General features: G+C 43.3%; 20 non-coding genes across 20 annotated transcripts; 6 read left to right on the top strand and 14 right to left on the bottom strand.

The window, feature by feature from the left end:
- Positions 1-44,969: 44,969 nt before the first annotated feature.
- Positions 44,970-45,042, bottom strand: trnav-uac (transfer RNA valine (anticodon UAC)). Its single transcript has one exon. It is a non-coding gene; the product is annotated as a tRNA-Val (tRNA).
- Positions 45,043-56,879: 11,837 nt separating this feature from the next.
- Positions 56,880-56,951, bottom strand: trnaw-cca (transfer RNA tryptophan (anticodon CCA)). Its single transcript has one exon. It is a non-coding gene; the product is annotated as a tRNA-Trp (tRNA).
- Positions 56,952-59,867: 2,916 nt separating this feature from the next.
- Positions 59,868-59,950, bottom strand: trnal-cag (transfer RNA leucine (anticodon CAG)). The gene has a single exon. It is a non-coding gene; the product is annotated as a tRNA-Leu (tRNA).
- A 1,313-nt stretch (positions 59,951-61,263) lies between these two features.
- Positions 61,264-61,335, bottom strand: trnaw-cca (transfer RNA tryptophan (anticodon CCA)). The gene has a single exon. It is a non-coding gene; the product is annotated as a tRNA-Trp (tRNA).
- Positions 61,336-67,841: 6,506 nt separating this feature from the next.
- On the top strand, positions 67,842-67,914 carry trnav-cac (transfer RNA valine (anticodon CAC)). The gene has a single exon. It is a non-coding gene; the product is annotated as a tRNA-Val (tRNA).
- A 19,607-nt stretch (positions 67,915-87,521) lies between these two features.
- Positions 87,522-87,594, bottom strand: trnav-uac (transfer RNA valine (anticodon UAC)). The gene has a single exon. It is a non-coding gene; the product is annotated as a tRNA-Val (tRNA).
- An 11,799-nt stretch (positions 87,595-99,393) lies between these two features.
- Positions 99,394-99,465, bottom strand: trnar-ccg (transfer RNA arginine (anticodon CCG)). Its single transcript has one exon. It is a non-coding gene; the product is annotated as a tRNA-Arg (tRNA).
- Positions 99,466-102,369: 2,904 nt separating this feature from the next.
- trnal-cag (transfer RNA leucine (anticodon CAG)) lies at positions 102,370-102,453 on the bottom strand. Its single transcript has one exon. It is a non-coding gene; the product is annotated as a tRNA-Leu (tRNA).
- A 636-nt stretch (positions 102,454-103,089) lies between these two features.
- Positions 103,090-103,161, bottom strand: trnaw-cca (transfer RNA tryptophan (anticodon CCA)). The gene has a single exon. It is a non-coding gene; the product is annotated as a tRNA-Trp (tRNA).
- Positions 103,162-103,602: 441 nt separating this feature from the next.
- On the top strand, positions 103,603-103,675 carry trnak-cuu (transfer RNA lysine (anticodon CUU)). The gene has a single exon. It is a non-coding gene; the product is annotated as a tRNA-Lys (tRNA).
- A 2,368-nt stretch (positions 103,676-106,043) lies between these two features.
- trnal-cag (transfer RNA leucine (anticodon CAG)) lies at positions 106,044-106,126 on the bottom strand. Its single transcript has one exon. It is a non-coding gene; the product is annotated as a tRNA-Leu (tRNA).
- Positions 106,127-106,762: 636 nt separating this feature from the next.
- Positions 106,763-106,834, bottom strand: trnaw-cca (transfer RNA tryptophan (anticodon CCA)). The gene has a single exon. It is a non-coding gene; the product is annotated as a tRNA-Trp (tRNA).
- Positions 106,835-107,275: 441 nt separating this feature from the next.
- On the top strand, positions 107,276-107,348 carry trnak-cuu (transfer RNA lysine (anticodon CUU)). Its single transcript has one exon. It is a non-coding gene; the product is annotated as a tRNA-Lys (tRNA).
- Positions 107,349-109,729: 2,381 nt separating this feature from the next.
- trnal-cag (transfer RNA leucine (anticodon CAG)) lies at positions 109,730-109,812 on the bottom strand. The gene has a single exon. It is a non-coding gene; the product is annotated as a tRNA-Leu (tRNA).
- A 636-nt stretch (positions 109,813-110,448) lies between these two features.
- On the bottom strand, positions 110,449-110,520 carry trnaw-cca (transfer RNA tryptophan (anticodon CCA)). Its single transcript has one exon. It is a non-coding gene; the product is annotated as a tRNA-Trp (tRNA).
- Positions 110,521-110,961: 441 nt separating this feature from the next.
- On the top strand, positions 110,962-111,034 carry trnak-cuu (transfer RNA lysine (anticodon CUU)). Its single transcript has one exon. It is a non-coding gene; the product is annotated as a tRNA-Lys (tRNA).
- Positions 111,035-113,415: 2,381 nt separating this feature from the next.
- trnal-cag (transfer RNA leucine (anticodon CAG)) lies at positions 113,416-113,499 on the bottom strand. The gene has a single exon. It is a non-coding gene; the product is annotated as a tRNA-Leu (tRNA).
- Positions 113,500-114,134: 635 nt separating this feature from the next.
- On the bottom strand, positions 114,135-114,206 carry trnaw-cca (transfer RNA tryptophan (anticodon CCA)). Its single transcript has one exon. It is a non-coding gene; the product is annotated as a tRNA-Trp (tRNA).
- Positions 114,207-114,647: 441 nt separating this feature from the next.
- trnak-uuu (transfer RNA lysine (anticodon UUU)) lies at positions 114,648-114,720 on the top strand. Its single transcript has one exon. It is a non-coding gene; the product is annotated as a tRNA-Lys (tRNA).
- Positions 114,721-121,232: 6,512 nt separating this feature from the next.
- trnav-cac (transfer RNA valine (anticodon CAC)) lies at positions 121,233-121,305 on the top strand. Its single transcript has one exon. It is a non-coding gene; the product is annotated as a tRNA-Val (tRNA).
- Positions 121,306-144,179: the final 22,874 nt, after the last annotated feature.

The raw sequence follows: 144,179 nt of genomic DNA, 5'->3' as shown, positions 1-144,179 counted from the left end.
TGAAAACATCATGTGAGAAAGTAGGTTTTTTCTGTGAAATAGCCGGTCCCGATAAATTTTACAAATCTTGCCCCAGATCGCTGCTCTCTCAAGCAATGAACATTTTAAACCATTCTCCTAAAATGCAATGTGTAAAATGAGATATGGGTTAACAGTTCAGGAGATGCAAAGAGCAAAATAAATGAAAGAAGTTTCGACTGTCCCTCAGTAACCATATTATTATGTCTTTCATTCTGCAAAATAAAGTTACCGGTTAATTAATGGTGATTATAGCAGTTCTTATTTATTCACATTAGATGCATGTAATTAATTTAATAAAATTACATCGCATTCATGAATAAGAAACGGTGATATCAAAATTTCTTCTCTAACCGGGAATCGAACCCAGCTCGCAACACTGATAGGAATACATTATTGAATCATTTAATGGTGCCTCGAAAAATGTCACACTGCTAAATTAAAATGACTGCTTTAATGTGTTTCGGTGTTGAAGGGGATTGAAAAAAGCCCAGACTGCGCCCGCGGTGAGACAGAGTTCGAACTTACAAAGAAGTTGGTGCTGCAAAGTAACCGCTGAGCGAAAGCTGACACCGATTAAAGGACGAGAAGCCGCTCAATGTAAAGGATGAGCTCACAAACGTTGATTTCTGTATTCTGTGTAAAATGACTCTCAAATCCTTGAATATACTCAATGACTGAGCATCCACTGCCCTAAGAGGTTGAGAATTGCAAAGATTCACAAGACTCTGAGTGAAGAAATGTCTCCTCATCTGAGTCCCAAATGGCCGGCCCCTTATCCTGAGACTCTGCCCCCTAGTTCTAGACTCTCCAGCCAGGGGAAACAACCTCTCAGCTTCTACCCTTTCAAGCCCTCCAAGAAAATTGTACCTTTCAATGACAACACATCTCGTTCTTCTGAAATCCAGAGGTTATCGGCCCAATCTACTCAATCTCTCCTCATAGGACAATCCTATCATCATTGAAAACAATCAGGTTTGATTCCCAGTCAGGGATTTCAGTTCTGACAAAGACAATTGAAGTCTGTGAGAATCTTAATAATTGTAATAAAACCAACAAAAATATGTGTTGCACACTGAAGGAAATTGTAACATGTTTGCTGGGTGACAGACAAACTTTAATAACTTTCTTCATAGATTCATAGATTTATAGCAAAAGGCGACTGCTTCCCCTAGCATTTTCGTAGTTTAGTGGTTATCAGGTTCGCCTAGCACGTGAAAAGTCACCGGTTCGAAACCAGGCGGAAACATTTTGTAAATCATCTTCATTTAAATCGTAGAAAAATGGATCAATTCGCATTTGTTATGCAATAAAGCAAAGTCCTGTTACATTTGTGTTATTCTGTACAGTTCTGCACACACACAGAACACTACGGTGTCGCTCGCTCACTTCGGTCTCCAGCCCTGACCGTGCAGACAGCCCCTCTCAAAGCTGCACATTCCGGCTGCTTTCAGTTGAATTGTGAAAGATTATTCAAGGATCCTGCAGCTTTACCTCGGTTCACAACAGTAGATCTAAGCCGCGTTTCTGCCAAATACAAACCATGTTTTCCAGAATTCCAAGGTGTATACGGAACTCAACCATTAAATGTCCCTTCATTAACCACAGGGGTTCAGGCAATTTTCTATGATTCTATAAAAAGTTATTAAAGTTTGACTGTCATCCGGTATACATGTTAGCAATTCCTGCAGTGTGCAACAAAATGTTGTGGGATGATTATTGATAATAGAAACAATTATGAAGTGTCTCACAGACTTCAATGATCACTTAATACCGTTGGTTAACTAAAATCTATAAATCGCAGGTTAAAATGAGCAATTCATATTGCATCTCTGAAAGAGCTAACCAATCAGTCCCACTCCGCTGCTCTTCACCCATAGCCCTGCTGACACTCCTGCCAGTGGAAACTGTTTCCCCCATAATTTTGATCACCTCTATTAAATCTCCCCTGACCAGTGATTAATGGAGTTCAACGCGGGCAAGTGTCAGATCATTCACTTGGGGCCTAGCAAAGATCGGTCACTGTGTGGTCTGAACACATCATGTGAGAGAATAGTTTTTTCTGTAAAATAGCCGGTCCCGTTAAATTTTACAAATGTTGCCCCAGATCGCTGCTCTCTCAAGCAATGAACATTTTGAACCATTCTTCTAAATGCAATGTGTAAAATGAGATATGGGTTAACAGTTCAGGAGATGCAAAGGGCAAAATAAATGAATGAAGTTTCGACTGTCTCTCAGTAATCATATTATCATGTCTTTCATTCTGCAAAATAAAGTTACCGGTTAATTAATGGTGATTAAGGCAGTTCTTATTTATTCACATTAGATGCATGTAAATAATTTAATAAAATTTCATCGCATTCATGAATAAGAAACGGTGATATCAAAATTTCTTCCCTAACCGGGAATCGAACCCTGCTCGCAACACTGATAGGAATAAGTTATTGAATCATTTACTGGTGCCTCGAAAAATGTCACACTGCTAAATTGAAATCACTGCTGTAATGTGTTTCGGTGTTGAAGGGGATTGAAAAAAGCCCAGACTGCGCCCGCGGTGAGACAGAGTTCGAAATTACAAAGAAGTTGGTGCTGCGAAGTAACCGCTGAGTGAAAGCTGACACCGATTGAAGGACGAGAAACCGCTCAATATAAAGGATGAGCTCACAAACGTTAACTTTCTGTATTCTGTGTAAAAGGACTCTCAAATCCTTGAATATACTCAATGACTGAGCATCCACTGCCCTCTGAGGTTGAGAATTGCAAAGGTTCACAAGCCTCTGAGTGAAGAAATGCCTCCTCATCTAGAGTCTCAAATGGCCGGCCCCTTATCCTGAGACTCTGCCCCCTAGTTCTAGACTCCCCTGCCAGGGGAAACAACCTCTCAGCTTCTACCCTTTCAAGCCCTCCAAGAAAATTGTACCTTTCAATGAGAACACCTCTCATTCTTCTAAACTCCAGAGATTATAGGCCCAATCTACTCAATCTCTCCTCATAGGACCTCCTATCATCATTGAAAACAATCAGGTCTGATTCCCAGTCAGGGATTTCAGTTCTCACAAAGACAATTGAAGTCTGTGAGAATCTTAATAATTGTATTAAAACCAACAAAATGTGTGTTGCACACTGAAGGAAATTGTAACATGTTTGCTGGGTGGCAGTCAAACTTTAAAAACTTTCTTCATAGATTCATAGATGTATAGCAAAAGGCGACTATTTTACTCAGCGTTTTCGTAGTGTAGTGGTTATCGCATTCGCCTCACGCGCGCAAGGTCCCCGCTTCGAAACCGGGTGGGAAAATTTTGTAAATCATCTTCGTTTAAATCATAGAAAAATGGATCAATTCGCATTTGTTATGCAATGTAACAAAGTCCTGTTACATTTGTGTTATTCTGTACAGTTGTGCACACACACAGAACACTATGGTTTCGCTCGCTCACTTCTGTTTCCAGCCCTGACCGTGCAGACAGCCCCTCTCAAAGCTACACAATCCGGCTGCTTTCAGTTGAATTGTGAAAGATTATTCAAGGATCCTGCAGCTTTACTTCGGTTCACAACAGCAGATCGAAGCCGCGTTGCTGCAAACAACAAACCATGTTTTCCAGAATTCCAAGGTGTATACGGAACTCAACCATTAAAATTCCCTTCATTAACCACAGGGGTTCAGGTAATTTTCTATGATTCTATAACAAGTTATTAAAGTTTGACTGTCATCCGGTATACATGTTAGCAATTCCTGCAGTGTGCAACAAAATGTTGTGGGTTGATTCATGATAATAGAAACAATTATGAAGTGTCTCACAGACTTCAATGATCCCTTAATACCGTTGGTTGACTAAAAGCTATCAATCGCAGGTTAAAATGAGCAATTCATGTTGCATCTTTGAAAGAGCTATCCAATCAGTCCCACTCCGCTGCTCTTCCCCCATAGCCCTGCTGACACTCCTGCCAGTGGAAATTTTTTCCCCCCATAATTTTGATCACCTCTATTAAATCTCCCCTGACCAGTGATTAATGGAGTTCAACGCGGGCAAGTGTCAGATCATTCACTTGGGGCCTAGCAAAGATCGGTCAGTGTGTGGTCTGAAAACATCATGTGAGAGAATAGGTTTTTTCTGTGAAACAGCTGGTCCCGATAAATTTTACAAATGTTGCCCCAGATCGCTGCTCTCTCAAGCAATGAACATTTTACCCATTCTCCTAAAATGCAATGTGTAAAATGAGATATGAGTTATCAGTTCAGGAGATGCAAAGAGCAAAATAAATGAATGAAGTTTCGACTGTCCCTCAGTAACCATATTATCATGTCTTTCATTCTGCAAAATAAAGTTACCGGTTAATTAATGGTGATTAAAGCAGTTCTTATTTATTCACATTAGATGCATGTAATTAATTTAATAAAATTACATCGCATTCATGAATAAGAAACGGTGATATCAAAATGTCTTCCCTAACCGGGAATCGAACCCAGCTCGCGTTACTGATAGGAATAAATTATTGAATCATTTACTGGTGCCTCGAAAAATGTCACACTGCTAAATTAAAATGACTGCTTTAACGTGTTTCGGTGTTGAAGGGGATTGAAAAAAGCCCAGACTGCGCCCGCGGTGAGACAGAGTTCGAACTTACAAAGAAGTTGGTGCTGCGAAGTAACCGCTGAGCGAAAGCTGACACCGATTAAAGGACGAGAAACCGCTCAATACAAAGGATGAGCTCACAAACGTTAATTTCTGTATTCTGCGTAAAAGGACTCCCAAATTCTTGAATATACTCAATGACTGAGCATCCACTGCCCTCTGAGGTTGAGAATTGGAAAGATTCACAAGCCTCTGAGTGAAGAAATGTCTCCTCATCTGAATCTCAAATGGCCGGTCCCTTATCCTGAGACTCTGCCTCCTAGTTCTAGACTCTCCAGCCAGGGGAAACAACCTCTCAGCTTCTACCGTTTCAAGCCCTCCAAGAAAATTGTACCGTTCAATGACAACACACCTCGTACTTCTGAGCTCCAGAGATTATAGGCCCAATCTACTCAATCTCTCCTCATAGGACAATCCAATCATCATTGAAAACAATCAGGTTTGATTCCCAGTCAGGGATTTCAGTTCTGACAAAGTCAATTGATGTCTGTGAGTACCTTATTAATTGTATTAAAACCAACAAAAATGTTTGTTGCACACTGAAGGAAATTGTAACATGTATGCAGGGTGATAGTCAAACTTTAATAACTTTCTTCATAGATTCATAGATTTATAGCCAAAGGCGATTGCTTTTTCCAGCGTTTCCGTAGTGTAGTGGTTATCACGTTCGCTTAACAAGCGAAAAATCACCAGTTCGAAACCAAGCGGCAACATTTTGTAAATCATGTTCATTTATATCGCAGAAAAATGGATCAATTCGCATTTGTTATGCAATGTAACAAAGTCCTGTTACATTTGTGTTATTCTGTATAGTTGTGCACACACACAGAACACTACGGTTTCGCTCGCTCACTTCCGTTTCCAGCCCTGACCGTGCAGGCAGCCCCTCTCAAAGCTGCACATTCCGGCTGCTTTCAGTTGAATTGTGAAAGATTATTCAAGGTTCGTGCAGCTTTACCTTGGTTCACAACAGCAGATCTAAGCCGCGTTTCTGCAAACTACAAACCATGTTTTCCAGAATTCCAAGGTGGAAACAGAACTCAACCATTAAAATTCCCTTCATTAACCACAGGGGTTCAGGCAATTTTCTATGATTCTATAAAAAGTTATTAAAGTTTGACTGTCATCCGGTATACATGTTAGCAATTCCTGCAGTGTGCAACAAAATGTTGTGGGTTGATTAATGATTATAGAATCAATTATGAGGTGTCTCACAGACTTCAATGATCCCTTAATACCGTTGGTTAACTAAAATCTATCAACATACACTTAAAATTCGTTTAGGTAAATTTTGTCAAGGTTTAAAATTTTAAGTTTTACATTTATATTTCAAAACATTCCATTTGAATTTTAAATCATAGATTGATACGGCACAGAAGGTGGCCATGCAGCCCATTGAGTCTGCGCTGGCACTTTGAAAGAGCTCTTCAAATAATCCCACTCCCCTGATGTTTCACACAGAATCACACAGAAACCCCACAATGCAGATAGAGGCCATTTCGGCCCATCGAGCCTGCACCGACACATATCCCACCCGATTCCCGTAACCCCTACATGAACACATATCCCACCCTATCCCCGTAACCCCACGTATTTAATCCCCCTAACACTAAGGGTCAATTTATCATAGCCAATCAACCTAACTTGCACACCTGCCAATTTCTCCTTTACAATTATTTATTCAATTCTCTTTTGAAAGCTACTATTGCGTCTGCTCCACCGCCCTTTCAGGCTGCACATTCCCGATCACAATAACTGGCTGCGGTAAAAAAAACTCCTCATCTCCCCTCTGGTACCTTTTGCTGGTTAGGTTCAATCGGTGTCCTCCAGTTACCGACCCTCCTGCCACTGGAAACAGATTCTCCTTATTTACTCTTATCAAAACATCTTGTAAATTTACAAACCTCGATTAAATTTGCTCTTAATCTTCTGCGGAAAAACAATTGCAGCTTCTCAGTCGCTCAACATAACTGAAGCCAACTCATCCCTGGGGCCACTCGTTCTTTGTGCTTGTCTCTCTTTTTTGTCTCTATCTGTCACTCTCTTTGTCCCTGCCTCTCTCTTTGTCCCTGTCTCTCTCTTTGTCTCTGCCTCTCTCTTTGTCCCTGTCACTCTCTTTGTCTCTGCCTCCCTCTTTGTCCCTGTCTCTCTATCTGTCTGTCTGTCTGTCTCTTTCTCACTCTGTTCACAGTTAGCTTCTAGTTCTGATCAAACACTGGAAGTTTCAGTTCCACGTTAGTATAGTGGTGAGTATCCCCGCCTATCACGCGGGCGATCGCGGTTCAATTCCCCGACAGGCAGGTTTTTTTTTTTAACGACCACAATTTTTTAATTTCTTCCCAGTTCCTTGAAATGCTCCTTGGAAAAGTTGAACTGAAAAAGTTCAAGTGAAATAATTTTAAAAGATTTACCGACATAGGAAGAACTGTATAAAAACTTCCTGCACCTGTTCCTCGTTGGAATCGTGCTCTCCCTCTACTTCCCTCTCACTGTTGTGTGGGGCAGAGAGGAGTCATAACGGCACAGAATGAGACCATTGAATGCTTAATTAAATTCATTTATTTTGAACATGTGACCACTTATTCTTACTTCCGTGGTGTGAAATGTTATTTATTTGGAGATTTCTATTATGCTTGTGGGATTCCGTACATACAGCATCATAGGAATCCCCTGTGTGATTCGTTGGCCTGGCCAACGGCTGCTGCCGAACCGTGAGCGCCAATGGTATCCGTGGGCCTTTATGCTTGCGTACGCCAGCAGGCCCAAGACCGCAAGAGTGCGAAGCTCCGGAGACACCAGTTAATTGGGATTTGTTTCTCGGTTCGGAGGCGTAAGCCGGCGCCAAACCTCCGATCGCAATTTCAAGGCCCATCGTATTTTAGGAGGCTGGTTTAAAATGTTTATTACTTACGACATCAGGAATCTGGGGCAAATTTTGTTCAATATAACCGGGCCGGTTATTGCGCAGAATAAAAATGTTCCACTCGAACATATCCACCCGGGCTCGATTTGGGAACTGTTCATGTAGGAGGGGAACATGATCGTCGCTGCACTACGGAAACCGGAGCGTTAGTGTCCACGGAAAAGCGAATCAGCAGCGAGCATAAAATCTGATGGTGATCATTTTCAGATTCAATGCAGTCAGCCATTAAACAAAGTGAATAATTTTACAGTGAAAAGATTTGGAAGTATTACTCGCATCTGTGCCTTTAGTTAAAGTTTGTGGCGTCTGACTCCCGCTCATGTCTCTCAATAAGAAAGGAGAGGCTTGACATTGACCAGACTGCAATGCGCCTGGTGTTTGTGAACTCATCCTTTATATTGAACGGTTTCTCATTCATTGACCGGCGTCAGCATCCGCTCAGCGATTACTTCGCAGCACCAACTTAATTGTAAGCTCCAACCTCTCTCACCGCGGGCGTTGCATAGTGATTTTATCATCATTTTCAATCCCCTTCTTCTGCACCGAAACAAATTGTAGCCGTGATTTTAAATCAATGCTGCGTGATTCATAGCGATCACCTTTAAATGATTCAGAAAACCAGTCCTTTCACCTCCGTAACACGGGACGGCTTCCTGGTGAGAAAAGTAACTTTTATAACACAGTTTTAAAATCAAAATCTGATGAAATTGACTACATTCAGCTGATGGGAAAATTTAGAATTGTTTTAATTACCATTAATAAATCGATAACTTTCTTTTGCAGAATGAATGAATTAATAGCTTTGCACCATTTAAAAAATATTCTGTTTGTATATTCTTCCTACCTCAGTGAATAACCTCACATTTCCTTACATTATACTCCGTCTGCCGCCTTATTGCCCGCCCAATCACTTAATCTGTCTATATCCCATTGTAGGCTCTTTGTGTCCTCACAGCTTACTTTCCCACCTAGCTTTGTATCATCGGAAAACTTGGATACATTACACTCTGTCCCTTCATCTAAGTCAGTAATATAGACTGTAAATAGCTGAAGCATGCGCACTTGATCCTTGCGGCACCCGACTAGTTACAGCCTGCCAATCTGAAAATGACCCGTTTATCCCTAATCTCTGTTTTCTGTCCGTTAACCAATCCTCTATTCTTGCTAATACATTACCTTCAGTCCCATGAGCCCTTATCTTGTGTAACAACCTGTTACGTGGTGCCTTATCGAATGCCTTTTGGAAATCCAAATATGCTGCCTCCACTGGTTCCCCTTATAGTTCCAATTAATGCCTGAAGCAGAACATCCCGTTGTGCCAATGGAGCCTGTTTGTCTGACAAGGCTACATGTAAGGAACGAGTGTGGTAAGGAGATAAGTGAAGTGATACTTTGGTAACAAGGTCGGGTAATAAAAATAAAAGTGCTGGAAACACTCAGCAGGTCAGGCAGCATCTGTGGAGAGAGAAGCAGAGTTAACGTTTCAGGTCGAAAATCTTCCATCAGAAGGTGGCCAGTTGTGTTAGGTTACACTATTAAACGTGCAAATTGTCACGTAGTAGATGTAAGGAAAAGATATCAAAAGTTTGGAACAGATACTTTAGAATTCGATAAAGGTTTGAGCAACTTGTATATCGAACTCGGAACTATAAAGTGTTGGAGTTCCTCGGCTAAAATTCGGAAAGATTTGTTTAAAAGCTGTTGTTAATTATACTTCTAATTGTTGCAGGATTAATAAATCTGACATTTATTGTTGCGAACACTTTTACTGCTGTGCGCGTTTCCCAGCTGTGCTCGGAGCGCCGTCCCCTTCAGTCCATCGCTCACAGGGTCTGTTCCATTCAGCGTTTCTATTCTCTGGACCTTGGTGAAATTTCATAGATTGAAAGCGACGCGTCTCAACCCCGAGCTCGTCACCGACTCGCTAACCGCTGCACAGCGACCACACTCTGCTCCCGTGAGATGGAGGCCCAGCAGCTGTTTCAAGCTCGAGTGCAGTTACAAGCAGAACTCATTCAAAGAAAGTCCAAGTCATTGAGGCGCCTGATTCTTTGCACCTTCCCAACGTGTTGAGATTCATGTGGGGGTGATATGGGCACGCCTTTCCCCACATTGCAACACTTCAAAGGTACTTCAATGGTTATAAAGCGCTTTGGGACGTCCTGAGTTCGTGAAAAGCTCTGTATCAATGCCAGTGTTTTTTTTTGCAGAAGTTCGAACAGCAAGTTCATAATTCGCGGGCAAAATAATTGTTCGTTCGGGATTTGAACCGGTAACCTTTCGTCACTTTCAAACTAATAACCCCGAAGCGAGAATCATAACTCTAAAGCAACGAGCCAACTGATAGATAATACTGTAAATAAGAGCAAACCATTGTAAAACCATTTTTTCTGTGTGGTTTTACTTGATGATCAGAGCACTTGAGACCGAGACAATGACTTTGCCTTTTGGACCTGTCTTCTGAAGCGCCGCCCGGTTCCAGACCTACAGTTATTGAACTGTGGTTGAGATATTGGATGTGATAACAATTGTTAAAGAGGAGGTACCAGGAAAGCTGGCTGTATTTATGTCCATAAGTCACCAGGACCAGATGAAATGCATCCTAGGATGCTAAGGGAAGCACAGGTGGAAATTGTGAAGTTACTGGCCAGAATCTTCCAATACTCATTGGATACGGCGGTGGTGCCAGACGTCTGGAGAATTGCAAATGTTACACCCTTGTTCAAAAAGGAGTATAAGGTTCAACCCAGCAACTACAGGCCAGTCAGCTTAACGTCGGTAGTCAGGAAGCTTTTAGACAGGATAATCCTGGACAAAATGACCGGTCACTTGGACAAGTATGGATGAATTAAGGAAAGTCTGCACGGATTTGTTAAAGGCAAATCGTCTTTTACCAACTTGATTAAATTATTTGATGAGGTGAAAGAAAGGGTTGATGAGGGAAATGCGGTTGATGTGGTGAACATGGACTTCCAAAAGGCACTTGATAAAGTGCCGCATAACAGGCTTGCCAGCAAAGTTGAAGCCCATGGAATAAGAGGGACAGTGGCAGCATGGATGTGAAATTGGCTAAGAGACAGGAAACAGAGTAGTGGTGAATGGTTATTTCTCTGACAGGAGGAAGGTGTTCCCCAGGGGTCGGTAAGAGGACCACGGCCCATCTTGACATATATTAATTATTTGGAGTTAGGTGTCCAGGGCACAATTTCAAAATTTGCTGATGATACAAAACTTGGAAGTGTAGTGAGCAGTGAGGAGTGTAGTGATAGACTCCAAGTGGACATGGACAGGCTGGTGGAATGGGCGGACATGTGGCAGATGAAGTTAAATGCAGAAAACTGTGAAGTGATACATTTTGGTTGGAAGAATGAGGAGAGGCAATATAAATTAAAGGATACATTTCCAAAGTGGGTGCAGGAACAGAGAGACCTGGGGGTATATGTGCACAAATCATTGAAGGTGGCAGGACAGGTTGAGAAATCAGTTTAAAAAGCTTATGGAACCCGGGGCTTTACAAATAGAGGCATAGAGCACAAAAGCAAGGAAGTTATGATGAACCTTTATAAAACACTGGTTCGGCCACAACTGCAGTATTCATGTTCCAGAAAATGTTACTCTGTGCAATAACCGGCCCTGTTAAATTGAACAAAAGTTGCACAAGACTCCTGGTGACATAAGCAATGAACATTTTAAACCAGACTCCTGAAATACATTGGCCTGGAAATTGCGATCGGGGGCTCGCCACCGGCTAAGGCCTCGGAATCGAAAAACAAATCCGAATTACCTGGTGTCTCCGGAGCTTCGGACTCTTGCCGCCCTGGGCCTGCTGGCGTCCGCCTGCATAAAGGCTCATGGATCCCAGGGGCGCACACGGTTCGCAAGCATCCCTGAGATCACATGGGCCAGACCAACCAATCAAAAAGGGGGGTTCCTATGAGGGTAATGGGGATTCCATTTATGTACAGAAACCCCATAACATAGTCGACATCTCCAAATAAATAACATTTCACACCACGGAAATAAAAATAAATGATGACTTGTTCAAACTTAATGAAATTAATTAAACATTTAAAATACAATTTTTAATTTTATGAAATATATATTTGAACATTTTAAAGCGGGCCAGAGTTTACCTAAACTAATTTAAAATGTATGTATGTGTATATCATTAAAAAAATATTTTATCATTTATTTTCACCCGTGCACTGGCAAAAGATGGTCTTACGCCTGCTATTAGGCTGGATAGCTCTTTCGACCAACGTGGACACGAAGGGCCGAATGGCCACTTTCTGTGCCGTAAATTTCTATGATTCTATTACCAGGTGTAAGGGTTCCCTGGGCATCTGCTGGGCAGTAGTTAGCCCAACTCTGCACCAGCAAAAGTGATGTTGTAGCGGATGCGGTGGCTCTGTCCCAGCGAAACTTGACAGATCACAAGTTCTGGGCTTTCGGGCATGCGGAAACCTGGAACTTGCGGGGTGGTTCTGAAGGCGTACGAGAGCCTTCGCTGTGCATTCGCTGTCGGAAGCACCGTAAAATCCGGGCCATGGTGTAAAATGAGATATGCATAACAGTTCATCACATAGAAGCACAATACACGTTATTGAAGTATCTTTAGCATTTAATTCATTCTGCAAATTAAGATTATCGGTTAATTAATGGTAATTAAAACATTTGTTCACATTAGATACATGTAAGTAATTTTAACAAGTTAGCTTAAATTAATTAAAGACTGTTACAAAAATTGCTTCCCTGTCCAGGAATCGAAGCCGGGCAGCGGCGGTGCGAGCGCTGCATCCTAACCACTAGACTACCAGTGAACACGGAAAAATAATGCGATAATTGTAAATAGAATGGGTCAATCCTTATTGGATACAAATTCGTTTTGATTGTTTACATCAAAAAGCAATTCATGACACTGCGGCTTACAAATCTAGTTACATGTACCTGAAGCTATGATAAATTGACCCTTAGTGTTAGGGGAATTAAACACGTGGAGTTACGGGGATAGGGTGGGATATGTGTTGGTGTAGGGGTTACGGGGATCGGGTGGGATATGTGTCGGTGCAGGCTCGATGGGCCGAAATGGACTCTATCTGCACTGTGGGGTTTCTGTGATTCTGTGATTCTGTGATTTATTGGGGTGCATTTATCTTCATTCGAAACCTCAGTAAAATGCTCCAACCTCTTCTGTTTCCCTCATACCGGCTGTGCATCAGCCACAACTCAAATGTAACCTCACACGGCGCGCTGGCGTCTTCCATTTCTATATCTGTACATAGAGAATTAATGACGAAAGGTCATCGACCTAAAGATTACACATACATGTAAAAATATTTATAGCATTCTGGACTCAACATCGAGTTCAACAATTTCAGACCATAACCTCTGCTCCTATTTTTTCAGATGGCAGCTGTTGATGATTCTGCCATTCCCATTTACACCTCCTCTGGTCCCATCTCTCCTTCCTTTACTTGTCCCATTGCCATCTCCTTTTGCCTCGCACCTTCATCCCTTTTGTCATTTAATCTCTCCTGCCTTCCACCTTATCACTAATATTGCCTCTTGCTGTTTCCTCCTCTCCCCCATTTGCCTAAAATCTGTTTCATCTCTAACTTCTCCCAGTTCTGACGAAAGGTCATCGACCTGAAACGTTAACTCTGTTTCTCTCTCCACAGATGCTGCCTGACTTGCTGAGTATTTCTAGAATTTTCTGTTTTTATGTCAGATTCCCAGCCTCTGCAGTATTTCGCTATTGCATAGATTCACATGCATTGATAAATATTGTGACGCTGCAATGCAACGTTCCCTAATGGGTAGGATTCAGCGTTCTCTTGCATTTGATTCCAGGTCAGGGGAGTAACAGTTTTTAATTCGAGACCTGATTTAAATGAATTACATGACTTTCATGTGGAAAAAAGATTAATTGGTTTAAACATCATTTATTAATCCATAAAGTTATTTTGTGGAACTTCAATCATTTAATTAGCCCTCAGCATGTGATGAACCTTTATCCCGAGCTCATTGTATTTTAGGAGCCTTGGTGTAAAATGTTGAGTGTTTATGACACGGACCCAGCCCCAGAATCGCCACTGTGAAAGTAGGAAACTGCTCGAAATACACAACAGGGCGGGCAGTTTGTGAAAAACAATTAAACTTTTGGCGTGTAGACTTTTCACAGAAATGGAACCAGCTTCGTGTGACAATATGAGCTGTGACTGTGTGTACATGGGTGGCATGTCTCTATATCAAGTGAGTGTTTGTGTTCTGATGCGATCCTTTGCATGTCATTGAGTCACAGAGTCATAGCGGCACAGAAGGAGGCCATTCGGCCCTTCGAGTCCGTGCCGGCTCTCTGTGGAGCAATCCAGTCAGTCCCATTCCCTTGTGACCCCACCTCATTGTTCGTGGATGTAATGTTTCCCTGACTGACCTGTTTGGACACCATTCACACCTTTGACTGCTGTGATTATCTCTCTGCCGAAGTGTGATAAATGGTAGTCGGAAATGTTACCTGTGAACATCTGACATGATTCTCTGACTCTATAAGCTGTGTCTTTATGCATTTCTCCACTTCACCTGAAGAAGGAGCAGCGCTCCGAAAGCTTGTGATTTCAAATAAAGCTGTTGGACGATAACCTGGTGTTGTGTGACTTCTTACATTTGTCCACCCCAGTCCAACTCCGGCATCTCCACACCATCATTGTTGTGAGTTAACAAATAATATATTAATTGTCCAGACTGATATGAGCTGTAAAAGGATAGTGACCCCGCCGTGATTTGAACACGCAGCCGTCTGATGTGGAGTCAGACGCGCGACCGTTGCGCCAGGAGGTCTAGACAGCGTTTGTTCTGTATTCAAGTTCATATCTATACAGAAGTATCATACCAGGTTCCTGGTGTTCGAATGAAACTCACCTGCTTTCGATTCTCAATCAAGGAATTTATGTTGACACAAGATTTGGGAACAGTAAATTACAGAAAGATATTTCAAGTCTGTGAGACGAGTGATAATTGCTTTAATCTTGGTTAATAAATCCATTACTTTCTGTTACAGATTTCGGTTACAGACGCTCTTTGCGTGACATTTGTTCCGCGTTTAATTATGCAAACTGGGAGAGATCGCTGATCGCGGGGAGACAGTGGGAGCTTCAGCGGCCCCACTGTCAGGATGTGGAAGGATTCACGTTAGGGGTGTGCGGGGGGTATCAGTGACATTTTTTGTAAAGGGCAGCGGGGGATAAGGACTGAGAGCATTCAGTGTGGGACAGAAGCTGTTTAAATTGAGGCAGCATATTGCCGATCAGCACAGAGGGCGTTAACTGACTCAGTACCACTCTGCTGCTGCTACAGAGCCGGTGATTTCCACATTGTAGCGGTTATCAGATTCGAGCCCGCGTGGAAATAAATATGTTTTAAACTTGCTGTGGCGAACAAACAGAGGCGAATTTATTCTCCTGTCAAAAGGGCCACAGCGGCTTCTACCTTGATCTTTAATTGTTCTTTATTTCACTTCACTGAGTTCGATATATTTCTTATGGCTAAAGGGATCAAGGAATATGGGGAGAAGGCAGGGACAGGGCACTGAATTTGGATGATCAGCCATGATCTCATTGAATGACGGAGCAGGCTCGACAGACCGAATGGCCTACTCCTGCTCCTACCTTCTACGTTTCCCTGTTTCTATGAATAGATAACTTTGAGTGAGAGAAAACTGACCCAGAAATATAATCTATTAATCTGCAGGGTGGCCGTCAGTAAGAAGCCTTTTCTCTCTGGATCCGGTAGCGGTTCTGGTTTCAGGCTCAAGATTGCCGGTACTGTCGATAGATTTTTGTTGAGTAAGGTATTAAGGGTTAAGGAACCAAAGCGGGTAGCTGGAGTGAAGATGCAGACTAGCCCTGATCTAATTCAATGACGGAACAGGCTCGAGGGGCTGAATGGCCTCCTCCTGTTCCTATGCAGTCGCTGCAATGCAATGTACTCGATGCTGGACGGTTTCTGGTGTGTAATAGTTATCCCATTCCGCTAACACACGAAAACTCAATGGTTCGAAAGTGGGTAGAGGCAATTTAATGCCTTTTCTCCATTCAAGATGACTAAATATGAAAACAGGAATAATTTACATGTTTGTACAAATAAAACACGCATTGTCAGGCGAATTATACCTTTCAAATGGCAGCGTTACAGTGAGTGAAGTAATTCTCAATAATATGTCCCATATAGGACACAGTTTGGGTTGCGGTACTGTAAGCAGGGTTTGGGGAAAATTGGCATGATTTAGGGAATCTCCCCCTCGCGTGTCGCTACATTAAAGAGGTTCAGAATGCGGAAGCAAAACAACACAGATTAATAGGAAAACACAGGGTGAGCGACGGGATTCAAAGTGCAGTTTCAATCGGTCTGTCTGGGTGTCCTTTCAATAACTAACAAAGAAAGCGCATCTCCAAAAATGTCCCACACCGTGTTATGATTCAGGAAACTGAGACGGGGGCAGAAATAAGAAAAAAAAACATAGTGATACAGAGAAGAGTAAGAGAGAAGGGGAAAAATACTGTTTCCACGGAGAACTAATGCAGAGACTCCTCTGCTGCGCCTGGGGTGGCCTCCTGCAGCCCGGATACATTAACATCCTAACAGCTCATTAACTGTACGAGTGGGACCGGGCGGCGCTTCAGAAGACAGTGCGAAAAGGCAAAGACACTGTGTCGGTCTCAAGTGCTCTGCTCATCAAGAATAGCCACACACACAAAATGGTTTTAGCATGGTTACCTCTTAATCTGCATTACCGCCAATCAGTCGGCTCTTTGGTCTAGGGGGTATGATTCTCGCTGCTTGAAACTTGCGAGATATTGTGGGTTGAAATCCTGGACGTGCACTACTTTTGTCCACGGATTTTGAACTTGCAGTTGAAACTATTGCAAAGAAAGTCTCCCATTGACACAGCTCTTTTCACGAGCTCAGGACAGCCCAAAGCGCTTTACAAACATTGCAGTATCTTTGAAGTGTTGTAAGGTGGGGAAAGATGTGCCCAAATTCCCCCCACGTGAATCTCAACTCTTTGGGAAGGAGTTTGGTGGAAAGACTCAGGCTCCTCAATGACTTGGACTTTCTTTGAATGAGTTCTGCCTGTAACTGCACTCGAGCATGAAACAGCTTCTGGGCCTCCATCTCACGGGAGCAGAGTGTGGTCGCTGTGCAGCGGTTAGCGAGTCGGTGACGAGCTCGAGGGTGAGACACGTCGCTTGCAATCTATGAAATTTCACCAAGGGCCAGAGAATAGAAACGCTGAATGGAACAGTCCCTGTGAGCGATGGATTGAAGGGGACGGCGCATCGAGCACAGCTGGAGAACGCGCAGTGCAGCCAAAGTGTTCGCAACATTAAATGTCAGAGTTATTAATCCTGCAATAATTAGACATATAAGTAACAACAGCATTGAGACAAATTCTTGCGAATTTTAACCGGAGAACTCAAATACGTTATAGTTCCGATCTCGATATACAAGTTAATCAAACCTGTATTGGATTCTAAAGTATCTGTTCCAAACGTCACTTTTACATCCTTTCCTCGCCTCTTCTACGCGGCCCCTCAAACTATTGCAGCTGTTCAAATGGATGCATCACCTCACCTAATACAAATTCTCGAACTGATACACTATCTCAAATTAATACACCTCAAAAAAATACAGCACCTCAAACTAATACAGCACCTCAAACCCATTCAGCTCCTCAAACTAATGCAGCACCTCAAACTAATCGAGCACCTCAAACAAATACAGGTCAAACTAATATGGCACATCAAATTATTACAGCACCTCAAACTAGTGCACCTCAAAATAATACACTACATCCAACTAATTCAAATTCTCAAACTAATACACTATGTCAAAATAATACAACACCTCAAGCTAATACACTGTGTCAAAATAATACAACACCTCAAAATAATACAGCCCCTCAAAATAATATCGCGGCTCAAACTAATGCAACACCTCAAAATCATACACCTCAAAATAGTACAGTACATCAAACGAATACAGCCCCTCAAACTGATAAAGCACCTCAAACTAATACAGCACCTCAAACTAATACAGTGCCTCCAACTAATGCAGTGCCTCAAACTAATGCAGCACCTCAAACTAATACAGCGCCTCAAACTAATACAATGCCTCAAACTAATACAGCACCTCAATCTAATACAGCACCTCAAATGAATACGGCGCCTCAAACTAATACAGGACCTTAAACTAATACAGCACCTCAAACTAATACAGCGCCTCAAACTAATACAGTGCCTCAAACTAATACAGCACCTCAATCTACTACAGCACCTCAAATGAATACGGCACCTCAAACTAATACAGCACCTCAAACTAATACAGCACTTCAAACGAATACAGCACCTCAAACTAATACAGAGCCTCAAACTAATACAGTGCCTCAAACTAATACAGCACCTCAATCTAATACAGCACCTCAAATGAATACGGCGCCTCAAACTAATACAGCACCTCAAACTAATGTAGCATCTCAAACTAATACAGCCCCTCAAACTAATACAGCACCTCAAACTAATAAAACATCTCAAACTAATACAGAACGTCAAACTAATACAGTGCCTCAAACTAATACAGCGCCTCAAACTAATACAACACCTCAAACTAATACAACGGCTCAAACTAATAGAGCACCTGAAACTAACACAGCCCCTTAAACTAATACAGTGCATCAAACTAATGTAGCACCTCAAGTCATAGAAAGATAGAGGATAGGAGCAGGAGTAGGCCATTCGGCCCCTCGATCCTGTTCCTTCATTCAATGAGATCATGGCTGATCATCCAAATTCAGTACCCTGTCCCTGCCTTCTCCCCATATCCCTTGTTCCCTTTAGCCTTAAGAAATATATCAAACTCCTTCTTGAATATATTTAATAAATTGGCCTCAACTGCCTTCTGCGGTAGAGAATTCCACAGGTTCACCACTCTCTGGGTGAAGAAATTCCTCCTCATCTCAGTCCTAAATGGCTTACCCCTTATCCTTAGACTGTGACCCCTGGTTCTGGAGTCTCCCACCATCGGGAACATCCTTACTGCATCTAGTCTGTCTATTCCTGTTAGAATTTTTTAAGTTTCAATGAAATCCCCTCTCATTCTTCTAAACTCCAGCAAGTATAAGCCCAATCGACCCAATCTCTCCTCATACGTCATTACTGCCATCCCAGGTAAATCAATAGAGCATGTAAAACTAATAAAGCACATCAAACTAATACGGCACCTCAAACTAATACAGCACCTCAAACTAATACAGCACCTCAAACTAATACGGCAACTCAAACTAAAACAGCACCTCAAACTAATACAGCACCTCAAACTAATACAGCCCCTCAAACTAATACAGCACCTCAAACTAATACAGCGCCTCAAACTAATACAGTGCCTCAAACTAATATGGCACCTCAAACTAATACAGCACCTCAAACTCATAAAGCACTTCAAACTAATACAGACCCTCAAACTAATACAGCACCTCAAACTAAAAGATCACCTTAATCTAATACAGCACCTCAAAATAATACAGCACCTCAAACTAATACAGCACTGCAAACTAATACGGCACCTCAAACTAATACAGCACCTCAAACTAAAAGAGCACCTCAAACTAATGCAGCACTGCAAACTAATACAGCACCTCAAACTAATACTGCACCTCAAACCAATAAAGCGCCTCAAACTAATACAGCACCTCAAAGTAATACCGCACCTCAAACTAATACAGCACCTCAATCTAGTACAGCATCTCAAACTAATACAGCACCTCAAAGTAATACAGCACCTCAAACCAATACGGCAGGTCAAACTAATAAAGCACCTCAAATTAATACAGCATCTCAAACTAATACTGCACCTCAGACTAATACAGCGCCTCAAACTAATACAGCACCTTAAACTAATACAGCGCCTCAAACTAATACAGCACCTCAAACTAGTACGGCACCTCAAACTAATACAGCACATCAAACTAATACAGCACCTCAAACTAATACATCACCTCAAACTAATACAGCACCTCAAACTAATACAGCACCTCAAACTAATACAGCACCTCAAACTTATACAGCACCTCAAACTAATACAGCACCTCAAACCTAATCAAAAATAAAGAATGTCAGAAATGGGATCTCAACCCACACCTCCAGGGGAGACCGCTCGACCATCCTGACTTGTAAACGTTATGTCGGGGCACCTGCAAGTTGATTCTGAACGAATATTTGTGATCGTGTCTTGTCCACTTATTTAACTGATGCCATCAGGCTCTTCTCTCCCTGACTCTGGGGAAACAGTGAGACAGAATTTCGAGCAAGCGTCTGGTTATTGTGAAACAGCAAAGAAAATATTAAATCCGGATTTATCCAAAAAGGTTGTGACCCGACCTGATTTGAACGCACAGCTAACGTTGCGCCATGAGGTCGACAACAACAAGCGGGGATTTTTATACATATAAACGTTCCTCAATAAAAGGGCTTTAAAATCCCACTCCCACTCTGTGTCAGACAGCTGCAGAAGCAGCGCTTACCTGTCACTCACCGGACGTCTTTTGTTAAACTGTGGTCTTTTTTTCACGGGAAAGCATCATTAATTAACCGATTATTATCTTTTGCACAACTAAAGGAATGCTAACGGAGCGAGAATCGATTCTTCAATCAATTGTTCTGTGCTTTGCATGTGAACTGTTACCCATATCTCATTTTACACACTGTGCTTTAGGAACCTGGTTTAAAATGTTCATTGCTGATGACACCAGGAATCTGGGCCAACTTATGTCAAATTGAACAGGACCGGTTATTTCCACCGTGCACAGAAAATAGAATCAGCAGTGAATATCAACTCCAATGGTACTGACTTTCAGATTTAACGCAATCAGATTTGCAATCAAGTGAAATAATTTCACAGTGAAAAGATTGTAAGTGTTACTCGCATTTGTGCCTTTAATTAAAGTTTGTGGCGTCTGACTCCCGTTCATGTCTCTTCTTCCTCCGTTGAATAAAACAGGAGGGGCTGGAAGTTGACCAGACTGCACTGCCCCTGATATCTGCGAGCTCATCCTTCATATTGAGTGCTTTCTCGCCCTTTGATCGGCTGCAGTGTGGCGGTTACCGTGGTCGCCTCACACGCGATGGATCCTCGGTGAATCAGTTTACTCTCACTCAAAGTTATCTATTTAGTGAAGTGAAATAAGAGCAATTAAAGAATAAGTGAGCAGTCACTGCAGCCCTTTTGGTTAAAGAATGAACTCGGAAGCAAGCTTAAACATAATGCTCTCGCTCCGGATCAAACCGGGTACCTACTGCGTGCACAGCGAACGTGATAACCACTACACTAAGGGAACCGCTGGCTAAAGACTTTTAACAGAGGGGAACTGACCAGTGAAGCCTCACTCTGTTGGTTGGTTCACCTTAAACAGCATCACTCATGTAAAGGATGAGCTCACTAATATCAGGCACAGTGCAGTCTGGTTAACGTCAAAACCCTCCTTTCTTATTAAACAGAGGAAGAAGAGACATGAACCGGAGTCAGAGAAAACAAAATTTAATTAAAGGCACAAAAACGATTAACACTTACTAACATTCGTTTCACTGATAAAATCTTTCACTTGACGTAAAAGCTGACTACGTTGAATCTGAAAATGAGCACCGTGGGATATTTTGTTCACTACTGATTCTATTCTCTCTGATCAGCTGTGCAGCAGTGTCCGTAGTGTATCGGTTATCACGCTCCCCTCACACGCGGAAAGTCCCCGGTTCGAGCGCAACTAAACGCAATACATTTGCAAAAATTTTATTCTGTTCAGTGAATAGTCCTGTTAATTTTAGCAAAAGTTGCCCCAGATTTCTGCTTTCATAAGCAATTAGTACTTTAAACGAGATTCCTAAAATGCAATGTGTAAAATGAGATATGGTTAACAGTTGATTACTTACAAAGGGCAAAATGCGTTATTGAAGTGTGTATCGCCTTTCTTTCATTCTGTAAATTATGGTAATCGGTTATTTAATGGTGATTGCAAAAGATTCAACTGCAGTTTGAATAGTGGCCGGCGACACGAGCGCTCGTTTGGGATTTGGGGCTTCTCTGAAATTTATTCAAACAACCGAAGCGAAAACTCGATCCCCGAGAACGCCGGTTCAAACCCAGCCAGGTGGGGAGCTAACCATTGCAAAACCATTTTGTGTGTGTGGCTATTTTTGATGAACAGAGCACTGGAGACCGAGACAGTGACTTTGCCTTTTCGACCTGTCTTCTGAAGCGCCGCCCGGTCCCACTGCTACAGTTAATGAGCTGTTAGGATGTTAATGTATCCGGGATGCAGGAGGGTGCTGCAGGCACAGCAGAAGAGTCTCTGCATTAGTTCTCCGTGGAAACGGTAATTTCCCCTTCGCTCTTCCTCCTCTCTATATCCCTGTGCTTTTATGTCTCTATTTCTCCCCCGGCTCAGTTTCCGGAATCATAACACGGTGTGGGGCATTTTTGGAGACGCGTTTTCTTTGTTTCTTATTGAATGGACACTCAGACAGACCGATTGAAACTGCACTTTGAATCCCGTCGCTGACACTGTGTTTTCCTATTAATCTGTGTTGTTTTGCTTCCACATTCACAATGAGAAAGTCCCCAGCCTCAATTTTTAAATAAAATAAGGCCCACCTCGTCAAATTGCGACACGCGTGGCGGAGATTCCCTAAATCAGCGCCAACTTTCCCCAAATCCTCCTTACAGTACCGCAACCCAAACTGTGTCCTATATGGGAAATACCATTGAGAATTACTTCACTCACTGTAACGCTGCCATTTGAATGGCATAATTCGCCTTTCAATGCGTGTTTTATTTATACTGAACCAATCATGCAAACTATTTCAATTTTCATATTTACTATACTTGAATGGAGAAAATACTTTAAATTGCCTCTGCCCACTTTCGAACCATTGAGTTTTCGGAAAGCGATCACCATTACACACCGGAAACCCTCCAACACTCGAGTACATTGCATTGTAGCGACTCAATTGGAACAGGAGGAGGCCATTCAGCCCCTCGATCCTGCTGCGCCATTCAATTAGATCAGGGTTGATCTGTATCTTCATTTCATCTACCCGCTTTGTTTCCTTAACCCCTAATAACCTTACCCAACAAAAAGTTATCGCCAGTAGCGGCAATCTTGAGCCTGAATCCAGCTGCACTCCCGGATCCGGACAGAAAAGGCTTCTCACTGACGGCCACCCTGCAGATCAATGAATTACATTTCTGAACTTCAGGGATTCGGAGATTCCAGGGTTTAAAAGGGAACAAACGATGAAATGGGCCTCACTGTGGATCAGTTTTCTCTCACTCAGAGGTATCTGACTAGTGAAGTTAAATAAAGGACAAGGGAGGAGCCGCTGTAGCCCTATTGACAGGAGAATAAACTAGCCATACATCTCTCACGTTTCCCAATTCTAACAGAACTGTAATCGACTTGAAACGTTCACTCTGTTTCTTTATCCACATATACTGCCTGACCTCTTGAGAAGTTCCACCATTTTCCGTTTCTATTTGAGATTTACAGCATTTGCAATAATTTTCTTTTGTCACTTAAAATAAACCCGCTGGTCGTTCATCCACAGCAACATTAAACACAATGTTCCCGCCCGGGCTCGAACCGGAGACCTTTCGCGTGTAAAGCGAACGTGATAACCATAACAGTACGGGAACTGCTGGGCTCGTATCTTCAACAGAGGGGAACTGACCAGTGAAGCTCCTCTGTGCTGATTGGTTCAGCTGAAACAGCATCAGTCAATGTAAAGGAGGAGCTCACAAATATCAGGCGCAGTGCAGTCTGGTCAACGTCAGCCCCTCCTTTGTTATTCAACAGAGGAAGAAGAGACATGAGCGGGAGTCAAACGGCACAAACTTTTATTAAAGCTACAAATACGAGTAACACATAATTCCAAATCGTTTCACTGAAAACTTCTTTCATTGATGAAATAGCTAACTGCGTTGAATTTGAAAATGTGCACTGGGCAATATTTTGTTCACTACTGATTCTATTATCTGCGGGTTATGCCGCAGCGGTTGGCGTAGTGTACATGTTATTATGCTCGCCTCGCACGCGAATTGTCCCGGGTTCGAGTCCGGGCGGGAAACATTTACATTCGCCAGGATTTCGTTATGTGCAGTGAACGATCCTGTTCGCTTTAAATAAAGTTGCGCCAAATTTCTACTTTCATAAGCAATTAGCAATTTAATCGAGATTCCAAAAATACAATGTGTAAAATGAGATATGGTTAACAGTTGATAACTTACAAAGGAGAAAATGCGTCATTGAAGAGCGTTTACGCCTTTTTTGCATTCTGTAAATTATGGTAATCGGTTATTAAAGGGTGATTGCAAAAGATTCAACTGCAATTGAATAGTGGCCGGCGACACGAGTGCTCGTTTGGGATTTGAACCGTGGGCTTCTCGGAAATTTAAACAAACACCGAAGCGAAAATCGGACGACCTAGAATGCCGCTTCAAAGCCTAGCCAGGTGAGGAGCTAACCATTGTAAAACCATCGTGTGTGTGTGGCTATTCTTGATGAGCAGAGCACTTTAGACCGAAACAGTGACTTTGCCTTTTCGACCTGCCTTCTGAAGGGCCGCCCGGTCCCACTCCTACAGTTAATGAGCTGTTAGGATGTTAATGTATCCGGGCTGCAGGAGGCCACCCCAGGCGCAGCAGACGAGTCCCTGCATTAGTTCTCCTTGGAAACAGTATTTTCTCCTTCGCTCTTCCTCTTCTCTATATCCCTGTGCAGTTTCCTGAATCATAACAGGGTGGGGACATTTTTAGAGACGCGCTTTTTTTATTACTTATTGAAAGGACAGCCAGACAGGCCGATTGAAACTGCAATTTGAATCTTGTCGCCGACCTTGTGTTTTCCTATTAATCTGTGTTGTTCTGCTTTCCACATTCTCAATGAGAAAGTCCCCAGCCTCCATTTTTAAATAAAATAATACCCAGCTCGTCAAATTGCGACACGCGAGTGGGAGATTCCCTAAATCAGCGCCAACTTTCCCCAAATCCTCCTTACAGTACCGCAACCCAAACTGTGTCCTTTTTGGGAAATATTATTGAGAATTACTTCACTCATTGTAACGCTGCCATTTGAATGGCATAATTCGCCTGTCAATGCGCATTTGATTTATACTGAACCAAGCATGCAAATTATTCCAGTTTTCATAATCACTAAACTTGAATGGAGAAAAGGCATTAAATGGCCTCTACCCACTATCGAACCATTGAGTTTTCGTGCGTTAGCGGAATGCGATAACCACAACACACCGGAAACCCTCCAGCACTCGGGTGCATTGTATTGCAGTGACTCCATAGGAAGAGGAGGAGGCCATTCAGCCCCTCGAGCCTGTTGCGCCATTCAATTAAATCAGAGCTGATCTGCATCTTCACTCCATCTACCCGCTTTGGTTACGTATCCCTGAATACGCTTACCCAACAAAAATCTATCGACAGTACCGGCAATCTTCAGCCGGAAGCCATCACCTCTCCCGGATCCAGACAGAAACGGTTTCTTACTGACTGCCACCCTGCAGATTCATGGATTACATTTCTGAACTTCAGCGATTCGTGGACTCCAGTGTTTAAAAGTGAACATAAGATGAAATGGGTCTCACTGTGGATCGGTTTTCTCTCACTCGAAGTTATCTATTCAGTGAAGTGAAATAAAGAACAATTAAAGAACAGGGGAGAAGCCGTTGTGGCCCTTTTGACAGGAGGATAAATTCGCCTCTGGTTGCTCGCCAAACCTCGAATGTGACAACCGCTACACTGCGGACACCCCGGCTCGATAGCAGCAGCAGAGGGGACCTGACTCAGTGAACTCCCTCTGTGCTGATCGGCAATGTGTTGCCTCACTTTAAACAACTTCTGTCCCACACTGAAAGCTCTCAGTCCTTCTTCTCCGCTGCCCTTTACAAAAAATGTCACTGATTCCCCCCGCACACCCCTAACGTGTTCTCTTCCGCACCCACACAGTGGGGCCGCTCAGCCTCCCCCTGCCTGATCACGATCAGCCATGTCACCCAGTTTGTAATATTAAACCCAGAACAAGCGCCCCGCAAAGAGAGTCTGTAACCTAAATCTGTAACAGAAAGTACTGGGTTTATTAACGGTGATGCAAGCAATTATAACTCGTCTCACAGACTAGAATTACTTTTATACAGTGAACTGCAGCCAAATCTTTTGTCACTCTGAATTCCTTGATTAAGAATCATAACCGGGTGAGTTCCAGTCGACCACCAGGGACCAGCTATGATTCTTGTATATATATATATATATATATATATCAACCTGAATATGATTGGGAGCTGTCTAGACCTCGTGTCGCAACGGTAGTGCGCCTGATCCCGAGGCTGCGTGTTCAAATGACGTCGGGGTCATGGTTGCTTTGCAGCTCATATGAGTCTGGATAATTAATATATTAATGGTTATCTCACAACAATGAGAACATGAATTAGATGTATTTTATTAGATTGGTTTCTGGGATGTAGGTCTCGCTGGCAAGGCCAACATTTATTGCCCATCCCTGAGGTGCTGGTCAGCCACTGTAGTCGCCTTTCACCACTTACAGAACTACATCATAGAATCAGAGAATGGATACAGCATAGAAAGAGGCCATTCGGCCCGTCCAGCCCCTGCCGGCTCTCTGCAAGAGCTCTTCAGCTAGTCCCACTCCCCCGCCCTTTCCCCGTAGGCCTGCACACTTTATTCCTTCAGTTACTTATCCAATATTTACATGTATCGGTATTATTTATTCATTTATTTGGGTGAAGCTGTCTCATTCAAAAATATGTTCTGGCTATTTATTTCTGTCTTACTTTTAAATTACACGCAAATGACTTTATGCAGAACACCGATACACACAAATACATTGATCAATAACACACAGATACATTCACATTTATTCATCACCAGCGCAATGATACACCCAAAATCCATTTAGAAGAATCACAGTTTCAAACACAGATATTTATATATTAATATCCTGAAGTATGTTATAAAAATAAAGAAAATAAATGTACAACTGACTCCAATATTTTTACATGTATGTGTAACCTTTAGGTCGATGACCTTTCACCATTAATTCTCTATATACATATATAGAACTGGAAGATGCCAGCACGCCGTGTGAGATTACATTTGATTTGTGGCTCTTGTACAGCCGGTATGATGGAAATAGAAGAGGTTCGAGCACTTTAATGAGGTTTCCAATGAAGATAGATGCACCCCAATAAATGAAAAAATATTTCAGATATAATGTAAATAGATCAATAAGCCGCAGAGTCATGAAATGCTTTACATGTAAACACGCAAAATTAATTTGTATCCAATACAGATTGACTCATTCTAATTGCGATTATTGCGTCACTTTACTTCAGTGTTCCCTGGCAGTCTCATGATTAGAATTCGACACTCTTACTGCCCGGGTTCAATTCCCGGTCAAGGAAGTTATTTTTATAACAGTTTTTTATTAAATTAAACTAATTTTGTTTCAACTCTAACACGCATCAAACCTGGAAAATTGTCTTAATTATTATTAATTAACCGATAATCTTAATTTACAGAATGACATAAATGCTAAAGATACTTCACTAACATATATTGTGCTTTCTATGTGATGAACTGTTATGCATATCTCATTTTACACCATGGCCCGGATTTTACGGTGCTTCCTGCAGCGAATGCAGAGCATAGGCTATTGTACGCCTTCAGAACGACTACACAAGTGCCAGGTATCCGCACGCCCAGAATTTGAGATCTGTCAATTTTCGCTTTGACAGATTCACCGCATCCGCTACAACATCACTTTTGCTTTCACAGAGCTGGGCTAACTACTGTCCAGCGAATGCCCAGGAAACCCTTACACCTGATAATAGCAGGCATAAGGCTTTCTTTTACCATCGTAAGGGTTAAAATCAGTATTATTTTTTTTTTTTAAAGTGATATAAACATACACTTACATTTAAAATTCGTTTAGGTAAATTTTGTTACGTTTTAAAATGTCACATTTATATTTCAAAACATTCAATTTGAATTTTAAATCATAGATTCATAGAATCATAGATGATACGGAACAGAAGGAGGCCATGCAGCCCATTGAGTCTGCACTGGCACTTTGAAAGAGCTCTTCAAATAGTCCCACTCCACTGCCTTTCCCCATAGTCCTGCAAATTTCTCCTTTACAATTATTTATACAATTCACTTTGGAAAGTTACTATTGTGTCTGCTCCACCACCCTTTCAGGCAGCGCATTCCCGATCACAACAACTGGCTGTGGTAAAAAAAACTCATCTCCCCTCTGGTACTTTTACCGGTTAGGTTCAATTAGTCTCCTCCAGTTACCGACCCTCCTGCCACTGGAAACAGATTCTCCTTATTTACTCTTATCAAAACATCTTGTAAATTTAAAAACCTCGATTAAATTTCCTCTTAACCTTCTGCAGGAAACAATTCCAGCTTCTCAGTCTCTCAACATAACTGAAGTCAACTCATCCCTGGGACCATTCGCTCTTTGTGCTTGTCTCTCTTTCTTTGTCTCTATCTGCCTCTCTCTTTGTCTCTGCCTCTCTCTTTGTCCCTCTCTCTCTCTCTGTCTGTCTGTCCCTTCTGTCTCTTTCTCACTCTGTTCACAGGTCCATTCTAGTTCTGATCAAACACTGCAATTTTCAGTTTCTCAGTGGTATAGTGGTGAGTATCCCCGGCTGTCAATGAGACGACCGGGGTTCAATTCCCCGACGGGGAGGATTTTTTTTTTTTTAACAACCCAATTTTAAATTTCTTCCCAGCTCCTTCAATGCTCCTTTGAAAAGTTCAAGTGAAATAATTTTAAAAGATTTACTGGCATATGAAGAACTGTAGAAAAACTTCCTGCACCTGTTCCTCGTTGGAATCGTGCTCGCCCTCCATTTCCCTGTCACTGTTCTGTGGGACAGAGAGGAGTCATAACGGCACAGAATGAGACCATTGAATGCTTAATTAAATTCATTTATTTTGAACATGTGACCATTTATTCTTACTTCCGTGGTGTGAAATGTTATTTATTTGGAGATTTCTATTATGCTTATGGGATTCCGTATATAAAGCATCATAGGAATCCCCCTGTTAGATTGGTTGGCCTGGCCAACGTGAATCCAGGGATGCTGCCGATCCGTGAGCGCCAATGGTATCCGTGGGCCTTTATGCAGGCGTACGCCAGCAGGCCCAAGGCCGCAAGTGTGCGAAACTCCGGAGACACCAGTTAATTGGGATTTGTTTCTCGATTCGGAGGCACAAGCCGGAGCCAAACCTCCGATCGCAATTTCAAGGCCCATCGTATTTTAGGAGGCTGGTTTAAAATGTTCATCACTTACGACATCAGGAATCTGGGGCAAATTTTGTTCAATATAAATGGACCGGTTATTGCGCAGAATAAAAAGGTTCCACTCGAACATATCCACCCGGGCTCGATTTGGTAACTGTTCATGTAGGAGGCGAACATGATAGTCGCTGCACTACGGAAACCGGAGCGTTAGTGTCCACGGAAAAGTGAATCAGCAGCGAACATAAAATCTCATGGTGATCATTTTCAGATTCAATGCAGTCAGCCATTAAATAAAGTGAAATAATTTTACAGTGAAAAGATTTGGAAGTGTTATTCGTATCTGTGCCTTTAATTAAAGTTTGTGGCGTCTGACTCCCGCTCATGTCTCTGAATAAGAAAGGAGGGGCTTGACGTTGACCAGACTGCACTGTGCCTGATGTTTGTGAGCTCATCCTTTATATTGAGCGGTTTCTCGTTCTTTGATCAGCCTCAGCATCAGCTCAGCGGTAACTTCGCAGCCTTAACTATAATTGTAAGCTCGAACCCACTCTCACCACGGATGTTGTATGGTGATTTTATTGTCATATTCAATCCCCTTCTTCTACACCGAAACAAATTGTAGTCGTGATTTTAAACCTATGCTGCGTGATTCATAGCGATCACCTTTAAATGATTCAGCAAAACCAGTCCTTTCACCTCCGCAACACGATTTCGATTCCTGGTCAGGAAAGTGACTTTTATAATAATGTTTTTAAATCACAACCTGATGAAATTGACTACATTCAGCTGATTTGAAAAAATTAAAATTGTATAAATTACCATTACTTACCCCATAACTTTCATTTGCAGAATGAAAGAATTAATAGCTTTGCACCACTTAAAATTATTCTCTGTGTCTATTCTTCCTACCAAAGTGAATAACCTCACATTTCCCTGCATTATATTCCATCTGCCACCTTCTTGCCCGCCCACTCACTTAATCTGTCTATATCCCATTGTAGGCTCTTTGTGTCCTTCTCACAGCTTACTTTCCCACCTAGCTTTGTATCATCAGAAAACTTGGATACATTACACTCTGCCCCTTCATCTAAGTCAGTAATATAGACTGTAAATAGCTGAAGCATGCGCACTTGATCCTTGCGGCACCCCACTAGTTACAGCCTGCCAATCTGAAATTGATCCGATAATTCCTACTCTCTATTTTCTGTCCATTAACCAAACCTCTATTCTTGCTAATACATTACCTCCAGTCCCATGAGCCCTTATCTTGTGTAACAAGCTTTTACGTGTTTGCTTATCGAATGCCTTTTGGAAATCCAAATATGCTGCCTCCACTGGTTCCCCTTATAGTTCCAATGAATGCCTGAAGCAGAACATCCCGTTGTGCGAATGGAGCCTGTTTGTCGGACAAGGCTACATGAAAGGAAGGAGTGTGGTAAGGGGATAAGGGAAGTGATACTCTGGTAACAAGGTCGGGTAATAAAAATAGAAAGTGCTGGAAACACTCAACAGGTCAGGCAGCAGCTGTGGAGATAGAAGCAGATTTAACGTTTCCGTTCGAAAACCTTCCATCAGAAGGTGGGCAGTTGTGTTAGGTTACACTATTAAACGTGCACATTGTCACGTAGTAGAGGTAAGGAAAAGATATCAAAAGTTTGGAACAGATACTTTACAATTCTTTAAAGGTTTGATTAACTTGTATATCGAACTCGGAACTATAACGTGTTGGAGTTCCTCGGCTAAAATTCGCAAAGATTTGTTTAAGAGCTGTTGTTAATTATACTTCTAATTATTGCATGATTAATAAATCTGACACTTACGGTTGCGAACCCTTTTACTGCACTGCGCGTTCTCCAGCTGAGCTCGGAGCGTCGTCCCCTTCAATCCATCGCTCACAGGGACTGTTCCATTCAGCATTTCTTTTCTCTGGGCCTTGGTGAAACTTCATAGATTGAAAGCGACGCGTCTCAGCCCCAAGCTCGTCACCGACTTGCTAACCGCTGCACAGCGACCACACTCTGCTCCCGTGAGATGGAGGCCCCGGAGCTGTTTCAAGCTCGAGTGCAGTTACAAGCAGAACTCATTCAAAGAAAGTCCACATCGTTGAGGCGCCTGAGTCTTTGCACCGAACTCCTTCCCAAAGAGTGATTTGGGCACATTTTTCCCCACATTACAACACTTCAAAGGGACTTCAATGGGGTTAAAGCCCTTTGGGACGTCCTGAGTTCGTGAAAAGCTCTGTATCAAAGCCAGTGTTTTTTTTTCCAGAAGTTCGAACAGCAAGTTCATAATTCGCGGGCAAAATAAGGGCTCATCCGGGATCTCCCGCAAGTTTCAACCAATAGCCCCGAAGCGAGAATCATACCAACGAGCCAACTGATAAATTTGACTGGAGATAAGAGATAAGCATTTTAAAACCATTTTGTTTGTGTGGTTGTTCTTGATGAGCAGAGCACTTAAGACCGAGACAGTGACTTTGCCTTTTCGAACTGTCTACTGAAGCGCCGCCCGGGCCCACTGCTACAATTAATGAGCTGTAGTTGAATATTGGATGGGATAAAAATTGATAAAGAGGAGGTACTAGAAAGCTGGCTGTACCAGGACCAGTTGAATTGGATCCTAGGATGCTGAGGGGAGTAAAGGTGGGAATTACGGAGGTACTGACCATAATCTTCCAATACTCTTTGGATATGGGGTGGTGCCAGACGTCTGGAGAATTGCAAATGTTACACCCTTGTTGAAAAAAGTGTATAAGGTTCAACCCAGCAACTACACGCCAGTCAGCTTAACGTCGGCAGTGAGGAAGCTTTTAGAAAGGATAACCCTGCACAAAATGACCAGTCACTTGGACAAGTCTGGATGAATTAAGGAAGGTCTGCTCGGATTTGTTAAACGCAACTCGTCTTTTCCCAACTTGATTGAATTTTTTGATGAGGTGAAAGAGAGGGTTGATGAGGGAAATTCATTTGATGTGGTGGACATGGACTTCAAAAAGGCATTTGTTGAAGTGCCGCGTAACAGGCTTGCTGGCAAAGCTTAAGCCCATGTAATAAAAGGGACAGTGGCACAATGGATGTCAAATTGGCTAAGTGACAGGAAACAGACAGTAGTGCTGAACTGTTGCTTCTCTGACTGGAGGAAGGTACACAGTGGTGTTCCCCAGGGGTCGGTACTAGGAGCCTGCTCCGCCATTCAATGAGATCATGGCTGATCATCCAAATTCAGTACCCTGTCCCTGCCTTCTCCCCATATCCCTTGATCCCTTTAGCAATAAGAAATATATCTAACTCAGTGAAGTGAAATAAAGAGCAATTAAAGAACAAGGTAGAAGCCGCTGTGGCCCATTTGACAGGAGAATAAATTCGCCTCTAGTTGTTAGCCACAGCATGTTTAAAACATATATGTTTCCACCCGGGCTCGAACCTGAAAACCGCTACAATGTGGAAACTACCGGCTCTTTTGCAGCAGCAGAGTGGTACTGAGTCAGTTAACGCGCTCTGTGCGGATTGGCAATGTGTTGCCTCACTTTAAACACCTTCGTCCCACACTGAATGCTCTCAGTCCTTCTCCCCCGCTGCCCTTTACAAAAAATGTCACTAATTCCCCCACACACCCCTAACATGAATCCTTCCACATCCTGACAGTGGGGCCGCTGAAGCTCCCACTATCTCCCCGCGATCAGCGATCTCACCCAGTCTGTAAAATTAAACGCGGAACAAATGTCACGCAAAGAGCGTCTGTAACCGAAATCTGTAACAGAAAATGATGGAATTATTAGCCAAGATTAAAGCAATTATTACTCGTCTCACAGACTTGAATTATCTTTCTGCAATGCACTGTTCCCAAATCTTATGTCAAGATGAATTCCTTGATTGTGAATCGAAAGCAGGTGAGTGTCATTCGACCACCACGGACCAGGTATGATACTTCTGTATATATGAACCTGAATACACAAAGAAAGTTGTCGAGACCTCGTGGCGCAACGGTAGCGCGTCTGACTCCAGATTATAGAGTCATAGAGTCATAGAGTTTTACAGCACAGAAAGAGGCCCTTCGGCCCATCGTGTCTGCGCCGTCCATCAATCCCTGTCCAGTCTAATCACATTTTCCAGCATTTGGTCCATAGCTTTGTATGCAATGGCATTTCAAGTGCTCATCCAAATGCTTCTTGAATGTTGTGAGGGTTACTGCCTCTACCACCCTTTCAGGCAGTGAGTTCAAGATACAACCACCCACTGGGTGAAAAAGTTCCTCCTCAAATCCCCTCTAAATCTCCTGCCCCTTACCCTGAATCTATGCCGCCTTGTTATTGACCCCCCTTCTAAGGGGAAAAGTTCCTCTTTATCTACCCTATCTATGCCCCTCATCATTTTGTACACCTCAATCAGGTCCCCCCTCAGCCTTCTTTGCTCCAAGGAAAACAACCCCAGCCTGTTTAGTCTTTCTTCATAGCTGAGGCGCTCCATCCGAGTTAACATCCTGGTGAATCTTCTCTGCACCCTCTCCAAAGCAATCACATCCTTCCTATAGTGAGGCGACCAGAACTGCACACAGTACTCCAGCTGTGGCCTCACCAGCGTCTTGTACAGCTCCATAATAACCTCCCTGCTCTTATATTCTTTGCCTTGGCTAATGAAGGCAAGTATCCCATATGCCTTTTTAACCACCTTATCTACCTGTTCCGCTGCCTTCAGGGATCTATGTACATGTACACCAAGGTCCCTCTGACCCTCTGTACTTCCTAGGGTCCTACCACTCATTGTGTATTCCCTTGCCTTATTTGTCCGTCCAAAATGCATCACCTCTCACTTTTCAGGGTTAAATACCATTTGCCACTTTTCCGCCCATCTGACCAACACGTTTATATCGTCCTGTAGCCTGAGGCTTTCCTCCTCGCAATTTACCACCCCACCAATTTTCGTGTCATCTGCGAACTTACTGATCATACCTTTTACATTCTCATCCGAATCATTTATGTAGATCACAAACAGCAAGGGACCCAGCACCGATCCCTGAGGTACCCCACTGGACACAGGCTTCCATTCACAAAAGCAACCTTCGACCATCACCCTCTGCCTCCTGCCACTCAGCCAGTTTAGGATCCAAAGCGCCAAGGCACCCTGGATCCCATGGGCTCTTACCTTCTTGACCAGTCTCCTATGAGGGACTTTGTCAAAAGCTTTACTGAAGTCCATGTAAACCACATCCACAGCATTTCCCTCATCCACACACCTAGTCACTCCCTCGAAAAATTCAATCAGGTTGGGCAGACATGATTTACCGTTGACAAAGCCATGCTGACTATCCCCAATTAATTCTTGCCTCTCCAAGTGGTGACTAATTTTGTCCCTCAGAATTTTTTCCAATAATTTCCCTACCACAGATGTTAGGCTCACTGGTCTGTAATTCCCTGGTTTATCCCTGCTACCCTTCTTGAATAATGGTACTACGTTAGCTGTTCTCCAGTCCTCTGGTACATCCCCTGTGGCCAGAGAGGTTCTGAAAATTTGTGTCAGAGCCCCTGCAATCTCCTCCTTTGCCTCACACAACAGCCTGGGATACATCTCGTCCGGGCCTGGGGATTTACCCACTTTTTGGCCTGCTAAAACCGCAAGTACCTCCTCCCTCTCGATGCTAATATGTTCAAGTATGTCACAGTCCCCTTGCCCGATTTCTATGTCTACATCGTCTTTCTCCATAGTGAACACAGAAGCAAAAAAATCATTTAAAACCCCGCCTACATCATCTGGCTCGACACATAGATTGCCACTTTGGTCCCTAATCGGCCCTACCCTTTCCCTGGTTATCCTCTTGCCCTTAATATACTTATAAACCACCTTAGGATTTTCCTTTATTTTGCTCGCCAGTGTTATTTCATGGCCCCTCCTCGCCCTCCTAATTTCTATTTTAGGTATGCCCCTGCACTTTTTATACTCCTCTAGGGCTTCCTACGTCTTTAGTCTTTTGTAATTGCCAAAAGCCCCCCTTTTTTTCCTAATGCATTTTTGTATATCCCTTGTCATCCAAGGTTCCCTTTGCTTGTTGGTCCCACCCTTAACCTTTACAGGAACCTGTCGGCATTGTACTCTCTCTATTTCCCTTCTGAAAGTCTCCCACTGTTTTGATGTGGAGTTTCCTATAAGTAGCTGCTCCCAGTGCACTTTGGCCAGATCCTGTCTTATCATATTAAAATCGGCCTTCCCCCAATTTAGAACCCTTATTTCCGGGCCGTCTTTGTCTTTTTCCATGACCACCTTAAATCTCACCGAATTATGGTCACTGTCGCCAAAATGCTCTCCTACTGACACATCCACCACTTGCCCGGATACATTCCCTAGAATTAGGTCCAGTACCGCCCCCTCTCTTGTAGGACTTTCTACATGTTGGCTCAATAAGCTCTCCTGGATGCACTTTAAGAATTCTGCACCCTCTAAGCCTTTCACACTCTGACTATCCCAATTAACATTGGGGAATTTGAAATCCCCCACTATTATTACCCTATTATTTTCGCACTTCTCTGAGATTTGCCTACATGTCTGTTCCTCTAACTCCCCTGACTGTTTGGGTTCCTATCGTACACTCCCAGCAAAGTGCTTGCCCCCTTTTTGTTTTTAAGTTCTACCCATATGGCCTCATTAGAGGAACCCGCTAATATATCGTCCCTCCTTACAGCAGTAATTGACTCCTTAATTAATATTGGAACACCCCCTCCCCTTTTACACCCCCCTCTGTCTCGCCTGAAGATTCTATACCCCGGAATATTGAACTGCCAGTCCTGACCCTCCCTCAACCATGTCTCCGTGATAGCAACAATATCCTACTCCCATGTGTTCAACAACAACTTCAGTTCATCCACCTTATTTGCAAGACTCCTTGCATTAAAATAAATGCCTTCCAGCCATGCCATATTCCCTTTTGCCTTCACATATTTGCTCTGCCTTCCCAGCTGACTTGTTTTTTCCTCCGTATTTGGCTGCAAATCACCCCCTACTATAGCTCCACTCTGTATCCCATCCCCCTGCCAAGTTAGTTTAAACCTCCCCCCGCAGCAGTGCTAGCAAACCTCCCCGCAAGGATATTGGTTCCCCTCTGGTTCAGGTGTAAACCGTCCGACTTGTACAAGTCCCACCTTTCCCAGAAGCAGACCCAGTGATCCAGGAAACTAAAGCCCTCCCTCCTGCACCATCCCTTTAGCCACGCATTCATCTTTTCTATCTTCCTATTCCTATACTCACTAGCACGTGGCACCGGGAGTAATCCAGAGATTACAACCTTTGAGGTCCTGCTCCTTAATCTTCCACCTAGCTCCCTAAATTCTTGCTGCAGGACCTCATCCCTCTTTTTACCTATGTCGTTGGTACCAATGTGGACCACGACCTCTAGCTGTTCACCCTCCCCCTCCAGAATGCCCTGCAGCCGCTCAGTGACATCCTTGACCCTGGCACAAGGGAGGCAACAAACCATCCTGGATTCACGTCTACGGCCACAGAAACGCCTATCTGTTCCCCTTACTATAGAATCCCCTACCACTATTGCTCTCCCACTCTTTTTCCTCCCTTCCTGGGCAGCAGGAGCACACCCAGTGCCAGGAATTTGGCTGCTGCTGCCTTCGCCTGGTGAGTCATCCCCCTCAACAGTATCCAAATTGGTATACCTGGTATCAGAAGGCTGCATGTGCAAATCACTTCGGCGTCACTGTTCATTTACAGCTCATATCAATCTGGACAATTAATATCTTAATTGTTAACTCACAACAAAGAGAAATTGTATCAGATGTATGTTTTATATTGGTTAGATGTAGGTCTCGCTGGCAAGGCCAGCATTTATTGCCAATGCCTGAGGTGACGGTGTGTCACTGTTGTCACCTTTCACCACTTACAGATCTACACCATAGAAGCAGAGAATGGATACAGCACAGAAGGAGGCCATTCGGCCCGTCCAGCCCGTGCCGGCTCTCTGCAACAGCCCTTCAGCTAGTCCCACTCCGCCGCCCTCTCCCCGTAGCCCTGCACATTTTATTTCCTTCAGGCACTTATCCAAGATTTACATGCATCTGCGTTATTTATTCATTTATTTGGGTGAATCTGTCTCATTCAAAAAGCATGTTCTGGCTACTTATGTCTGTCTTACCTTTAAATGCCACGCAAATACATTTATACAGAACACCAATACACACATATCCATTGAGAAATAACACACAGAAACAATCACATTTCTTCATCCATTTCTGTTAAAAGTTATTTTGTAGAAATTCAATCATTTATTTAGCTCTGAGCATGTGATGAGTCTTTATCCCTAGCTCATTGTATTTTAGGAGCCTTGGTTTAAAATGTTGAGTGTTTATGACACGGACCCAGCCCCAGAATCGCCACTGTGAAAGTAGGAAACTGCTCGAAATACACAACAGGGAGGGCAACTTGTGAAAAACAATTAAACTTTTGGCGTGTAGACTTTTCACAGAAACGGAACCAGCTTTGTGTGACAATATGAGCTGTAAGTGGGTGTACATGGGTGGCACGTTTCTATATCAAGCGAGTGTTTGTGTTCTGAGTGCGATCCTTTGCATGTCATTGAGTCATAGAATCATAACGGCACAGAAGGAGGCCATTCGGCCCTTCCAGTCCGAGCCAGCTCTCTGTAGAGCAATCCAGTCAGCCTCATTCCCCCCGCTCCAACCCCGTAGCTCTGCAAGTTTATTTCCCTCAAGTGCTTATCCAGTCTCCCTTTGTGTGTCAGTTGTAAATTTAATTTCTTCACTTTTATCATATGCATCAGGTTATCAATAGAAAAATATCTGTGTTTGAACGAGAGATTCTTCGAAATGGATTTTGTGTGTATCAGTGGGCTGGTGATGAATAAATGTGATTGTATCTGTGTGTTATTTCTCAATGTATTTGTGTGTATCTGTGTTCTATATAAATGTATTTGCGTGGCATTTAAAAGGAATACAGTCATAAAGAGCCAGAACATGCTTTTTGAATGAGACAGATTCACCCAAATAAATAAATCAATAACACAGATGAATGTAAATCTTGGATAAGTGCCTGAAGGGAATAAAATGTGCAGGGCTACGGGGAAAGGGCGGGGGAGTGGGACTAGCTGAAGGGCTGTTGCAGAGAGCCGGCACGGGCTGGACGGGCCGAATGGCCTCCATCTGTGCTGTATCCATTCTCTGATTCTATGGTGTAGATCTGTAAGTGGTGAAAGGCGACTACAGTGTTTCACCACCACCCCATTGATGGGCAATAAATGCTGGCCTTGCCAGCGAGACCTACAACCCAGGAACAATATAAAAAATATATCTAATACAAGCACTCATTGTTGTGAGTTAACAAATAAGATATTAATTGTCCAGACTGATATGAGCTGGAAAAGGACAGTAACCCCGATGTGATTTGAACACGCAGCCTGCTGATCTGAAGTCAGACGCGCTACCGTTGCGGCCCGAGCTCTAGATAGTTTCGATTGTGTATTCAAGTTCATATATACAGAAGTATCATACCTGGTTCCTGGTGGTCGAATGACACTCACCCGCTTTCGATTCTCAATCAAGGAATTTATGTTGACAAAAGATTTGGGAACAGTAAATTGCAGAAAGATAATTCAAGTCTGTGAGACGAGTAAAAATTGCTTTAATCTTGGTTAATAATTTCATTACTTTCTGTTACAGATTTCGGTTACAGACGCTCTTTGCATGACATTTGTTCCGCGTTTAATTTTGCAAACTGGGTGAGATCGCTGATCGCGGTGAGGCAGTGGGAGCTCCAGCTGGCTCCACTGTCAGGATGTGGAAGGATTCACGTTAGGGGTGTGTGGGGGAATCAGTGACATTTTTTAAAGAGGGCAGCGGGGGAGAAGGACTGAGAGCATTCAGTGTGGGACAGAAGCTGTTTAAATTGAGGCAACACATTGCCGATCAGCACAGGGGGAGTTAACTGACTCAGTTGCCCTCTGCTGCTGCTACAGGTTGTAGCGGTTATCAGGCTCGAGCCCGGCTGGAAACATATATTTTTTAAACTTGCTGTGACGAGCAACCAGAGGCGAATTTATTCTCCTGTCAAAAGAGCCACAGCGGCTTCTACCTTGTTCTTTAATTGCTCTTTATTTCACTTCACTGAGTTAGATATATTTCTTAAGGCTAAATGGATCAAGGGGTATGGGGAGAACGCAGGGACAGGGTGCTGAATTTGGATGATCAGCCATTTTAATATTGATTTTAACCCTTACGATGGTAAAAGAAAGTCTACACGCCAAAAGAACCACGAGAGCTAGAGACAGTACTAGGCATGGTTAACTACTTAGCAAAGTTTGCCCTGAATCTCTCCGAAATCAACGCACCCATGCGTCAGTTGCTCAAACAATCCAATGAGTTCCTGTGGGACAAACAACACGACACAGCATTTCAGAAAATGAAAGACCTAATCACCAGAGAACCAGGACCAAAGTCATACATGAAGGATGGCCTGAGGAAAGGAGGAAACGCCCTCCGAGCATATCGGAACCCTGGAACCACAGAGACAAACTGTCACAAATCAACAGAATCGTCTTCAAAGGGGAGAAAATCGTCATTCCTACCAGTCTCAGAGAAGAGATGTTGACAGAAATTCATGCTGGACATATGGGCATGGAAAATTGCAAACAAAGAGCACGTGACATTATGTTTTGGCCCGGAATGTGCAAACATATTGAGGACATTGTCGGAAAATGTTCCATTTGTCTCGAACGCCGCCCATCAAATGTCAAAGAGCCCATGATACCTCACCGTATCCCAGGCAGGCCCTTGCAGGTCACGGCAATTGATCTGTTCACATGGAACAACGAGGACTACACAGTGACTGTTGATTACAACAGCAGATTTTTTGAACTGGACATGCTTCACAGCACCACATCTGCAGCTGTGATCCACAAGCAAAAGGCAGCCTTTGCCAGGCATGGCATGGTAGAGACTTTAGTCTCAGACAATGGCCCCCAATATAAATCAAAAGAGTTCGAATCGTTTGCCAAGGCATGGGATTTCACACATGTCACATCAAGGCCACATTACCCTCAAAGTAATGGCCTTGCTGAAAAAACTGTCCAGATTGCAAAAACACTCATGGGCAAAGCCAAAGCTGGCAAAAGAGACCCCTACGTCAGTCTCCTTGAGTACCGCAACACTCCGCTTGACAACTTCAAGTCACCAGCACATCAGTTGATGAGCCGCAGACCTCGCTCAATCCTTCCATGCACCAACCAGCAGCTGCAGCCAGAGGTCGCCAGCTGCAAGCAAGTGCATGCAAAACGTGTACAGAGACAGCAACACCAGAAGAAATATTATGACAGGTCAGCTAGACTACTGCCGCCACTGCAAAATGGAGAATCCATCAGAATCCAGGAGCATGACTACTGGAAGCCAGCAGTCGTCATCCAGCCAGCTGACACTGAGGGATCGTATCACGTCTGCACCCCAGAAGGACAGGTGTACCGCCGCAATCGCAGGCACCTCCTGAACACCAAGGAACAACACCGTCATTCCGATGAGAGGATCAGTTCAACAGAGTGTGATGAACAGAGCAATACACAAAACAAATCATACTTACCTGAACCTAAACCTGAACCTGAATTGTTGACCGATTCAGAGGCATGCTCAGTTCCATACCACACAAGGTCGGGACGAAAGGTCAAGCCTAGAGTTATCCTTGCCTTGTGAACTGTCAAAGGGTGTAGGCGGATCGCTGCCTTAATAAAACTGTACATCGTTATTGAAACATTGAGATGTTTTCACTGCTAGTTAAATGCTGAGTTTACTTATATGTTGATGCTACTGAGAACATTATGTAGTGGAAAAGTTTAAAAGTAAAGCATAACATTTTTCTTTAAAAGAAAGGGGATGTAACATTTGCATATTGAATTTCCATTGGCCTGCAGGCATCTGTAAGGAATACCTAGTATGTTCACATGTGATCACATGCTGAGTTGTCATTGGCCTGCAGGCATCTGTAAGGACTGCTATTGTTTTGAAGACCCAGGCTAGGGGTCCTTACTTCATCTTGTCCCCACGGTACTGCTGTGAGTAAGATCAGACCTAATGCTTCATAAAAGAGTTTAAACTGCAATACTCCATTGGCCTGCAAGTTATTATTTTGAACAAAGTGTGCAAAACAAGACAGGTATGATTCTCGCTGGTTGAAACTTGCGAGATATTGGCCCAGAAATTCGGGTCGGGGGCTTCCCGTGGGTGTAAGCCCCTGACTTGCACTTAGCTAGCGGGCCGGCAGTTGAGCTGTAGGGCCCCGTGGAATTCCGATCCAGGGCCTGGTCCAGCTGCCGGCGCGCAGTGCTTCGTATCGCAGGGGCGCAGTTAGTGCGATGCATCCCCTGGGATCACGTGAGCCATGGGCAGCCAATCGGAGGAGGGAAAGCCCATTCATAAATCTGACAGGAAGACCTGTCAAGACTTATAAATACTACGGCCCCAAAATAGCATTGAACTTTCAAATAATTTAAAAAAATATCACACTTTTTAAAATAAACTATAAATTACATTAAATAACTATTTTAAACAATAATTTAAATTTTTGAAAAAATAATTTTATATTCTAACAGGGCTAAAAATAAACTTACCTTGCTTTAAAGTATTTAAAAATAATAAACCTGTGGAAAAAATGTTTTAATTTTAATTAATTGACCACTTACCTTGTAAAAAGCAGGCCTTACACCTGCTTTTGACATTTCTAAATCCTGCAGGCTTACGATCCCGGGAAAACCTGCAAAAAAAACCTAAGTTCAAAGCGCACGCGCAGCCTCTCCCGTGCACGCGTTCGACCTCTGAACCTCTTCGTTCAGGGGAACGGAAGTGCCGGAGACACGAATTTCTGGGTCAATATTCTGGGTTCAAATCCCCGACATGCCCTTCTTTTGTCCGCGGATTTTCACTTGCAGTTGAAACTGTTGAAAAGAATGACTTGCATTGATACAGCGCTTTTCATGAACTCAGGACATCCCAAAGCGCTTTATAAACATTGAAGTACCTTTGAAGTGTTGCAATGTGGCGAAAGGTGAGCCGAAATGCCCCCCACATGAATCTGAACTCTTTGGGAAGGAGTTCGGTGCAAAGACTCAGGCTCCTCAATGTCTTGGACTTTCTTTGAATGAGTTCTGCTTGTAACTGCACTCGAGCTTGAAACAGCTCCTGGGCATCCATCTTACGGGAGCAGAGTGTGGTCACTGTGCAGCGGTTAGCGAGTCGGTGACCAGCTTGGGGTGAGACACGTCGCTTTCAATCTATGACATTTCACCAAGGGCAAGAGAATTGAAACGCTGAATGGAACTGTCCCTGTGAGCGATGGATTGAAGGGGACGGCGCTCCAAGCACAGCTGGAGAACGCGCAGTGCAGTAAAAGGGTTCACAACATTAAATGTCAGAGTTATTAATCATGCAATAATTATACATATAATTAACAACAGCATTTAGACAAATCCTTGCGAATTTTAACCGAAGAACTCAAATACGTTATGGTTCCGTATTCGATATACAAGTTAATCCAACATTGATCGGATTCTAAAATATCTGCTCCAAACGCCACTTTTACATCCTTTCCTCACCTCTTCTACCTGATCATTTGCACGTTTAATTGTGTTACCTATCACAACTGCCCAACATCTGATGGAAGGTCATCGACCGGAAATGTTAACTCTGTTTCTCTCTCTACAGACGCTGCCTGACCTGCTGAGTTCGTCCACATTTTCTCTTTATATTACCGGAACTTGTAACCAGAGTATCAATTCCTTTTTATCCAAACCACACTCCTTCCTTCCATGTAGCCTTGTCCAATCAACAGAGGGGAACGGACCAGGGAACTCCATCTGTGCTGATTGGCTCACCTAAAATAGCGTCACTCAATATAAAGTATGAGCTCACAAACATCAGGCACAGTGCAGTCTGGTCAAAGTCAAGCCCCTCCTTTCTTATTCAGAGACATGAACGAGAGTCAGACATCACAAACTTTAATGAAAGACACAAATACGAGGAAAACTTACTTCCAAATCGTTTCACTGATAAATTCTTTCACTTGATGTAAACGCTGACTGCTTTGAATCTGAAAATGAACACCGTGGGATAGTTTGTTCACTGCTGATTATATTAGCTGTGAGTAGCAATGCAAAGTTTTCCGTAGTGTAGTGGCTATCAAATTCGCTTTACATGCGAAAAGTCCCGCGTGCCAGCCAAGGCGGGCGGGAACATTACAATAGCCAGTATTTTATTCTGTGCAGCGACCAGTCCTGTTAATTTTTATCGAAAGTCGCCCCATTTTTCTGCTTTCATAAGCAATGCAATTTTAAACGAGGTTCCTAAGATACAATGTGTAAAATTAGATGTGGTTAACAGTTCATTACTTACAAAGGGCAAAATGCTTTATTGAAAGGTTTTCGCCTTTCTTTCATTCTGTAAATTATGGTAATCGGTTATTTAATGGTGATTGCAAAAGATTCAACTGCAAGTTGAATAGTGGCCGGCGACACGAGCGCTCGTTTGGGATTTGAATCGAGGACTTCACGGAAACTTAAACAACCACCGAAGCGTAAATCGGACCCCGAGAACGCCGGTTCAAACCTAGCCAGATGAGAAGCTGACCATTGTAAAACCATTTTGTTTGTGTGGCTATTCTTGATGAGCAGAGCACTGGAGACCGAGACAGTATCTTTGCCTTTTCGACCTGTCTTCCGAAGCGCCGCCCGGGCCCACTCCAACAGTTAATGAGCTGTTAGGATGTTAATGTATCCGGGCTGCAGGAGGCCACCCCAGGCGCAGCAGAGGAGTCTCTGCATTAGTTCTCCGTGGAAACAGTATTTTCCCCTTCTCTCTTCCTCTTCTCTATATCCCTGAGCAGTTTCCTGAATCATAACAGGGAGGGGACATTTTTAGAGACGCGCTTCTTTATTACTTATTGAATGGACAGCCAGCCGGACCGATTGAAACTGCAATTTCAATCCTGTCGCCGACCTTGTGTTTTCCTATTAATATGTGTTGTTCTGCTTTCCATATTCTCAATGAGAATGCTCCCAGCCTCAATTTTTAAGTCAAATAAGGCCCACCTCTTCAAATAGCGACACGCGAGTAGGAGATTCCCTAAATCAGCGCCAACTTTTCCCAAATCCTTCTTACAGTATCGCAAGCCAAACTGTGTCCTTTATGGGAAATATCATTGAGAATTACTTCATAATTCGCCTGACAATGCGTGTTTTATTTATACTGAACCAAACATGAAATTATTCCAGTTTTCATATTTACTAAACTTGAATGGAGAAAATACCTTAAATTGCCTCTACCCACTTTCGAACCGTTGAGTTTTCGTAAAGCGATCACCAGTACACACCGGAAACGCTCCAACACTTGGGTGCATTGCATTGTAGCGCCTCAATAGGAACAGGAGGAGGCCATTCAGCCCCTCGATCCTGTTGCGCCATTCAATTAGATCAGGGTTGATCTGTATCTTCATTTCATCTGCCCGCTTTGTTTCCGTAACCCGTAATAACCTTAGCCAACTAAAATCTATCACCAGTAGCGGCAATCTTCAGCCTGACTCCAGCTGCACCCCCGGATCCAGACAGAAAAGGCTTCTTACTGAAGGCCACCCTGCAGATCAATGAATTACATTTCTGAACTTCAGGGATTCGGAGATTCCAGGGTTTAAAAGGGAACAAAAGATGAAATGGACCTCACTGTGGATCATTTTTCTCTCACTCAGACGTATCTGATTGGTGAAGTTAAATAAAGAACAAGGGAGAAGCCGCTGTAGCCCTATTGACAGGAGAATAAACTAGCCATACATCTCTCACGTTTCCCAATTCTAACAGAAGTGTAATCGAATTGAAACGTTCACTCTGTTTCTTTATCCACACATACTGCTGACCTTTTAAGAATTTCCACCATTTTCCTTTTCTATTTGAGATTTACAGCATTTGCAATAATTTTCTTTTGTTACTTAAAATAAACCCGCTGGTTGTTCATCCACAGCAGCATTAAACACAATGTTCCCGCCCAGGCTCGAACCGGGAAACTTTCGCGTGTAAAGCAAACATGATAACCACTACACTACGGGAACCGCTGGGCGCACATCTTCAACAGAGGGGAACTGACCAGTAAAGCCCCTCTGTGCTGATTGGTTCAGCTGAAACAGCATCAGTCAATATAAATGATGAGCTCACAAATATCAGGCGCAGTGCAGTCTGGTCAACGTCAGCCCCTCCTTTCTTATTCAACAGAGGAAGAAGAGACATGAGCGGGAGTCAGACGTCACAAACTTTTATTAAAGCTACAAATACGAGTAACACATACTTCCAAATCGTTTCACTGAAAACTTCTTTCATTGATGAAAAAGCTGACTGCATTGAATCTGAAAATGCGCACCGGGCGATATTTTGTTCACTACTGATTCTATTTTCGGTGGGTTAGGCCGCAGCGGCTGCCGTAGTGTACCGGTTATCCCTTTCGCTTCGCACGCGAAATGTCTGCGGTTCGAGACCGGTCAGATATACGATATTCGCCAGGTTTTCGTTATATGCAGTAACCGATCCTGTTAGCTTTAACAAAAGTTGCGTCAAATTTCAGCTTTCATAAGCAATTAACAAATTAATCGTGATTCCTAAAATACGATGTGTATAATGAGATATGGTTAACAGTTGATTACTTACAAAGGGCAAAATGCGTTATTGAAGTGTGTATCGCCTTTGTTGCATTCTGTAAATTATGGTAATCGGTTATTTAATGGTGACTGCAAAAGATTCAACTGCAAGTTGAATAGTGGCCGGCGACACGAGCGCTCCTTTCGGATTTGAACCGTGGGCTTCTCGGAAATTTAAACAAACACCGAAGCGAAAATCGGATGCCGAGAACGCCGGTTCAAACCTAGCCAGGTGAAGAGCTAACCATTGTAAAACCATTTTGTGTGTGTGGCTATTCTTGATGACCAGAGCACTGGAGACCGAGACAGTGAGATTGCCTTTTCGACACGTCTTCTGAAGCGCCGCCCGGTCCCACTCCTACAGTTAATGAGCTGTTAGGATGTTAATGTATCCGGGCTGCAGGAGGCCGCTCCAGGCGCAGCAGAGGAGTCCCGGCATTAGTTCTCCGTGGAGCAGTATTTTTCGCTTCTCTCTTCCTCTTCTCTATATCGCTGTGCAGTTTCCTGAATCATAACAGGGTGGGGACATGTTTAGTGAGGCGCATTCTTTGTTTCTTATTGAAAAGACACACAGACAGACCGATTGAAACTGCACTTTGAATCCTGTCGCTGATCTTGTGTTTTCCTATTAATCTGTGTTGTTCTGCTTTCCACATTCTCAATGAGAAAGTCCCCAGCCTCAATTCTTAAATAAAATAAGGCCCAGCTCGTCAAATAACGACACGCAAGTGGGAGATTCCCTAAATCAGCGCAAGCTTTCCCCAAATCCTGCTTACAGTACCGCAACCAAAACTGTGTCCTATATGGGAAATATCATTGAGAATTACTTCACTCACTGTAACGCTGCCATTTGAAAGGCATAATTCGCCTGTCAATGTGTATTTTATTTATACTGAACCAAGCATGCAAATTATTCCAGTTTTCATATTCACTAAACTTGAATGGGTAAAGGGCATTAAATTGCCTCTACCCACTTTCGAACCGTTGAGTTTTCGTGCGTTAGCGGAATGCGATAACCATTACACACCGGAAACCCTCCAGCACTCGGGTGCATTGCATTGCAGTGACTGCATAGGAACAGGAGGATGCCATTCAGCCCCTCGAGCCTGTTGCACCATTCAATTAGATCCGAGCTGATCTGTATCTTCACTCCATCTATCCGCTTTTGTTCCGTAATCTTGAATACCCTTACCCAACAAAAATCTATCGCCAGTATCGGCAATCTTCAGCCTGAAGCCATCTCCTCTCCCGGATCCAGACAGAAACGATTTCATACTGACTGCCACCCTGCAGATTAATGGATTACATCTCTGAACTTCAGCGATTCGGAGATTCCAGTGTTTAAAAGTGAACAAAAGATGAAATGGCTCTCACTGTGGATCAGTTTTCTCTCACTCGAAGTTATCTATTCAGTGAAGTGAAATAAAGGGCAATTAAAGAACAAGGGAGAAGCCGCTGTGCCCCTTTTGACAGGAGGATAAATTCACCTCTGGTTGTTCGCCAAACCTCGAACGTGACAACCGCTTCTCTGCGGACACCCCCGGCTCTATCGTAGCAGCAGAGGGGACCTGACTCAGTGACCTCCCTCTGTGCTGATCGGCAATGTGTTGCCTCACTTTAAACAACTACTGTCCCACACTGAAAGCTCTCAGTCCCTCTTCTCCGCTGCCCTTTTCAAATAATGTCACTGATTCCCCCCGCACACCCCTAACGTGTTCTCTTCCACACCCACATATTGGGGCCGCTCAGCCTCCCCCTGCCTCAACGCGATCAGCGATGTCACCCAGTTTGTAATATTAAACCCGGAACAAGTGCCCCAGAAAGAGAGTCTGTAACCTAAATCTGTAACAGAAAGTACTGGGCTTATTAACGCTGATTCAAGCAATTATTACTCATCTCACAGACTAGAATTACTTTTACGCAGTGCTTTATACAATCTTTTGTCACGCTGAATTCCTTGATTAAGAATCGTAACCGGATGAGTTCCAGTCGACCACCAGGGACCAGCTATGATTCCTGTATATATATATAGATATCAACCTGAATATGATTAGGGAGCTGTCTAGAGCTCATGTCGCAATGGTAGTGCAACTGGCTGCAGATCCGGAAGCTGCGTATTCAAATTATGTCGGGGTCACGGTTCCTTTGCAGCTCATATGTGTTTGTATAATTAACATATTAATTGTTATCTCACAACAATGAGAACTTGTATTAGATGTGTTTTTTATATTGGTTCAAGTGATGTAGGTCTCGCTGGCAAGGCCAGCATTTATTGCCCATCCCTGGGGTGGTGGTGAGCCACTGTAGACGCCTTTTACCACTTACAGATCTGCATCTTAGAATCAGAGAATGGATACAGCATAGAAAGAGGCCATTCGGCCCGTCCAGCCCGTGCCAGCTCTCTGCAAGAGCCCTTCAGCCAGTCCCACTTCCCCGCCATCTCCCCATAGCCCTGCACCTTTTATTCCTTCAGTTGCTTATCCAATATTTGCATGTATCGGTATTATTTATTCATTGATTTGGGTGAATCTGTCTCATTCAAAAATATGTTCTGGCTATTTATTTCTGTCTTACTTTTAAATTACACGCAAATGACTTTATGCAGAACACCGATACACACAAATACATTGATCAATAACACACAGATACATTCACATTTATTCATCACCAGCGCAATGAGACACCCAAAATCCATTTAGAAGAATCACAGTTTCAAACACAGGTATTTATATATTAATATCCTGAAGTATGTTATAAAAGTAAAGAAAATAAATATACAACTGACTCAAGTATTTTTACATGTATGTGTAACCTTTAGGTCGATGACCTTTCGTCATTAATTCTCTATATACATATATAGAACTGGAAGATGCCAGTGCACCGTGTGAGACTGTGGCTGTTGTACAGCCGGTCTGAGGGAAGTAGAAGAGGCTGGAGCACTTTAATAAGGTTTCGAATAAAGATGGATGCACCCCAATAAATGACAAACTTTTTCAGATACATTGTAAATTGATCTGTAAGCCGCAGAGTCATGAAATGCTTTTACATGTAAACACGCAAAATTAGTTTGTATCTAATACAGATTGACTCATTCTAATTACAGTTATTGCATCACTTTACTTCAGTGATCCCTAATAGTCTCATGATCAGAATTCGGCACTCTTACTGCCCGGGTTCAATGCCCGGTCAGGGAAATCATATATATAACAGTTTTTTATTAAATTAAACTAATTTTGCTTCAAATCTAACACGCAGCTAACCTGGAAAATTGTTTTAATTATTATTAATTAAACGATAATCTTAGTTCATAGAATGACATAAGTGCTAATGATACTTCACTAACATATATTGAGCTTTCTATGTGATGAACTGTTATGCAGATCTCATTTTACACCATGGCCCGGATTTTACGGTGCTTCCGACAGCGAATGCACAGCATAGGCTATTGTATGCCTTCAGAACGACTACACAAGTGCCAGGTATCCGCACGGCCAGAAATTGCGGTCTGTCAAGTTTCGCTTGGACACATCCACCGCATCCGCTGCAACATCACTTTTACTGTCACAGAATTGGGCTAACTACTGCCCAGCGAATGCCCACGAAACCCTTACACCTGGTAATATCAGGCGAAAGGCCTTCTTTTACCATTGTAAGGGTTAAAATCAATATTAAAATATATTTTAAAAGTGATATAAACATACACTTACATTTAAAATTCGTTTAGGTAAATTTTGTTACGTTTTAAAATGTTACATTTATATTTCAAAACATTAAATTTGAATTTTAAATCATAGATTCATAGAATCATAGATTGATATGGCACAGAAGGAGGCCATGCAGCCCATTGAGTCTGCACTAGCACTTTGAAAGAGCTCTTCAAATAGTCCCACTCCCCTGCTTTTCCTCATAGTCCTGCAAATTTCTCCTTTACAATTATTTATTCAATTCTCTTTGAAAGTTACTATTGCGTCTGCTCCACCGCCCTTTCAGGCAGTGCATTCCCGATCACAACAACTGGCTGCGGTAAAAAAAAAAACTCCTCATCTCCCCTCTGGTACCTTTGCCGGTTAGGTTCAATCGGTGTCCTCCAGTTACCGACCCTCCTGCCACTGGAAACAGATTCTCCTTATTTACTCTTATCAAAACATCTTGTAAATTTAAAAACCTCTATTAAATTTCCTCTTAACCTTCTGCAGATAACAATTCCAGCTTCTCAGTCTCTCAAAATAACTGAAACAGCGATTAACTTGTACTTCTTGCAATTTAATATACTGTATTCGCTGCTCACTATACGGTCTCCTCTACATTGGGGAGACCAAATGCAGATTGGGCGACCGCTTTGCGGAACACCTCCGCTCAGTCCGTACGGGTGACCCTGAGCTTCTGGTCGCCTGTCACTTTAATTCACTGCTTCACTCCCACTCTGATCTCTCTGTCCTCGGGCTATTGCATTGTTCCAATGAAGCTCAACGTAAGCTCGAGGAACAGCACCTCATCTTTCGATTGGGCACTTTGCAGCCTACCGGAATCAACATTGAGTTCAACAATTTCACATAATTATCCCTGCCCCCATTTTTCATGCAGTATGATTTTTGCCATTCCCATTTGCAACATTTTATCTTTCCTGCCTCTTACAAAAGTACAAGATGTTCTTTCTATTTCTTCCTCCCCTCCTAACCCCGCCCCCTGTCTCTGCACCTGCTTAATATCTGTTACATCTCCAACTTTTTCCAGTTCTAATGAAGGGTCCCAGACCTGAAACGTTAACTCTGTTTCTCTCACCACGGATGCTGCCTGGCCTGCTGAGTATTTCCTGTATTTTCTGTTGTTATTTCAGATTTCCAGCAGCCGCAGTATTTTGCAATTATATTGAAGTCAACTCATCCCTGGGACCACTCTCTCTTTGTGCGTGGCTCTCTTTCTAAGTCTCTATCTGTCTCTCTCTCTTTGTCTCTGCCTCTCTCTTTGTCCCTGTCTCTCTCTCTGTCTGTCTGTCTCTTCTGTCTCTTTCTCACTATGTTCACAGGTCCATTCTAGCTCTGAGCAAACACTGACTTTTTCAGTTCCTCGTTAGTATAGTGGTGAGTATCCCTGCCTGTCACGCGGGAGACCGGCGTTCAATTCCCCGACGGGGAGGCTTTTTTTTTAATAACAACCCCAATTTTTTAACTTCTTCCCAGCTCCTTGAAATGCTCCTTGGAAAAGTTGAACTGGAAAAGTTCAAGTGAAATAATTTTAAAAGATTTACTGGCATATGAATAACTGTATAAAAATTTCCTGCACCTGTTCCTCATTGGAATCGTGGTCTCCTTCTATTTCCCTCTCACTGTTGTGTGGGGCAGAGAGGAGTCATAACGGCACAGAATGAGACCATTGAATGCTTAATTAAATTCATTTATTTTGAACATGTGACCAATTATTCTTACTTCCGTGGTGTGAAATGTTATTTTTTTTGGAGATTTCTATTATGCTTATGGGATTCCGTACATACAGCATCGCAGGAATCCCCTGTGTGATTGGTTCGCCTGGCCAACGGATGATGCTGAACCGTGAGCGCCAATGGTATCCGTGGGCCTTTATGCAGGCGTACGCCAGCAGGCCCAAGCCCGCAAGAGTGCGAAGCTCCGGAGGCACCAGTTAATTGGGATTTGTTTCTCAGTTCGGAGGCGTAAGCCGGCGACAAACCTCCGATCGCAATTTCAAGGCCCATCGTATTTTAGGAGGCTGGTTTAAAATGTTCATTACTTACGACATCAGGAATCTGGGAAAAATTTTGTTCAATATAACCGGACCGGTTATTGCAGAGAATAAAAATGTTCCACTCGAACATATCCACCCGGGTTCGATTTGGGAACTGTTGTTGGAGGAGGCGAACATGATAGTCGCTGCACTACGGAAGCCACGGCAAAACGAATCAGCAGCGAACATAAAATCTCACGGTGATCATTTTCAGATTCAATGCAGTCAGCCATTAAATAAAGTGAAATAATTTTACAGTGAAAAGATTTGGAAGTGTTACTCGTATCTGTGCCTTTAATTAAAGTTTGTGGCGTCTGACTCCCGTTCATGTCTCTGAATAAGAAAGAGAGGCTTGACGTTGACCAGACTGCACTGTGCCTGATGTTTGTGAACTCATCCTTTATATTGAGCGGTTTCTCCTTCTTTGATCGGCGTCAGGTTTAGCTCAGCGGTAACTTCGCAGCCTCAATTTAATCGTATGGTCGACCTCTTTCTCACCACGGGCGTTGCATGGTGATTTTATTGTCATATTCAATCCCCTTCTTCTACACCGAAACAAATTGTAGCCATGATTTTAAACCTATGCTGCGTGATTCATAGCGATCACCTTGAAATGATTCAGAAAACCAGTCCTTTCACCTCCGCCACACGGTTTCGATTCCTGGTCAGGAAAGTGACTTTTATAACAGATTTTGAATCACAACCTGATGAAATTGACTACATTCAGCTGATTTGAAAAAATTAGAATTGTATAAATTACCATTACTTACCCCATAACTTTCATTTGCAGAACGAAAGAATTAATAGCTTTACTATTTAAAAATATTCTGTTTGTCTATTTTCCGACCAAAGTAAATAACCTCACATTTCCTACATTATATTCCATCTGCCACCTTATTGCCCGCCCACTCACTTAATCTGCCTATATCCCATTGTAGGCTCTTTGTGTCCTCCTCACAGCTTACTTTCCCACCTAGCTATGGATCATCAGAAAACTTGGATACATTACACCCTGTCCCTTCATCTAAGTCAGTAATATAGACTGTAAATAGCCGAAGCATGCACACTTGATCCTTGCGGCACCCCACTAGGTACAGCCTGCCAATCTGAAAATCACCCGATAATTCCTGCTCTCTATTTTCTGTCCGTTAACCAATCCTCTATTCTTACTAATACATTACCTCCAGTCCCATGAGCCCTTATCTTGTGTAACAAGCTTTAACGTGTTTCCTTATCGAATGTCTTTTGGAAATCCAAATATGCTGCCTCCACTGGTTCCCCTTATAGTTCCAATGAATGTCTGAAGCAGAACATCCCGTTGTGCGAATGGAGCCTGTTTGTCGGACAATGCTACATATAAGGAAGGAGTGTGGTAAGGAGATAAGGGAAGTGATACTCTGGTAACAAGGTCGGGTAATAAAAATAGAAAGTGCTGGAAACACTCAACAGGTCAGGCAGCAGCTGTGGAGAGAGAAGCAGATTTAACGTTTCCGGTCGAAAACCTTCCATCAGAAGGTGGGCAGTTGTGTTAGGTTACACTATTAAACTTGCACATTGTCACGTAGTAGAGGTAAGGAAAAGATATCAAATGTTTGGAACAGATACTTTAGAATTCGATAAAGGTTTGATTAACTTGTATATCGAACTCGGAGCTATAACGTGTTGGAGTTCCTCGGCTAAAATTCGCAAAGATTTGTTTAAGAGCTGTTGTTAATTACATACCTAATTATTGCGGGATTAATAAATCTGACATTTAAAGCTGCGAACACTTTTGCTGCACTGCGCGTTCTCCAGCTGTGCTCGAAGCGCCGTCCCCTTCAATCCATCGCTCACAGGGACTGTTCCATTCAGCATTTCTTTTCTCTGGGCCTTGGTGAAATTACATCGATTGAAAGCGACGCCTCTCAACCCCAAGCTCGTCACCGACATGCTAACCGCTGCACAGCAACCTCACTCTGCTTCCGTGAGATGGAAGCCCGGGAGATGTTTCAAGCTCGAGTGCAGTTACAAGCAGAACTCATTCAAAGAAAGTCCACATCATTGAGGCGCCTGAGTCTTTGCACCGAACTCCTTCCCAAAGAGTTGAGATTCATGTGGGGGTGATTTGGGCACATCTTTCCCCACATTACAACACTTCAAAGGGACTTCAATGGGCTTAAAGGGCTTTGGGACGTCCTGAGTTCGTGAAAAGCTGTGTATCAAAGCCAGTGTTTTTTTTTGCAAAAGTTCGAACAGCAAGTTCATAATTCGCGGGCAAAATAAGGGCTCGTCCGGGATCCCTCGCAAGTTTCAACCAATAACCCCGAAGCGAGAATCATACCAACCTAGCGAACTGATAAATTTGACTGGAGATAAGAGGTAAGCATTGTAAAACCATTTTGTTTGTGTGGTTGTTCTTGATGAGCAGAGCACTTAAGACCGAGACAGTGACTTTGTCTTTTCGAACTGTCTACTGAAGCGCCGCCCGGGCCCACTGCTACAGTTAATGAGCTGTGTTGAATATTGGATGGGATAAAAATTGATAAAGAGGAGGTACTAGAAAGCTGGCTGTACCAGGACCAGTTGAAATGCATCCTAGGATGCTGCGGGGAGTAAAGGTGGGAATTACGGAGGTGCTGACCATAATCTTCCAATACTCATTGGATATGGGGTGGTGCCAGACGTCTGGAGAATCGCAAATGTTACACCCTTGTTGAAAAAAGTGTATAAGGTTCAACCCAGCAACTACACGCCAGTCAGCTTAACGTCGGCAGTGAGGAAGCTTTTAGAAAGGGTAACCCTGCACAAAATGACCAGTCACTTGGACAAGTGTGGATTAATTAAGGAAAGTCTGCTCGGATTTGTTAAACGCAAATCGTCTTTTCCCAACTTGATTGCATTTTTTGATGAGGTGAAAGAGAGGGTTGATGAGGGAAATGCAGTTGATGTGGTGGACATGGACTTCCAAAAGCATTTGATAAAGTGCCACGTAACAGGCTTGCCAGTAAATCTGAAGCCCATGGAATAAAAGGGACAGTGGCAGCATGGATGTCAAATTGGCGAAGTGACAGGAAACAGAGAGTAGTGCTAAACTGTTGTTTCTCTTTCCTTTCACTGGCATTTCTCTGACCGAACTGCACAAGTCAATAATGTTCTTTCAAACTCATTAAACTGCCGAATTTCCTTCCCTCTGATTTAACGCAGGGGTTTAAATTGTCCTGCAAACCATGAACCAGGTTCGCCTGAATTCCAAGGTGTGTAAGGAAATCAAGCATCAAAAGCCCTTTCATTAACCACAGGGATTCAGGCAATTTTTTGATCGCAAAGCGCTTTCTCACCTTGTCAATATCTTTCCTCTATTTGCCGGCGTTTCCCGATTCTGCCTGTCTCTCTGGCTCTGTTTATTCTGTGTGGCCACCTGCAGGTTGATTTTGAGCGAATACCTGTGCTTGTGTCTTGTCACTTTAAATAAATGAGGAATTGTGGCGCTTCTCTCCCTGACACTGGGGAAAGAGTGAAACAGTCGTTGGAGCAAGTGTCTGGTTATTGTGAAACGGCAAAGAAAAGAATAATTCTGGAATTACCCAAAAGAACAGTGACCCCGACATGATATGAACACGCAGCCTTCTGATCTGGAGTCAGACGCGCTACCGTTGCGCCACGAGCTCCTAAAATGCAAACCGCGCAGTTTTCATATACACACGATGCACAAACACTGTTTCATTCCTCCTGCCTTCTCCTGATTCCTCAGTGCAATTCACAGAAGCGCCTGATGCCCTCATTTGTTTAACGTAACAAGCAGACACAAACACAGGTATTCCTTCAAAATCAACCCGCAGGTGGCCACAGACACAATAAACAGAGCCAGAGAGGAAGACAGAATCGGGAATCTCCGGGAAATAGACAAGAGATATTGACAAGGACTAAAGCACTTTGCGTTCAGAAAATTGCCTGAACCCCTGTGGTTAATTAAAGGAATTTTGCTGCTTGAGTTCCTTATACGCCTTGGGCTTCTGGAGAACTTGTTTCGAAGTTTGCAGAAACGCGGCTCAGACATGCTGTTGTGACCGGGCCGGGCCTGACTGCAATCAGCGACAATGAAATATAGTTTCGACCGACCCGGCTAACTCAGTCGGTAGCGCTTGAGACTCTTAATTTCACAGTCGTATGTTCGAGCCCCACGTTAGGCGGTATTTATTTTGTTAAACTTTTATGTTGCTTTCAAAGCGTCATTAATTGAGCGATAACCTTGTTTTGCACAATGAAAGAAATGCGAACTGAGAAAATACTGCAGATGCTGGAAATCTGAATTGAAACAGAAAATGCTGGAGATACTCAGCAGGTCAGGCAGCTTCTGCGAAGAGAGAAACAGAGTTAACGTTTCAGGTCGATAACCTTTCGTCAGAACTGGAAAAAAGAGGTAATGGAACTGATTTTTAAGCAAATGTAGGGGATTCTATGAGATCATGGCTGATCTCCTGCCTCAAATCCATTCACCGGCCCTATCGCCATATCCCTTGATGCCCTTACCAGACAGAAATCTACCGACTTCTGTTTTGAACATACCCAGGAGCTGAAAAGGAACAAAAGCTGAAAAAAGATAAGAAATATCAGCAATTGTGATCAACTCTTTAATGTGTGTTCTGGCTGTTTAGTGGTTTAATTGTTGTAATCAACATTCATTAACCGAAAGCGTTGTTTTGCAGAATGGAAGAAATACTCACAGTAAGGGACAGTCGTAAGTTGAGTAATTAAATTTTAATAATTTGTGAAAGTTTATTCATTGACGAAGATTTATACCCTGTCAGAATTTACGCACTGTGTATTTTAGGAGTCTGCTTTAAATTGTTCGTTGCTTCTGACACAAGAAAGCTGTTAAATGTATTTCACAGAAAAATAATGTTTCTGGCCGGACTCGAACCGGGAACATTTCGCGTGCGAGGCGAACGTGATAACCGCTACACTATGGAAACCTCTGCTTAATTGAGCATCGAGAAAGCACTGTTCAGACAGAAGGGACACTACAGAATCGCTCTTTCTGCAATGATTTCCTTTCACTGGCATTTCTCTGACCGAACTGCACAAGTCAATAATGTTCCTTTCAAACTCATTAAACTGCCGAATTTCCTTCCCTCTGATTTAACGCAGGGGTTTAAATTGCTCTGCAAACCATGAACCAGGTTCACCTGAATTCCAAGGTGTGTAAGGAAATCCAGCATCAAAAGCCCTTTCATTAACCACAGGGATTCAGGCAATTTTTTGATCGCAAAGCGCTTTCTCACCTTGTCAATATCTCTCGTCTATTTGCCGGTGTTTCCAGATTCTGCCTGTCTCTCTGGCTCTGTTTATTCTGTGTGGCCACCTGCAGGTTGATTTTGAGCGAATACCTGTGCTTGTGTCTTGTCACATTAAATAAATGAGGAATTGTGGCGCTTCTCTCCCTGACACTGGGGAAAGAGTGAGACAGTCGTTGGAGCAAGTGTCTGGTTATTGTGAAACGGCAAAGAAAACAACAATTCTGGAATTACCCAAACGAACAGTGACCCCGACGTGATTTAAACACGCAGCTTTCTGATCTGGAGTCAGACGCGCTACCGTTGCGCCACGAGGTCCTACAATGTAAAACGCGCTGTTTTCATATACACACGTTGCACAAACAATGTTTCATTCCTCCTGCCTTCTCCAGATTCCTCAGTGTCATTCACAGAAGCGCCTGATGCCCTCATTTGTTTAACGTAACAAGCAGACACAAACACAGGTATTCCTTCAAAATCAACCGGCAGGTGGCCACAGACACAATAAACAGAGCCAGAGAGGAAGAAAGAATCGGGAATCTCCGGGAAATAGACAAGAGATATTGACAAGGACTAAAGCACTTTGCGATCAGAAAATTGCCTGAACCCCTGTGGTTAATGAAAGGGATTTTGCTGCTTGAGTTCCTTGTACGCCTTGGGCTTCTGGAGAACTTGTTTCGTAGTTTGCAGAAACGCGGCTCAGACATGCTGTTGTGACCGGGCCGGGCCTGACTGCAATCAGCGACAATGGAATATAGTTTCGAACGGCCCGGCTAACTCAATCGGTAGCGCTTGAGACTCTTAATTTCAGAGTCGTGGGTTCGAGCCCCACGTTAGGCGGTATTTATTTTGTTAAACTTTTATGTTGCTTTCAAAGCGTCATTAATTGAGCGATAACCTTGTTTTGCACAATGAAAGAAATGCGAACTGAGAAAATACTGCAGATGCTGGAAATCTGAATTGAAACAGAAAATGCTGGAGATACTCAGCAGGTCAGGCAGCTTCTGCGAAGAGAGAAACAGAGTTAACGTTTCAGGTCGATAACCTTTCGTCAGAACTGGAAAAAAGAGGTAATGGAACAGATTTTTAAGCAAATGTAGGGGATTCTATGAGATCATGGCTGATCTCCTGCCTCAAATCCATTCACCGGCCCTATCGCCATATCCCTTGATGCCCTTACCAGACAGAAATCTACCGACTTCTGTTTTGAACATACCCAATGACTGAGCCTCCAGAGCCATCTGGGGTAGAAAATTCCAAAGATTCACCACCCTCTGTGTGAAGAAATGTCTTCTCCTCTCAGTCCTGAATGGCCTAACCTTTATCCTGAGGCTGTGGCCCCTGGTTCTAGACTCCGCAGCCAAGGGAAACATTCTCCCAGCATCCAACCGATCAAACCCTGTAATAATTTTGCATGCTTAATGAGATCCCCTCCCATTCTTCCGAATTCAAGAGATTGCAGGCCTAGTTTACTCAATCTCTTCTCATACGAGGTCAGTGACAGTCTTGCAAATGGTGACTTGATATTCGGTAGTGGGGTCATGGTCCAGGCGGAGTTAGGAGGAGGTGTTGGAGAGTTGGCGTACAGCTTCCGATAGGTAGAGGTCGGTTCGCCAAACAGCAACAGCACCACCCTTGTCAGCAAGTTTTGTGCTTTGCATGTTAACTGTTAACTGTTACCCATATCTCATTTTACACAATATATGGGCTACTCCAGCTCCTAATTCTTTTGTTTTATTTGTTACTTCCACACACAGGAGAGCAATCTCGCCCCTGGACAAGCAGAAGGAGCAAGTTCCAACAAAATGATTCCGCAAACGTGATAACTGCTACACTGTGGAACCGTCTCCACTTTCAGTACCAGGTCAGATGGAAATGTTAGAAATTTTTGATGATGTAACTGGTAGAATAGATAAGGGAGAACCAGTGGATGTGATGTATTTGGACTTTCAGAATGCTTTCGATAAGGTCCCACATAAGAGATTGGCGTGCAAAGTTAAAGCACATGGGATTGGGGTAAAGGTACAGACTTAGATAGAGAACTGGTTGGCAGACAGGAAGCAAAGAGTATGTCTAAACGGGTCTGTTTCCAAGTGGCAGGCAATTACTAGTGGGGTAGGGCAGGGATAAGTGCTTGGACTCCAGCTACTCACAATATATATTAATGATCTAGAAGGTTGAACTAGATGTAATAACTCCAAGTTTGCAGACGACACAAAGCTGGGTGGGCATGTGTGCTGTGAGGAGGATGCAGAGAAACTCCAGTATGATATGGACAGGTTAGGTGATTTAGCAGAAGCATGGCAGATGCAGTATAATGTGGATAAATGTGAGGTTATCAACTTTGGTGGCAAAAACAGGAAGACAGCTTATTATCAGAATGTCAATAGATTGGGAAAACGGGAACTGCAATGAGACCTGGGTGTCCGTGTGCACCAATCGCTGAAGGTAAGCATGCAGGTGCAGCAGGTGGTTAAGAAGGCAAATGTTGGCCTTTATAGTGAGAGGTTTCGAGTACAGGAGCAAGGATGTCTTGCTGCATTTGTACAAGGCCTTGGTGAGACCATAACTTGAGTATTGTGTGCAGCTTTGGTCACCTTATCTGAGGAAGGATGTTCTTGCCATGGAGGGATTGCAGCGAAGATTCACCAGACTGATACATGGGATGGCAGGAATGACGTATGAAGACAGATTGAGATGATTAGGCTTATATTCGCTAGAGTTAAAAGAACGAGAGGGGATCTCATTGAAACTTACAAAATTCTAACAGGATTAGACACACTAGATGCAGGAAGAATGATCCCGATGGTGCGGGAATCCAGAACCAGCGGTCACAGTCTAAGGATAAGGGGTAAGCCACTAAGAGCTGAGATGAGGAGGAATTCCTTCACCCAGAGAGTGGTGAACCTGTTGAATTCTGTACCACAGAAGGCAGTTGAGGCCAATTCATTAAATATATTCAAGAAGGAGTTAGATATATTTCTTAAGGCTAAAGAGATAAAGGGATATGGGGAGAAAGCAGGGGCAGGGTACTGAATGTGGATGATCAGCCATGTTCTCATTAAATGGCGGAGCAGGCTCGAGGGGCCGAATGGCCTACTCCTGCTCCTATCTTCTATGTTTCTGTGTGAATGAAGCAGGTGAACTGCTGAATCCCACTTTTAAGGGATGTCCCAATGTCATTACAGTGGTGTGAAAATAAATGAGTTCCGCTTGGTAATTAAAAGTAAAGACTGTCAGAAGTGGGATTCGGACCCACGCCTCCAGAGGAAACTGCGACCTGAACGCAGCGCCTTAGACCGCTCGGCCATCCTGACTTGTTCCGTTAAATTTTGCATCTCATCACTTCCACATGAAGAATGTTTCCGTCCGGGTGCTTGTTCAATGCTGTGGAAGGCTCAGTGACCGGGATATCATCTCCCCCGGGGTTTTCCTGAGCTTGTGCTCGGTGTATGGGGATGTTTGTCCCGGGTCCCTGGTATCTTGAAGCTCCAGGGATGGGCAGTAACAATCTGAGCTCTGGAGCTGGGGAGAAGTGAATAATGAATGGGTTTGTTTTCGGGCCTGAAATGCGGCTTAGATCTGTTGGTAATAAACGAGGCCGGGGCTGCGAGATATTTCAGTTTGTTCACGTTTAATCAGAGGAATATCCACAGTCAGGAGCTGAAAAGGAACAAAAGCTGAAAAAAGATAAGAAATATCAGCAATTGTGATCAACTCTTTAATGTATGTTCTGGTAGTTTAGTGGTTTAATTGTTGTAATCAACGTTCATTAACCGAAAGCGTTGTTTTGCAGAATGGAAGAAATACTCACAGTAAGGGACAGTCGTAAGTTGAGTAATTTAATTTTAATAATTTGTGAAAGTTTATTCATTGACGAAGATTTATACCCTATCAGAATTTACGCACTGTGTATTTTAGGAGTCTGCTTTAAATTGTTCGTTGCTTCTGACACAAGAAAGCTGTTAAATGTATTTCACAGAAAAATAATGTTTCTGGCCGGGCTCGAACCGGTGACATTTCGCGTGTGAGGCGAACGTGATAACCGCTGCATTATGGAAACCTCTGCTTAATTGAGCATCGAGAAAGCACTGTTCAGACAGAAGGGACACTACAGAATCGCTCTTTCTGCAATGATTTCCTTTCACTGGCATTTCTCTGACCGAACTGCACAAGTCAATAATGTTCCTTTCAAACTCATTAAACTGCCGAATTTCCTTCCCTCTGATTTAACGCAGGGGTTTAAATTGTTCTGCAAACCATGAACCAGGTGCACCTGAATTCCAAGGTGTGTATGGAAATCAAGCATCAAAAGCCCTTTCATTAACCACAGGGATTCAGGCAATTTTTTGATCGCAAAGCGCTTTCTCACCTTGTCAATATCTCTCGTCTATTTGCCGGTGTTTCCCGATTCTGCCTGTCTCTCTGGCTCTGTTTATTCTGTGTGGCCACCTGCAGGTTGATTTTGAGCGAATACCTGTGCTTGTGTCTTGTCACATTAAATAAATGAGGAATTGTGGCGCTTCTCTCCCTGACACTGGGGAAAGAGTGAGACAGTCGTTGGAGCAAGTGTCTGGTTATTGTGAAACGGCAAAGAAAACAACAATTCTGGAATTACCCAAACGAACAGTGACCCCGACGTGATTTGAACACGCAGCCTTCTGATCTGGAGTCAGAAGCGCTACCGTTGCGCCACGAGGTCCTACAATGTAAAACGCGCTGTTTTCATATACACACGTTGCACAAACACTGTTTCATTCCTCCTGCCTTCTCCTGATTCCTCAGTGCCATTCACAGAAGCGCCTGATGCCCTCATTTGTTTAACGTAACAAGCAGACACAAACACAGGTATTCCTTCAAAATCAACCCGCAGGTGGCCACAGACACAATAAACAGAGCCAGAGAGAAAGACAGAATCGGGAATCTCCGGGAAATAGACAAGAGATATTGACAAGGACTAAAGCACTTTGCGATCAGAAAATTGCCTGAACCCCTGTGGTTAATTAAAGGGATTTTGCTGCTTGAGTTCCTTATACGCCTTGGGCTTCTGGAGAACTTGTTTCGTAGTTTGCAGAAACGCGGCTCAGACATGCTGTTGTGACCGGGCCGTGCCTGACTGCAATCAGCGACAATGGAATATAGTTTCGAACGGCCCGGCTAACTCAATCGGTAGCGCTTGAGACTCTTAATTTCAGAGTCGTGGGTTCGAGCCCCACGTTAGGCGGTATTTATTTTGTTAAACTTTTATGTTGCTTTCAAAGCGTCATTAATTGAGCGATAACCTTGTTTTGCACAATGAAAGAAATGCGAACTGAGAAAATACTGCAGATGCTGGAAATCTGAATTGAAACAGAAAATGCTGGAGATACTCAGCAGGTCAGGCAGCTTCTGCGAAGAGAGAAACGTTTCAGGTCGATAACCTTTCGTCAGAAATGGAAAAAAGAGGTAATGGAACAGATTTGTAAGCAAATGTACGGGATTCTATGAGATCATGGCTGATCTCCTGCCTCAAATCCATTCACCGGCCCTATCGCCATATCCCTTGATGCCCTTACCAGACAGAAATCTACCGACTTCTGTTTTGAACATACCCAATGACTGAGCCTCCAGAGCCATCTGGGGTAGAAAATTCCAAAGATTCACCACCCTCTGTGTGAAGAAATTTCTTCTCCTCTCAGTCCTGAATGGCCTAACCTTTATCCTGAGGCTGTGGCCCCTGGTTCTAGACTCCCCAGCCAAGGGAAACATTCTCCCAGCATCCAACCGATCAAACCCTGTAATAATTTTGCATGCTTAAAGAGATCCCCTCCCATTCTTCCGAATTCAAGTGATTGCAGGCCTAGATTACTCAATCTCTTCTCATACGAGGTCAGTGACAGTCTTCCAAATGGTTACTTGATATTCGTTAGTGGGGTCATGGTCCAGGCGGAGTTAGGAGGAGGTGTTGGAGAGTTGGCGTACAGCTTCCGCTAGGTAGAGGTCGGTTCGCCAAACAGCAACAGCACCACCCTTGTCAGCAAGTTTTGAGCTTTGCATGTTAACTGTTAACTGTTACCCATATCTCATTTTACACAATATATGGGCTACTCCAGCTCCTAATTCTTTTGTTTTATTTGTTATTTCCACACACAGGAGAGCAATCTCGCCCCTGGACAAGCAGAAGGAGCAAGTTCCAACAAAATGATTCCGCAAACATGATAACTGCTACACTGTGGAACCGTCTCCACTTTCAGTACCAGGTCAGATGGAAATGTTAGAATTTTTGAGGATGTAACTGGTAGAATAGATAAGGGAGAACCAGTGGATGTGGTGTATTTGGACTTTCAGAAGGCTTTCGATAAGGTCCCACATAAGAGATTGGCGTGCAAATTTAAAGCACATGGGATTGGGGTAAAGGTACAGACTTAGATAGAGAACTGGTTGGCAGACAGGAAGCAAAGAGTATGTCTAAACGGGTCTGTTTCCAAGTGGCAGGCAATTACTAGTGGGGTAGGGCAGCGATAAGTGCTAGGACTCCAGCTACTCACAATACATATTAATGATCTAGAAGGTTGAACTAGATGTAATAACTCCAAGTTTGCAGACGACACAAAGCTGGGTGGGCATGTGTGCTGTGAGGAGGATGCAGAGAAACTCCAGTATGATATGAACAGGTTAGGTGATTTAGCAGAAGCATGGCAGATGCAGTATAACGTGGATAAATGTGAGGTTATCAACTTTGGTGGCAAAAACAGGAAGACAGCTTATTATCAGAATGTCAATAGATTGGGAAAAGGGGAACTGCAATGAGACCTGGGTGTCCGTGTGCACCAATCGCTGAAGGTAAGCATGCAGTTGCAGCAGGTGGTTAAGAAGGCAAATGTTGGCCTTTATAGTGAGAGGTTTCGAGTACAGGAGCAAGGATGTCTTGCTGCCTTTGTACAAGGCCTTGGTGAGACCATACCTTGAGTATTGTGTGCAGCTTTGGTCACCTTCTCTGAGGAAGGATGTTCTTGCCATGGAGGGAGTGCAGCGAAGATTCACCAGACTGATACATGGGATGGCAGGAATGACGTATGAAGACAGATTGAGATGATTAGGCTTATATTCGCTAGAGTTAAAAGAACGAGAGGGGATCTCATTGAAACTTACAAAATTCTAACAGGATTAGACACAGGAAGAATGATCCCGATGGTGCGGGAATCCAGAACCAGCGGTCACAGTCTAAGGATAAGGGGTAAGCCACTAAGGGCTGAGATGAGGAGGAATTTCTTCAACCAGAGAGTAGTGAACCTGTTGAGTTCTGTACCACAGAAGGCAGTTGAGGCCAATTCATTAAATATATTCAAGAAGGAGTTAGATATATTTCTTAAGGCGAAAGAAATATGGGGAGAAAACAGGGACAGGGTACTGAATGTGGATGATCAGCCATGATCTCATTAAATGGCGTTGCAGGCTCGAGGAGCCTATCTTCTATGTTTCTGTGTGAATGGAGCAGGTGATCTGCTAAATCACACTTTTAAGGGATGTCCCAAAGTGCTTGACAGTGCTGTGATATTAAATGAGCTCCGCTTGGTAATTAAGAGTGAAGACTTTCAGAAGTGGGATTGGAACCCACGCCGCCAGTGCAAACTGCAATCTGAATGCAGCGCCTTAGACCGCTCGGCCATCCTGATTTCTTCTATTAATTTCGGTATCCAGGGGTGGGCAGTAACAATCTGAGCTCTGGAGCTGGGGAAAAGCGATTAATTAATGGGTTTGTTTTCGAGCCTGAAATGCGGCTTAGATCTGTTGGTATTAACCGAGGCCGGGGCTGCGAGATATTTCAGTTTGTTCACGTTTAATCAGAGGAATATCCGCAGTCAGGAGCTGAAAAGGACCAAGAGCTGAAAAAACACCAGAAAAAAGATAAGAAATATCAGCAATTGTGATCAACTCTTTAATGTGTGTTCTGGTAGTTTAGTGGTTTAATTGTTTTAATCAACATTCATTAACCGAAAGCGTTGTTTTGCAGAATGAAAGAAATGCTCACAGTAAGGGACAGTCGAAAGTTGAGTAATTTAACTTTAATAATTTGTGAAAGTTTATTCATTGCCGAAGATTTATACCCTATCAGAATTTACGCACTGTGTATTTTAGGAGGCTGCTTTAAATTGTTCGTTGCTTCTGACACAAGAAACCTGTTAAATTTATTTCACAGAAAAATAATGTTTCCGCCCGGGCACCTTTCGCGAGTGAGGCAAACGTGATAACCGCTACACTACGGATACCTCTACTTAATTCAACATCGAGAAAGCACTGTTCAGACAGAAGGGACACTACAGAATCGCTCTTTCTGCAATTATTTCCTTTCACTGGCATTTCTCTGACCGAACTGCACAAGTCAAAAATGTTCCTTTCAAACTCATTAAACTGCCGAATTTCCTTCCCTCTGGTTTAACCCAGGGGTTTAAATTGTTCTGCAAACCATGAACCAGGTTCACCTGAATTCCAAGGTGTGTAAGGAAATCAAGCATCAAAAGCCCTTTCATTAACGACAGGGATTCAGGCAATTTTCTGATCGCAAAGCGCTTTCTCACCTTGTCAATATCTCTCGTGTGTTTGTCGGTGTTTCCCGATTCTGCCTGTCTCTCTGGCTCTGTTTATTCTGTGTGACCACCTGCAGGTTGATCTTGAGCGAATACCTGTGCTTGTGTCTTGTCACATTAAATAAATGAGGAATTTTGGCGCTTCACTCCCTGACACTGGGGAAAGAGTGAGACAGTCTTTGGAGCAAGTGTCTGGTTATTGTGAAACGGCAAAGAAAACAGTAATTCTGGAGCTACCCGGAGGAACAGTGACCCCGACGTGATTTGAACACGCAGCTTTCAAGAATCTTGTCAATTGAAACGTGCTAGCGTTGCGCCTCGAGAGTTTATAGGCCCAATGTACTCAATCTCTCCTCATAGGACAATCCTATCATCATTGAAAACAATCAGATTTGATTCCCAGTCAGGGAGTTCAGTTCTGACAAAGACCATTGAAGTCTGTGAGAATCTTAATAATTGTATTAAAACCAACAAAAATGTATGTTGCACACTGAAGGAAATTGTAACATGTTTGCCGGGTGACAGTCATACTTTAATAACTTTCGTCAGAGATTCTTAGATTTATAACAAAAGGCGACTGTTTTACTCAGCGTTTCCGTAGAGTAGTGGTTATCACGTTCGCCTAACACACGAAAAGTCCCCGGTTCGGAAGCGAGCGCAAACATTTTGTAAATCATCTTCATTTAAATCGTAGAAAAATGGTTTAATTCCCATTTGTTATGCAAGGTAACAAAGTTCTGTTACAGTTGTGTTATTCTGTACAGTTATGCACACACACAGAACACTACGGTGTCGCTCGCTCACTTCCGTTTCCAGCCCTGACCGTGCAGACAGCCCCTCTCAAAGCTGCACATTCCGGCTGCTTTCAGTTGAATTGTGAAAGATTATTCAAGGATCCAGCAGCTTTACCTCGGTTCACAACAGCAGATCTAAGCCGCGTTTCTGCAAAATACAAACCATGCTTTCCAGAATTCCAAGGTGTATACGGAACTCACCCATTAAATTTCCCTTCATTAACCACAGGGGTTCAGGCAATTTTCTATGTTTCTATAAAAAGTTATTGAAGTTTGACTGTCATCCGGTATACATGTTAGCAATTCCTGCAGTATGCAGCAAAATGTTGTGGGATGATTATTGATAATAGAAACAATTACGAAGTGTCTCACAGTCTTCAATGATCCCTTAATACCGTTGGTTAACTAAAATCTATCAATCGCAGGTTAAAATGAGCAATTCATATTGCATCTTTGAAAGAGCTATCCAATCAGTCCCACTCCGCTGCTCTTCCCCCATAGCCCTGCTGAAACTCCTGCCAGTGGAAACTGTTTCCCCCGTAATTTTGTTCACCTATAATAAATCTCACCTGACCAGTGATTAATGGAGTTCAACGCGGGCAAGTGTCAGATCATTCACTTGGGGCCTAGCAAAGATCGGTCAGTGTGTGGTCTGAAAACATCATGTGAGAGAATAGGTTTTTTCTGTGAAATAGCCGGTCCCGTTAAATTTTACAAATGTTGCCCCAGATCGCTGCTCTCTCAAGCAATGAACATTTTGAACCATTCTCCTAAATGCAATGTGTAAAATGAGATATGGGTTAACAGTTCAGGAGATGCAAAGGGCAAAATAAATGAATGAAGTTTCGACTGTCCCTCAGTAACCATATTATCATGTCTTTCATTCTGCAATATAAAGTTACCGGTTAATTAATGGTGATTAAAGCAGTTCTTATTTATTCACATTAGATGCATGTAATTAATTTAATAAAATTACATCGCATTCATGAATAAGAAACGGTGATATCAAAATTTCTTCCCTAACCGGGAATCGAACCCTGTTCGCAACACTGATAGGAATAAGTTATTGAATCATTTACTGGTGCCTCGAAAAATGTCACACTGCTAAATTAAAATCACTGCTATAATGTGTTACGGTGTTGAAGGGGATTGAAAAAAGCCCAGACTGCGCCCGCGGTGAGACAGAGTTCGAAATTACAAAGAAGTTGGTGCTGCGAAGTAACCGCTGAGCGAAAGCTGACACCGATTGAAGGACGAGAAACCGCTCAATATAAAGGATGAGCTCACAAACGTTAACTTTCTGTATTCTGTGTAAAAGGACTCTCAAATCCTTGAATATACTCAATGACTGAGCATCCACTGCCCTCTGAGGTTGAGAATTGCAAAGATTCACAAACCTCTGAGTGAAGAAATATCTCCTCATCTGACTCTCAAATGGCCGGCCCCTTATCCTGAGACTCTGCCCCCTAGTTCTAGACTCTCCAGCCAGGGGAAACAACCTCTCAGCTTCTACCCTTTCAAGCCCTCCAAGAAAATTGTACCTTTCAATGAGAACACCTCTTGTTCTTCTAAACTCCAGAGATTATAGGCACAATCTACTCAATCTCTCCTCATAGGACAATCTTATTATCATTGAAAACAATCAGGTTTGATTCCCAGTCGGGGATTTGAGTTCTGACAAAAACAATTGAAGTCTGTGAGAATCTTAATAATTGTATTAAAACCAACAAAAATGTGTGTTGCACACTGAAGGAAATTGTAACATGTTTGCTGGGTGGCAGTCAAACTTTAAAAACTTTCTTCATAAATTCATAGATGTATAGCAAAAGGCGACTGTTTTACTCAGTGTTTTCGTAGTGTAGTGGTTATCACGTTCGCCTCACACGCGAAAGGTCCACGGTTCGAAACTGGGCGGAAACATTTTGTAAATCATCTTCATTTAAACCGTAGAAAAATGGATCAATTCGCATTTGTTATGCAATGTAACAAAGTCCTGTTACATTTGTGTTATTCTGTACAGTTGTGCACACACACAGAACACTACGGTTTCGCTCGCTCACTTCCGTTTCCAGCCCTGACCGTGCAGACAGCCCCTCTCAAAGCTACACATTCCGGCTGCTTTAAGTTGAATTGTGAAAGATTATTCAAGGGTCGTGCAGCTTTAACTTGGTTCACAACAGCAGATCTAAGCCGCGTTTCTTCAAACTACAAACCATGTTTTCCAGAATTCCAAGGTGTGTACGGAACTCAACCATTAAAATTCCCTTCATTAACCACAGGGGTTCAGGCAATTTTCTATGATTCTATAAAAAGTTTTTAAAGTTTGACTGTCATCCGGTATACATGTTAGCAATTCCTGCAGTGCGCAACAAAATGTTGTGGGTTGATTAATGATTATAGAAACAATTATGAAGTGTCTCACAGACTTCAATGATCCCTCAATACCGGTCGTTAACTAAAATCTATCAACATACACTTAAAATTCGTTTAGGTAACTTTTGTCAAGGTTTAAAATTTTAAGTTTTACATTTATATTTCAAAACATTCAATTTGAATTTTAAATCATAGATTCATAGAATCATAGATTGATACGGCACAGAAGGAGCCCATGCAGCCCATTGAGTCTGTGCTGGCACTTTGAAAGAGCTCTTCAAATAATCCCACTCCCCTGATGTTTCACACAGAATCACACAGAAACCCCACAATGCAGATGGAGGCCATTTCGGCCCATCGAGCCTGCACCGACACATGTCCCACCCGATTCCCGTAACCCCTACACGAACACATATCCCACCCTATCCCCGTAACCCCACGTATTTAATCCCCCTAACACTAAGGGTCAATTTATCATAGCCAATCAACCTAACCTGCACACCTGCAAATTTCTCCTTTACAATGATTTATTCAATTCTCTTTTGAAAGTTACTATTGTGTCTGCTCCACCGCCCTTTCAGGCAGCGCATTCCCGATCACAACAACTGGCTGTGGTAAAAAAAACTCCTCATCTCCCCTCTGGTACTTTTTGCCGGTTAGGTTCAATCGGTGTCCTCCAGTTACCGACCCTCCTGCCACTGGAAACAGATTCTCCTTATTTACCCTTATCAAAACATCTTGTAAATTTACAAACCTCGATTAAATTTCCTCTTAATCTTCTGCGGAAAAACAATTGCAGCTTCTCAGTCGATCAACATAACTGAAGTCAACTCTTCCCTGGGGCCACTCGCTCTTTGTGCTTGTCTCTCTTTTTTGTCTCTGTCTGTCAATCTCTTTGTCCCTGCCTCTCTCTTTGTCCCTATCTCTCTCCTTGTCTCTGCCTCTCTCTTTGTCCCTGTCACTCTCTTTGTCTCTGCCTCCCTCTTTGTCCCTGTCTCTCTATCTGTCTGTCTGTCTCTTTCTCACTCTGTTCACAGTTAGCTTCTAGTTCTGATCAAACACTGCAAATTTCAGTTCCACGTTACTATAGTGGTGAGTATCCCCGCCTATCACGCGGCGAGACCGGGATTCAATTCCACGACGGCAGGTTTTTTTTTAACAACCCCAATTTTTTAATTTCTTCCCAGTTCCTTGAAATGCTCCTTGGAAAAGTTGAACTGAAAAAGTTCAAGTGAAATAATTTTAAAAGATTTACCGACATAAGAAGAACTGTACAAAAACTTCCTGCACCTGTTCCTCGTTGGAATCGTGCTCCCCTCTATTTCCCTCTCACTGTTGTGTGGGGCAGAGAGGAGTCATAACGGCACAGAATGAGACCATTGAATGCTTAATTAAATTCATTTATTTTGAACATGTGACCATTTATTCTTACTTCCGTGGTGTGAAATGTTATTTATTTGGAGATTTCTATTATGCTTATGGGATTCCGTACATAAAGCATCATAGGAATCCCCTGCGTGATTGGTTGGCCTGGCCAACGGATGCTGCCGAACCATGAGCGCCAATGGTATCCGTGGGCCTTTATGCTTGCGTACGCCAGCAGGCCCAAGACCGCAAGAGTGCGAAGCTCCGGAGACACCAGTTAATTGGGATTTGTTTCTCGGTTCGGAGGCGTAAGCCGGCGCCAAACCTCCGATCGCAATCTCAAGGCCCATCGTATTTTAGGAGGCTGGTTTAAAATGTTTATTACTTACGACATCAGGAATCTGGGGCAAATTTTGTTCAATATAACCGGGCCGGTTATTGCGCAGAATAAAAATCTTCCACTCGAACATATCCACCCGGGCTCGATTTGGGAACTGTTCATGTAGGAGGCGAACATGATCGTCGCTGCACTACGGAAACCGGAGCGTTAGTGTCCACGGAAAAGCGAATCAGCATCGAGCATAAAATCTGATGGCGATCATTTTCAGATGCAATGCAGTCAGCCATTACATAAATTGAATAATTTTACAGTGAAAAGATTTGGAAGTATTACTCGCATCTGTGCCTTTAGTTAAAGTTTGTGGCGTCTGACTCCCGCTCATGTCTCTGAATAAGAAAGGAGAGGCTTGACATTGACCAGACTGCACTGCGCCTGGTGTTTGTGAACTCATCCTTTATATTGAACGGTTTCTCATTCATTGACCGGCGTCAGCATCAGCTCAGCGATTGCTTCGCAGCACCAACTTAATTGTAAGCTCGAACCTCTCTCACCGCGGGCGTTGCATAGTGATTTTATCGTCATTTTCAATCCCCTTCTTCTGCACCGAAACAAATTGTAGCCGTGATTTTAAATCAATGCTGCGTGATTCATAGCGATCACCTTTAAATGATTCAGAAAACCAGTCCTTTCACCTCCGTAACACGGGATCGATTCCTGGTAAGAGAAGTAACTTTTATAACACAGTTTTAAAATCAAAATCTGATGAAATTGACTACATTCAGCTGATGGGAAAATTTAGAATTGTTTTAATTACCATTAATTAACCGATAACTTTCTTTTGCAGAATGAATTAATTAATAGCTTTGCACCATTTAAAAAATATTCTGTTTGTCTATTCTTCCTACCACACTGAATAACCTCACATTTCCCTACATTATACTCCGTCTGCCGCCTTATTGCCCGCCCAATCACTTAATCTGTCTATATCCCATTGTAGGCTCTTTGTGTCCTCACAGCTTACTTTCCCACCTAGCTTTGTATCATCAGAAAACTTGGATACACTACACTCTGTCCCTTCATCTAAGTCAGTAATATAGACTGTAAATAGCTGAAGCATGCGCACTTGATCCTTGCGGCACCCGACTAGTTCCAGCCTGCCAATCTGAAAATGACCCGTTTATCTCTAATCTCTGTTTTCTGTCCGTTAACCAATGCTCTATTCTTGCTAATACATTACCTCCAGTCCCATGAGCCCTTATCTTGTGTAACAACCTGTTACGTGGTGCCTTATCGAATGCCTTTTGTAAATCCAAATATGCTGCCTCCACTGGTTCCCCTTATAGTTCCAATTAATGCCTGAAGCAGAACATCCCGTTGTGCCAATGGAGCCTGTTTGTCGGACATGTAAGGAAGGAGTGTGGTAAGCAGAGAAGTGAAGTGATACTTTGGTAACAAGGTCGGGTAATAGAAATAAAAGTGCTGGAAACACTCAGCAGGTCAGGCAGCATCTGTGGAGAGAGAAGCAGAGTTAACGTTTCAGGTCGAAAACCTTCCATCAGAAGGTGGACAGTTGTGTTAGGTGACACTATTAAACGTGCAAATTGTCACGTAGTAGAGGTAAGGAAAGGATATCAAAAGTTTGGAACAGATACTTTAGAATTCGATAAAGGTTTGAGCAACTTGTATATCGAACTCGGAACTATAAAGTGTTGGAGTTCCTCGGCTAAAATTCGCAAAGATTCGTTTAAAAGCTGTTGTTAATTATACTTCTAATTGTTGCAAGATTAATAAATCTGACATTTATTGTTGCGAACACTTTTCCTGCTCTGCGCGTTTCCCAGCTGTGCTCGGAGCGCCGTCCCCTTCAGTCCATCGCTCACAGGGTCTGTTCCATTCAGCGTTTCTACTTTCTGGACCTTGGTGAAATTTCATAGATTGAAAGGGACGCGTCTCAACCCCGAGATCGTCACCGACTCGCTCACCGGTGCACAGCGACCACACTCTGCTCCCGTGAGATGGAGGCCCAGGAGCTGTTTCAAGCTCCAGTGCAGTTTCAAGCAGAACTCATTCAAAAAATCCAAGTCATTGAGGCGCCTGATTCTTTGCACCTTCCCAACGTGTTGAGATTCATGTGGGGGTGATTTGGGCACGCCTTTCCCCACATTGCAACACTTCAAAGGTCCTTCAATGGTTATAAAGCGCTTTGGGACGTCCTGAGTTCGTGAAAAGCTCTGTATCAATGCCAGTGTTTTTTTTTTGCAGAAGTTCGAACAGCAAGTTCATAATTCGCTGGCAATATAAAGGCTCGTCCGGGATTTGAACCGGGAACCTCTCGCAAGTTTCACAACCAATAACCCCGAAGCGAGAATCATACCTCTAAATCAACGAGCCAACTGATAAGTACTATTGGAAATAAGAGCTAACCATTGTAAAACCATTTTTTCTGTGTGGTTTTACTTGATGAGCAGAGCACTTGAGACCGAGACAATGACTTTGCCTTTTGGACCTGTCTTCTGAAGCGCCGTCCGGTCCCAGACCTACAGTTATTGAGCTGTGGTTCAGATATTGGATGTGATAACAATTGTTAAAGAGGAGGTACCAGGAAAGCTGGCTGTATTTATGTCCATAAGTCACCAGGACCAGATGAAATGCATCCTAGGATGCTCAGGGAAGCACAGGTGGAAATTGTGAAGTTACTGGCCACAATCTTCCAATACTCATTGGATACGGCGGTGGTGCCAGACGTCTGGAGAATTGCAAATGTTACACCCTTGTTCAAAAAGGAGTATAAGGTTCAACCCAGCAACTACAGGCCAGTCAGCTTAACGTCAGTAGTCAGGAAGCTTTTAGACAGGGTAATCCTGGACAAAATGACCGGTCACTTGGACAAGTATGGATGAATTAAGGAAAGTCTGCACGGATTTGTTAAAGGCAAATCGTCTTTTACCAACTTGGTTAAATTATTTGATGAGGTGAAAGAAAGGGTTGATGAGGGAAATGCGGTTGATGTGGTGAACATGGACTTCCAAAAGGCACTTGATTAAGTGCCGCATAACAGGCTGGCCAGCAAAGTTGAAGCCCATGGAATAAGTGGGACAGTGCCAGCATGGATGTGAAATTGGCTAAGAGACAGGAAACAGAGTAGTGGTGAACGGTTATTTCTCTGACTGGAGGAAGGTGTTCCCCAGGGGTCGGTACTAGGACCACGGCCCATCTTGACATATATTAATTATTTGGAGTTAGGTGTCCAGGGCACAATTTCAAAACTTGCTGATAATACAAAACTTGGAAGTATAGTGAGCAGTGAGGAGTGTAGTGATAGACTCCAAGTGGACATGGACAGGCTGGTGGAATGGGCGGACATGTGGCAGATGAAGTTAAATGCAGAAAACTGTGAAGTGATACATTTTGTTTGGAAGAATGAGGAGAGGCAATATAAATTAAAGGATACATTTCCAAAGTGGGTGCAGGAACAGAGATACCTGGGGGTATATGTGCACAAATCATTGAAGGTGGCAGGACAGGTTGAGAAATCAGTTTAAAAAGCTTATGGAATCCGGGGCTTTACAAATAGAGGCATAGAGCACAAAAGCAAGGAAGTTATGATGAACCTTTATAAAACGCTGGTTCGGCCACAACTGCAGTATTCATGTTCCAGAAAATGTTATTCTGTGCAATAACCGGTCCTGTTAAATTGAACAAAAGTTGCACAAGACTCCTGGTGACATAAGCAATGAACATTTTAAACCAGACTCCTGAAATACATTGGCCTGGAAATTGCGATCGGGGGCTCGCCACCGGCTAAGGCCTCGGAATCGAAAAACAAATCCGAATTACCTGGTGTCTCCGGAGCTTCGGACTCTTGCCGCCCTGGGCCTGCTGCCGTCCGCCTGCATAAAGGCCCACGGATCCCAGGGGCGCACACAGTTCGCAAGCATCCCTGAGATCACATGGGCCAGATCAACCAATCAAAAAGGGGGGTTCCTATGAGGGTAATGGGGATTCCATTTATGTACAGAAACCCCATAACATAGTCGACATCTCCAAATAAATAACATTTCACACCACGGAAATAAAAATAAATGATGACTTGTTCAAACTTAATGAAATTAATTAAACATTTAAAATACAATTTTTAATTTTATGAAATATATATTTGAACATTTTAAAACGGGCCAGAGTTTACCTAAATTAATTTAAAATGTATGTATGTGTATATCATTAAAAAAAAAAATTAACATTTATTTTCACCCGTGCACTGGCAAAAGAAGGTCTTACGCCTGCTATTAGGCTGGATAGCTCTTTCGACCAACGTGGACACGAAGGGCCGAATGGCCTCTTTGTGTGCCGTAAATTTCTATGATTCTATTACCAGGTGTAAGGGTTTCCTGGGCATCCGCTGGGCAGTAGTTAGCCCAACTCTGCACCAGCAAAAGTGATGTTGTAGCGGATGCGGTGGCTCGGCCAAGCGAAACTTGACAGATCACAAGTTCTGGCCTTTCGGGCGTGCGGAAACCTGGAACTTGCGGGGGGTTCTGAAGGCGTACGAGAGCCTACGCTGTGCATTCGCTGTCGGAAGCACCGTAAAATCCGGGCCATGGTGTAAAATGAGATATGCATAACAGTTCATCACATACAAAGCACAATACACGTTATTGAAGTATCTTTATCATTTAATTCATTCTGCAAATTAAGATCATCGGTTAATTAATGGTAATTAAAACATTTGTTCACATTAGATACATGTAAGTAATTTTAAATTAATTAAAAACTGTTACAAAAATTGTATCTCTGACCAGGAATCGAACCCCAGTCGCGGCGATGAGAGCGCCGAATTCTAACCACTAGACTACCAGGGAACACGGAAGCCTAATGCGATAGTTGTAAATAGAATGGGTCAATCCGTATTGGATACAAATTCGTTTTGATTGTTCACATCAAAAAGCATTTCATGACACTGCGGCTTACAAATCTAGTTACATGTACCTGAAGCTATGATAAATTGACCCGTAGTGTTAGGGGGATTAAATACGTGGGGTTACGGGGATAGGGTGGGATATGTGTTGGTGTAGGGGTTACGGGGATCGGGTGGGATATGTGTCGGTGCAGGCTCGATGGGCCGAAATGGCCTCTATCTGCACTGTGGGGTTTCCGTGATTCTGTGATTTATTGGGGTGCATTTATCTTCATTCGAAACCTCAGTAAAATGCTCCAACCTCTTCTGTTTCCCTCATACCAGCTGTGTAACAGCCACAACTCAAATGAACCTCACACGGCGCGCTGGCGTCTTCCAGTTCTATATCTGTATATAGAGAATTAATGACGAAAGGTCATCGACCTAAAGATTACACATACATGTATAAATATTTATAGCATTCTGGACTCAACATCGAGTTCAACAATTTCAGACCATAACCTCTGCTCCTATTTTTTCAGATGGCAGCTGTTGATGATTCTGCCATTCCCATTTACACCTCCTCTGGTCCCATCTCTCCTTCCTTTACTTGTCCCATTGCCATCTCCTTTTGCCTCGCACCTTCATCCCTTTTGTCATTTAATCTCTCCTGCCTTCCACCTTATCACTAATATTGCCTCTTGCTGTTTCCTCCCCTCTCCCATTTGCCTAAAATCTGTTTCATCTCTAACTTCTCCCAGTTCTGACGAAAGGTCATCGACCTGAAACGTTAACTCTGTTTCTCTCTCCACAGATGCTGCCTGACTTGCTGAGTATTTCTAGAATTTTCTGTTTTTATGTCAGATTCCCAGCCTCTGCAGTATTTCGCTATTGCATACTTTACTCCAAATAGACTCACATGCATTGATAAATATTGTGACGGTGCAATGCAACGTTCCCTAGTGGTTAGGATTCAGCGTTCTCTTGGATTTGATTCCAGGTCAGGGGAGTAACAGTTTTTAATTCGAGACCTGATTTAAATGAATTACATGACTTTCATGTGGAAAAAAGAATAATTGGTTTAAACATCATTTATTAATCCATAAAGTTATTTTGTGGAACTTCAATCATTTAATTAGCCCTCAGCATGTGATGAACCTTTATCCCGAGCTCATTGTATTTTAGGAGCCTTGGTGTAAAATGTTGAGTGTTTATGACACGGACCCAGCCGCAGAATCGCCACTGTGAAAGTAGGAAACTGCTCGAAATACACAACAGGGCGGGCAGTTTGTGAAAAACAATTAAACTTTTGGCGTGTAGACTTTTCACAGAAATGGAACCAGCTTCGTGTGACAATATCAGGTGTGAATGTGTGTATATGGGTGGCATGTTTCTATATCAAGTGAGTGTTTGTGTTCTGATGCGATCCTTTGCATGTCATTGAGTCATAGAGTCATAGCGGCACAGAAGGAGGCCATTCGGCCCTTCGAGTCCGTGCCGGCTCTCTGTGGAGCAATCCAGTCAGTCCCATTCCCCCTGCTCGATCCCCGCAGCCCTGTAAAATTATTTCCCTCAAGTGCCTATCCAGTCTCCCCTTGTGTGTCAGTTGTACATTTAATTTCTTGAATTTTATCATATCCATCAGGTTATCAATATATAAATATCTGTGTTTGAAAGTGAGATTCTTCTAAATGGATTTTAGGTGTATCAGTGAGCTGGTGATGAATAAATGTGATTGTATCTGTGTGTTATTTCTCAATGTATTTGTGTGTATCTGTGTTCTGTATAAATGTATTTGCGTGGCATTTAAAAGGAATACAGACATAAAGAGCCAGAACATGCTTTTTGAATGAGACAGATTCCCCCAAATAAATAAATCAATAACACAGATGCATGGAAATCTTGGATAAGTACCTGAAGGAAATAAAATGTGCAGGGCTACGGGGAGAGGGAGACGGAGTGGGACTAGCTGAAGGGCTCTTGCAGAGAGCCGGCACGGGCTGGACGGGTCGAATGACCACCTTCTGTGCTGTATCCATTCTCTGATTCTATGATGTAGATCTACCTGTAAGTGCTGAAAGGCGACTACAGTGATTCACCACCATCTCGGTGATGGGCAATAAATGCTGGCCTTGCCAGCGAGACCTACATCCCAGGAACGAATATAAAAAATATATCTAATACCAGTACTCATTGTTTTGATTTAACAAATAAGATATTAATTGTCCAGACTGATATGAGCTGTAAAAGAATAGTGACCCCGACGTGATTTGAACACGCAGCCTTCTGATTTTGAAGTTAGACGCGCTACCGTTACACCAGGAGGTCAAGACAGATTTTGTTCCGTATTCAAGTTCATATATACAGAAGTATCATACCTGGTTCCTGGTGGTCGAATGACACTCACCTGCTTTCGATTCTCAATCGAGGAATTTATGTTGACACAAGATTTGGGAACAGTAAATTACAGAAAGATAATTCAAGTCTGTGGGACGAGTGATAATTGCTTTAATCTTGGTTAATAAATCCATTACTTTCTGTTACAGATTTCGGTTACAGACGCTCTTTGCGTGACATTTGTTCCGCGTTTAATCTTGCAAACTGGGAGAGATCGCTGATCGCGGGGAGACAGTGGGAGCTTCAGCGGCCCCACTGTCAGGATGTGGAAGGATTCACGTTAGGGGTGTGCGGGGGGAATCAGTGACATTTTTTGTAAAGGGCAGCGGGGGAGAAGGACTGAGAGCATTCAGTGTGGGACAGAAGCTGTTTAAATTGAGGCAGCACATTGCCGATCAGCACAGAGGGAGTTAACTGACTCAGTGCCCCTCTGCTGCTGCTACAGAGCCTTGCTGTGGCGAACAAACAGAGGCGAATTTATTCTCCTGTCAAAAGGGCCACAGCGGCTTCTACCTTGTTCTTTAATTGCTCTTTATTTCACTTCACTGAGTTACATATATTTCTTATGGCTGAAGGGATCAAGGAATATGGGGAGAAGGCAGGGACAGGGCACTGAATTTGGATGATCAGCCATGATCTCATTGAATGACGGAGCAGGCTCGACAGACCGAATGGCCTACTCCTGCTCCTACCTTCTATGTTTCTCTGTTTATGTGAATAGATAACTTTGAGTGAGAGAAAACTGATCCAGAAATATAATCTATTAATCTGCAGGGTGGCCGTCAGTAAGAAGCCTTTTCTCTCTGGATCCGGTAGCGGTTCTGGTTTCAGGCTCAAGGTTGCCGGTACTGTCGATAGACTTTTGTTCAGTAAGGGTATTAAGGGTTAAGGGACCAAAGCGGGTAGCTGGAGTGAAGATACAGACTAGCCCTGATCTAATTCAATGACGGAACAGGCTCGAGGGGCTGAATGGCCTCCTCCTGTTCCTATGCAGTCGCTGCAATGCAATGTACTCGATGCTGGACGGTTTCTGGTGTGTAATAGTTATCGCATTCCGCTAACACACGAAAACTCAATGGTTCGAAAGTGGGTAGAGGCAATTTAATGCCTTTTCTCCATTCAAGATTACTAAATATGAAAACAGGAATAATTTACATGTTTGTACAAATAAAACACGCATTGTCAGGCGAATTATACCTTTCAAATGGCAGCGTTACAGTGAGTGAAGTAATTCTCAATAATATGTCCCATATAGGACACAGTTTGGGTTGCGGTACTGTAAGCAGGGTTTGGGGGAAATTGGCATGATTTAGGGAATCTCCCCCTCGCGTGTCGCTACATTAAAGAGGTTCAGAATGTGGAAGCAAAACAACACAGATTAATAGGAAAACACAGGGTGAGCGACGGGATTCAAAGTGCAGTTTCAATCGGTCTGTCTGGGTGTCCTTTCAATAACTAACAAAGAAAGCGCGTCTCCAAAAATGTCCCACACCGTGTTATGATTCAGGAAACTGGGACGGAAGTAGAAATAAGAAAAAAAAACAGAGTGATATAGAGAAGAGTAAGAGAGAAGGGGAAAAATACTGTTTCCACGGAGAACTAATGCAGAGACTCCTCTGCTGCGCCTGGGGTGGCCTCCTGCAGCCCGGATACATTAACATCCTAACAGCTCATTAACTGTACGAGTGGGACCGGGCGGCGCTTCAGAAGTCAGGGCGAAAAGGCAAAGACACTGTGTCGGTCTCAAGCGCTCTGCTCATCAAGAATAGCCACACACACAAAATGGTTTTAGCATGGTTACCTCTTATCTGCATTACCGCCAATCAGTCGGCTCTTTGGTCTAGGGGGTATGATTCTCGCTGCTTGAAACTTGCGAGATATTGTGGGTTGAAATCCTGGACGTGCACTACTTTTGTCCACGGGTTTTGAACTTGCAGTTGAAACTATTGCAAAGAAAGTCTCCCATTGACACATCGCTTTTCACGAGCTCAGGACAGCCCAAAGCGCTTTACAACCATTGCAGTATCTTTGAAGTGTTGTAAGGTGGGGAAAGATGTGCCCAAATTCCCCCCACGTGAATCTCAACTCTTTGGGAAGGAGTTTGGTGGAAAGACTCAGGCTCCTCAATGACTTGGACTTTCTTTGAATGAGTTCTGCCTGTAACTGCACTCGAGCTTGAAACAGCTTCTGGGCCTCCATCTTACGGGAGCAGAGTGTGGTCGCTGTGCAGCGGTTAGCGAGTCGGTGACGAGCTCGGGGGTGAGACACGTCGCTTTCAAACTATGAAATTTCACCAAGGGCCAGAGAATAGAAACGCTGAATGGAATAGTCCCTGTGAGCGATGGGTTGAAGTGGACGGCGCACCGAGCACAGCTGGAGAACGCGCAGTGCAGCCAAAGTGTTCGCAACATTAAATGTCAGAGTTATTAATCCTGCAATAATTAGACATATAATTAACAACAGCATTTAGACAAATTCTTGCGAATTTTAACCGGAGAACTCAAATACTTTATAGTTCCGATCTCGATATACAAGTTAATCAAACCTATATCGGATTCTAAAGTATCTGTTCCAAACGTCACTTTTACATCCTTTCCTCGCCTCTTCTACGTGGCCCCTCAAAATATTACAGCTGTTCAAATGGATGCATCACCTCACCTAATACAAATTCTCGAACTGATATATTATCTCAAATTAATACACCTCAAAAAAATATAGCACCTCAAACTAATACAGCACCTCAAACCAATTCAGCTCCTCAAACTAATGCAGCACCTCAAACTAATCGAGCACCTCAAACAAATACAGGTCAAACTAATATGGCACATCAAATTATTACACCACCTCAAACTAGCACACCTCAAAATAATACACTACCTCCAACTAATACAAATTCTCAAACTAATACACTATGTCATAATAATACAACACCTCAAGCTAATACACTGTGTCAAAATAATACAACACCTCAAAATAATACAGCCCCTCAAAATAATATCGCGGCTCAAACTAATGCAACAGCTCAAAATCATACACCTCAAAATAGTACACTACATCAAACGAATACAAAACCTCAGATGAATACAGCAACTCAAACTAATACAGCCCCTCAAACTAATAAAGCACCTCAAACTAATGCAGCACCTCAAAATAGTACACTACATCAAACGAATACAAAACCTCAAACTAATACAGCACCTCAAACTAATACAGCGCCTCAAACTAATAGAGCATCTCAAACTAATAGAGCACCTCAAACTAATACAGCACCTCAATCAAATACAGCACCTCAAACTAATACAGCGCCTCAAATTAATACAGCACCTCAAACTAATACAACACCTCAAACTAATACAACACCTCAAACTAATACAGTGCTTCAAATTAATACAGCACCTCAAACTAATACAACACCTCAAACTAATACAGCGGCTCAAACTAATACAGCCCCTGAAACTAACACAGCCCCTTAAACTAATACAGTGCATCAAACTAATGTAGCACCTCAAGTCATAGAAAGATAGAGGATAGGAGCAGGAGTAGGCCATTCGGCCCCTCGATCCTGTTCCTTCATTCAATGAGATCATGGCTGATCATCCAAATTGAGTACCCTGTTCCTGCCTGCTCCCCATATCCCTTGATCCCTTTAGCCTTAAGAAATATATCTAACTCCTTCTTGAATATATTTAATAAATTTGCCTCAACTGCCTTCTCTGGTAGAGAATTCCACAGGTTCACCACTCTCTGGGTGAAGAAATTCCTCCTCATCTCAGTCCTAAATGGCTTACCCCTTATCCTTAGACTGTGACCCCTGGTTCTGGAGTCTCCCACCATCGGGAACATCCTTACTGCATCTAGTCTGTCTATTCATGTTAGAATTTTTTAAGTTTCAATGAAATCCCCTCTCATTCTTCTAAACTCCAGCGAGTATAAGCCGAATCGACCCAAACTCTCCTCATACGTCATTCCTGCCATCCCAGGTAAATCAATAGAGCATGTAAAACTAATAAAGCACCTCAAACTAATACGGCACCCCGAACTAATACAGCCCCTCAAACTAATACAGCACCTCAAACTAATACAGTGCCTCAAACTAATGCAGCGCCTCAAACTAATATGGCACCTCAAACTAATAGAGCCCCTCAAACTAATACAGCGCCTCAAAGTAGTACAGCAATGCAAACTAATACAGACCCTCAAACTAATACAGCACCTCAAACTAAAAGATCACCTCAATCTAATACAGCACCTCAAAATAATGCAGCACCACAAACTAATACAGCCGCTCCAACTAATACGGCACCTCAAACTAACACAGCACCTCAAACTAAAAGAGCACCTCAAACTAATACAGCACTGCAAACTAATAAAGCACCTCAAACGAATACAGCACCTCAAAACAATACAGCGCCTCAAACTTATACAGCACCTCAAAGTAATAGCGCACCTCAAACTAATACAGCACCTCAATCTAATACAGCATCTCAAACTAATACAGCACCTCAAAGTAATACAGCACCTCAAACCAATACAGCGGGTCAAACTAATAAAGCAACTCAAATTAATGCAGCATCTCAAACTAATACAGCACCTCAGACTAATACAGCGCCTCAAACTAATACAGCACCTTAAACTAATACAGCACCTTAAACTAATACAGCACTTCAAACTAATACGGCACCTCAAACTAATACATCACCTCAAACTAATACAGCAACTCAAAATAATAAAACACATCAAACTAATACAGGATGTCAAAATAATACAGCGCCTCAAACTAATACAGCACCTCAATCTAATACAGAGCCTCAAACTAATACAGCACATCAAATGAATACGGCGCCTCAAACTAATACAGCACCTCAAACTAATACAGCACCTCAAACTAATACAGCACCTCAAACTAATACAGAGCCTCAAACTAATACAGTGCCTCAAACTAATACAGCACCTCAATCTAATACAGCACATCAAATGAATACGGCGCCTCAAACTAATACAACACCTCATACTAATGCAGCATCTCAAACTAATACAGCCTCTCAATCTAATGCAGCACCTCAAACTAATACAACACCTTAAATTAATACAGCACCTCAAACTAATACAGTGCCTCAAACTATCACAGCGCCTCAAACTAACACAGCCCCTTAAACTAATAGAGGGCATCAAACTAATGTAGCACCTCAAGTCATTGAATGATAGAGGATAGGAGCAGGAGTCGGCCATTCGGCCCCTCCATCCTGTTCCTTCATTCAATGCGATCATGGCTGTTCATCCAAATTGAGTACCATGTCCCTGCCTTCTCCCCATATCCCTTGATCCCTTTAGTATTAAGAAATATATGTAACTCCTTCTTGAATATATTTAATTAATTGGCCTCAACTGCCTTCTGTGGTAGAGAATTCCACAGGTTCACCACTCTCTGGGTGAAGAAATTCCTCCTCATCTCAGTCCTAAATGGCTTACCCCTTATTCTTAGACTGTGACCCCTGCTTCTGGAGTCTCCCACCATCGGGAACATCCTTACTGCATCTAGTCTGTCTATTCATGTTAGAATTTTTTAAGTTTCAATGAAATCCCCTCTCATGCTTCTAAACTCCAGCAAGTATAAGCCCAATCGACCCAATCTCTCCTCATACGTCATTCCTGCCATCCCAGGTAAATCAATAGAGCATGTAAAACTAATAAAGCACCTCAAACTAATATGGCACCTCAAACTAATACAGCACTGCAAACTAATACGGCACCTCAAACTAAAACAGCACCTCAAACTAATACAGCACCTCAAACTAATACAGCGCCTCAAACTAATACAGCGCCTCAAACTAATATGGCACCTCAAACTAATACAGCACCTCAAACTAATACAGCACTTCAAACTAATACAGCACCTCAAACTAATACAGACCCTCAAACTAATACAGCGCCTCAAACTAGTACAGCAATGCAAACTAATACAGACCCTCAAACTAATACAGCACCTCAAACTAAAAGATCACCTCAATCTAATACAGCACCTCAAAATAATACAGCACCTCAAACTAATACAGCCCCTCCAACTAATACGGCACCTCAAACTAATACAGCACCTCAAACTAAAAGAGCACCTCAAAGTAATGCAGCACTGCAAACTAATACAGCACCTCAAACTAATACAGCACCTCAAACCAATACAGCGCCTCAAACTAATACAGCACCTCAAATAATACCGCACCTCAAACTAATACAGCACCTCAATCTAATACAGCATCTCAAACTAATACAGCACCTCAGAGTAATACAGCACCTCAAACCAATACAGCGGGTCAAACTACTAAAGCACCTCAAATTAATACAGAATCTCAAACTAATACAGCACCTCAGACTAATACAGCGCCTCAAACTAATACAGCACCTTAAACTAATACAGCCCCTCAAACTAATACAGCACTTCAAACTAATACGGTACCTCAAACTAATACAGCACTTCAAACTAATACAGCACCTCAAACTAATACATCACCTCAAACTAATACAGCACCTCAAACTAATACAGCACCTCAAACTAATACAGCACCTCAAACTAATACAGCACCTCAAACTAATACAGAACGTCAAACTAATACAGCACCTCAAACTAATACAGCACCTCAAACCTAATCAAAAATAAAGAATGTCAGAAGTGGGATCTGAACCCACACCTCCAGGGGAGACCGCTCGACCATCCTGACTTCTAAACGTTATGTCGGGGCACCTGCAAGTTGATTCTGAACGAATATCTGTGATCATGCCTTGTCCGCTTATTTACCAGATGCCATCAGGCTCTTCTCTCCCTGACTCTGGGGAAACAGTGAGACAGAATTTCGAGCAAGCGTCTGGTTATTGTGAAGCAGCAAAGAAAATATTAAATCCGGATTGATCCAAAAAAGTTGTGTCCCGACCTGATTTGAACACACAGCTAACGTTGCGCCATTAGGTCGACAAAAACAAGCGGGGATGTTTATATATATAAACGATCCTCAATAAAAGGGCTTTAAAATCCCACTCCCACTCGGTGTCAGACAGCTGCAGAAGCAGCGCTTACCTGTCACTCACCGGACGTCTTTTGTTGAACTGTGGTCTTTTTTTCACGGGATAGCATCATTAATTAACCGATAATTATCTTTTGCACAACTAAAGGAATGCTAACGGAGCGAGAATCGATTCTTCAATCATTTGTTCTGTGCTTTGCATGTTAACTGTTACCCATATCTCATTTTACACACTGTGCTTTAGGAACCTGGTTTAAAATGTTCATTGCTGATGACACCAGGAATCTGGGCCAACTTTTGTCAACTTGAACAGGACCGGTTATTTCTACTGTGCACAGAAAATAGAATCAGCAATGAATATCAACTCCAATGGTGCTGACTTTCAGATTTAATGCAGTCAGATTTGCAATCAAGTGAAATAATTTCACAGTGAAAATATTGTAAGTGTTACTCGCATTTGTGCCTTCAATTCAAGTTTGTGGCGTCTGACTCCCGTTCATGTCTCTTCTTCCTCCGTTGAATAAAACAGGAGGGGCTGGACGTTGACCAGACTGCACTGCCCCTGATATCTGTGAGCTCATCCTTTATATTGAGTGAATTTCTCGCCCTTTGATCGGCTGCAGTGTGGCGGTTACCGTGTTCGCCTCACACGCGATGGATCCTCGGTGAATCAGTTTACTCTCACTCAAAGTTATCTATTTAGTGAAGTGAAATAAGAGCAATTAAAGAATAAGTGAGCAGTCGCTGCAGCCCTTTTGGTTAGAGAATGAACTCGGAAGCAAGCTTAAACATAATGCTCTCGCTTGGGATTGAACCGGGAACCTAACGCGTGTAAATCGAACGTGATAACCACTACACTAAGGCAACCGCTGACTAAGGACTTTTAACAGAGGGGAACTGACCAGTGAAGCAACTCTCTGCTGATTGGTTCACCTTAAACAGCATCACTCATGTAAAGGATGAGCTCACTAATATCAGGCGCAGTGCAGTCTGGTTAACGTCAAAACCCTCCTTTCTTATTAAACAGAGGAAGAAGAGACATGAACCGGAGTCAGACGGCACAAAATTTAATTAAAGGCACAAATGCGATTAACACTTACTTACAATCGTTTCACTGATAAAATCTTTCACTTGACGTAAACGCTGACTACGTTGAATCTGAAAATGAGCACCGTGGGATATTTTGTTCACTACTGATTCTATTCTCTGTGATCAGCTGTGCAGCAGTGTCCGTAGTGTATCGGTTATCATGCTCCCCTCACACGCGGAAAGTCCCCGGTTCGAGCGCAAGTAAACACAGTACATTCGCAAAAATTTTATTCTGTTCAGTGAATAGTCCTGTTAATTTTAGCAAAAGTTGCCCCAGATTTCTGCTTTCATAAGCAATTAATATTTTAAACGAGATTCCTAAAATGCAATGTGTAAAATGAGAGATGGTTAACAGTTGATTAATTACAAATGGCAAAATGCGTTATTGAAGTGAGTATCGCCTTTCTTTCATTCTGTAAATTATGGTAATCGGATATTTAATAGTGATTGCAAAAGATTCAACTGCAGGTTGAATAGTGGCCGGCGACACGAGCGCTCGTTTGGGATTTGGGGCTTCACTGAAATTTATTCAAACAACCGAAGCGAAAAATCGATCCCCGAGAACGCCGGTTCAAACCTAGCCAGGTGAGGAGCTAACCATTGCAAAGCCATTTTGTGTGTGTGGCTATTCTTGATGACCAGAGCACTGGAGACCGAGACAGTGATTTTGCCTTTTCGACCTGTCTTCTGAAGCGCCGCCCGGTCCCACTGCTACAGTTAATGAGCTGTTAGGATGTTAATGTATCCAGGCTGCAGGAGGGCGCTCCAGGCGCAGCAGAGGAGTCTCTGCATTAGTTCTCCGTGGGAACGGTAATTTCCCCTTCGCTCTTCCTCCTCTCTATATCCCTGTGCTTTTATGTCTCTATTTCTCCCCCGGCTCAGTTTCCGGAATCATAACACGGTGTGGGGCATTTTTGGAGACGCGTTTTCTTTGTTTCTTATTGAATGGACACTCAGACAGACCGATTGAAACTACACTTTGAATCCCGTCGCTGACCCTGTGTTTTCCTATTAATCTGTGTTGTTTTGCTTCCACATTCTCAATGAGAAAGTCCCCAGCCTCAATTATTAAATAAAATAAGGCCCACCTCGTCAAATTACGACACGCGCGGCGGAGATTCCCTAAATCAGCGCCAACTTTCCCCAAATCCTCCTTAGAGTACCGCAACCCAAACTGTGTCCTATATGGGAAATACCATTGAGAATTGCTTCACTCACTGTAACGCTGCCATTTGAATGGCATAATTCGCCTGTCAATGCGTGTTTTATTTATACTGAACCAATCATGCAAACTATTTCAATTTTCATATTTACTATACTTGAATGGAGAAAATACTTTAAATTGCCTCTGCCCACTTTCGAACCATTGAGTCTTCGGAAAGCGATCACCATTACTCACCGGAAACCCTCCAACACTCGAGTACATTGCATTGTAGCGACTCAATAGGAACAGGAGGAGGCCATTCAGCCCCTCGATCCTGTTGCGCCATTCAATTAGATCAGGGTTGATCTGTATCTTCATTTCGTCTGCACGCTTTGTTTCCTTAACCCGTAATAACCTTACCCAACAAAAAGTTATCGCCAGTAGCGGCAATCTTGAGCCTGAATCCAGCTGCACTCCCGGATCCGGGCAGAAAAGGCTTCTCACTGACGGCCACCCTGCAGATCAATTAATTACATTTCTGAACTTCAGGGATTCGGAGATTCCAGGGTTTAAAAGGGAACAAACGATGAAATGGGCCTCACTGTGGATCAGTTTTCTCTCACTCAGAGGTATCTGACTAGTGAAGTTAAATAAAGAACAAGGGAGGAGCCGCTGTAGCCCTATTGACAGGAGAATAAACTAGCCATACATCTCTCACGTTTCCCAATTCTAACAGAAGTGTAATCGACTTGAAACGTTTACTCTGTTTCTTTATCCACATATACTGCCTGACCTCTTGAGAAGTTCCACCATTTTCCGTTTCTATTTGAGATTTACAGCATTTGCAATAATTTTCTTTTGTCACTTAAAATAAACCCGCTGGTTGTTCATCCACAGCAGCATTAAACATAATGTTCCCGCCCGGGCTTGAACCGGAGACTTTTCGCGTGTAAAGCGAACGTGATAACCACTACACTACGGGAACTGCTGGGTCCGTATCTTCAACAGAGGGGATCTGACCAGTGAAGCCCCTCTCTGCTGATTGGTTCAGCTGAAACAGCATCGGTCAACATAAAGGAGGAGCTCACAAATATCAGGCGCAGTGCAGCCTGGTCAACGTCAGCCCCTCCTTTGTTATTCAACAGAGGAAGAAGAGACATGAGCGGGAGTCAAACGTCACAAACTTTTATTAAAGCTACAAATACGAGTAACACATACTTCCAAATCGTTTCACTGAAAACTTCTTTCATTGATGAAAAAGCTGACTGCGTTGAATCTGAAAATGTGCACTGGGCGATATTTTGTTCACTACTGATTCTATTATCTGTGGGCTATGCCGCAGCGGTTGGCGTAATGTACATGTTATCATGTTCGCCTCGCACGCGAATTGTCCCGGGTTCGAGCCCGGGCGGGAAACATTTACATTCGCCAGGATTTCGTTATGTGCAGTGAACGATCCTGTTCGCTTTCAATAAAGTTGCGCCAAATTTCTGCTTTCATAAGCAATTAGCAATTTAATCGAGATTCCAAAAATACAATGTGTAAAATGAGATATGGTTAACAGTTGATAACTTACAAAGGGGAAAATGCGTCATTGAAGAGCGTTTACGCCTTTTTTGCATTCTGTAAATTATGGTAATCGGTTATTAAAGGGTGATTGCAAAAGATTCAACTGCAAGTTGAATAGTGGCCGGCGACACGAGTGCTCCTTTGGGATTTGAATCGTGGGCTTCACGGAAATTGAAACAAACACCGAAGCGAAAATCGGACTACCGAGAAGGCCGCTTCAAAGCCTAGCCAGGTGAGGAGCTAACCATTGTAAAACCATCGTCTGTGTGTGGCTATTCTTGATGAGCAGAGCACTTTTGACCGAAACAGTGACTTTGCCTTTTCGGCCTGTCTTCTGAAGCGCCGCCCGGTCCCACTCCTACAGTTAATGAGCTGTTAGGATGTTAATGTATCCGGGCTGCAGGAGGCCACCCCAGGCGCAGCAGAGGAGTCCTTGCATTAGTTCTCCTTGGAAACAGTATTTTCCCCTTCGCTCTTTCTCTTCTCTATATCCCTGTGCAGTTTCCTGAATCATAACAGGGTGGGCACATTTTTAGAGACGCGCTTTTTTTTATTACTTATTGAAAGGACAGCCAGACAGACCGATTGAAACTGCAATTTGAATCCTGTCGCCGACCTTGTGTTTTCCTATTAATCTGTGTTGTTCTGCTTTCCACATTCTCAATGAGAAAGTTCCCAGCCTCGATTTTTAAATAAAATAATGCCCAGCTCGTCAAATAGCGACACGCGAGTGGGAGATTCCCTAAATCAGCGCCAACTTTCCCCAAATCCTCCTTACAGTACCGCAACCCAAACTGTGTCCTTTGTGGGAAATATTATTGAGAATTACTTCACTCATTGTAACGCTGCCATTTGAATGGCATAATTCGCCTGTCAATGCGCATTTTATTTATACTGAACCATGCATGCAAATTATTCCAGTTTTCATAATCACTAAACTTGAATGGAGAAAAGGCATTAAATGGCCTCTACCCACTTTCGAACCATTGAGTTTTCGTGCGTTAGCGGAATGCGATAACCACAACACACTGGAAACCCTCCAGCACTCGGGTGCATTGTATTGCACTGACTCCATAGGAAGAGGAGGAGGCCATTCAGCCCCTCGAGCCTGTTGCGCCATTCAATTAAATCAGAGCTGATCTGTATCTTCACTCCATCTACCCGCTTTGGTTACGTAACCCTGAATACACTTACCCAACAAAAATCTATCGACAGTACCGGCAATCTTCAGCCGGAAGCCATCACCTCTCCCGGATCCAGTCAGAAACGGTTTCTTACTGACTACCACCCTGCAGATTCATGGATTACATTTCTGAACTTCAGCGATTCGGAGACTCCAGTGTTTAAAAGTGAACATAAGATGAAATGGGTCTCACTGTGGATCAGTTTTCTCTCACTCGAAGTTATCTATTCAGTGAAGTGAAATAAAGAACAATTAAAGAACAAGGGAGAAGCCGTTGTGGCCCTTTTGACAGGAGGATAAATTCGCCTCTGGTTGCTCGCCAAACCTCCAACGTGACAACCGCTACACTGCGGACACCCCGGCTCTATAGCAGCAGCAGAGGGGACCTGACTCAGTGAACTCCCTCTGTGCTGATCGGCAATGTGTTGCCTCACTTTAAACAACTTCTGTCCCACACTGAAAGCTCTCATTCCTTCTTCTCCGCTGCCCTTTACAAAAAATGTCACTGATTCCCCCCGCACACCCCGAACGTGTTCTCTTCCGCACCCACACAGTGGGGCCGCTCAGCCTCCCTCTGCCTGATCACGATCAGCCATGTCACCCAGTTTGTAATATTAAACCCATAACAAGCGCCCCGCAAAGAGAGTCTGTAACCTAAATCTGTAACAGAAAGTACTGGGTTTATTAACGGTGATGCAAGCAATTATAACTCGTCTCACAGACTAGAATTACTTTTATAAAGTGAACTGTAGCCAAATCTTTTGTCACGCTGAATTCCTTGATTAAGAATCATAACCGGGTGAGTTCCAGTCGACCACCAGGGACCAGCTATGATTCTTGTATCAACCTGAATATGATTGGGAGCTGTCTAGACCTCGTGTCGCAACGGTAGTGCGCCTGATCCCGAGGCTGCGTGTTCAAATGACGTCGGGGTCATGGTTGCTTTGCAGCTCATATGAGTCTGGATAATTAATATATTAATGGTTACATCACAACAATGAGAACTTGAATTAGATGTATTTTATTAGATTGGTTTCTGGGATGTAGGTCTCGCTGGCAAGGCCAGCATTTATTGCCCATCCCTGAGGTGCTGGTCAGCCACTGTAGTCGCCTTTCACCACTTACAGAACTACATCATAGAATCAGAGAATGGATACAGCATAGAAAGAGGCCATTCGGCCCGTCCAGCCTGCGCCGGCTCTCTGCAAGAGCCCTTAATCTAGTCCCACTCCCCCGCCCTTTCCCCATAGGCCTGCACACTTTATTCCTTCAGTTACTTATCCAATATTTACATGTATCGGTATTACTTATTCATTTATTTGGGTGAAGCTGTCGCATTCAAAAATATGTTCTGGCTATTTATTTCTGTCTTACTTTTAAATTACACGCAAATGACTTTATGCAGAACACCGATACACACAAATACATTGATCAATAACACACAGATACATTCACATTTATTCATCACCAGCGCAATGATACACCCAAAATCCATTTAGAAGAATCACAGTTTCAAACACAGATATTTATATATTAATGTCCTGAAGTATGTTATAAAAATAAAGAAAATAAATATACAACTGACTCCAGTATTTTTACATGTATGTGTAACCTTTAGGTCGATGACCTTTCACCATTAATTCGCTATATACATATATAGAACTGGAAGATGCCAGCGCACCATGTGAGATTACATTTGATTTGTGGCTCTTGTACAGCCGGCATGATGGAAATAGAAGAGGTTCGAGCACTTTAATGAGGTTTCCAATGAAGATAGATGCACCCCAATAAATGGAAAAATATTTCAGATATAATGTAAATAGATCTATAAGCTGCAGAGTCATGAAATGCTATACATGTAAACACGCGAAATTCATTTGTATCCAATACAGATTGACTCATTCTAATTACGATTATTGCGTCACTTTACTTCAGTGTTCCCTGGCAGTCTCATGATTAGAATTCGGCACTCTTACTGTCCGGGTTCAATTCCCGGTCAGGGAAGTCATTTTTATAACAGTTTTATCTTAAATTAAACTAATTTTGTTTCAACTCTAACACGCATCTAACCTGGAAAATTGTCTTAATTATTATTAATTAACCGATAATCTTAATTTACAGAATGACAGAAATGCTAAAGATACTTCACTAACATATATTGTGCTTTCTATGTGATGAACTGTTATGCATATTTTATTTTACACCATGGCCCGGATTTTACGGTGCTTTGTTCAGCGAATGCACAGCATAGGCTATTGTACACCTTCAGGACGACTATGCAAGTGCCAGGTATCCGCACGCCCAGAATTTGCGATCTGTCAAGCTTCGCTTTGACAGATTCACCGCATCCGCTACAACATCACTTTTGCTGTCACAGAGTTGGGCTAACTACTGTCCAGCGAATGCCCAGGAAACCCTTACACCTGATAATAGCAGGCATAAGGCCTTCTTTTACCATTGTAAGGGTTAAAATCAATATTAAAATATATTTTAAAAGTGATGTAAACATACACTTACATTTAAAATTCGTTTAGGTAAATTTTGTTAAGATTTAAAATGTTACATTTATATTTCAAAACATTCAATTTGAATTTTAAATCATAGATTCATAGAATCATAGATTGATATGGCACAGAAGGAGGCCATGCAGCCCAGTGAGTCTGCACTGGCACTTTGAAAGAGCTCTTCAAATAGTCCCACTCCCCTGCTTTTCCTCATAGTCCTGCAAATTTCTCCTTTACAATTATTTATTCAATTCTCTTTGAAAGTTATTGTTGCGTCTGCTCCACCGCCCTTTCAAGCAGTGCATTCCTGATCAAAAGAACTGGCTGCGGTAAAAAAAAAACTCATCTCCCCTCTGGTACCTTTGCCGGTTAGGTTCAATCAGTGTCCTCCAGTTACCGACCCTCCTGCCACTGGAAACAGATTCTCCTTATTTACTCTTATCAAAACATCTTGTAAATTGAAAAACCTCTATTAAATTTCCTCTTAACCTTCTGCAGATAACAATTCCAGCTTCTCAGTCTCTCAAAATAACTGAAGCAGCGATTTACTTGTACTTCTTGCAATTTAATATACTGTATTCACTGCTCACGATACGGTCTCCTCTACATTGGGGAGACCAAATGCAGATGGAGCGACTGCTTTGCAGAACACCTCCGCTCAGTCCGTACGGGTGACCCTGAGCTTCTGGTCGCCTGTCACTTTAATTCACCGCTTCACTCCCACTCTGATCTCTCTGTCCTCGGGCTATTGCATTGTTCCAATGAAGCTCAACGTAAGCTCGAGGAACAGCACCTCATCTTTCGATTGGGCACTTTGCAGCCTGCCGGAATCAACATTGAGTTCAACAATTTCACATAATTATCCCTGCCCCCATTTTTCATGCAATGTGATTTTTGCCATTCCCATTTGCAACATTTTATCTTTCCTGCCTCTTACAAAAGTACAGGATTTTCTTTCTATTTCTTCCTCCCCTCCAAACCCCGCCCCCCTGTCTCTCCACCTGCTTAATATCTGTTACATCTCCAACTTCTTCCAGTTCTGATGAAAGGTTCCAGACCTGAAACGTTAACTCTGTTTCTCTCACCACGGATGCTGCCTGGCTTGCTGAGTATTTCCAGTATTTTCTGTTGTTATTTCAGATTTCCAGCATCCACAGTATTTTGCAATTATATTGAAGTCAACTCATCCCTGGGACCACTCGCTCTTTTTGCGTGTCTCTCTTTCTTAGTCTCTATCTGTCTCTCTCCCTTTGTCTCTGCCTCTCTCTTTGTCCCTGTCTCTCTCTCTGTCTGTCTGTCTCTTCTGTCTCTTTCTCACTCTGTTCACAGGTCCATTCTAGTTCTGAGCAAACACTGCAGCGGTCAGTTCCTCGTTAGTATAGTGGTGAGTATCCTTGCCTGTCACGCGGGAGACCTGGGTTCAATTCCCCGACGGGGAGGGTTTTTTTTTTAACAACCCCAATTTTTTAACTTCTTCCCAGCTCCTTGAAATGCTCCTTGGAAAAGTTGAACTGGAAAAGTTCAAGTGAAATAATTTTAAAACATTTACTGGCATATGAATAACTGTATAAAATCTTCCTGCACCTGTTCCTCGTTGGAATCGTGCTCTCCTTCTATTTCCCTCTCACTGTTGTGTGGGGCAGAGAGGAGTCATAACGGCACAGAATGAGACCATTGAATGCTTAATTAAATTCATTTATTTTGAACATGTGACCAATTATTCTTACTTCCGTGGTGCGAAATGTTATTTATTTGGAGATTTCTATTATGCTTAAGGTATTCCGTACATACAGCATCGTAGGAATCCCCTGTGTGATTGGTTGGCCTGGCCAACGGATGATGCCGAACCGTGAGCGCCAAATGGTATCCGTGGGCCTTTATACAGGCGTACGCCAGCAGGCCCAAGACCGCAAGAGTGCGAAGCTGCGGAGACACCAGTTAATTGGGATTTGTTTCTCAGTTCGGAGGCGTAAGCCGGCGACAAACCTCCGATCGCAATTTCAAGGCCCATCGTATTTTAGGAGGCTGGTTTAAAATGTTCATTACTTACGACATCAGGAATCTGGGACAAATTTTGTTCAATATAACCGGACCGGTTATTGCAGAGAATAAAAATGTTCCACTCGAACATATCCACCCGGGTTCGATTTGGGAACTGTTGTTGCAGGAGGCGAACATGATAGTCGCTGAACTACGGAAACCACGGCAAAGCGAATCAGCAGCGAACATAAAATCTCATGGAGATCATTTTCAGATTCAATGCAGTCAGCCATTAAATAAAGTGAATTAATTTTACAGTGAAAAGATTTGGAAGTGTTACTCGTAGCTGTGCCTTTAATTAAAGTTTGTGGCGTCTGACTCCCATTCATGTCTCTGAATAAGAAAGAGAGGCTTGACGTTGACCAGACTGCACTGTGCCTGATGTTTGTGAACTCATCCTTTATATTGAGCGGTTTCCCATTCTTTGATCGGCGCCAGGTTTAGCTCAGCGGTAACTTCGCAGCCTCAACTTAATTATATGCTCGACCTCCTTCTCACCGCGGGCGTTGCGTGGTGATTTTATTGTCATATTCAATCCCCTTCTTCGACACCGAAACAAATTGTAGCTGTGATTTTAAACCTATGCTGCGTGATTCATAGCGATCACCTTTAAATGATTCAGAAAAACAGTCCTTTTACCTCCGCCACACTGTTTCGAATACTGGTCAGGAAAGTGACTTTTATAACAGATTTTAAATCACAACCTGATGAAATTGACTACATTCAGCTGATTTGAAAAAATTAGAATTGTATAAATTACCATTACCTACCCCATAACTTTCATTTGCAGAACGAAAGAATTAATAGCTTTACCATTTAAAAATATTCTCCTTGTCTATTCTTCCGACCAAAGTGAATAACCTCACATTTCCTACATTATATTCCATCTGCCACCTTATTGCCCGCCCACTCACTTAATCTGTCTATATCCCATTGTAGGCTCTTTGTGTCCTCCTCACAGCTTCCTTTCCCATCTAGCTTTGGATCATCAGAAAACTTGGATACATTACACCCTGTTCCTTCATCTAAGTCAGTAATATAGACTGTAAATAGCCGAAGCATGCACACTTGATCCTTGCGGCACACCACGAGTTACAGCCTGCCAATCTGAAAATCTCCCGATAATTCCTGCTCTCTATTTTCTGTCCGTTAACCAATCCTCTATTCTTGCTAATACATGACCTCCAGTCCCATGAGCCCTTATCTTATGTAAAAAGCTTTAACGTGTTTCCTTACCGAATGTCTTTTGGAAATCCAAGTATGCTGCCTCCACTGGCTCCCCTTATAGTTCCAATGAATGTCTGAAGCAGAACATCCCGTTGTGCGAATGGAGCCTGTTTGTCGGACAATGCTACATGTAAGGAAGGAGTGTGGTAAGGAGCTAAGGGAAGTGATACTCTGGTAACAAGGTCGGGTAATAAAAATAGAAAGTGCTGGAAACACTCAACAGGTCAGAAAGCAACTGTGGAGAGAGAAGCAGATTTAAAGTTTCCGGTCGAAAACCTTCCATCAGAAGGTGGGCAGTTGTGTTAGGTTACACTATTAAACGTGCAAATTGTCACGTAGTAGAGGTAAGGAAAAGATATCAAATGTTTGGAACAGATACTTTAGAATTCGATAAAGGTTTGATTAACTTGTATATCGAACTCGGAACTATAACATGTTGGAGTTCCTCGGCTAAAATTCGCAAATATTTGTATAAGAGCTGTTGTTAATTACATGTCTAATTATTGTGGGATTAAAATCTGACATTTAATGCTGCGAACACTTTTGCTGCACTGCGCGTTCTCCAGCTGTGCTCGGAGCGCCGTCCCCTTCAATCCATCACTCACAGGGACTGTTCCATTCAGCATTTCTTTTCTCTGGGCCTTGGTGAAATTTCATAGATTGAAAGCGACGCGTCTCAACCCCAAGCTCGTCACCGACATGCTAACCGCTGCACAGCAACCACACTCTGCTCCCGTGAGATGGAAGCCCGGGAGATGTTTCAAGCTCGAGTGCAGTTGCAAGCAGAACTCATTCAAAGAAAGTCCACATCATTGAGGCGCCTGAGTCTTTGCACCGAACTCCTTCCCAAAGAGTTGAGATTCATGTGGGGGTGATTTGGGCACATGTTTCCCCACATTACAACACTTCAAAGGGACTTCAATGGGCTTAAAGCGTTTTGGGACGTCCTGAGTTCGTGAAAAGCTGTGTATCAAAGCCAGTGTTTTTTTTTTCAAAAGTTCGAACAGCAAGTTCATAATTCGCGGGCAAAATAAGGGCTCGTCCGGGATCCCTCGCAAGTTTCAACCAATAACCCCGAAGCAAGAATCATACTAACCTAGCGAACTGATAAATTTGACTGGAGATAAGAGGTAAGCATTGTAAAACCATTTTGTTTGAGTGGTTGTTCTTGATGAGCAGAGCACTTAAGACCGAGACAGTGACTTTGTCTTTTCGAACTGTCTACTGAAGCGCCGCCCGGGCCCACTGCTACAGTTAATGAGCTGTGTTGAATATTGGATGGGATAAAAATTGATAAAGAGGAGGTACTAGAAAGCTGGCTGTACCAGGACCAGTTGAAATGCATCCTAGGATGCTGAGGGGAGTAAAGGTGGGAATTACGGAGGTGCTGACCATAATCTTCCAATACTCATTGGATATGGGGTGGTGCCAGACGTCTGGAGAATCGCAAATGTTACAGCCTTGTTGAAAAAAGTGTATACGGTTCAACCCAGCAACTACACGCCAGTCAGCTTAACGTCGGTAGTGAGGAAGCTTTTAGAAAGGGTAACCCTGCACAAAATGACCAGTCACTTGGACAAGTGTGGATTAATTAAGGAAAGTCTGCTCGGATTTGTTAAACGCAAATCGTCTTTTCCCAACTTGATTACAATTTTTGAGATGAGGTGAAAGAGAGGGTTGATGAGTGAAATGCAGTTGATGTGGTGGACATGGACTTCCAAAAGGCATTTGATAAAGTGCCACGTATCAGGCTTGCCAGCAAATCTGAAGCCCATGGAATAAAAGGGACAGTGGCAGCATGGGTGTCAAATTGGCGAAGTGACAGGAAACAGAGAGTAGTGCTAAACTGTTGTTTCTCTGAATGGAGGAAGGTACACAGTGGTGTTCCCCAGGGGTCGGTACTAGGACCACGGCCCTTTTTGCATATATTAATCCTTTGGAGTTAGGTGTCCAGGGCACAATTTCATAATTTGCAGATGATACAAAACTTGGAAGTATAGTGAGCAGTGAGGAGTATAGTGATAGACTTCAAGAGGACATGGATCGGCTGGTGGAATGGGCGGACATGTGGCAGATGAAGTTAAAAACAGAAAAGTGCGAATTGATACATTTTGGTCGGAAGAATGAGGAGAGGCAATATAAAATAAAGGATACATTTCCAAAGTGGTTGCAGGAACAGAGTTACCTGGGGGTGTATGTACACAAATCGTTCAATGTGGCAGGACAGGTTGAGAAACCAATTTAAAAAGCTTACAGTAACCGGGGCTTTATAAATAAAGGCGCAGAGTACAAAAGCAAGGACGTTATGATGAACCTTTATAAAACATTGGCTCGGCCACAACTGCAGAAATTATGTGTTCCAGAAAATTTTATCCCGTGCAATAACTGGTCCCATTAAATTAAACAAAAGTTGCCCCAGATTCCTGGTGACATAAGCAACGAGCATTTTAAACCAGACTCCTGAAATACAATCGGCCTGGAAAATGCGATCGGAAACTCGCCGCTGGCTAACGCCTCTGAATCAAAAAACCAATACGACTTACCTGGTGTCTCCAGAGCTTCGGTCTCTTGTTGCCCTGGGCCTGCTGGCATACGCCTGCATAAAGGCCCATGGATCCCAGGGGCACACACGGTTCGCAAGCCTGGGTGTCCTTGTGCACCAGTCGCTGAAGGTAAGCATGCAGATGCAGCAGGCGGTTAAGAAGGCAAATGGTATGTTGGCTTTCGTAGCGAGAGGATTCGAGTACAGGAGCAAGGATGCCTTGCTGCAGTTGTACAGGGCCTTGGTGAGACCACATCTTGAGTATTGAGTGCAGTTTTGGTCGCCTTATCTGAGGAAGGATGTTCTTGCCATGGAAGGAGTTCAGCGAATATTGACCAGGCTGATACCTGGGATGGCAGGAATGACATATGAGGAGAGATTGGGAGGATTGGGCTCGTACTCGCTGGAGTTTAGAAGAATGAGAGGGGATCTCATTGAACTTATAAAATTCTGACAGTACTGGAAAGACTAGATGCAGGAAGGATGTTCCTGATGGTCGGGGACTCCAGAACCAGGGGTCACAGTCAAAGGATAAGGGGTAGGCCATTTAGGACAGACATGAGTAGGAATTTCTTCACCCAGAGAGTGGTGAACCTGTGGAATTCTCTACCACAGAAGGCAGTAGAAGCCAATTCATTAAATATATTCAAGAAGGAGTTGGATATATTTCTTAAGGCTAAAGGGATCCAGGTGTATGGGGAGAAAGCAAGTTTAACCAGAGGAATATCCGCAGTCAGGAGCTGAAAAGGAACAAGAGCTGAAAAAACACCAGAAAAAAGATAAGAAATATCAACAATTGCGATCAACTCTTTAATGTGTGTTCTCGTAGTTTAGTGGTTTAATTGTTGTAATCAACATTCATTAACCGAAAGCGTTGTTTTGCAGAATGGAAGAAATGCTCACAGTAAGGGACAGTCGAAAGTTGAGTAATTTAACTTTAATAATTTGTGAAAGTTTATTCATTGACGAAGATTTATACCCTATCAGAATTTACGCACTGTGTATTTTAGGATTCTGCTTTAAATTGTTCGTTGCTTCTGACACAAGAAAGCTGTTAAATGTATTTCACAGAAAAATAATGTTTCTGTCCGGGCTCGAACCGGGGACATTTCGCTTGTGAATCGAACTTGATAACCGCTACACTATGGAAACCTGTACTTAATTAAGCATCGAGAAAGCACTGTTCAGACAGAAGGGACACTACAGAATCGCTCTTTCTGCAATGATTTCCTTTCACTGGCATTTCTCTGACCGAACTGCACAAGTCAATAATGTTCCTTTCAAACTCATTAAACTGCCGAATTTCCTTCCCTCTGATTTAACGCATAGGTTTAAATTGTTCTGCAAACCATGAACCAGGTTCACCTGAATTCCAAGGTGTGTAAGGAAATCAAGCATCAAAAGCCCTTTCATTAACCACAGGGATTCAGTCAATTTTCTAATCGCAAAGCGCTTTCTCACCTTGTCAATATCTCTCGTCTATTTGCCGGTGTTTCCCGATTCTGCCTGTCTCTCTGGCTCTGTTTATCCTGTGTGGCCACCTGCAGGTTGATTTTGAGCGAATACCTGTGCTTGTGTCTTGTCACATTAAATAAATGAGGAATTGTGGCGCTTCTCTCCCTGACACTGGGGAAAGAGTGAGACAGTCGTTGGAGCAAGTGTCTGGTTATTGTGAAACGGCAAAGAAAAGAATAATTCTGGAATTACCCAAAGGAACAGTGACCCCGACGTGATTTGAACACGCAGCCTTCTGATGCGGAGTCAGACACGCTACCGTTGCGCCACGAGCTCCGACAATATAAAACGCGCTGTTTTCATATACACACGTTCCACAAACACTGTTTCATTCCTCCTGCCTTCTCCTGATTCCTCAGTGTCATTCACAGAAGCGCCTGATGCCCTCATTTGTTTAACGTAACAAGCAGACACAAACACAGGTATTCCTTCAAAATCAACCCGCAGGTGGCCACAGACACAATAAACAGAGCCAGAGAGAAAGACAGAATCGGGAATCTCCGGGAAATAGACAAGAGATATTGACAAGGACTAAAGCACTTTGCGATCAGAAAATTGCCTGAACCCCTGTGGTTAATGAAAGGGATTTTGCTGCTTGAGTTCCTTATACGCCTTGGGCTTCTGGAGAACTTGTTTCGTAGTGTCCAGAAACGCGGCTCAGACATGCTGTTGTGACCGGGCCGGGCCTGACATCAATCAGCGACAATGAAATAGAATTTCGACCGTCCCGGCTAGCTCAGTCGGTAGAGCATGAGATTCTTAATTTCAGAGTCGTGGGTTCCAGCCCCACGTTAGGCGGTATTTATTTTGTTAAACTTTTATGTTGCTTTCAAAGCGTCATTAATTGAGCGATAACCTTGTTTAGCACAATGAAAGAAATGCGAGCTGAGAAAATGCTGCAGACGCTGGAAATCTGAATTGAAACAGAAAATGCTGGAGATACTCAGCAGGTCAGGCAGCTTCTGCGAAGAGAGAAACAGAGTTAACGTTTCAGGTCGATAACCTTTCGTCAGAGGTAATGGAACAGATTTTTAAGCAAATGCAGGGGATTCTATGAGATCATGGCTGATCTCCTGCCTCAAATCCATTCACCGGCCCTATCGCCATATCCCTTGATGCCCTTACCAGACAGAAATCTACCGACTTCTGCTTTGAACATACCCAATGACTGAGCCTCCACAGCCATCTGGGGTAGAAAATTCCAAAGATTCACCACCCTCTGTGTGAAGAAATTTCTACTCCTCTCAGTCCGGAATGGCCTAACCTTTATCCTGAGGCTGTGGCCCCTGGTTCTAGACTCCCCAGCCAAGGTGAAACATTCTCCCAGCATCCAACCGATCAAATCCTGTAATAATTTTGCATGCTTAATGAGATCCCCTCCCATTCTTCCGAATTCAAGTGATTGCAGGCCTAGTTTACTCAATCTCTTCTCATCCGAGGTCAGTGACAGTCTTGCAAATGGTGACTTGATATTCGGTAGTGGGGTCATGGTCCAGGCGGAGGTAGGAGGAGGTGTTGGAGAGTTGGCGTACAGCTTCCGCTAGGTAGAGGTCGGTTCGCCAAACAGCAACAGCACCACCCTTGTCAGCAAGTTTTGTGCTTTGCATGTTAACTGTTAACTGTTACCCATATCTCATTTTACACAATATATGGGCTACTCCAGCTCCTAATTCTTTTGTTTTATTTGTTATTTCCACACACAGGAGAGCAATCTCGCCCCTGGACAAGCAGAAGGAGCAAGTTCCAACAAAATGATTCCGCAAACGTGATAACTGCTACACTGTGGAACCGTCTCCACTTTCAGTACCAGGTCAGATGGAAATGTTAGACTTTTTTGAGGATGTAACTGGTAGAATAGTTAAGGGAGAACCAGTGGATGTGGTGTATTTGGACTTTCAGAAGGCTTTCGATAAGGTCCCACATAAGAGATTGGCGTGCAAAGTTAAAGCACATGGGATTGGGGGTAAGGTACAGACTTAGATAGAGACCTGGTTGGCAGACAGGAAGCAAAGAGTATGTCTAAACGGGTCTGTTTCCAAGTGGCAGGCAATTACTAGTGGGGTAGGGCAGGGATAAGTGCTAGGACTCCAGCTACTCACAATATATATTAATGATCTAGCAGGTTGAACTAGATGTAATAACTCCAAGTTTGCAGACGACACAAAGCTGGGTGGGCATGTGTGCTGTGAGGCGGATGCAGAGAAACTCCAGTATGATATGGACAGGTTAGGTGATTTAGCAGAAGCATGGCAGATGCAGTATAATGTGGATAAATGTGAGGTTATCAACTTTGGTGGCAAAAACAGGAAGACAGCTTATTATCAGAATGTCAATAGATTGGGAAAAGGGGAACTGCAATGAGACCTGGGTGTCCGTGTGCACCAATCGCTGAAGGTAAGCATGCAGGTGCAGCAGGTGGTTAATAAGTCAAATGTTGGCCTTTATAGTGAGAGGTTTCGAGTACAGGAGCAAGGATGTCTTGCTGCATTTGTACAAGGCCTTGGTGAGACCATACCTTGAGTATTGTGTGCAGCTTTGGTCACCTTATCTGAGGAAGGATGTTCTTGCCATGGAGGGAGTGCAGCGAAGATTCACCAGACTGATACATGGGATGGCAGGAATGACGTATGAAGACAGATTGAGATGATTAGGCTTATATTCGCTAGAGTTAAAAGAACGAGAGGGGATCTCATTGAAACTTACAAAATTCTAACAGGACTAGACACACTAGATGCAGGAAGAATGATCCCGATGGTGCGGGAATCCAGAACCAGCGGTCACAGCCTAAGGATAAGGGGTAAGCCACTAAGGGCTGAGATGAGGAGGAATTTCTTCACCCAGAGAGTGGTGAACCTGTTGAATTCTGTACCACAGAAGGCAGTTGAGGCCAATTCATTAAATATATTCAAGAAGGAGTTAGATATATTTCTTAAGGCTAAAGAGATAAAGGGATATGGGGAGAAAGCAGGGACAGGGTACTGAAGGTGCATGATCAGCCATGATCTCATTAAATGGCGGAGCAGGCTCGAGGGGCCGAATGGCCTACTCCTGCTCCAATCTTCCATGTTTCTATGTGAATGGAGCAGGTGAACTGCTGAATCCCACTTTTAAGGGATGTCCCAATGTCATTGCAGTGTTGTGAAAATAAACGAGTTCCGCTTGGTAATTAAAAGTAAAGACTGTCAGAAGTGGGATTTGAACCCACGCCTATCGGAGGAGACTGCGACCTGAACGCAGCGCCTTAGACCGCTCGGCCATCCTGACTTGTCCAGTTAATTTCTGCATCTCATCACTTCCGCATGAAGAAGTTTTCCGTCCGGGTGCTTGTTCAATGCTGATGAAGGCTCAGTGACCGGGATATCATCTCCCCCGGGGTTTTCCTGAACTTGTGCTCGGTGTATGGGGAGGTTTGTCCTGGGTCCCTGGTATCTTGCAGCTCCAGGGATGGGCAGTAACAATCTGAGCTCTGGAGCTGGGGAAAAGCGAATAATTAATGGATTTAACCCAGGGGTTTAATTTATTCTGCAAACCATGAACCAGGTTAATCTGAATTCCAAGGTGTGTAAGGAAATCAAGCATCAAAAGCCCTTTCATTAACCACAGGGATTCAGGCAATTTTTTGATCGCAAAGCGCTTTCTCACCTTGTCAATATCTCTCGTGTATTTGCCGGTGTTTCCCGATTCTGCCTGTCTCTCTGGCTCTGTTTATTCTGTGTGACCACCTGCAGGTTGATTTTGAGCGAATACCTGTGCTTGTGTCTTGTCACATTAAATAAATGAGGAATTGTGGCGCCTCTCTCCCTGACACTGGGGAAAGAGTGAGACAGTCTTTGGAGCAAGAGTCTGGTTATTGTGAAACGGCAAAGAAAACACTAAATCTTAAATTACCCGGAAGAACATTGACCCCGACGTGATTTGAACACGCAGCCTTCTGATCTGGAGTCAGACGCGCTACCGTTGCGCCACGAGGTCCGAAAATATAAACCGCGCTGTTTTCATATACACACGTTCCACAAACACTGTTTCATTCCTCCTGCCTTCTCCTGATTCCTCAGTGTCATTCACAGAAGCGCCTGATGCCCTCATTTGTTTAACGTACCAAGCAGACACAAACACAGGTATTCCTTCAAAATCAACCCGCAGGTGGCCACAGACACAATAAACAGAGCCAGAGAGAAAGACAGAATCGGGAATCTCCGGGAAATAGACAAGAGATATTGACAAGGATTAAAGCGCTTTGCGATCAGAAAATTGCCTGTGGTTAATGAAAGGGATTTTGCTGCTTGAGTTCCTTATACGCCTTGGGCTTCTGGAGAACTTGTTTCGTAGTTTGCAGAAACGCGGCTCAGACATGCTGTTGTGACCGGGCCGGGCCTGACTGCAATCAGCGACAATGAAATATAGTTTCAACCGGCCCGGCTAGCTCAGTCGGTAGAGCATGAGGTTCTTAATTTCAGAGTCGTGGGTTCGAGCCCCACGTTAGGCGGTATTTATTTTGTTAAACTTTTATGTTGCTTTCAAAGCGACATTAATTGAGCGATAACCTTGTTTTGCACAATGAAAGAAATGCGAACTGAGAAAATACTGCAGATGCTGGAAATCTGAATTGAAACAGAAAATGCTGGAGATACTCAGCAGGTCAGGCAGCTTCTGCGAAGAGAGAAAGAGAGTTAACGTTTCAGGTCGATAACCTTTCGTCAGAGACAATGGAACAGATTTTTAAGCAAATGTAGTGGATTCTATGAGACCATGCCTGATCTCCTGCCTCAAATCCATTCACCGGCCCTATCGCCATATCCCTTGATGCCCTTACCAGACAGAAATCTACCGACTTCTGTTTTGAACATACCCAATGACTGAGCCTCCACAGCCATCTGGGGTAGAAAATTCCAAAGATTCACCACCCTCTGTGTGAAGAAATTTCTTCTCCTCTCTGTCCTGAATGGCCTAACCTTTATCCTGAGGTTGTGGCACCTGGTTCTAGACTCCCCAGCCAAGGGAAACATTCTCCCAGCATCCAACCGATCAAACCCTGTAATAATTGTGCATGCTTAATGAGATCCCCTCCCATTCTTCCGAATTCAAGAGATTGCAGGCCTAGTTTACTCAATCTCTTCTCATACGAGGTCAGTGACAGTCTTGCAGATGGTGACTTGATGTTCGGTAGTGGGGTCATGGTCCAGGTGGAGGTAGGAGGAGGTGTTGGAGAGTTGGCGTACAGCTTCCGCTAGGTAGAGGTCGGTTCGCCAAACAGCAACAGCACCACCCTTGTCAGCAAGTTTTGTGCTTTGCATGTTAACTGTTAACTGTTACCCATATCTCATTTTACACAATATATGGGCTACTCCAGCTCCTAATTCTTTTGTTTTATTTGTTATTTCCACACACAGGAGAGCAATCTCGCCCCTGGACAAGCAGAAGGAGCAAGTTCCAACAAAATGATTCCGCAAACGTGATAACTGCTACACTGTGGAACCGTCTCCACTTTCAGTACCAGGTCAGATGGAAATGTTAGAATTTTTTGAGGATGTAACTGGTAGAATAGATAAGGGAGAACCAGTGGATGTGGTGTATTTGGACTTTCAGAAGGTCCCACATAAGAGATTGGCGTGCAAAGTTAAAGCACATGGGATTGGGGGTAAGGTACAGACTTAGATAGAGAACTGGTTGGCAGACAGGAAGCAAAGAGTATGTCTAAACGGGTCTGTTTCCAAGTGGCAGGCAATTACTAGTGGGGTAGGGCAGGGATAAGTGCTAGGACTCCAGCTACTCACAATATATATTAATGATCTAGAAGGTTGAACTAGATGTAATAACTCCAAGTGTGCAGACGACACAAAGCTGGGTGGGCATGTGTGCTCTGAGGAGGATGCAGAGAAACTCCAGTATGATATGGACAGGTTAGGTGATTAACAGAAGCATGGCAGATGCAGTTTCATGTGGATAAATGTGAGGTTATCAACTTTGGTGGCAAAAACAGGAAGACAGCTTATTATCAGAATGTCAATAGATTGGGAAAAGGGGAACTGCAATGAGACCTGGGTGTCCGTGTCCACCAATCGCTGAAGGTAAGCATGCAGGTGCAGCAGGTGCTTAAGAAGGCAAATGTTGGCCTTTATAGTGAGAGGTTTCGAGTACAGGAGCAAGGATGTCTTGCTGCATTTGTACAAGGCCTTGGTGAGACCATACCTAGAGTATTGTGTGCAGCTTTGGTCACCTTATCTGAGGAAGGATGTTCTTGCCATGGAGGGAGTGCAGCGAAGATTCACCAGACTGATACATGGGATGGCAGGAATGACGTATGAAGACAGATTGAGATGATTAGGCTTATATTCGCTAGAGTTAAAAGAACGAGAGGGGATCTCATTGAAACTTACAAAATCCTAACAGGACTAGACACACTAGATGCAGGAAGAATGATCCCGATGGTGCGGGAATCCAGAACCAGCGGTCACAGTCTAAGGATAAGGGGTAAGCCACTAAGGGCTGAGATGAAGAGGAATTTCTTCACCCAGAGAGTGGTGAACCTGTTGAATTCTGTACCACAGAAGGCAGTTGAGGCCAATTCATTAAATATATTCAAGAAGGAGTTAGATATATTTCTTAAGGCTAAAGAGATAAAGGGATATGGGGAGAAAGCAGGGACAGGGTACTGAATGTGGATGATCAGCCATGATCTCATTAAATGGCGGAGCAGGCTCGAAGGGCCGAATGGCCTACTCCTGCTCCTATCTTCTATGTTTCTATGTGAATGGAGCAGGTGAACTGCTGAATCCCACTTTTAAGGGATGTCCCAATGTCATTACAGTGGTGTGAAAATAAATGAGTTCCGCTTGGTAATTAAAAGTAAAGACTGTCAGAAGTGGGATTCGAACCCACGTCTCCAGAGGAGACTGCGACCTGAACGCAGCCCCTTAGACCGCTCGGCCATCCTGACTTGTTCCGTTAACTTCTGCATCTCATCACTTCCGCATGAAGAACGTTTCCGTCCGGGTGCTTGTTCAATGCTGATGAAGGCTCAGTGACCGGGATATCATCTCCCCCGGGGTTTTCCTGAACTTGTGCTCGGTGTATGGGGAGGTTTGTCCTGGGTCCCTGGTATCTTGCAGCTCCAGGGATGGGCAGTAACAATCTGAGCTCTGGAGCTGGGGAAAAGCGAATAATTAATGGATTTAACCCAGGGGTTTAAATTGTTCTGCAAACCATGAACCAGGTTCATCTGAATTCCAAGGTGTGTAAGGAAATCAAGCATCAAAAGCCCTTTCATTAACCGCAGGGATTCAGGCAATTTTTTGATCGCAAAGCGCTTTCTCACCTTGTCAATATCTCTCGTGTATTTGCCGGTGTTTCCCGATTCTGCCTGTCTCTCTGGCTCTGTTTATTCTGTGTGACCACCTGCAGGTTGATTTTGAGCGAATACCTGTGCTTGTGTCTTGTCACATTAAATAAATGAGGAATTGTGGCGCTTCTCTCCCTGACACTGTGGAAAGAGTGAGACAGTCTTTGGAGCAAGATTCTGGTTATTGTGAAACGGCAAAGAAAACAATAAATCTTAAATTACCCGGAAGAACATTGACCCCGACGTGATTTGAACACGCAGCCTTCTGATCTGGAGTCAGACGCGCTACCGTTGCGCCACGAAGTCCGAAAATATAAACCGCGCTGTTTTCATATACACACGTTCCACAAACACTGTTTCATTCCTCCTGCCTTCTCCTGATTCCTCAGTGTCATTCACAGAAGCGCCTGATGCCCTCATTTGTTTAACGTACCAAGCAAACACAAACACAGGTATTCCTTCAAAATCAACCCGCAGGTGGCCACAGACACAATAAACAGAGCCAGAGAGAAAGACAGAATCGGGAATCTCCGGGAAATAGACAAGAGATATTGACAAGGACTAAAGCGCTTTGCGATCAGAAAATTGCCTGTGGTTAATGAAAGGGATTTTGCTGCTTGAGTTCATTATACGCCTTGGGCTTCTGGAGAACTTGTTTCGTAGTTTGCAGAAACGCGGCTCAGACATGCTGTTGTGACCGGGCCGGGCCTGACTGCAATCAGCGACAATGAAATATAGTTTCGACCGGCCCGGCTAGCTCAGTCGGTAGAGCATGAGGCTCTTAATTTCAGAGTCGTGGGTTCGAGCCCCACGTTAGGCCGTATTTATTTTGTTAAACTTTTATGTTGCTTTCAAAGCGTCATTAATTGAGCGATAACCTTGTTTTGCACAATGAAAGAAATGCGAACTGAGAAAATACTGCAGATGCTGGAAATCTGAATTAAAACAGAAAATGCTGGAGATACTCAGCAGGTCAGGCAGCTTCTGCGAAGAGAGAAACAGAGTTAACGTTTCAGGTCGATAACCTTTCGTCAGAGATAATGGAACAGATTTTTAAGCAAATGTAGGGGATTCTATGAGACCATGGCTGACCTCCTGCCTCAAATCCATTCACCGGCCCTATCGCCATATCCCTTGATGCCCTTACCAGACAGAAATCTACCGACTTCTGTTTTGAACAAACCCAATGACTGAGCCTCCACAGCCATCTGGGGTAGAAAATTCCAAAGATTCACCACCCTCTGTGTGAAGAAATTTCTTCTCCTCTCAGTCCTGAATGGCCTAACCTTTATCCTGAGGTTGTGGCCCCTGGTTCTAGACTCCCCAGCCAAGGGAAACATTCTCCCAGCATCCAACCGATCAAACCCTGTAATAATTGTGCATGCTTAATGAGATCCCCTCCCATTCTTCCGAATTCAAGAGATTGCAGGCCTAGTTTACTCAATCTCTTCTCATACGAGGTCAGTGACAGTCTTGCAGATGGTGACTTGATATTCGGTAGTGGGGTCATGGTCCAGGCGGAGGTAGGAGGAGGTGTTGGAGAGTTGGCGTACAGCTTCCGCTAGGTAGAGGTCGGTTCGCCAAACAGCAATAGCACCACCCTTGTCAGCAAGTTTTGTGCTTTGCATGTTAACTGTTAACTGTTACCCATATCTCATTTTACACAATATATGGGCTACTCCAGCTCCTAATTCTTTTGTTTTATTTGTTATTTCCACACACAGGAGAGCAATCTCGCCCCTGGACAAGCAGAAGGAGCAAGTTCCAACAAAATGATTCCGCAAACGTGATAACTGCTACACTGTGGAACCGCCTCCACTTTCAGTACCAGGTCAGATGGAAATGTTAGAATTTTTTGAGGATGTAACTGGTAGAATAGATAAGGGAGAACCAGTGGATGTGGTGTATTTGGACTTTCAGAAGGCTTTCGATAAGGTCCCATATAAGAGATTGGCGTGCAAAGTTAAAGCACATGGGATTGGGGGTAAGGTACAGACTTAGATAGAGAACTGGTTGGCAGACAGGAAGCAAAGAGTATGTCTAAACGGGTCTGTTTCCAAGTGGCAGGCAATTACTAGTGGGGTAGGGCAGGGATAAGTGCTAGGACTCCAGCTACTCACAATATATATTAATGATCTAGCAGGTTGAACTAGATGTAATAACTCCAAGTGTGCAGACGACACAAAGCTGGGTGGGCATGTGTGCTGTGAGGAGGATGCAGAGAAACTCCAGTATGATATGGAGAGGTTAGGTGATTAACAGAAGCATGGCAGATGCAGTTTAATGTGGATAAATGTGAGGTTATCAACTTTGGTGGCAAAAACAGGAAGACAGCTTATTATCAGAATGTCAATAGATTGGGAAAAGGGGAACTGCAATGAGACCTGGGTGTCCGTGTGCACCAATCGCTGAAGGTAAGCATGCAGGTGCAGCAGGTGGTTAAGAAGGCAAATGTTGGCCTTTATAGTGAGAGGTTTCGAGTACAGGAGCAAGGATGTCTTGCTGCATTTGTACAAGGCCTTGGTGAGACCATACCTAGAGTATTGTGTGCAGCTTTGGTCACCTTATCTGAGGAAGGATGTTCTTGCCATGGATGGAGTGCAGCGAAGATTCACCAGACTGATACATGGGATGGCAGGAATGACGTATGTAGACAGATTGAGATGATTAGGCTTATATTCGCTAGAGTTAAAAGAACGAGAGGGGATCTCATTGAAACTTACAAAATTCTAACAGGACTAGACACACTAGATGCAGGAAGAATGATCCCGATGGTGCGGGAATCCAGAACCAGCGGTCACAGTCTAAGGATAAGGGGTAAGCCACTAAGGGCTGAGATGAGGAGGAATTTCTTCACCCAGAGAGTGGTGAACCTGTTGAATTCTGTAACACAGAAGGCAGTTGAGGCCAATTCATTAAATATATTCAAGAAGGAGTTAGATATATTTCTTAAGGCTAAAGAGATAAAGGGAAATGGGGAGAAAGCAGGGACAGGGTACTGAATGTGGATGATCAGCCATGATCTCATTAAATGGCGGAGCAGGCTCGAGGGGCCGAATGGCCTACTACTGCTCCTATCTTCTATGTTTCTATGTGAATGGAGCAGGTGAACTGCTGAATCCCTCTTTTAAGGTGATGTCCCAATGCCATTACAGTGGTGTGAAAATAAATGAGTTCCGCTTGGTAATTAAAAGTAAAGACTGTCAGAAGTGGGATTCGAACTCACGCCTCCAGAGAAGACTGCGACCTGAACGCAGCGCCTTAGACCGCTCGGCCATCCTGACTTGTTCCGTTAACTTCTGCATCTCATCACTTCCGCATGAAGAACGTTTCCGTCCGGGTGCTTGTTCAATGCTGATGAAGGCTCAGTGACCGGGATATCATCTCCCCCGGGGTTTTCCTGAACTTGTGCTCGGTGTATGGGGAGGTTTGTCCTGGGTCCCTGGTATCTTGCAGCTCCAGGGATGGGCAGTAACAATCTGAGCTCTGGAGCTGGGGAAAAGCGAATAATTAATGGATTTAACCCAGGGGTTTAAATTGTTCTGCAAACCATGAACCAGGTTCATCTGAATTCCAAGGTGTGTAAGGAAATCAAGCATCAAAAGCCCTTTCATTAACCGCAGGGATTCAGGCAATTTTTTGATCGCAAAGCGCTTTCTCACCTTGTCAATATCTCTCGTGTATTTGCCGGTGTTTCCCGATTCTGCCTGTCTCTCTGGCTCTGTGTATTCTGTGTGACCACCTGCAGGTTGATTTTGAGCGAATACCTGTGCTTGTGTCTTGTCACATTAAATAAATGAGGAATTGTGGCGCTTCTCTCCCTGACACTGTGGAAAGAGTGAGACAGTCTTTGGAGCAAGATTCTGGTTATTGTGAAACGGCAAAGAAAACAATAAATCTTAAATTACCCGGAAGAACATTGACCCCGACGTGATTTGAACACGCAGCCTTCTGATCTGGAGTCAGACGCGCTACCGTTGCGCCACGAAGTCCGAAAATATAAACCGCGCTGTTTTCATATACACACGTTCCACAAACACTGTTTCATTCCTCCTGCCTTCTCCTGATTCCTCAGTGTCATTCACAGAAGCGCCTGATGCCCTCATTTGTTTAACGTACCAAGCAAACACAAACACAGGTATTCCTTCAAAATCAACCCGCAGGTGGCCACAGACACAATAAACAGAGCCAGAGAGAAAGACAGAATCGGGAATCTCCGGGAAATAGACAAGAGATATTGACAAGGACTAAAGCGCTTTGCGATCAGAAAATTGCCTGTGGTTAATGAAAGGGATTTTGCTGCTTGAGTTCATTATACGCCTTGGGCTTCTGGAGAACTTGTTTCGTAGTTTGCAGAAACGCGGCTCAGACATGCTGTTGTGACCGGGCCGGGCCTGACTGCAATCAGCGACAATGAAATATAGTTTCGACCGGCCCGGCTAGCTCAGTCGGTAGAGCATGAGGCTCTTAATTTCAGAGTCGTGGGTTCGAGCCCCACGTTAGGCCGTATTTATTTTGTTAAACTTTTATGTTGCTTTCAAAGCGTCATTAATTGAGCGATAACCTTGTTTTGCACAATGAAAGAAATGCGAACTGAGAAAATACTGCAGATGCTGGAAATCTGAATTAAAACAGAAAATGCTGGAGATACTCAGCAGGTCAGGCAGCTTCTGCGAAGAGAGAAACAGAGTTAACGTTTCAGGTCGATAACCTTTCGTCAGAGATAATGGAACAGATTTTTAAGCAAATGTAGGGGATTCTATGAGACCATGGCTGACCTCCTGCCTCAAATCCATTCACCGGCCCTATCGCCATATCCCTTGATGCCCTTACCAGACAGAAATCTACCGACTTCTGTTTTGAACAAACCCAATGACTGAGCCTCCACAGCCATCTGGGGTAGAAAATTCCAAAGATTCACCACCCTCTGTGTGAAGAAATTTCTTCTCCTCTCAGTCCTGAATGGCCTAACCTTTATCCTGAGGTTGTGGCCCCTGGTTCTAGACTCCCCAGCCAAGGGAAACATTCTCCCAGCATCCAACCGATCAAACCCTGTAATAATTGTGCATGCTTAATGAGATCCCCTCCCATTCTTCCGAATTCAAGAGATTGCAGGCCTAGTTTACTCAATCTCTTCTCATACGAGGTCAGTGACAGTCTTGCAGATGGTGACTTGATATTCGGTAGTGGGGTCATGGTCCAGGCGGAGGTAGGAGGAGGTGTTGGAGAGTTGGCGTACAGCTTCCGCTAGGTAGAGGTCGGTTCGCCAAACAGCAATAGCACCACCCTTGTCAGCAAGTTTTGTGCTTTGCATGTTAACTGTTAACTGTTACCCATATCTCATTTTACACAATATATGGGCTACTCCAGCTCCTAATTCTTTTGTTTTATTTGTTATTTCCACACACAGGAGAGCAATCTCGCCCCTGGACAAGCAGAAGGAGCAAGTTCCAACAAAATGATTCCGCAAACGTGATAACTGCTACACTGTGGAACCGCCTCCACTTTCAGTACCAGGTCAGATGGAAATGTTAGAATTTTTTGAGGATGTAACTGGTAGAATAGATAAGGGAGAACCAGTGGATGTGGTGTATTTGGACTTTCAGAAGGCTTTCGATAAGGTCCCATATAAGAGATTGGCGTGCAAAGTTAAAGCACATGGGATTGGGGGTAAGGTACAGACTTAGATAGAGAACTGGTTGGCAGACAGGAAGCAAAGAGTATGTCTAAACGGGTCTGTTTCCAAGTGGCAGGCAATTACTAGTGGGGTAGGGCAGGGATAAGTGCTAGGACTCCAGCTACTCACAATATATATTAATGATCTAGAAGGTTGAACTAGATGTAATAACTCCAAGTGTGCAGACGACACAAAGCTGGGTGGGCATGTGTGCTGTGAGGAGGATGCAGAGAAACTCCAGTATGATATGGAGAGGTTAGGTGATTAACAGAAGCATGGCAGATGCAGTTTAATGTGGATAAATGTGAGGTTATCAACTTTGGTGGCAAAAACAGGAAGACAGCTTATTATCAGAATGTCAATAGATTGGGAAAAGGGGAACTGCAATGAGACCTGGGTGTCCGTGTGCACCAATCGCTGAAGGTAAGCATGCAGGTGCAGCAGGTGGTTAAGAAGGCAAATGTTGGCCTTTATAGTGAGAGGTTTCGAGTACAGGAGCAAGGATGTCTTGCTGCATTTGTACAAGGCCTTGGTGAGACCATACCTAGAGTATTGTGTGCAGCTTTGGTCACCTTATCTGAGGAAGGATGTTCTTGCCATGGATGGAGTGCAGCGAAGATTCACCAGACTGATACATGGGATGGCAGGAATGACGTATGTAGACAGATTGAGATGATTAGGCTTATATTCGCTAGAGTTAAAAGAACGAGAGGGGATCTCATTGAAACTTACAAAATTCTAACAGGACTAGACACACTAGATGCAGGAAGAATGATCCCGATGGTGCGGGAATCCAGAACCAGCGGTCACAGTCTAAGGATAAGGGGTAAGCCACTAAGGGCTGAGATGAGGAGGAATTTCTTCACCCAGAGAGTGGTGAACCTGTTGAATTCTGTAACACAGAAGGCAGTTGAGGCCAATTCATTAAATATATTCAAGAAGGAGTTAGATATATTTCTTAAGGCTAAAGAGATAAAGGGAAATGGGGAGAAAGCAGGGACAGGGTACTGAATGTGGATGATCAGCCATGATCTCATTAAATGGCGGAGCAGGCTCGAGGGGCCGAATGGCCTACTACTGCTCCTATCTTCTATGTTTCTATGTGAATGGAGCAGGTGAACTGCTGAATCCCTCTTTTAAGGTGATGTCCCAATGCCATTACAGTGGTGTGAAAATAAATGAGTTCCGCTTGGTAATTAAAAGTAAAGACTGTCAGAAGTGGGATTCGAACTCACGCCTACCAGAGAAGACTGCGACCTGAACGCAGCGCCTTAGACCGCTCGGCCATCCTGACTTGTTCCGTTAACTTCTGCATCTCATCACTTCCGCATGAAGAACGTTTCCGTCCGGGTGCTTGTTCAATGCTGATGAAGGCTCAGTGACCGGGATATCATCTCCCCCGGGGTTTTCCTGAACTTGTGCTCGGTGTATGGGGAGGTTTGTCCTGGGTCCCTGGAATCTTACAGCTCCAGGGATGGGCAGTAACAATCTGAGCTCTGGAGCTGGGGAAAAGCGAATAATTAATGGATTTAACCCAGGGGTTTAAATTGTTCTGCAAACCATGAACCAGGTTCATCTGAATTCCAAGGTGTGTAAGGAAATCAAGCATCAAAAGCCCTTTCATTAACCACAGGGATTCAGGCAATTTTTTGATCGCAAAGCGCTTTCTCACCTTGTCAATATCTCTCGTGTATTTGCCGGTGTTTCCCGATTCTGCCTGTCTCTCTGGCTCTGTTTATTGTGTGTGACCACCTGCAGGTTGATTTGAGCGAATACCTGTGCTTGTGTCTTGTCACATTAAATAAATGAGGAATTGTGGCGCTTCTCTCCCTGACACTGGGGAAAGAGTGAGACAGTCTTTGGAGCAAGAGTCTGGTTATTGTGAAACGGCAAAGAAAACAATAAATCTTAAATTACCCGGAAGAACATTGACCCCGACGTGATTTGAACACGCAGCCTTCTGATCTGGAGTCAGACGCGCTACCGTTGCGCCACGAGGTCCGAAAATATAAACCGCGCTGTTTTCATATACACACGTTCCACAAACACTGTTTCATTCCTCCTGCCTTCTCCTGATTCCTCAGTGTCATTCACAGAAGCGCCTGATGCCCTCATTTGTTTAACGTACCAAGCAGACACAAACACAGGTATTCCTTCAAAATCAACCCGCAGGTGGCCACAGACACAATAAACAGAGCCAGAGAGAAAGACAGAATCGGGAATCTCCGGGAAATAGACAAGAGATATTGACAAGGACTAAAGCGCTTTGCGATCAGAAAATTGCCTGTGGTTAATGAAAGGGATTTTGCTGCTTGAGTTCCTTATACGCCTTGGGCTTCTGGAGAACTTGTTTCGTAGTTTGCAGAAACGCGGCTCAGACATGCTGTTGTGACCGGGCCGGGCCTGACTGCAATCAGCGACAATGAAATATAGTTTCGACCGGCCCGGCTAGCTCAGTCGGTAGAGCTTGAGACTTTTAATTTCAGAGTCGTGGGTTCGAGTCCCACGTTAGGCGGTATTTACTTTGTTAAACTTTTATGTTGCTTTCAAAGCGTCATTAATTGAGCAATAACCTTGTTTTGCACAATGAAAGAAATGCGAACTGAGAAAATACTGCAGATGCTGGAAATCTGAATTGAAACAGAAAATGCTGGAGATACTCAGCAGGTCAGGCAGCTTCTGCGAAGAGAGAAACAGAGTTAACGTTTCAGGTCGATAACCTTTCGTCAGAGATAATGGAACAGATTTTTAAGCAAATGCAGGGGATTCTATGAGACCATGCCTGATCTCCTGCCTCAAATCCATTCACCGGCCCTATCGCCATATCCCTTGATGCCCTTACCAGACAGAAATCTACCGACTTCTGTTTTGAACATACCCAATGACTGAGCCTCCACAGCCATCTGGGGTAGAAAATTCCAAAGATTCACCACCCTCTGTGTGAAGAAATTTATTCTCCTCTCAGTCCTGAATGGCCTAACCTTTATCCTGAGGCTGTGGCCCCTGGTTCTAGACTCCCCAGCCAAGGGAAACATTCTCCCAGCATCCAACCGATCAAACCCTGTAATAATTGTGCATGCTTAATGAGATCCCCTCCCATTCTTCCGAATTCAAGAGATTGCAGGCCTAGTTTACTCAATCTCTTCTCATACGAGTTCAGTGACAGTCTTGCAAATGGTGACTTGATATTCGGTAGTGGGGTCATGGTCCAGGCGGAGGTAGGAGGAGGTGTTGGAGAGTTGGCGTACAGCTTCCGCTAGGTAGAGGTCGGTTCGCCAAACAGCAACAGCACCACCCTTGTCAGCAAGTTTTGTGCTTTGCATGTTAACTGTTAACTGTTACCCATATCTCATTTTACACAATATATGGGCTACTCCAGCTCCTAATTCTTTTGTTTTATTTGTTATTTCCACACACAGGAGAGCAATCTCGCCCCTGGACAAGCAGAAGGAGCAAGTTCCAACAAAATGATTCCGCAAACGTGATAACTGCTACACTGTGGAACCGTCTCCACTTTCAGTACCAGGTCAGATGGAAATGTTAGAATTTTTTGAGGATGTAACTGGTAGAATAGATAAGGGAGAACCAGTGGATGTGGTGTATTTGGACTTTCAGAAGGCTTTCGATATTGTCCCACATAAGAGATTGGCGTGCAAAGTTAAAGCACATGGGATTGGGGGTAAGGTACAGACTTAGATAGAGAACTGGTTGGCAGACAGGAAGCACAGATTATGTCTAAACGGGTCTGTTTCCAAGTGGCAGGCAATTACTAGTGGGGTAGGGCAGGGATAAGTGCTAGGACTCCAGCTACTCACAATATATATTAATGATCTAGAAGGTTGAACTAGATGTAATAACTCCAAGTGTGCAGACGACACAAAGCTGGGTGGGCATGTGTGCTGTGAGGAGGATGCAGAGAAACTCCAGTATGATTTGGACAGGTTAGGTGATTAACAGAAGCATGGCAGATGCAGTATAATGTGGATAAATGTGAGGTTATCAACTTTGGTGGCAAAAACAGGAAGACAGCTTATTATCAGAATGTCAATAGATTGGGAAAAGGGGAACTGCAATGAGACCTGGTTGTCCGTGTGCACCAATCGCTGAAGGTAAGCATGCAGGTGCAGCAGGTGGTTAAGAAGGCAAATGTTGGCCTTTATAGTGAGAGGTTTCGAGTACAGGAGCAAGGATGCCTTGCTGCATTTGTACAAGGCCTTGGTGAGACCATACCTAGAGTATTGTGTGCAGCTTTGGTCACCTTATCTGAGGAAGGATGTTCTTGCCATGGAGGGAGTGCAGCGAAGAATCACCAGACTGATACATGGGATGGCAGGAATGACGTATGAAGACAGATTGAGATGATTAGGCTTATATTCGCTAGAGTTAAAAGAACGAGAGGGGATCTCATTGAAACTTACAAAATTCTAACAGGACTAGACACACTAGATGCAGGAAGAATGATCCCGATGGTGCGGGAATCCAGAACAAGCGGTCACAGTCTAAGGATAAGGGGTAAGCCACTAAGGGCTGAGATGAGGAGGAATTTCTTCACCCAGAGAGTGGTGAACCTGTTGAATTCTGTACCACAGAAGGCAGTTGAGGCCAATTCATTAAAAATATTCAAGAAGGAGTGAGATATATTTCTTAAGACTAAAGAGATAAAGGGATATGGGGAGAAAGCAGGGACAGGGTATTGAATGTGGATGATCAGCCATGATCTCATTAAATGGCGGAGCAGGCTCGAGGGGCCGAATGGCCTACTCCTGCTCCGATCTTCTATGTTTCTATGTGAATGGAGCAGGTGAACTGCTGAATCCCACTTTTAAGGGATGTCCCAAAGTGCTTGACAGTGGTGTGAAATTAAATGAGTTCCGCTTGGTAATTAAAAGTAAAGACTTTCAGAAGTGGAATTGGAACCCACGTCGCCAGAGAACACTGCGATCTGAACGCAGCGCCTCAGACCTCTCGGCCATCCTGACTTCTTCCATTAATTTCGGCATCTCATCACTTCCACATGAAGAACGTTTCCGTCCGGGTGCTTGTTCAATGCTGTTGAAGGCTCAGTTACCGGGATACCATCTCCCCCGGGGTTTTCCTGAGCTTGTGCTCGGTGTATGGGGAGGTTTTTTCCATGTCCCTGGAATCTTGCAGCTCCAGGGATGGGCAGTAACAATCTGAGCTCTGGAGCTGGGGAAAAGCGATTAATTAATGGGTTTGTTTTCGGGCCTGAAATGCGGCTTAGATCTGTTGGTATTAACCGAGGCCGGGGCTGCGAGATATTTCAGTTTGTTCACGTTTAATCAGAGGAATATCCGCAGTCAGGAGCTGAAAGGACCAAGAGCTGAAAAAACACCAGAAAAAAGATAAGAAATATCAGCAATTGTGATCAACTCTTTAATGTGTGTTCTGGTAGTTTAGTGGTTTAATTGTTTTAATCAACATTCATTAACCGAAAGCGTTGTTTTGCAGAATGAAAGAAATGCTCACAGTGAGGGACAGTCGAAAGTTGAGTAATTTAACTTTAATAATTTGTGAAAGTTTATTCATTGCCGAAGATTTATACCCTATCAGAATTTACGCACTGTGTATTTTAGGAGTCTGCTTTAAATTGTTCGTTGCTTCTGACACAAGAAACCTGTTAAATTTATTTTACAGAAAAATAATGTTTCCGCCCGAGCACCTTTCGCGAGTGAGGCAAACGTGATAACCGCTACACTACGGAAACCTGTACTTAATTCAGCATCGAGAAAGCACTGTTCAGACAGAAGGGACACTGCAGAATCGCTCTTTCTGCAATGATTTCCTTTCACTGGCATTTCTCTGACCGAACTGCACAAGTCAAAAATGTTCCTTTCACCTCATTAAACTGCCGAATTTTCTTCCCTCTGGTTTAACCCAGGGGTTTAAATTGTTCTGCAAACCATGAACCAGGTTCACCTGAATTCCAAGGTGTGTAAGGAAATCAAGCATCAAAAGCCCTTTCATTAACCACAGGGATTCAGGCAATTTTCTGATCGCAAAGCGCTTTCTCACCTTGTCAATATCTCTCGTGTGTTTGCCGGTGTTTCCCGATTCTGCCTGTCTCTCTGGCTCTGTTTATTCTGTGTGACTACCTGCAGGTTGATTTTGAGCGAATACCTGTGCTTGTGTCTTGTCACATTAAATAAATGAGGAATTGTGGCGCTTCACTCCCTGACGCTGGGGAAAGAGTGAGACAGTCTTTGGAGCAAGTGTCTGGTTATTGTGAAACGGCAAAGAAAACAGTAATTCTGGAACTACCCGGAGAAACAGTGACCCCGACGTGATTTGAACACGCAGCTTTCAAGATCTGGTTGATTGAGACGCGCTACCGTTGCGCCAATTCAGTTGAATTGTGAAAGATTATTCAAGGATCCTGCAGCTTTACCTCGGTTCACAACAGCAGATCTAAGCCGCGTTTCTGCAAACTACAAACCATGTTATCCAGAATTCCAAGGTGTCTACGGAACTCAAACATTAAACTTCCCTTCATTAACCACAGGGGTTCAGGCAATATTCTCTGATTCTATAAAACGTTATTAAAGTTTGACTGTCATCCGGTATACATGTTAGCAATTCCTGCAGTGTGCAACAAAATGTTGTGGGTGGATTATTGATAATAGAAACAATTATGAAGTGTCTCACAGACTTCAATGATCCCTTTACAACGTTAGATAACTAAAATCTATCAATCGCAGGTTAAAATGAGCAATTCATGTTGCATCTTTGAACGAGCAATCCAATCAGTCCCACTCCGCTGCTCGTCCCCCATAGCCCTGCTGACACTCCTGCCAGTGGAAACTGTTTCCCACATAATTTTGATCACCTCTATTAAATCTCCCCTGACCAGTGGTTAATGGAGTTCAACGCGGGCAAGTGTCAGATCATCCACTTGGGGCCTAGCAAAGATTGGTCAGTGTGTGGTCTGAAAACATCATGTGAGAGAATAGGTTTTTTCTGTGAAATAGCCGGTCCCGATAAATTTTACAAATCTTGCCCCAGATCGCTGCTCTCTCAAGCAATGAACATTGTAAACCATTCTCCTAAAATGCAATGTGTAAAATGAGATATGGGTTAACAGTTCAGGAGATGCAAAGAGCAAAATAAATGAATGATGTTTCGACTGCCCCTCAGTAACCATATTATCATGTCTTTCATTCTGCAAAATAAAGTTACCGGTTAATTAATGGTGATTATAGCAGTTTGTGGTGGTTCGTGTGAATCGCCACCAAATAAAAGAGTTTTAACTTCGACGAACGATAAAAAAAAGGTTTAATTACCAGAACAGAATAATTACAGCAGGTAAGGTAGCAGGTAATATGGCTGACTGCAGGAACACCATGTTGTAGGTCTTACCAGACAAGATTGTTACAGCAGGTAAGATAGCAGGTAAGATGGCTACCTGCAGGAGCACCATATTGTAGGTGTTGTCCCAGCGGGGACTCCGCAGGGACTGCGTCCCAGTCCCGTGGGGAGCGAGTCCTAAGCCTCTTCCCGCTCCACTCTTTATTCCCGGGCTTATTGTGTCACGTGACCGCGTCGTGACGTCAACACGTTCACGTACGCCCAAGCGGTCACGTGACCTGCGCCGTTATGGGTGCATCTCCCCAATACGGAAGCAGGCCTTTAAGGCCGAAGTCATTAGGCCGGGCTATGCCAGTACTTACTGCGGGAGCAGAGAATCTCTTCGCTCCCGCCTGCTGGCCAATGCAGCCGAAGTCGCGGTAGGCCGGACTATGCCGGCGGCCGCCTTGAAAGCCCGAAACGGGCCGGCAGCCAATGCGCATGCGTGGTGACGCGTGACGTCAACGCGTCAGGTCGACAACCAACGCGCATGCGTCACGTGATACGTGACGTCAGCGCGTTAAGTCGGCTCTTAAAGGGGCAACGGCCTAACAGATGAATTAAAGCGGTAACAACCCTAACTGGTAGGTAATACAATTAAGTAAATTAAGTACATACAGTTAGGTAAGTTACACATGCATAACTAAGTTAGTTAAACTAAAGGAAAGTAAGTTATCCATGCATAAGTTAAGTTAAAGAGAATTATGTTTCTCTATGTATAGAACAATCCGTGGGACCGCTATAAGTTCTTATTTATTCACATTAGATGCATGTGATTAATTTAATAAAATTACATCGCATTCATGAACAAGAAACGGTGATATCAAAATTTCTTCCCCAACCGGGAATCGAACCCTGCTCGCAACACTGATAGGAATAAGTTATTGAATCATTTACTGGTGCCTCGAAAAATGTCACACTGCTAAATTAAAATCACTGCTATAATGTGTTTCGGTGTTGAAGGGGATTGAAAAAAGCCCAGACTGCGCCCGCGGTGAGAAAGAGTTCGAAATTACAAAGAATTTGGTGCTGCGAAGTAACCGCTGAGCGAAAGCTGACACCGATTGAAGGACGAGAAACCGCTCAATATAAAGGATGAGCTCACAAACGTTAACTTTCTGTATTCTGTGTAAAAGGACTCTCAAATCCTTGAATATACTCAATGACTGAGCATCCACTGCCCTCTGAGGTTGAGAATTGCAAAGATTCACAAGCCTCTGAGTGAAGAAATGTCTCCTCATCTGAGTCTCAAATGGCCGGCCCCTTATCCTGAGACTCTGCCCCCTAGTTCTAGACTCTCCAGCCAGGGGAAACAACCTCTCAGCTTCTACCCTTTCAAGCCCTCCAAGAAAATTGTACCTTTCAATGAGAACACCTCTCGTTCTTCTAAACTCCATAGATTATAGGCACAATCTACTCAATCTCTCCTCATAGGACAATCCTATTATCATTGAAAACAATCAGGTTTGATTCCCAGTCAAGGATTTGAGTTCTGACAAAGACAATTGAAGTCTGTGAGAATCTTAATAATTGTATTAAAACCAACAAAAATGTGTGTTGCACACTGAAGGAAATTGTAACATGTTTGCTGGGTGGCAGTCAAACTTTAAAAACTTTCTTCATAGATTCATAGATGTATAGCAAAAGGCGACTGTTTTATTCAGCGTTTTCGTAGCGTAGTGGTTATCACGTTCGCCTCACACGCGAAAGGTCCCCGGTTCGAAACTGGGTGGAAACATTTTGTAAATCATCTTCATTTAAATCGTAGAAAAATGGATCAATTCGCATTTGTTATGCAATGTAACAAAGTCCTGTTACATTTGTGTTATTCTGTACAGTTGTGCACACACACAGAACACTACGGTTTCGCTCGCTCACTTCCGTTTCCAGCCCTGACCGTGCAGACAGCCCCTCTCAAAGCTGCACATTCCGGCTGCTTTCAGTTGAATTGTGAAAGATTATTCAAGGGTCGTGCAGCTTTACCTTGGTTCACAACAGCAGATCTAAGCCGCGTTTCAGCAAACTACAAACCATGTTTTCCAGAATTCCAAGGTGTATACGGAACTCAACCATTAAAATTCCCTTCATTAACCACAGGGGTTCAGGCAATTTTCTATGATTCTATGAAAAGTTATTAAAGATTGACTGTCATCCGGTATACATGTTAGCAATTCCTGCAGTGCGCAACAAAATGTTTTGGGTTGATTAATGATTATAGAATCAATTATGAGGTGTCTCACAGACTTCAATGATCCCTTAATACCGTTGGTTAACTAAAATCTATCAACATACACTTAAAATTCGTTTAGGTAAATTTTGTCAAGGTTTAAAATTTTAAGTTTTACATTTATATTTCAAAACATTCAATTTGAATTTTAAATCATAGGTTGATACGGCACAGAAGGAGGCCATGCAGCCCATTGAGTCTGCGCTGGCACTTTGAAAGAGCTCTTCAAATAATCCCACTCCCCTGATGTTTCACACAGAATCGCACAGAAACCCCACAATGCAGATAGAGGCCATTTCGGCCCATCGAGCCTGCACCGACACATGTCCCACCCGATTCCCGCAACCCCTACACGAACACATATCCCACCCTATCCCCGTAACCCCACGTATTTAATCCCCCTAACACTAAGGGTCAATTTATCATAGCCAATCAACCTAACCTGCACACCTGCAAATTTCTCCTTTACAATGATTTATTCAATTCTCTTTTGAAAGTTACTATTGTGTCTGCTCCACCGCCCTTTCAGGCAGCGCATTCCCGATCACAACAACTGGCTGCGGTAAAAAAAACTCCTCATCTCCCCTCTGGTACCTTTTGCCGGTTAGGTTCAATTAGTCTCCTCCAGTTACCGACCCTCCTGCCACTGGAAACAGATTCTCCTTATTTACTCTTATCAAAACATCTTGTAAATTTACAAACCTCGATTAAATTTCCTCTTAATCTTCTGCGGAAAAACAATTGCAGCTTCTCAGTCGCTCAACATAACTGAAGTCAACTCATCTCTCGGGCCACTCGCTCTTTGTGCTTGTCTCTCTTTTTTGTCTCTATCTGTCACTCTCTTTGTCCCTGCCTCTCTCTTTGTCCCTATCTCTCTCTTTGTCTCTGCCTCTCTCTTTGTCCCTGTCACTCTCTTTGTCTCTGCCTCCCTCTTTGTCCCTGTCTCTCTATCTGTCTGTCTGTCTCTTTCTCACTCTGTTCACAGTTAGCTTCTAGTTCTGATCAAACACTGCAAGTTTCAGTTCCACGTTAGTATAGTGGTGAGTATCCCCGCCTGTCACGCGGGCGACCGGGATTCAATTCCCCGACGGACAGGTTATTTTTTTTAACAACCCCAATTTTTTAATTTCTTCCCAGTTCCTTGAAATGCTCCTTGGAAAAGTTGAACTGAAAAAGTTCAAGTGAAATCATTTTAAAAGATTTACCGACAGAAGAAGAACTGCATAAAAACTTCCTGCACCTGTTCCTCGTTGGAATCGTGCTCTCCCTCTATTTCCCTCTCACTGTTGTGTGGGGCAGAGAGGAGTCATAACGGCACAGGATGAGACCATTGAATGCTTAATTAAATTCATTTATTTTGAATATGTGACCATTTATTCTTACTTCCGTGGTGTGAAATGTTATTTATTTGGAGATTTCTTTTATGCTTATGGGATTCCGTACATAAAGCATCATAGGAATCCCCTGTGTGATTCGTTGGCCTGGCCAACGGATGCTGCCGAACCGTGAGCACCAATGGTATCCGTGGGCCTTTATGCTTGCGTACGCCAGCAGGCCCAAGACCGCAAGAGTGCGAAGCTCCGGAGACACCAGTTAATTGGGATTTGTTTCTCGGTTCGGAGGCGTAAGCCGGCGCCAAACCTCCGATCGCAATTTCAAGGCCCATCGTATTTTAGGAGGCTGCTTTAAAATGTTTATTACTTATGACATCAGGAATCTGGGGCAAATTTTGTTCAATATAACCGGGCCGGTTATTGCGCAGAATAAAAATGTTCCACTCGAACATATCCACCCGGGCTCGATTTGGGAACTGTTCATGTAGGAGGGGAACATGATCGTCGGTGCACTACGGAAACCGGAGCGTTAGTGTCCACGGAAAAGCGAATCAGCAGCGAGCATAAATTCTGATGGTGATCATTTTCAGATTCAATGCAGTCAGCCATTAAATAAAGTGAATAATTTTACAGTGAAAAGATTTGGAAGTATTACTCGCATCTGTGCCTTTAGTTAAAGTTTGTGGCGTCTGACTCCCGCTCATGTCTCTGAATAAGAAAGGAGAGGCTTGACATTGACCAGACTGCAATGCGCCTGGTGTTTGTGAACTCATCCTTTATATTGAACGGTTTCTCATTCATTGACCGGCGTCAGCGTCAGCTCAGCGATTACTTCGCAGCACCAACTTAATTGTAAGCTCGAACCTCTCTCACCGCGGGCGTTGCATAGTGATTTTATCGTCATTTTCAATCCCCTTCTTCTGCACCGAAACAAATTGTAGCTGTGATTTTAAATCAATGCTGCGTGATTCATAGCGATCACCTTTAAATGATTCAGAAAACCAGTCCTTTCACCTCCGTAACACGGGATCGATTCCTGCTGAGAAAAGTAACTTTTATAACACAGTTTTAAAATCAAAATCTGATGAAATTGACTACATTCAGCTGATGGGAAAATTTAGAATTGTTTTAATTACCATTAATAAACGGACAACTTTCTTTTGCAGAATGAATCAATTAATAGCTTTGCACCATTTAAAAAATATTCTGTTTGTCTATTCTTCCTACCACAGTGAATAACCTCACATTTCCGTACATTATACTCCGTCTGCCGCCTTATTGCCCGCCCAATAACTTAATCTGTCTATATCCCATTGTAGGCTCTTTGTGTCCTCACAGCTTACTTTCCCACCTAGCTTTGTATCATCAGAAAACTGGGATACATTACACTCTGTCCCTTCATCTAAGTCAGTAATATAGCTGAAGCAAGCGCACTTGATCCTTGCGGCACCCGACTAGTTACAGCCTGCCAATCTGAAAAGGACCCGTTTATCCCTAATCTCTGTTTTCTGTCCGTTAACCAATCCTCTATTCTTGCTAATACATTACCTCCAGTCCCATGAGCCCTTATCTTGTGTAACAACCTGTTACGTGGTGCCTTATCGAATGCCTTTTGGAAATCCAAATATGCTGCCTCCACTGGTTCCCCTTATAGTTCCAATTAATGCCTGAAGCAGAACATCCCGTTGTGCCAATGGAGCCTGTTTGTCGGACAAGGCTACATGTAAGGAAGGAGTGTGGTAAGGAGATAAGTGAAGTGATACTTTGGTAACAAGGTCGGGTAATAAAAATAAAAGTGCTGGAAACACTCAGCAGGTCAGGCAGCTTCTGTGGAGAGAGAAGCAGAGTTAACGTTTCAGGTCGAAAATCTTCCATCAGAAGGTGGCCAGTTGTGTTAGGTTACACTATTAAACGTGCAAATTGTCACGTAGTAGATGTAAGGAAAAGATATCAAAAGTTTGGAACAGATACTTTAGAATTCGATAAAGGTTTGAGCAACTTGTATATCGAACTCGGAACTATAAAGTGTTGGAGTTCCTCGGCTAAAATTCGCAAAGATTTGTTTAAAAGCTGTTGTTTATTATACTTCTAATTGTTGCAGGATTAATAAATCTGACATTTATTGTTGCGAACACTTTTACTGCTCTGCGCGTTTCCCAGCTGTGCTCGGAGCGCCGTCCCCTTCAGTCCATCGCTCACAGGGTCTGTTCCATTCAGCGTTTCTATTCTCTGGACCTTGGTGAAATTTCATAGATTGAAAGCGACGCGTCTCAACCCCGAGCTCGTCACCGACTCGCTAACCACTGCACAGCGACCACACTCTGCTCCCGTGAGATGGAGGCCCAGCAACTGTTTCAAGCTCGAGTGCAGTTACAAGCAGAACTCATTCAAAGAAAGTCCAAGTCATTGAGGCGCCTGATTCTTTGCACCTTCCCAACGTGTTGAGATTCATGTGGGGGTGATTTGGGCACGCCTTTCGCCACATTGCAACACTTCAAAGGTACTTCAATGGTTATAAAGCGCTTTGGGACGTCCTGAGTTCGTGAAAAGCTCTGTATCAATGCCAGTGTTTTTTTTTGTTGCAGAAGTTCGAACAGCAAGTTCATAATTCGCGGGCAAAATAAGTGTTCGTCTGGGATTTGAACCGGTAACCTCTCGTCAATTTCAACTAATAACCCCGAAGCAAGAATCATACCTCGAAAGCAACGAGCCAACTGATAGATAATATTGGAAATAAGAGCTAACCATTGTTAAACCATTTTTTCTGTGTGGTTTTACTTGATGATCAGAGCACTTGAGACCGAGACAATGACTTTGCATTTTGGACCTGTCTTCTCAAGCGCCGCCCGGTCCCAGACCTACAGTTAATGAGCTGTGGTTCAGATATTGGATGGGATAAAAATTGATAAAGAGGAGGTACTAGAAAGGCTGGCTGTAAAGCTTTTGTTTATATTCTCTTCTGGACGCCGGTTTGCTGCAGCTCTCTTTTTCCCATAACATACTGAAAACCAAGGAGCCAACTGGTTAAAAGTAGTGGAGATAATAGATAACTATTGTAAAAACCATTTTGTGTATGTGGCTATTCTTGATGAGCAGAGCACTTGAAACCGAGACAGTGACTTTGCCTTTTGGACCTGTCTTCAGAAGCGCCGCCCGGTCCCAGACCTACAGTTATTGAGCTGTGGTTGAGATATTGGATGTGATAACAATTGTTAAAGAGGAGGTACCAGGAAAGCTGGCTGTATTTATGTCCATAAGTCACCAGGGCCAGATGAAATGCATCCTAGGATGCTCAGGGAAGCACAGGTGGAAATTGTGAAGTTACTGACCACAATCTTCCAATTCTCATTGGATACGTCGGTGGTGCCAGACGTCTGGAGAATTGCAAATGTTACACCCTTGTTCAAAAAGGAGTATAAGGTTCAACCCAACAACTACAGGCCAGTCAGCTTAACGTCGGTAGTCAGGAAGCTTTTAGACAGGATAATCCTGGACAAAATGACTGGTCACTTGGACAAGTATGGATGAATTAAGGAAAGTCTGCACGGATTTGTTAAAGGCAAATCGTCTTTTACCAACTTGATTAAATTATTTGATGAGGTGAAAGAAAGGGTTGATGAGGGAAATGCGGTTGATGTGGTGAACATGGGCTTCCAAAAGGCACTTGATAAAGTGCCGCATAACAGGCTTGCCAGCAAAGTTGAAGCCCATGGAATAAGAGGGACAGTGGCAGCATGGATGTGAAATTGGCTAAGAGACAGGAAACAGAGTAGTGGCGAACGGTTATTTCTCTGACTGGAGGAAGGTGTTCCCCAGGGGTCGGTACTAGGACCACGGCCCATCTTGACATATATTAATTATTTGGAGTTAGGTGTCCAGGGCGCAATTTCAAAATTTGCTGATGATACAAAACTTGGAAGTATAGGGAGCAGTGAGGAGTGTAGTGATAGTCTCCAAGTGGACATGGACAGGCTGGTGGAATGGGCGGACATGTGGCAGATGAAGTTAAATGCAGAAAACTGTGAAGTGATACATTTTGGTTGGAAGAATGAGGAGAGGCAATATAAATTAAAGGATACATTTCCAAAGTGGGTGCAGGAACAGAGAGACCTGGGGGTATATGTGCACAATTCATTGAAGGTGGCAGGACAGGTTGAGAAATCAGTTTAAAAAGCTTATGGAACCCGGGGCTTTACAAATAGAGGCATAGAGCACAAAAGCAAGGAAGTTATGATGAACCTTTATAAAACACTGGTTCGGCCACAACTGCAGTATTCATGTTCCAGAAAATGTTATTCTGTGCAATAACCGGTCCTGTTAAATTGAACAAAAGTTGCACAAGACTCCTGGTGACATAAGCAATGAACATTTTAAACCAGACTCCTGAAATACATTGGCCTGGAAATTGCGATCGGGGGCTCGCCACCGGCTAAGGCCTCCGAATCGAAAAACAAATCCGAATTACCTGGTGTCTCCGGAGCTTCGGACTCCTGCCGCCCTGGGCCTGCTGGCGTCCGCCTGCATAAAGGCACATGGATCCCAGGGGCGCACACGGTTCGCAAGCATCCCTGAGATCACATGGGCCAGACCAACCAATCAAAAAGGGGGGTTCCTATGAGGGTAATGGGGATTCCATTTATGTACAGAAACCCCATAACATAGTCGACATCTCCAAATAAATAACATTTCACACCACGGAAATAAAAATAAATGATGACTTGTTCAAAATTAATGAAATTAATTAAACATTTAAAATGCAGTTTTTAATTTTATGAAATATATATTTGAACATTTTAAAGCGGGCCAGAGTTTACCTAAACTAATTTAAAATGTATGTATGTGTATATCATTAAAAAAAAATACTTTAACATTTATTTTCACCCGTGCACTGTCAAAAGAAGGTCTTACGCCTGCTATTAGGCTGGATAGCTCTTTCGACCAACGTGGACACGAAGGGCCGAATGGCCTCTTTCTGTGCCGTAAATTTCTATGATTCTATTACCAGCTGTAAGGGTTTCCTGGGCATCCGCTGGGCAGTAGTTAGCCCAACTCTGCACCAGCAAAAGTGATGTTATAGCGGATGCGGTGGCTCTGTCCCAGCGAAACTTGACAGATCACAAGTTCTGGGCTTTCGGGCGTGCGGAAACCTGGAACTTGCGGCGTGGTTCTGAAGGCGTACGAGAGCCTACGCTGTGCATTCGCTGTCGGAAGCACCGTAAAATCCGGGCCATGGTGTAAAATGAGATATGCATAACAGTTCATCACATCGAAAGCACAATACACGTTATTGAAGTATCTTTAGCATTTAATTCATTCTGCAAATTAAGATTATCGGTTAATTAATGGTAATTAAAACATTTGCTCACATTAGATACATGTCAGTAATTTTAACAAGTTAGTTTAAATTAATTAAAGACTGTTACAAAAATTGCTTCTATGACCAGGAATCGAACCCGGACTATAGCGGTAAGAGCGCCGAATCCTAACCACTAGACTACCAGGTAACACAGAATAACAATGCGATAATTGTAAATAGAATGGGTCAATCCGTATTGGATACAAATTGGTTTTGATTGTTTACATCAAAAAGCAATTCATGACACTGCGGCTTACAAATCTAGTTACATGTACCTGAAGCTATGATAAATTGACCCTTAGTGTTAGGGGGATTAAACACGTGGGGTTACGGGGATAGGGTGGGATATGTGTTGGTGTAGGGGTTACGGGGATCGGGTGGGATATGTGTCGGTGCAGGCTCGATGGCCGAAATGGCCTCTATCTGCACTGTGGGGTTTCTGTGATTCTGTGATTCTGTGATTTATTGGGGTGCATTTATCTTCATTCGAAACCTCAGTAAAATGCTCCAACCTCTTCTGTTTCCCTCATACCGGCTGTGCAACAGCCACAACTCAAATGTAACCTCACAAAACGCGCTGGCGTCTTCCAGTTCTATATCTGTATATAGAGAATTAATGACAAAAGGTCATTGACCTAAAGGTTACACATACATGTAAAAATATTTATAGCATTCTGGACTCAACATCGAGTTCAACAATTTCAGACCATAACCTCTGCTCCTATTTTTTCAGATGGCAGCTGTTGATGATTCTGCCATTCCCATTTACACCTCCTCTGGTCCCATCTCTCCTTCCTTTACTTGTCCCATTGCCATCTCCTTTTGCCTCGCACCTTCATCCCTTTTGTCATTTAATCTCTCCTGCCTTCCACCTTATCACTAATATTGCCTCTTGCTGTTTCCTCCTCTCCCCCATTTGCCTAAAATCTGTTTCATCTCTAACTTCTCCCAGTTCTGACGAAAGGTCATCGACCTGAAACGTTAACTCTGTTTCTCTCTCCACAGATGCTGCCTGACTTGCTGAGTATTTCTAGAATTTTCTGTTTTTATGTCAGATTCCCAGCCTCTGCAGTATTTCGGTATTGCATACTTTACTCCAAATAGACTCACATGCATTGATAAATATTGTGACGGTGCAATGCAACGTTCCCTAATGGGTAGGATTCAGCGTTCTCTTGGATTTGATTCCAGGTCAGGGGAGTAACAGTTTTTAATTCGAGACCTGATTTAAATGAATTACATGACTTTCATGTGGAAAAAAGAATAATTGGTTTAAACATCATTTATTAATCCATAAAGTTATTTTGTGGAACTTCAATCATTTAATTAGCCCTCAGCATGTGATGAACCTTTATCCCGAGCTCATTGTATTTTTGGAGCCTTGGTGTAAAATGTTGAGTGTTTATGACACGGACCCAGCCCCAGAATCGCCACTGTGAAAGTAGGAAACTGCTCGAAATACACAACAGGGCGGGCAGTTTGTGAAAAACAATTAAACTTTTGGCGTGTAGACTTTTCACAGAAATGGAACCAGCTTCGTGTGACAATATGAGCTGTGACTGTGTGTACATGGGTGGCATGTTTCTATATCAAGTGAGTGTTTGTGTTCTGATGCGATCCTTTGCATGTCATTGAGTCATACAGTCATAGCGGCACACAAGGAGGCCATTCGGCCCTTCGAGTCCGTGCCGGCACTCTGTGGAGCAATCCAGTAAGTCCCATTCCCCCCGCTCGATGCCCGTAGCCCTGAAAGTTTATTTCCCTCAAGTGCCTATCCAGTCTCCCCTTGTGTGTCAGTTGTACATTTAATTTCTTGACTTTTATCATATGCATCAGGTTGTCAATATATACATACCTGTGTTTGAACGAGAGATTCTTCTAAATGGATTTTAGGTGTATCAGTGAGCTGGTGATGAATAAATGTGATTGTATCTGTGTGTTATTTCTCAATGTATTTGTGTGTATCTGTGTTCTGTATAAATTTATTTGCATGGCATTTAAAAGGAATACAGACATAAAGAGCCAGAACATGCTTTTTGAATGAGACAGATTCCCTCAAATAAATAAATCAATAACACAGATGCATGGAAATCTTGGATAAGTGCCTGAAGGAAATAAAATGTGCAGGGCTACGGGGAGAGGGCGGGGGAGTGGGACTAGCTGAAGGGCTCTTGCAGAGAGCCGGCACGGGCTGGACGGGCCGAATGGCCTCCTTCTGTGCTGTATCCATTCTCTGATTCTATGATGTAGATCTATCTGTAAGTGGTGAAAGGCGACTACAGTGATTCACCGCCACCTCGGCGATGGGCAATAAATGCTGGCCTTGCCAGCGAGACCTACATCCCAGGAACGAATATAAAAAATATATCTAATACCAGTACTCATTGTTGTGAGTTAACAAATAAGATATTAATTGTCCAGACTGATATGAGCTGTAAAAGAATAGTGACCCCGACGTGATTTGAACACGCAGCCTTCTGATCTGGAGTTGCGCCAGGAGGTCTAGACAGCGTTTGTTCTGTATTCAAGTTCATATATACAGAAGTATCATACCTGGTTCCTGCTGGACGAATGACACTCAACTGCTTTCGATTCTCAATCAAGGAATTTATGTTGACACAAGATTTGGGAACAGTAAATTACAGAAAGATAATTCAAGTCTGTGAGACGAGTGATAATTGCTTTAATCTTGGTTAATAAATCCATTACTTTCTGTTACAGATTTTGGTGACACTTGTTCCGCGTTTAATTTTGCAAACTGGGAGAGATCGCTGATCGCGGGGAGACAGTGGGAGCTTCAGCGGCCCCACTGTCAGGATGTGGAAGGATTCACGTTCGGGGTGTGCGGGGGGAATCAGTGACATTTTTTGTAAAGGGCAGCGGGGGAGAAGGACTGAGAGAATTCAGTGTGGGACAGAAGCTGTTTAAATTGAGGCAGCACATTGCCGATCAGCACAGAGGGAGTTAACTGACTCAGCGCCCCTCTGCTGCTGCTACAGATCCGGTGATTTCCGCATTGTAGCGGTTATCAGATTCGAGCCCGCGTGGAAATAAATATGTTTTATATTTGCTGTGGCGAACAAACAGAGGCGAATTTATTCTCCTGTCAAAAGGGCCACAGCGTCTTCTACCTTGTTCTTTAATTGCTCTTTATTTCACTTCACTGTGTTAGATATATTTCTTATGGCTAAAGGGATCAAGGAATATGGGGAGAAGGCAGGGACAGGGCACTGAATTTGGATGATCAGCCATGATCTCATTGAATGACGGAGCAGGCTCGACAGACCGAATGGCCGACTCCTGCTCCTACCTTCTATGTTCCTCTGTTTCTATGAATAGATAACTTTGAGTGAGAGAAAACTGATCCAGAAATATAATCCATTAATCTGCAGGGTGGCCGTCAGTAAGAAGCCTTTTCTCTCTGGATCCGGTAGCGGTTCTGGTTTCAGGCTCAAGATTGCCGGTACTGTCGATAGATTTTTGTTGAGTAAGGGTATTAAGGGTTAAGGAACCAAAGCGGGTAGCTGGAGTGAAGATACAGACTAGCCCTGATCTAATTCAATGACGGAACAGGCTCGAGGGGCTGAATGGCCTCCTGTTCCTATGGAGTCGCTGCAATGCAGTGTACTCGATGCTGGACGGTTTCTGGTGTGTAATAGTTATCGCATTCCGCTAACAGACGAAAACTCAATGGTTCGAAAGTGGGTAGAGGCAATTTACTGCCTTTTCTCCATTCAAGATTACTAAATATGAAAACAGGAATAATTTACATGTTTGTACAAATAAAACACGCATTGTCAGGCGAATTATACCTTTCAAATGGCAGCGTTACAGTGAGTGAAGTAATTCTCAATAATATGTCCCATATAGGACACAGTTTGGGTTGCGGTACTGTAAGCAGGGTTTGGGGAAAATTGGCATGGTTTAGGGAATCTCCCCCTCGCGTGTCGCTACATTAAAGAGGTTCAGAATGCGGAAGCAAAACAACACAGATTAATAGGAAAACACAGGGTGAGCGACGGGATTCAAAGTGCAGTTTCAATCGGTCTGTCTGGGTGTCCTTTCAATAACTAACAAAGAAAGCGCGTCTCCAAAAATGTCCCACACCGTGTTATGATTCAGGAAACTGAGACGGGGGTAGAAATAAGAAAAAAAAACATAGTGATATAGAGAAGAGTAAGAGAGAAGGGGAAAAATACTGTTTCCACGGAGAACTTATGCAGAGACTCCTCTGCTGCGCCTGGGGTGGCCTCCTGCAGCCCGGATACATTAACATCCTAACAGCTCATTAACTGTACGAGTGGGACCGGGCGGCGCTTCAGAAGACAGGACGAAAAAGCAAAGACACTGTGTCGGTCTCAAGTGCTCTGCTCATCAAGAATAGCCACACACACAAAATGGTTTTAGCATGGTTACCTCTTATCTGCATTACCGCCAATCAGTCGGCTCTTTGGTCGAGGGGGTATGATTCTCGCTGCTTGAAACTTGCGAGATATTGTGGGTTGAAGTCCTGGACGTGCACTACTTTTGTCCACGGATTTTGAACTTGCAGTTGAAACTATTGCAAAGAAAGTCTCCCATTGACACAGCGCTTTTCAAGAGTTCAGGACAGCCCAAAGCGCTTTACAACCATTGCAGTATCTTTGAAGTGTTGTAAGGTTGGGAAAGGTGTGCCCAAATTCCCCCCACGTGAATCTCAACTCTTTGGGAAGGAGTTTGGTGGAAAGACTCAGACTCCTCAATATCTTGGACTTTCTTTGAATGAGTTCTGCCTGTAACTGCACTCGAGCTTGAAACAGCTTCTGGGCCTCCATCTCACGGGAGCAGAGTGTGGTCGCTGTGCAGCGGTTAGCGAGTCGGTGACGAGCTCGGGGGTGAGACACGTCGCTTTCAATCTATGAAATTTCACCAAGGGCCAGAGAATAGAAACGCTGAATGGAACAGTCCCTGTGAGCGATGGATTGAAGGGGACGGCGCACCGAGCACAGCTGGAGAACGCGTAGTGCAGCCAAAGTGTTCGCAACATTAAATGTCAGAGTTATTAATCCTGCAATAATTAGACATATAATTAACAACAACATTTAGACAAATTCTTGCGAATTTTAACCGGAGAACTCAAATACGTTATAATTCCGATCTCGATATACAAGTTAATCAAACCTATATCGGATTCTAAAGTATCTGTTCCAAACGTCACTTTTACATCCTTTCCTCGCCTCTTCTACGCGGCCCCTCAAACTATTACAGCTGTTCAAATGGATGCATCACCTCACCTAATACAATTTCTCGAACTGATACACTATCTCAAATTAATACACCTCAAAAAAATATAGCACCTCAAACTAATACAGCACCTCAAACCAATTCAGCTCCTCAAACTAATGCAGCACCTCAAACTAATCGAGCACCTCAAACAAATACAGGTCAAACTAACATGGCACATCAAATTATTATAGCACCTCAAACTAGTACACCTCAAAATAATACACTACCTCCAACTAATACAAATTCTCAAACTAATACACTAGGTCATTATAATACAACACCTCAAGCTAATACACTGTGTCAAAATAATACAACACCTCAAAATAATACAGCCCCTCAAAATAATATCGCGGCTCAAACTAATGCAACAGCTCAAAATCATACACCTCAAAATATTACACTACATCAAACGAATACAAAACCTCAAACGAATACAGCAACTCAAACTAATACAGCTCCTCAAACTAATAAAGCACCTCAAACTAATACAGCACCTCAAAATAGTACACTACATCAAACGAATACAAAACCTCAAACGAATACAGCAACTCAAACTAATACAGCCCCTCAAACTAATAAAGCACCTCAAAATAATACAGCACCTCAAACTAATACAGCACCTCAAACTAATACAGCGCCTCAAACTAATAGAGCATCTCAAACTAATACAGCACCTCAAACTAATACAGCACCTCAATCTAATACAGAGCCTCAAACTAATACAGCAGCTCAAATGAATACGGCACCTCAAACTAATGCAGCATCTCAAACTAATACAACCCCTCAAACTAATACAGCACCTCAAACTAATACAACACCTCAAACTAATACAGCACCTCAAACTAATACAGTGCCTCAAACTAATACAGCGCCTCAAACTAATACAGCGCCTCAAATTAATACAGCACCTCAAACTAATACAGCACCTCAAACTAATACAACACCTCAAACTAATACAGCGCCTCAAATTAATACAGCACCTCAAACTAATACAACACCTCAAACTAATACAGCGGCTCAAACTAATACAGCACCTGAAACTAACACAGCCCCTTAAACTAATACAGTGCATCAAACTAATGTAGCACCTCAAGTCATAGAAAGATAGAGGATAGAAGCAGGAGTAGGCCATTCGGCCCCTCGATCCTGTTCCTTCATTCAATGAGATCATGGCTGATCATCCAAATTCAGTACCCTGTCCCTGCCTTCTCCCCATATCCCTTGATCCCTTTAGCCTTAAGAAATATATCTAACTCCTTCTTGAATATATTTAATAAATTGGCCTCAACTGCCTTCTGTGCGAGAGAATTCCACAGGTTCACCACTCTCTCGGTGAAGAAATTCCTCCTCATCTCAGTCCTAAATGGCTTACCCCTTATCCTTAGACTGTGACCCCTGGTTCTGGAGTCTCCCACCATCGGGAACATCCTTACTGCATCTAGTCTGTCTATTCCTGTTAGAATTTTTTAAGTTTCAATGAAATCCCCTCGCATTCTTCTAAACTCCAGCGAGTATAAGCCCAATCGACCCAATCTCTCCTCATACGTCATTCCTACCATCCCAGGTAAATCAATAGAGCATGTAAAACTAATAAAGCACCTCAAACTAATACGGCACCTCAAACTAATACAACACCTCAAACTAATACAGCACCTCAAACTAATACGGCACCTCAAAATTAAAACAACACCTCAAACTTATACAGCACCTCAAACTAATACAGCACCTCAAACTAATACAGCCCCTCAAACTAATACAGCACCTCAAACTAATACAGCGCCTCAAACTAATACAGTGCCTCAAACTAATACAGCACCTCAAACTAATACAGACCCTCAAACTAATACAGCGCCTCAAACTAGTACAGCAATGCAAACTAATACAGACCCTCAAACTAATACAGCACCTCAAACTAAAAGATCACCTCAATCTAATAGAGCACCTCAAACTAATACAGCCCCTCCAACTAATACGGCACCGCAAACTAATACAGCACCGCAAACTAAAAGAGCACCTCAAACTAATACAGCACTGCAAACTAATACAGCACCTCAAACTAATACAGCACCTCAAACCAATACAGCGCCTCAAACTAATACAGCACCTCAAAGTAATACCGCACCTCAAACTAATACAGCACCTCAATCTAATACAGCATCTCAAACTAATACAGCACCTCAAAGTAATACAGCACCTCAAACCAATACAGCGGGTCAAACTAATAAAGCACCTCAAATTAATACAGCATCTCAAACTAATACAGCACCTCAGACTAATACAGCACCTCAAACTAATACAGCGCCTCAAACTAATGCAGCGCCTCAAACTAATACAGCACCTTAAACTAATACAGCACCTCAAACTAATACAGCACCTCAAACTAATACGGCACCTCAAACTAATACAGCACCTCAAACTAATACAGCACCTCAAACTAATACAGCACCTCAAACTAATACAGCACCTCAAACATAATCAAAAATAAAGAATGTCAGAAGTGGGATCTGAACCCACACCTCCAGGGGAGACCGCTCGACCATCCTGACTTCTAAACGTTATGTCGGGGCACCTGCAAGTTGATTCTGAACGAATATCTGTGATCGTGTCTTGTCTGCTTATTTAACTGATGCCATCAGGCTCTTCTCTCCCTGACTCTGGGGAAACAGTGAGACAGAATTTCGAGCAAGCGTCTGGTTATTGTGAAACAGCAAAGAAAATATTAAATCTGGATTTATCCCAAAAAGTTGTGACCCGACCTGATTTGAACACACAGCTAACGTTGCGCCATGAGGTCGACAACAACAAGCGGGGATGTTTATATATATAAACATTCCTCAATAAAAGGGCTTTAAAATCCCACTCCCACTCGGTGTCAGAGAGCTGCAGAAGCAGCACTTACCTGTCACTCACCGAACGTCTTTTGTTAAACTGTGGTCTTTTTTTCATAGGAAAGCATCATTAATTAACCGATTATTATCTTTTGCACAACTAAAGGAATGCTAACGGAGCGAGAATCGATTCTTCAATCATTTGTTCTGTGCTTTGCATGTTAACTGTTACCCATATCTCATTTTACACACTGTGCTTTAGGAACCTGGTTTAAAATGTTCATTGCTGATGACACCAGGAATCTGGGCCAACTTTTGACAAATTGAACAGGACCGGTTATTTCTACCGTGCACAGAAAATAGAATCAGCGGTGAATATCAACTCCAATGGTACTGACTTTCAGATTTAACGCAGTCAGATTTGCAATCAAGTGAAATAATTTCACAGTGAAAAGATTGTAAGTGTTACTCGCATTTGTGCCTTTAATTAAAGTTTGTGGCGTCTGACTCACGTTCATGTCTCTTCTTCCTCCGTTGAATAAAACAGGAGGGGCTGGACGTTGACCAGATTGCACTGCCCCTGATATCTGTGAGATCATCCGTTTATATTGAGTGGTTTCTCGCCCTTTGATCGGCTGCAGTGTGGCGGTTACCGTGTTCGCCTCGCACGCGATGGATTCTCAGATGAATCAGTTTACTCTTACTCAAAGTTTTCTATTTAGTGAAGTAAGAGCAAATGAGTAGTCACGACAGCCCTTTTGGTTAGAGAATGAACTCGGAAGTAAGCTTAAACATAGCTCTCTCGCTCGGGATCGAACCGGGAAATTACTGCGTGCAAAGCAAACGTGATAACCACTACACTAAGGGAACCGCTGGCTAAGGACTTTTAACAGAGGGGGACTGATCAGTGAAGCAACTCTCTGCTGATTGGTTCACCTTAAACAGCATCACTCATGTAAAGGATGAGCTCACTAATATCAGGCGCAGTGCAGTCTGGTTAACGTCAAAACGCTCCTTTCTTATTAAACAGAGGAAGAAGAGACATGAACCGGAGTCAGACGGCACAAAATTTAATTAAAGGCACAAATACGATTAACACTTACTAACAATCGTTTCGCTGATAAAATCTTTCACTTGACGTAAAAGCTGACTACGTTGAATCTGAAAATGAGCACCGTGGGATATGTTGTTCACTGCTGATTCTGTGCTCTGTGATCAGCTGTGCAGCACTGTCCGTAGAGTAGCGGTTTTCACACGCGGACAGTCCCCGGTTCGAGCGCAAGTAAACACAATACATTCGCAAAAATTTTATTCAGTTCAGTGAATAGTCCTGTTAATTTTAGCAAAAGTTGCCCCAGATTTCTGCTTTCATAAGCAATTAATATTTTAAACGAGATTCCTAAAACGCAATGTGTAAAATGAGATATGGTTAACAGTTGATTACTTACAAAGGGCAAAATGCGTTATTGAAGTGTGTATCGCCTTTCTTTCATTCTGTAAATTATGGTAATCGGTTATTTAATGGTGATTGCAAAAGATTCAACTGCAGTTTGAATAGTGGCCGGCGACACGAGCGCTCGTTTGGGATTTTGGGCTTCTCTGAAATTTATTCAAACAACCGAAGCGAAAAATCGATCCCCGAGAATGCCGGTTAAAACCTAGCCAGGTGAGGAGCTAACCATTGCAAAATCATTTTGTGTGTGTGGCTATTCTTGATGAACAGAGCACTGGAGACCGAGACAGTGACTTTGCCTTTTCGACCTGTTTTCTGAAGCGCCGCCCGGTCCCACTGCTACAGTTAATGAGCTGTTAGGATGTTAATGTATCCGGGCTGCAGGAGGGCGCTCCAGGCGCAGCAGAGGAGTCTCTGCATTAGTTCTCCGTGGAAACGGTAATTTCCCCTTCGCTCTTCCTCCTCTCTATATCCCTGTGCTTTTATGTCTCTATTTCTCCCACGCCTCAGTTTCTGGAATCATAACACGGTATGGGGCATTTTTGGAGACGCGTTTTCTTTGTTTCTTATTGAATGGACACTCAGGCAGACCGATTGAAACTGCACTTTGAATCCCGTCGCTGACCCTTTGTTTTCCTATTAATCTGTGTAGTTTTGCTTCCACATTCTCAATGAGAAAGTCCCCAGCCTCAATTTTTAAATAGTATAAGGCCCACCTCGTCACATTGCGACACGCGTGGCGGAGATTCCCTAAATCAGCGCCAACTTTCCCCAAATCCTCCTTACAGTACCGCAACCCAAGCTGTGTCCTATATGGGAAATACCATTGAGAATTACTTCACTCATTGTAACGCTGCCATTTGAATGGCATAATTCGCCTGTCAATGCGTGTTTTATTTATACTGAACCAATCATGCAAACTATTTCAATTTTCATATTTACTATACTTGAATGGGGAAAATACTTTAAATTGCCTCTGCCCACTTTCGAACCATTGAGTTTTCGGAAAGCGATCACCATTACACACCGGAAACCTTCAACACTGGGGTACATTGCATTGTAGCGACTCAATAGGAACAGGAGGAGGCCATTCAGCCCCTCGATCCTGTGGCGCCATTCAATTAGATCAGGGTTGATCTGTATCTTCATTTCATCTACCCGCTTTGTTTCCTTAACCCGGAATAACCTTACCCAACAAAAAGTTATTGCCAGTAGCGGCAATCTTGAGCCTGAATCCAGCTGCACTCCCGGATCCAGACAGAAAAGGCATCTCTGAATTTCAGGGATTCGGAGATTCCAGGATTTAAAAGGGAACAAACGATGAAATGGGCCTCACTGTGGATCAGTTTTCTCTCACTCAGAGGTATCTGACTAGTGAAGTTAAATAAAGAACAAGGGAGGAGCCGCTGTTGCCCTATTGACAGGAGAATAAACTAGCCATACATCTCTCACGTTTCCCAATTCTAACAGAAGTGGAATCGACTTGAAACGTTCACTCTGTTTCTTTATCCACATATACTGCCTGACCTCTTGAGAAGTTCCACCATTTTCCGTTTCTATTTGAGATTTACAGCATTTGCAATAATTTTCTTTTGTCACTTAAAATAAACCCGCTGGTTGTTCATCCACAGCAACATTAAACACAATGTTCCCGCCCGGGCTCGAACCGGAGACTTTTCGCGTGTAAAGCGAACGTGATAACCATAACAGTACGGGAACTGCTGGGTCCGTATCTTCAACAGAGGGGAACTGACCAGTGAAGCCCCTCTGTGCTGATTGGTTCAGCTGAAACAGCTTCAGTCAATTTTAAGAAGGAGCTCACTAATATCAGGCGCAGTGCAGTCTGGTCAACGTCAGCCCCTCCTTTGTTATTCAACAGAGGAAGAAGAGACATGAGCGGGAGTCAAACGTCACAAACTTTTATTAAAGCTACAAATACGAGTAACACATACTTCCAAATCGTTTCACTGAAAACGTCTTTCATTGATGAAAAAGCTGACTGCGTTGAATCTGAAAATGTGCCCTGGGCGATATTTTGTTCACTACTGATTCTATTATCTGTGGGCTATGCCGCAGCGGTTGGTGTAGTGTGCATGTTATCATGTTCGCCTCGCACGCGAATTGTCCCGGGTTCGAGCCCGGGCGGGAAACATTTACATTCGCCAGGATTTCGTTATGTGCAGTGAACGATCCTGTTCGCTTTCAATAAAGTTGCGCCAAATTTCTGCTTTCATAAGCAATTAGCAATTTAATCGAGATTCCAAAAATACAATGTGTAAAATGAGATATGGTTAACAGTTGAAAACTTACAAAGGGAAAATCCGTCATTGAAGAGCGTTTACGCCTTTTTTGCATTCTGTAAATTATGGTAATCAGTTATTAAAGGGTGATTGCAAAAGATTCAACTGCAAGTTGAACAGTGGCCGGCGACACGAGTGCTCGTTTGGGATTTGAACCGTGGGCTTCTCGGAAATTTAAACAAACACCGAAGCGAAAATCGGACTACCGAGAATGCCGCTTCAAAGCCTAGCCAGGTGAGGAGCTAACCATTGCAAAACCATCGTGTGTGTGTGGCTATTCTTGATGAGCAGAGCACTTTAGACCGAAACAGTGACTTTGCCTTTTCGGCCTGTCTTCTGAAGCGCCGCCCGGTCCCACTCCTACAGTTAATGAGCTGTTAGGATGTTAATGTATCCGGGCTGCAGGAGGCCGCTCCAGGCGCAGCAGAAGAGTCCCTGCATTAGTTCTCCTTGGAAACAGTATTTTCCCCTTCGCTCTTCCTCTTCTCTATATCCCTGTGCAGTTTCCTGAATCATAACAGGGTGGGGACATTTTTAGAGACGCGCTTTTTTTTATTACTTATTGAAAGGACAGCCAGACAGGCCGATTGAAACTGCAATTTGAACCCTGTCGCCGACCTTGTGTTTTCCTATTAATCTGTGTTGTTCTGCTTTCCACATTCTCAATGAGAAAGTCCCCAGCCTCGATTTTTAAATAAAATAATGCCCAGCTCGTCAAATAGCGACACACGAGTGGGAGATTCCCTAAATCAGCGCCAACTTTCCCCAAATCCTCCTTACAGTACCGCAACCCAAACTGTGTCCTTTTTGGGAAATATTATTGAGAATTACTTCACTCATTGTAACGCTGCCATTTGAATGGCATAATTCGCCTGTCAATGCGCATTTTATTTATACTGAACCATGCATGCAAATTATTCCAGTTTTCATAATCACTAAACTTGAATGGAGAAAAGGCATTAAATGGCCTCTACCCACTTTCGAACCATTGAGTTTTCGTGCGTTAGCGGAATGCGATAACCACAACACACTGGAAACCCTCCAGCACTCGGGTGCATTGTATTGCATTGACTCCATAGGAAGAGGAGGAGGCCATTCAGCCCCTCGAGCCTATTGCGCCATTCAATTAAATCAGAGCTGATCTGTATCTTCACTCCATCTACCCGCTTTGGTTACGTAACCCTGAATACGCTTACCCAACAAAAATCTATCGACAGTACCGGCAATCTTCAGCCGGAAGCCATCACCTCTCCCGGATCCAGACAGAAACGGTTTCTTACTGACTGCCACCCTGCAGATTCATGGATTACATTTCTGAACTTCAGCGATTCGGAGACTCCAGTGTTTAAAAGTGAACATAAGATGAAATGGGTCTCACTGTGGATCGGTTTTCTCTCACTCGAAGTTATCTATTCAGTGAAGTGAAATAAAGAACAATTAAAGAACAGGGGAGAAGCCGTTGTGGCCCTTTTGACAGGAGGATAAATTCGCCTCTGGTTGCTCGCCAAACCTCGAACGTGACAACCGCTACACTGCGGACACCCCGGCTCTATAGCAGCAGCAGAGGGGACCTGACTCAGTGAACTCCCTCTGTGCTGATCGGCAATGTGTTGCCTCACTTTAAACAACTTCGGTCCCACACTGAAAGCTCTCAGTCCTTCTTCTCCGCTGCCCTTTACAAAAAATGTCACTGATTCCCCCCGCACACCCCGAACGTGTTCTCTTCCGCACCCACACAGTGGGGCCGCTCACCCTCCCCCTGCCTGATCACGATCAGCCATGTCACCCAGTTTGTAATATTAAACCCATAACAAGCGCCCCGCAAAGAGAGTCTGTAACCTAAATCTGTAACAGAAAGTACTGGGTTTATTAACGGTGATGCAAGCAATTATAACTCGTCTCACAGACTAGAATTACTTTTATAAAGTGAACTGTAGCCAAATCTTTTGTCACGCTGAATTCCTTGATTAAGAATCATAACCGGGTGAGTTCCAGTCGACCACCAGGGACCAGCTATGATTCTTGTATCAACCTGAATATGATTGGGAGCTGTCTAGACCTCGTGTCGCAACGGTAGTGCGCCTGATCCCGAGGCTGCGTGTTCAAATGACGTCGGGGTCATGGTTGCTTTGCAGCTCATATGAGTCTGGATAAATAATATATAAATGGTTACATCACAACAATGAGAACTTGAATTAGATGTATTTTATTAGATTGGTTTCTGGGATGTAGGTCTCGCTGGCAAGGCCAGCATTTATTGCCCATCCCTGAGGTGCTGGTCAGCCACTGTAGTCGCCTTTCACCACTTACAGAACTACATCATAGAATCAGAGAATGGATACAGCATAGAAAGAGGCCATTCGGCCCGTCCAGCCCGCGCCGGCTCTCTGCAAGAGCCCTTAAGCTAGTCCCACTCCCCCGCCCTTTCCCCATAGGCCTGCACACTTTATTCCTTCAGTTACTTATCCAATATTTACATGTATCGGTATTATTTATTCATTTATTTGGGTGAAGCTGTCGCATTCAAAAATATGTTCTGGCTATTTATTTCTGTCTTACTTTTAAATTACACGCAAATGACTTTATGCAGAACACCGATACACACAAATACATTGATCAATAACACACAGATACATTCACATTTATTCATCACCAGCGCAATGATACACCCAAAATCCATTTAGAAGAATCACAGTTTCAAACACAGATATTTATATATTAATGTCCTGAAGTATGTTATAAAAATAAAGAAAATAAATATACAACTGACTCCAGTATTTTTACATGTATGTGTAACCTTTAGGTCGATGACCTTTCACCATTAATTCTCTATATACATATATAGAACTGGAAGATGCCAGCGCGCCATGTGAGATTACATTTGATTTGTGGCTCTTGTACAGCCGGCATGATGGAAATAGAAGAGGTTCGAGCACTTTAATGAGGTTTCCAATGAAGATAGATGCACCCCAATAAATGGAAAAATATTTCAGATATAATGTAAATAGATCTATAAGCTGCAGAGTCATGAAATGCTATACATGTAAACACGCGAAATTCATTTGTATCCAATACAGATTGACTCATTCTAATTACGATTATTGCGTCACTTTACTTCAGTGTTCCCTGGCAGTCTCATGATTAGAATTCGGCACTCTTACTGTCCGGGTTCAATTCCCGGTCAGGGAAGTCATTTTTATAACAGTTTTTTATTAAATTAAACTAATTTTGTTACAACTCTAACACGCATCTAACCTGGAAAATTGTCTTAATTATTATTAATTAACCGATAATCTTAATTTACAGAATGACATAAATGCTAAAGATACTTCACTAACATATATTGTGCTTTCTATGTGATGAACTGTTATGCATATCTTATTTTACACCATGGCCCGGATTTTACGGTGCTTCGTTCAGCGAATGCACAGCATAGGCTATTGTACACCTTCAGGACGACTACACAAGTGCCAGGTATCCGCACGCCCTGAATTTGCGATCTGTCAAGTTTCGCTTTGCCAGATTCACCGCATCCGCTACAACATCACTTTTGCTGTCACAGAGTTGGGCTAACTACTGCCCAGCGAATGCCCAGGAAACCCTTACACCTGATAATAGCAGGCATAAGGCTTTCTTTTACCATCGTAAGGGTTAAAATCAGTATTAAAATATATTTTGAACGTGATATAAACATACACTTACATTTAAAATTCGTTTAGGTAAATTTTGTTACGTTTTAAAATGTTACATTTATGTTTCAAAACATTCAATTTTTATTTTAAATCATAGATTCATAGAATCATAGATGATACGACACAGAAGGAGGCCATGCAGCCCATTGAGTCTGCA

This window comes from Somniosus microcephalus, unplaced genomic scaffold, assembly GCF_052327205.1.
Source record: "Somniosus microcephalus isolate GS21.2 unplaced genomic scaffold, FLI_Smic_1.0 unresolved_chr4, whole genome shotgun sequence".
Taxonomy (NCBI): Eukaryota; Metazoa; Chordata; class Chondrichthyes; order Squaliformes; family Somniosidae; genus Somniosus; species Somniosus microcephalus.
The sequence above is the reverse complement of the archived record's forward strand: the minus strand, read 5'-3'. Positions and strand labels throughout refer to the sequence as shown.